The 143,384-nt window shown below is 44.3% G+C and overlaps 3 protein-coding genes across 12 annotated transcripts; 2 read left to right on the forward strand and 1 right to left on the reverse strand.

Annotated features, from left to right (window-relative positions):
* Positions 1-641: 641 nt before the first annotated feature.
* RHBDL3 (rhomboid like 3) lies at positions 642-46,963 on the forward strand (the record flags this gene model as incomplete). 4 transcript variants are annotated; one of them, XM_080825767.1, is made up of 9 exons in its annotated part: positions 642-752; positions 2,277-2,300; positions 17,277-17,435; positions 21,794-22,072; positions 26,537-26,685; positions 30,018-30,130; positions 35,952-36,052; positions 43,776-43,836; positions 46,692-46,963. In XM_080825767.1, 9 exons carry the CDS (start codon positions 642-644, stop codon positions 46,961-46,963), a joined length of 1,269 nt encoding a protein of 422 aa, XP_080681893.1. The 4 variants fall into 4 exon arrangements, with proteins under 4 accessions (XP_080681893.1, XP_080681894.1, XP_080681895.1 ...); XM_080825768.1 differs by having other exon boundaries at positions 21,848-22,072; XM_080825769.1 differs by lacking the exon at positions 2,277-2,300 and having other exon boundaries at positions 21,848-22,072.
* Positions 46,964-52,407: 5,444 nt separating this feature from the next.
* LOC308357776 (protein Njmu-R1) lies at positions 52,408-64,463 on the reverse strand. The gene is made up of 10 exons (XM_080827554.1): positions 64,269-64,463; positions 63,493-63,573; positions 62,311-62,436; positions 60,997-61,140; positions 60,693-60,750; positions 58,406-58,525; positions 56,985-57,049; positions 56,487-56,623; positions 55,114-55,217; positions 52,408-54,580 (listed from the first exon to the last, which is right to left on the reverse strand). The coding sequence occupies exons 1-10, from the start codon at positions 64,406-64,408 to the stop codon at positions 54,365-54,367; spliced, it is 1,191 nt and encodes a 396-aa protein (XP_080683680.1). The 5' UTR covers positions 64,409-64,463; the 3' UTR covers positions 52,408-54,364.
* Positions 64,464-69,458: 4,995 nt separating this feature from the next.
* Positions 69,459-86,155, forward strand: ZNF207 (zinc finger protein 207). Of its 7 annotated transcripts, none has more exons than XM_080825702.1 (12): positions 69,459-69,598; positions 71,113-71,240; positions 75,797-75,935; positions 77,529-77,699; positions 77,831-77,906; positions 78,424-78,471; positions 79,552-79,622; positions 82,186-82,343; positions 83,525-83,617; positions 84,622-84,864; positions 85,461-85,620; positions 85,788-86,155. In XM_080825702.1, the coding sequence occupies exons 1-12, from the start codon at positions 69,559-69,561 to the stop codon at positions 85,946-85,948; spliced, it is 1,488 nt and encodes a 495-aa protein (XP_080681828.1). In that variant the 5' UTR covers positions 69,459-69,558; the 3' UTR covers positions 85,949-86,155. The 7 variants fall into 7 exon arrangements, with proteins under 7 accessions (XP_080681828.1, XP_080681829.1, XP_080681831.1 ...); XM_080825703.1 differs by having other exon boundaries at positions 77,532-77,699; XM_080825705.1 differs by lacking the exon at positions 83,525-83,617.
* The last annotated feature ends 57,229 nt before the right edge of the window (positions 86,156-143,384 follow it).

Here is a 143,384-nt window from a genome sequence, read left to right on the forward strand (position 1 = left end):
GGACCCCACCCCGACCCCGAGACCAACCTGGGCCCGGGGTGAAGGCTGGCCGTAATGGGGCCACGGACAGCATAGCACTCGCCTCCGCAACCCCCCGCCCCGGGCGGTGCGGCCACTTACCCGCCAACCTAGCCGCAGCTCTGCCCCCTCCCCTCCCGGGGCCGCGCCGCTCTGACCGATTTGGCTCTGGTGGTGGCGCCCGGGGGCGGGGGACGGCGGTCCCCGGGAGCAGCCCCGCCCCCGCCCGCGCGCCGCCCCCGAGGAGTCCGCGGGGAGGAGGAGACTCCAGCGCAGAGCGGGGGCCGCGGGAAGCGGGAAGGGAGCGCGGGGAGCTGCGGGGCCGGGGCCGGCCCAAGGGCGCCCTCGCCTCGGAGCCGGGCGTGGGGGCTGGGGCGCAGGCGGAGGCCGGTGGGGCCGCAAGCGCGGAGAAGTTTGGCGGCGAGGGCCCGGGCGTCCCGGGTTGGCAAGGCGGCGGCGCGGGGGCCGGGGCCATGGGGGCGGGCGCGGGCGGCGGGGCCGGCGCGGAGGCGGCGCGGCGCGCACAGAGCCCCTGGAGCTGCGCGGCCGGCGCGGCGCAAAGTTAGCCCGGCGCCCCGGGACGAGCCCCGCAGCCGCCCGCTGGCCCTGGACCCTGCGTCGACATGGGCGAGCACCCCAGCCCGGGCCCCGCAGTGGCCGCCTGCGCCGAGGCGGAGCGCATCGAGGAGCTAGAACCCGAGGCCGAGGAGCGGCCGCCCGCGGCGCCGGAGGACGTGAGTGCCCCCTCCCCCGCCCGGGCAAACTTTCTGGGGGGCTTTAAAGGGGAGCTGCCCCCGTCTCGCCCCCGCGGGGCAACTTAGAGGTTTCAAGGTGACGCGGGAGCGCCCCGGATTGGCCGGGTCCCCGCGGGCGGGAGGGGGCGGAGGGACCGGTCTCCCCCAAACGCGCGCGCGCCACCCCCCGCTCGGGCTCCGCGGCTTCCCTGCGGGACGCAGCCCAGCCGCTGCGCTGGGGACTGGTCGGCGGCGGGAGCCCCCACTCCGCGGCTGGTGCAGTGCCCGGGACACGGCGTTTTCCCGCAGAGGCGGCCGCGTCACAGCAGTGACTCCCCCTCCCCTCCCACTCGCGACCTGCGGGCTCTCTGAGCCCGGGGAAGGAGCGGGCGCCGCAGAGTCCCCGGAACCCGGCAGCGCTGACCCGTCTGGCGACCCCCTCCTTCGCTTCCGGATTAGCTCCCTCCCGGCACCTGCCCTGTCGCGACACTGATTGAAATTCAAGCCGGCCCGGTCCCTGAACCCGGCCGGAGGAGGGAGGGGAAGAGCGCTGGGAGCGGTGTTGCTTCCAGAAGAGAGCCCAGGAGTCCCAGACCTTGTCGATGCCTGCGATGGTCCCCCGGGCGAGGATGGGGAGGGGCTGCCCCAGAGGGCTTCCCTGCCATCTGCTGCTGGAGTCTCCTTCCCTGTGGTCCGGGGAGCCATCGGCGGAGCGGACACTGGGGAGTCCTGGGAACTGGGATTGCTTAAGCTACTCCCTCCTGAGGTTAACCTGCATATAGAGGTGAAAAACTGGAGAGACACTCTGCCCTGCCCTAGCCCTCTCTCAGGGTATGGAAATGGAGAAGTCAGGACCTTTAAACCTACCAGTGGATGTGCCCCAGGGGCGCTTAACCTCTTGCCTCCCTGTTGGCCCCCTTGGTTAAACCTCTCACCTGCTTCTGGCTCCGAAGCTCTGTACTCACCAGGCTCGTGCAGTCAGCACTTAGATTCAGCCTTGGAGAGACTGTTTAGATTTCAGTGCATTTCGGAGACCCCTCCTCCCAAACTGCAGGCAAAGGTTAGTGTTCATTCAGGGCTGAGTTTTCCTGAATAGGGGGTCTCTGGCCCCCAGCAGGTCTAGACTGTTGCAGCAGGGTGGGTTCCCAGGTGTGGGAGTAGACGTGGACACGAGCTTTAGCAGAAGTTATTAGAGGCCCTTGGATAGATTTGGATGCCTTTATTTAGTAATTGCTGAGAATCACCCTTGTTCCGCTTAGCTTATCCCTCCTCCCGCCTGCTGGTCTCCAAGAGAGGGACATCCCCCCCTCCCCAACCTGAGTTCCCTCACTTTGCTTAGTGCAGACTGATTTGGGGAGCTCTTCCCAGGTTCCCCTGGTGTCCTGCGGTGGGTTCCTGAGTCTGGGCAGCAGCTGGGAAGCTATGTCAGGAATATCAGGGGGCTAGAGAGTCCGTGGTGATAAGTGTGTGTTTCTTTCTCTCTCTCCTCTTCCTCCTCTTCTGCATGGCCTCCCTCTCTACCAGCACTGGAAAGTCCTGTTTGATCAGGTATGTGAGCGGTTAAATCCCCCCACTTCCTTCCAGCCCTCCCCTCAATCAGTCTCCCTGCTTGCGTGGGCTTCCCTAGCTCTGCGCTCCTGAGACGGTGACGTGTGGTGAGGGCGTGGCTTAGTGCATCTCTGAGAGTGATCGACAGTGCTCTCCACTGCTCTCCAGGTTTCAGGAGTAGGCGGTGGGCTCCCCTGAGAGATCCTTCGATCCCTCCTCCTCCCAACTCTACCTCACCAGAGCTGGGTTTATAACATGTAGAAATGGCACAATACATATCGAAAGCCTGGGATATTCCCTATATGTGGGGAGGGGGGGTGGGTTGCAGCCGGGACTGGAGGTGTGGGGGAAGGGCTTAAGTTACTCTCCCTCTCCTTTTTTACCTCCACTTTCAAAGATCCATGGCCACTACTGAAGTCTACTCCGTGCTGTCCTTGGAGGGTGACTCACAGTATGGGCTCTTTTGCAGGCTGACTCTAACTTTGTGGAAGGGATGAGAGAGTTATGGGAAATGCATGTTATTGTTTGCAACTGGTAGTGTCTAGGTGTGGGGAGTGGAGGTGGGAATACCAACTTTGGAATCTGTCGATGGACATTTGACCTTCAGCAAGGAAACAGGTTCTTCGTTGCTTCGGGCCTGAGAGCTTTGGTGTATTCCCCCCTCTCTCTCCATTCCCCTACGCAGAGGAGAGGAGGCAAGGGATGTCCCAGCGTGGGGCGGGGGAGTAGTGAGTGCTGTGGTCCTGCAGTAGGCATGATCGCGCTGTGAACTTTGTGCAACTTTAAGAGCCCAGGCTGCTTGGGCCAGAGGGAACCTGTTGGGTTGAGTGAGGAGATGAAGCTGACAAAGTAGCTTGGACCAGACCTTATCCTGTTGTAGCAGGGAAAGCCTTTGAAAGTTTTTCAACAGGGATCCAAGCAATGCTTTGGAAAGGTCCTGTGTGCCAGTGGGATGGAGGTAGGGTGGATTGCAGGAGTGAGACGGGGACCTGCTGCAGTGAATGGACGTGGAGGATGGCAAGAGTGGGAAGGAAGAGGGATGTGGCAATGGGTGAATTGGAAGATCTCCCTGGACCCGTGTGGATGATCGAAATGCATAGATAACTTTGAGATGCTGAACCTGGAAGGCAAAAGGGAAAATCAGGGTGGGGTGGGGTGTTGGCAGAAATGACAGCTTTGGTGACAGACCAGTTCGATTCCAAGAACCCACCAGATGCAGGGACCTGAGTGGAACTGAGACCCAGAATTACAGCTGGAAAGTCATGGCAGGAGGGGGTGGGGAGGGTTGGGAGGCTGCTTGCCGATGTCATCCACATTAGCATGAGGCCTGGCTGTGGTTTGGGGAACATCCACAGGCTCCCGGCTCCCACCCCAGCGGGGCAGTGCAGCTCTCCCTCCGCTCCCACTCGCCACCCACTCTCCCTCCAGTTCCCGGGAGCGCAGCAGCTGCTGGCCTGCAGCCCTGAGGCAGGAGGGGCCGCCTGCTGCCACCGACACCAGGACCAGCAGGCTGCCAGCCCTTCACACCTCCCGCCAGATTTAGAAGCAGGACCTAGAACAAAGTGTATCATTCTTTTTCCCTCTGTGTCTGTCTTTCTCATTTGATTAATTTTCTGTGTATGTTTACATTTTAAAAGGAACTATTTGGGTGAATGGAGGAAAACTTTTAGTAGGAAGAATTTGGAGCGGAGAGAGGAGAGAGTGTGTGGAGAGAACGTGTAGCAACTAATATTCGCAGGTGGTCTGTGAAGTCCACTTTCCTCCACCGAAGGGAGGTCCCTTGTGTCACAGGGAGCATCCCCCTGCTTCCGGGAAGGCCCGCCGGGAAACTGTGCTAGACACACAAAATTAATTCTAGGAAAGAAACTCCCAGCGTACTCTGGGCAAACCATTGTTTTTCACAGTAAGTTCTGCCTTATGTCTATTCCCTGCCCATCACGTGGTGTTAGAAGCCCATTTCTGGGGGCACCCAAGGGGCACCGTTGGTTATGCATCTTATTCTAGGTTTGGGCTGAGGTCATGATCTCGGGGGCATGGGATCGAGCCCCACGTCCGACTGTACTCAGTGAGGATTCCGCATGTCGCTCTCCATCTAAAATAATAAATCTTAAAAAAAAAAAAAAGAAGAAGAAGAAGAAGGAGAAGCCTATTTCTGGCACATTCCTTGCTGTGGGTGATTTGTGTTTAAGGAGAGCTGCTCCTGAGCAGGGCTTGACCTCTGGCAGAGATCCAGTCCCTCTATGTTCCTTGCCCCTACATTGTGACGTTTTCCCCGGGACCATTCCCCAGGGGCACTAACTGGAGAGTAGCTATGAAGCTTCACAAAGGTGTATGCAAGTTCACGGGCAAGGGTGTTCAGAATTAGGAAGGGTTTTCCCTTTGCCTCTTCCCATGGGCCTGCTTGACGGTGGGACTTGAGGATTGGGGACCTTGGGGCACTTAGATAAGAACATTCGACTGGAGGTTGAGGCAGCCCCCTCAACCACCTTATCCAGAAATAGATAGCCCTGACCAGTCAAACTGTGGTCAGTGGAATGGGGTTCATGACACCTGTTGGAGTCCCTGTGAGCTGATGTGTTCACCTTCCAGAGGTCGATGGGATGAGAAGCTGGCCCTAGTAGGTCCTCCTTTCCTTCCTTGGTCAAGGGAACCCCAGTGGTTATCCAGTTTCAAACTGGGACCTGCTGGGACTTCTCCCCTGGGTTTTAGGGATGGGGTTATACCGGTTCCCTCTGTGCTATCTGGTTCTTCAGCACATGGAGTAGCTTTGATATAGCAGGAGGCTAATTAAACCCCAAGAACTAGAAGTCATGACCTTGGCCTGTTGGTCCTGTGTGGTCACCCCTCAACTAAATGGTCAGGATGCCTTTTGTGGGAGTTGGAAGTGAAGAAAACAGGTGACCCCAGTCCCTTTGAGGCCCCCCACCCAGTATTCTGGGAATTTGGCTGGCCTGCTCAAGCAGGAGAGTAGCATGGCAGCCCTCCTTACCCCACCTCTGACTTCTTCCCCGTGGTTCCTGGGAATTACCATAGGCAGGAAACCTGGAGGTCATCACTTCAACCCCCAGATGGTCCGTCATACGTTTTGTTTCCTATTTCTACATCTGCTTGAGGGAATTATCTTTTCATGAGCTTGGGATCTGAATGGTTTTCCTAAATATTAGATTTTAGTTTATCATTTTTTAAAAGATTATTTATTTATTTATTAGAGAGAGAGAGAGAGAGAGCAAGCGAGCAAGTGAGCACAACAAGCAGGGGGAGCGGCAGAGGGAGAAGCAGGCTCCCCCCTGAGCAGGGAGCCCGATGCAGGGCTCTATCCCAGCACCCTGAGATCGTAACCTGAACTGAAGGCAAACGTTTAACCAACTGAACCACCCAGGCACCCCATATTAGATTTTAAAGTTACCCAAATACAAATCTGTTGTCAAAGTGTACTATCGTGGTACAAAATGTCTTGTTTTTCCGTAGTTGAATCTGTTGAGCTTTTCCGCCGTGATTCCTCCTGTTGCTTTGGATCTGAGACGGTTTTCATCCCTCTTTGTTTTTTTAAGAGTTAGTTTGTTTATTTATTTATTTATTTATTTATGTAAGCAATTTCTACACCCCACATGGGGCTCAAACTCACAACCCTGAGACCAAGAGTCACATTCTCTTCCAACGGAGCCAGCCCAGTCTGCATCCCTCTTTAGATCTCATAAATATGCACTTCTATTTCTTACTGCATTTTCTGTGGCTAAAGAAATCATCTAACCCTTTACTCCAACCAAACCTTATTCCAATCCAGTTATGCCAGCACTTATTTTTTTTTTAATATTTTATTTATTTGACAGACAGAGATCACAAGTAGGCAGAGAGGCAGGCAGAGAGAGAGAGGGAAGCAGGCTCCCTGCTGAGCAGAGAGCCCGATGCGGGGCTCGATCCCAGGACCCTGGGACCATGACCTGAGCCGAAAGCAGAGGCTTTAACCCACTGAGCCACCCAGGCGACCCAGCACTTATTTTTTTTTTTTATATTTTTAAAAGATTTTATTTATTTATTTGACAGACAGAGATCACAAGTAGACAGAAGGGCAGGCAGAGAGAGAGGAGGAAGCAGGCTCCCTGCTGAGCAGAGAGCCCGATGCAGGACTCGATTCCAGGACCCTGAGATCATGACCTGAGCCGAAGGCAGAGGCTTTAACCCACGGAGCCACCCAGGCGCTCTATGCCAGCACTTATTAAGAAACATTACCTTAATGTGTTTGGAAAATTTAACACTTGGTAAAAAGTTTTTTTGGGTGGGTCAGTTTATTCTTTATCTCTCATCTATTGCACTGATGTTTGTAATTTCGCACAGACAATATGCCCTTCAGTCCTTGCTTTATGTTATTCCATAGGATCCTCTTTTTCCGGTTATGCTTTGACAGTCTCAGTCCCTTCCCGAACTTCAGGGAGCGGCCAGCAGGGATCCAAGGTCAAGGTCTAGGTTAAGCGCTTAACCCATCAAGGGCTTCTAGGGTGGGAAAGCCATTTCCAGGTTCACCCTTAAAATACCTTCAAGATCTGCCAATGTTTAATGAGCAAAAGTGTTTGGAGCAGAGTTCTGTTAACAAAGCCCAGTTGCTTTCGAGCTCAGGTAAGTGAGAAGGAAAAGGAAGGATTAGAACTAATTTGTTTTTTTTTTCCCTCCCTTCCACTGGGAGCATGCATTTCTAAGGCCTCCCCATTACAGCCCCAACTTTGCTAATCTCCCAGGAGAGCGGACAAGTTTTGACTGTCCCACCACTGAAATTATAAATGTGCTACAGCCAGCACGTAGAGCAACTGAGAGGGCCTGCTGGGTACCGAACCCTGGATTTGGAGTCAGATGGATCTGGCTCCAAGCCTGACTGCCTTTGTGACTGGGGCCAAGTGGCATTAGCTCTCTGAGCCTTAATTTTCTCATTTGTAAAACAAGAACAGTGCTCTAGAACTCTAGGAACAATGGTGGGAATTAAGTGGAAGTAGAGACTCTTTCCAGTGTCTGATACCAGTGGACATTCGACAGTCTCTTAACTGGGAATCAGAATTTGCTGGAAGATGCACAGGGCAGCTTTTGAGATCCAGGCCCCCACAGGGAAAGCAGCGGCCTCTCAAAACCAGCTCCTTCCCAATGCAGGCTCCTGGAAAGAGAGCCACTTCCGAAACCAGAGGATTTTCCTGCTGGCTTTCCCCCCAAGTATCTCCCCTGCTCGGCCCCCTTCTCTCCAGCCTGGGGTCTTCCCTCGATCTGGCCCTGAAACCCACCTCATTTGCAGTTCTCCTGCAAGCTGGCTTAAGTTCTGGGAGCTGAAAAGAGGGTCACACAGGGCCACTGAATGGATTAGTGAGGGGCCACAGAGAAAACACCTGCCTGGGAGACAGGGCATTGACAGCGGGCCCCCGGAACACATGATTAGCCAGCAGAGAGAGGTTCCCAGAGAAGGACAAAGCCACGGGTTTGACTGGAGCCCTTACTCAGGCTCTGCACCTCCAGCCCCTTATCAGGTGGCCTCCAGGGCCCGTGGGCTGTGGACGTCCCTCCACCACAAAGCCAGCTTTCCTATCCTGCTCCTGCCCCAGTGACCTTGGCAGTCATGCTAAATTAACCCTTTTATCCCTGACTGCTATGGATGGCAGTTGAGCGGTGAGGCCAAGGGACCCAAGATCCTATGCTGCCTGCCCCATAATGGGCACACACGCGTTCAAGCAGACGACACGGAGACAGCCCCGTGTGTGTTGTCCGGGGTTCCAGCGTCTTTTCCGCACACAGGCGCTGACCGTGGGGCTGCCTCGCTCACGCTCGCTCCTCCGGCTGCTCCCACCTTGAAGACCCTAGGTTAGGAGAAGCTGGTGGAAGCATCCAGTCCCATCTGCCCATCTTGCGAATGGGGAAGCAAAGGCCAGTGGCCTTCTGAGGTCACTCGGTGCAGTCGTATCAGAGCTGGGACTGGAGCCCAGTTCTGTTTCCCTCTGACCTGTGTTCCCGCCACCAGGCCTTGCAACCTTCCATTTGCTTACTTGGCGTCCTGAGTGACTAGGGCAGCGGGGAGGACACACCCCTGGCTCAGGTCCCAGTTCTGCTCCCAGCTATGTGGCAGCAGGCAAGCGAGGTGACCTCCCCAGGCCCCTGTTGCCTCATTTGTGAGCTGCCTAGAGTACCCCCTTCCCCTCGGGGTTATCGTGAGGCCTGGGGGATGGCGTGTGCATAGCACCGGCCATGGTGTTTGGTGAGCACCCAGTACACATGGCCGTCATGTCCTGCTCCTGGAATTTAAGAGAATGGATGCTGTCTTCAAAAGAACCTCGGACTCCTAATAGTTCTAGGTGGCAAATCATTGTCCAGATCCCCAGTCTGGGGTTCCTTGTACCCTGTCGAGCTGGCTTCTTCCACATGCTCCCTGAAATTTCTGTAGGGAAAGAAGGGAAGCGTTGGGACAAAGGCTGCCTGGGATGTGAGTGGCGCCCAGGTGTCCCCTCGGCTCACTGGCTGGATGCCTGCATGGCTGAGGGTGAAGGGTCATCAGGAGACCAGAGCCCAGAGCCAGGCTCCTCCTCCTGGTGCCCCATTTGGCAGTTCCTGGTGGTCTCCCGTGAGCATAGAGCACTCTTCTGTGTTACAGAAATGAGCCCGTGTATATCTTGAGTTGTGAACAATTAGGGGTAGCCACCAGCTCTGTCCCACCAGCTTTTCTGAAGCAAGTCACAGGTTTGAGTCAGCAAATATTTCTTTCAGGGAGCAACTGTTGAGTGCCTACTGCATGCACATAGGTCCTCATCTCATTTTGATCTTTCAGCAGCCCTGTGAGGTGAGTGGTGCTATTCCCTCTTTACATAGGAGGAAACTAAGGACCCAGGGGGCAGGGCTTGCCCAGAGACACCAAGCAAATGAGGGCCCTCTGCAGAGGGACTGTATAAGTTTGTCCACACGGCTTGGGGCGGCTTCTGGAACAGGGTGAAGGGCCCCAGGAGGCGAAAGTATCTGGTGACTGGACAGCTCCCACTCCCCTCCTCCCTGGATGTCTTAGCCCTCTCATCTCTGGGGAACAAGGGACCCTTCTGTGGCTTCCAGAAGAAGCAGCAGGAGGAAATGGGTATAGGCTAAAGGGAGGGATGGGGCAGGTGTCAACCCCCTGCCCTCTGCTTGCACCCAGTCCCACCCCTCCCTACCTGTCTCCCCCCTACCCCTCCAGGACCTGGATGCCTGCCTTTGTGGCTATGACTCAGCTTTAGTCCCCAGGCACTGTGATGGTTGTGCCTGGATGAGTCAGCGGGCAGTTCGTCTGCTCCTAGGGACCCAGGGGACCTGCCTCTGAGTCACAGCCCCCAGCTGCCCTCTAGAGTCTCCAAGGTCTTCTTTGGGGGGCTCTGGGAAAGGAGCAGCAGGGTCTTCTAAGAGGCTCTCAGGGTGGAAAGAGACAGAGCCCGGAGGAAAGAGCCGGCCCCCACCCCTTATTGCCCACCTAACCCCAGCTTCCTGCATGGGTGTGGGTAGTCTGGGAGCTCTTCCCCTCCAGCCCAGGTGTTGAGAGAGTTGGGTGGTTTCTGGAAATATGCCCGTTATCCAGCCACTCAGCCTGGACTCAGGCCAGGATGCCCGCTTCTCTGCTGAGGGAAGGGTGTTCTAGCTCCCTAACCAGCCTGCAGACCTCAGAGCTGGCTTCAGCTGTTTGACTTAATGGGGAGGAGGGATGCTCAGGTGGGAGAAGCCTCCTGAGAGGGATGAGCTGCCTCCCCCCAGACCCATTCCATGGCAGCTGAAAGAATAGAAATAATACAGCTGGGAATCCTATAACCCCAGAAGCTTCCCCAGCTGTCAGAGGCCTGGGCTGGCCCTATCCCAGGGGAGCCCAAGGCTCCCTTGTGCCTCCATGTGGGGAGACCCAAGGACAGGAGGGTCAGAACCTGGTTTTCAGGAACTGCTCTCTCTTCTTCCCAGGGAGGCTTGAGGTCTGAAAATCCACTCCAGCGCCAGCTTGAGCAGGCCAGATGGTGCCCTGCTCCACTCACTTGGGAGAGCCTCTGGGCAAGTTGCTTAACTTTGTGTACTTCCGTTTCCATATCTGTTAGATGAGACCAATCACACTCACTCTAGGGTCGGTGTGAGAATGAACGTAATGAGATATTGGCCAAAAATCTGTGTCTCAGAATCAGGGGGAGAAGTCAGGGGACTGGCGAGAGATGGTTTTCTCTATGGGAAGAATTAGCATCCTCATTTGCAAGGAAGGAGAGCTGGCAGAGAAAGCTGCTACTCCCATAATCTCACCTCCTGACCTCAGCAGCTGCAGGCCTGGACCTAATTTATGGGGCAGTAAATATCCATAATGGGCCAGAGCTCCCTGGTGGGCTCTGGCTTTTCGGTGGGGACAGCTCTGCTGAGCCATAAGCTGCTGGGTAGCCTCGTTAATTCATCTCTGTTCAGAAGCTGGGTAATGATGCAAGGACCCAGCAGATGAGGCCGGGTAACCATCCCCAAAGTGGGGAGGGGCAGCTGCCTGTGCTTGCGCCCCCCTCCCCACCCCGTATGCATGCCATGTGGTCAGTTCCCAGGGCTCCTTCTATCTTGGAGGACAGAAAGAGGACACTGGGGCCAAGGATGGGAGCCTTCCTTAGATCCCAGGTCCGATCTTCTGGACTGGGCAGTTCTCCACCACAGTGGCATTCCAGGTACTGCCTGCGGGGTTCTTTGAAGGTCCCCACCCCCTTCACTGAGATCCTGGGCCTCTCTCCATCAAGGAGAGGGAGAGCATGGTCATGGGAGCTAGAAGGGAAATCGAGTGCTGGGAACAAGGATCAGACAGGCAATTGTCCTGGAAATGCAGTTTGTCCAATTCACACATACATAATTGATGTAAAATAAGTGTGTTCCTTTCTTCTTTTTCATATGCTTCACTGCTACTGGGTAAACTCTGAAGCTTGGCCTGGCTCCCTGGCCGGCGGTGGCGGCTGGAGGTGGGGAGGTGGGGGCTGGGGCGGGGGTGGTGGAGAAGTCGTGGCGCTGTCCCGGGTGCTGAGCAGGCAGATTCCTGGCTCCTGCGGGGCTGTTCTCTGCGAGCTCAGCCCAGCCTTCCCTGAGGCCAGTGCCTGATTCTTCAGTCTCTCTGGATAAGCATCCCCCTCAACCCTTGGGCTGCGGCTAGGGTCAAGCAGTCTTCTAACTGTGGGAGGCCTCCAGACAAAGTATCAGTTGGACTTGAGGGCCTTTGCCACTCAGACAATGGAGGTAAAAGACTGGTTTGGAACCATGGACAGAGAGGCCAGGTTCCACAAAAGGTGGAAATGACTCTATGGATTCATGACTCTTTCCCAAAGAGTGTTCTATGGTGTGTTGCTGTCGAAAGTATGATGCTCAAAGGTCCAATAAGTTTGGGAAATGCTGGGCTGGACAAAATCAGACATGTCTCTTCACTGTGAGAATTTGTAGCACCCTTCCTATGGTTTTACGCATCAGACTCTTGCAAAAGGGTTTCCCAAACTTATGGGACCTTGGAAACCTTATTTTAGACACCATCTTGGGGCTGGTGTTCCACAAAACACACATGGGGAAACTCTGAGCCAGGGGCCGTATTTCATACACAGGCAGGACAAAGACAGACAAGGAAGGGCAATACTGGGGCAGGTTCCCATGGAGGAACCCAGAACCATTCCCATCTTGACCACTAACCCGCGCCCTAACTTTGGGCTAGTTTCTTTTGCTCTCTGCACCTGTTTCCCTGTCCAGAAAATGAGGTGTGATGCCTGGCCCATGGCCGATCCTTGGTAAATATTTGTTAAGTAAACGAAGGACCAGATTGGATGGGGTCTCTCAAACCGTGTTTAGCCACATGATCCTAATGCTAGGAGAGGGCAGGCCCTGGGCCCATCTGCCTGGATGGGAATCCGTCTGCACCAATTGCTGGCTGTTCAAACATGGCCAACTCAGCTCTCCATGCCTTGTACCTTCCCCTGCTGAAAATGGAGCTCATAATAGTGTCTACCTCAGAGTTTTGTTGTGAAGGCTAACCATTTTTGAGGAGGAAAGGGGCACTCGTAATCATCATTCTCAGGCAATAGGTCTCCAGCAAACCAGGACATGGTGATCAGGGGTTTCAGTGAGGTAATGCCTGAGACCAAGAGGCCATTCTGCTTATGTAGTTTCTATCATGCCATTCAACTGAGTGCTATGCAAAAGGCCAGTTCGTGGAACAGCTCCCCAGTGGGGCCTCCTCAGCAATACCCTCCCACCCTCTCAGGGTGCCAGAGCCCCTAAAACTCTACAGAACAGTTTGAGAACCACAGAGATTCTTTTCAGCTCTCCTGGACCACAAATTCTGATTCCCTGACCTGCTGCCCCTCTCCCTGCTGACACCGGGTCCCTCTGAGGGCACAGACCTCATCCCCGATGTGCATCACCTTATCCTGATCCCAAATGTCCCATCAAGCCCTTTGACTGACCAAGGAGAGAAGATTGGCAGCCCCCCATGGGCTGTATGGGTTGTGGATTTCTTTTCTTTTTCTTTTAAAAAACATTTTATTTATTTGTTTGAGAGAGAGCGTGCACACAAGCAGGGGGAGTGGCAAGCAGAGAGAGAAGGAGAAGCAGGCTCCCTACCAATCAGGGAGCCCAATGTGGGGCTTGATCCCAGGACACTGGGATTATGACCTGAGCCTAAGGCAGATTTTTAACTGACTGAGACACCCAGGCGCCCCTGAGTTGTGGATTTCTTTCCCCAGCCTCCCTGTGCTTATGTGTGCAGGGATGGGGATGGACCCCCTTACATCACCCTGAGAAGGGAGAGGGCCTACCATGTGATTAGAAGAGAAACTGAGGCAGTGTGGTTGATGATCTGCCCAAGATGGCCCAGCAGCTGGGGGCAGGGTTCCTTTGGAAACCCTGCCCCTCGTCCTTGCCCCAAAGGAGGGACGCAGCCCTAGGTGGCAGCAGTATGGAAGGTGCTGTGTTCTTTCCCCAGTCCAAGTCATGAGTGCACCAGGAAGGGGGTCCAGGTCGGGAGGTGGGTTATGTGACAGGGCGAGTGTGGGGCCCCAGGCTGGGGAAAACTGGCGACCTGGAGGATTAAGGGGCCAGGAGGGCTGGATGGTGCTGGGATTAAAGGTCCCTGAGGAGCTTCTGGCAGCTCTTTTCATGGCGGAGGCAGGTGGGCGGGAGCCCAGGGAGGGTCAGCCCTCACTCTGTGCCTCTCTCCTCCCCCTGCTGCCAGCCTCCTCAGCCCGGGCTGAATGTGCACTTGGCCCACCCCCTCCCTCCACGGTGCTGGGCCCTATTCGGGAGGCAGCTGCGAGGATGCTCCCGACTCCCCGCTCCCCGCTGGGCCCCTGCCTGCGGCCCTTTCACAGGCCGCTGCCCCCACCCCCCACCCCCCAGCCCCCATCAGGCTGCCTGGAACCGCCCCAGCCCAGACCTCATCCTAAGAGAGACCCACTGCTGAAACTGGATGAATCCAGGGCATGGGGCACGTGGCAGGGGGGCGCTTGGGGGCCTTCCACACATTATTAACGAAGAAAATTGCATTTGTAGGGTTTCTTTTCCCAAAAGCTCCAAACCACGGATCTTATTCCCCCCCACCCCCATACCCGGCCTTGAAGGAGTCCCAAAGGCTGGATGTGTGTCCAGGAGGGCCAGCCAAGCCCCTGCATCAGGGATGCTCCCTGCTTTGCTTTGCATGAGGCAAGAGGAGCCAGACACTGAGTCCCTGCCGCCCTCAGCCCTCAGCCCTGAGAGCCGCAGCCCCGCGTTTGCTTGATCCCGCTGCAACCTGAGGGGACGCTGGGCACGCCTGATAGATGAGGCAATTATGGCTTAAGACGGTTACTCTAAATTATACGAACTAGTTAGTGGCTGAAACAAGAATGGGGTTTTGCCTTGCTCTGTGCAACTTCCTTTAGAAGCCCTCAGTTTTCCTCTGGGGCAAGGGACCTACCTCTGTCCACCTTCTGCTCATGTCCTTTCTCTGTGCTTCTCTCTCCCTGGGTCTCCCTCCCTCTGCCCCCCCCCACCACACCCCCCCCCCACCACCGTGCCCATGGTCTGCCTCTGCTCTGGCCCTCTTCTTCCCAGGTGGTGGGCCTGGAGGGGGGTGTAGAAGGCATCCCGTGTGAAGCCAGCCCCTTTCCTGCCTCTCCCTCCCCACTAGGCACCCTCTGTTATCCCCGAGGCCTCATTATTAGGGTAGCGATGACCCCCATTGTCTGGCCTGTCTGGCTCTGGCACGAAAGGTAGAATTTTGGCAGAGAAGGGAGACTCGGCCTGTTTCCAGCTCATTCTGCGTAGTCTGGAGCCTGTAATGTGCTGGGGGCAGGTCTGGTGGGGGGGGAGGGGGCGGCTCCTGGAGCCACAGGGCAGCCCCTGTCACTAGGACAACAGCAGGGAGCCCTGGAGGGGGGGAGGGAGAGCAGGGGAGCAGGTGGTTCTTTGTCTGGAGCTGGAACAAGGGCGAGGGGCCCTTGCCTGATCCCAGTCCTCCACCCTGCTGCCCTCTCGAGCCTCTGAGGCAGCCCCAGGGAGGGGATTGGTGTCCCAGCTCTTGAATGAGAGGCCATTGGGCTTTCTCCCCGACACCGGGTCAGGAGAGACTCCATACTGTGGGCATATCACCGCCCCCCCCCTGCAGTGCTCATAGTGGGGTGGCACAGGGGAAGACTGGATTTTCCCAGGACTCGGCACTGCTTCTCCACCCCTATGCTCACCCCCAACCTCAGCCCACCTAGCACAAGGGGCCACGTGAGGCCAGGCCAGTAAGTCAGGGGGTCTGTGTCGGCCTGTGGGGGTGCAAGGGGTCCCAGGTACCAGAAACAGACCCTCACTGGCTGTCATTGCCACTTTCCCATCCAGGCCTCACTTTCCTATCTGAGCAATGGGCAGGGGGAGGCTGCGGGGCAGGGAGGGCATGTCAGAACTGTTGCCATGTGCAGCTCTTTTCTTGCTTTCAAAGTCTGTGTAGTGTGGACCATGACACTCCTCGAGTCCCCCTCCTCTCCCTCCTCTCCTCTCTTTGATCCTTCACTTTTGCTCCAGAGCCCTAGAGCAGCCCCTGGAGGCTGAAGGTCAGTGACCCCCCAGGTCTAAGCCACCACGATGCAGAATGCTGCTTTCCAGGCACATCCCCTAACCTCTCAGTGCTCCTTTCCCTGTGCCTCGATTTCCCCAACTATAATATGGGGCTAGTAACAGGACCTGCCCCACGAAGTTGTTGTCGGGGGTCAAAGAAATTATAGACATAAAGTGTTTAGAAAGGTGTTTGGCCCCATGAAAATAGCAAATTTTTATTCCTTTTTTTTTTTAAGATTTTATTTATATATTTGACAGAGACACAGCAAGAGAGGGAACACAAGCACAAGGAGTGGGAGAGGGAGAAGCAGGCTCCCCGCTGAAAAGGGAGCCCGATGCGGGGCTCTATCCCATGATCCGGGGACCATGACCTGCGCCGAAGGCAGATGCTAATGACAGAGTCACCCAGGTGCCCCCAGCAAATTTTTATTCTTAAAGATCTTTATGGTGCAGGGAGTTGCTGAGTTTCCTGAAGTACTCAGTGGTATGAATCAAATGGGTATCATCCCTGGAACCTGGTGTTTGGAATGGAGAGTGGGGACACATGTTTTTAAATAAGCCTCTTTTGGGATGGCTTCCCTCCTTGAGTTCTGGGAAGAATTTAAACAGCCCAAGACTTGTGACTCTTGGCTATTTCTCTTGGGTTGTCTTAGAGGTACTGCACACTGAATCAGCCTTCCTAAAATAGTCTCCATTGACCTTCTCTAGAAAAGGGGGGAAATGTGGGCTTGGTCATCTGGGTCCCCCTGTCCTGGCCACAAGGACATCCATGGCGTCTGTTGGCCTTTTCAAACCTCGGCCGCCCACCAAGGTGTCTGTGGGCTCAGCAACTTCGTGTGGGGAGGCACGTGGTGAACAGGACAGCTGCTGACATTGGCGAGAGATGGTTCTCGTCGTTTTCTAGCAGGGTGTGTGCTGGTGGCAGGGCAGATCCTGGGTTAGGGGGAGCTCTGTGTGGAAGAAGAGGCTGCGGAAGAAGCATGGGAAGTCTGGGAGCTTCTCTGGGAGAGAGGAATGAGATCCTTTTCTACCTGAACCGATGGTACTTTCCCTGGAAGATTGGTATCCTTCTGTTGGTCCCAGTACCCACCATGTATCTATCTGCCCAGGAAAGGTTTACAGAATGACAGTCATGCCAGGCTCCTGCTAAATCCTGGGGTCCGCCATGCCACTGGCACCCGAGACTCGGCAGCCCCGGGAGGAGCCGCAGGTAGGAGATCTGAGGGCTGGGTAGGCTGGTGGCCAGAGGTCTGCCCAATGCACAGCGGGGAGCAGCCAGGGCAGCCTCAGTCCTGGGGAGTCCCAAGACTGTACAGAGTTGCTGGACAGGGTGAGTCAGAGTCTCCCAGGAAGGACGAGGTTGGCAAGGGGCCCCTGGGCAGAGGGACGCAGATATGCAAAGCTGCACAGTGTTTCTGGGGAGCCCCACCCAGGCCCATGTGCATGGCTGTGAGTACATGTGAGCGTGGGTGTGAGAGGTGCCAGCAGCCATGCGCGGCCAGATTTGCAAGGCTGGGCCCCTGATCCCTGGAGCCCCGGGGCCTCAGCAACCGCCACTGGACTCCTCTGGCCCGCGCGCCGGCAGTTCCTCATCTTCCTCCCCTCGCTGCCTTTCCTTCCTGCTCTTCCTCTTGTCCAGGGTTGGGACTAGGGGTGGACAGGAGGGAGCTTAACCTCTCTGAGGCTCAGTTTCCCTATCTAGGCACAAGGTGGTTGGCTTGGGTGATCTCAAAGGGCTCCAGGGCCTTCTGGGTCTTTAAGTGGTTGTCCATGCCCGATGCGGATTCTCCCATCGGGGCCTTGGACACATCGCAGACTCGGCCTAGGCCTCTGTTGGCAGAAGGGCTGGGGACAGGGGCCAGTGTGTGGTGATGGAGACGGGACACCTGCAGGGCCCCACTGACCCTGCTGCTGTCTATGCTTCTCCCTCAGTTTGACCCTGGGAACACAGGCTACATCAGCACAGGCAAGTTCCGGAGCCTCCTGGAGAGCCACAGCTCCAAGCTCGACCCGCACAAAAGGGAGGTGCTCCTGGCTCTCGCCGACAGCCATGCAGATGGGCAGATCTGCTACCAGGATTTTGTCAACCTGGTGAGCACCCTGGGGCCTTCACGGCTGGGAGGGGCCTCTTTTGGGGGGTTATGGCTAAGAAGACCTTTTTACAGAATTAAAGGGATCCCTTGGTGTGCAGCGTTGAAAATGTCCAGGCTTCAGAAGGTGAAAGGGCATCACCGAGGAACTGGTTTCTCTGTGTCTCTTGGTTCTGCCTTCTGCAGTGTCAGCATGTACCCAAAGCCCCTGACAGCTCCAGACTCCCCCATGTGGCAGCAAAGTGGCTGCAGCTGTTCCAGCCCTTACACCCTCGGGCCTCACCATGCTAGGGAAGAGATTGGGTCTCCTCTGTGGTAGTCCCCACACAAAGCTTGGGATTTCCTTCCTCCCCTTGGGTTAATTTGAGTCCAGTGTGATGTGTTGATTGACTCAAGCCCATCAGTTCCCATCCGTGGAGCCGGGGGTGGGGTCAGTTCCACGGAGAGGGAGGGCTGGGAGTAGGAGGTGGGAAGGAGGGGAGCTGGGGAGTGGATGCTGGGAGCACTGGGGACATGGGTGAAGAGCTCCTCAGACCTGCTGGGCTGATGTCCTGGGTGGTCGGAGGGGCTGAAGACAGGAGGCCTGTGAACCCTGCCCAGCGGTCCAGGGTCTTGGAGTAGGGACTTCCTCCTCACTGGGGGTTACTGCTGTGCTGTCATGGGAGCCACTATGGAGGGGTTGGAGTGGGGTTCGGTGGGGTTCAGCAGGAAGCATCCCACCAGGGATGCATGGGACATGAGTAGAGGCTAGATGATCCAGCAGGATGAATTCAAGGCCAGACGATTCCCCTCAGTTTCCCTGGTGGCGAAGCAGAGATAGTCACTCCTTTTCTTGTCACCCATGGAGGAGCAAGAGTAAAATGATCTGTGTGAGGTTCCCCAGGCTCCTGGAATTCAAAGGGACTGCTAATGGGGGTGGCCAGGTGCCAAGTGCCAAGAGAGCTCTCTGATCTGGGTGTCCAGGCTTTGGAAAGGTTCTCATTGCCTCTTGAGGGAAGCCTGCCTTTGCCCAGAGGTTAGCATGATTTCAGGGAGCAGCTGTAGCGCTTTTAGGGGTTAAGAAATCTGCTGTTCACAGTGGACCCAGAGAGCAGACCTCCTGGAAGGTGGGGGGACAGAGCTGAGCTAAATGGGGGAGTGGGGACAGTCAGGGTTCATGGGAGGAGGGGCAGTGGAATTGAGCCCTGTAACTTGAAGCCCAGCAGTGCCATCAAAGACCAGGTCACAGGTTTGAGCTGCACCGGCTCATCCACAGCCCAGCATGCCCTGGGCCTGCCCGGCTCAGGCTCAGGGCAGAATGAGGGCTTTGCTGGACCAGTGAGATACTTCTGTCTTGCTGCGGGTCTGTGGGGTCTCCTGTGTGAACTCCACCAGTGAATGGCTTTTTCCTGTCAGAATGTCTGTATTCATGTTCTAAGCTGGAGCAGCAAGCCAGAGCCTGGATTCGCGTGAGGAAGGCTGTCCTGCAGACTAGGACTAAGGAGGGGCCCTCCAGGAGGGAAGCTCTCAGGAAGGCAGAGTGCCTAGGGGCTGGAGTCAGGTAGACCCAAGTACCTCTACCTTTGCCTTTCGCAGAGAAAGATCTCCTGAGGGTTTTCTCATTTGTAAAATGAAGCCAAAGGAATCCCTCTTCAAAGTTGTCCCAAGGATTAAATAAGATGGAGTATTTGAAAGATTTTGTTATCTCTAATGTTCTTCCCCCAGGTGAATTCCCCTGCATCCTTTGTGAGCCCTTCCCCAACCCAACCCAGGCCCAATGAACCAGCCTTATCCAGAATCCCCACAGTGCTTTGCCCAGGCCTCTCTTAGAGCACAGACCACATTGTATTATAGCTGGGTGGCCAAGGTTGTCGTGTACAGGTGTGTAGGTTGTGTACTGTGCAAGGAAGCATGCCAGTAAGATGAATGGGGTCTGAAATCTGGCCTGGGCTTTGTTCACCAAAGCCTATAATGGGTGTATCCACCTGCAAGAGAAGACTCCCTTATCTCATGGCACAAGAGTACCCTTCAGGCTGGCATGGGCTCTGGAATCAGATGTATCTGGAATTGAAGCCTGACTCTTTGGGTCCTTGAGAAAGTTGCTCACCTTCTCCAAGCTTTAGTCCCTATCTTTATTTTGTATTTTTTTTTAAGTTTTTGTATTTTTTTAAGTTTATTTACTTAAGTAATTACTTAAGTAATCTCTGGGCCCAGTGTGGGGCTCGAACTCACGACCCCAAGATCAAGAGTTGCGTGCTTTTCTGACTGAGCCAGCTAGGTGCCCCTAGTCCCCATCTTTATAATATGAGGATAGTGTTATGCACCAAATAACTAGCATTATTGTAAGCCCCTTGTAAGCCCCAGGAGGCCCGAGACTCAGCTCAGTTCTAGGCACATCAGGCTGCAGGCGAATGGTGGGTGTCCGCGTGCACATTGCTTCCCTGTTCTCGTGGCAAGCCCGCGCCTGGCGTCAGTCTTCAGGGTGTGGCCAGAGCTGTGTTGTGAGTAGGCTGTGCTTATTCCGGGACTAGGAGAGAGGATGGTAAGAGTGGCCGCCAAACAAGTTGACAGGGCGCCTGAGCGGCTCAGTCGACTAAGTGCCTGACTCTTGATTTCAGCTCAGGTCCTGATCTTGGGTCATGAATTTGAGCCCCGTGTCGGGCTTTGCCCTGAACGTGGACCTGCTTAGGATTCTCTCTCTCTCTCCCTCTTTGTCCTTCCTCCCTGTGCACTCTCTTTCTCTAAAAATAAATTTAAAAATCTCTAAAAATAAATTTTTTTTTTTAAAGATTTTATTTATTTATTTGACAGACAGAGATCACAAGTAGGCAGAGAGGGAGAGAGGAGGAAGCAGGCTCCCCGCCGAGCAGAGAGCCGGATGCGGGGCTCGATCCCAGGACCCTGAGATCATGACCTGAGCCGAAGGCAGAGGCTTTAAACCACTGAGCCACCCAGGCACCCCTCTAAAAATAAATTTTAAAAAATTTGTAAGAAAGGAAAAAGATAACCGTTTGACAATGTGATCCTGTCTGGAGCTTGCACGGAGTGAACATGGAGGTCCAAGGCCTGCCGGTGTTTCCAGAACGCCTTCTGCACCACCAAGAACCAGATCCGAGCTTTGTAGGCATGGAGAAGGTGAGAATAGGGATCAATGGAAGGGGTTCATCTGGGAAGGCCTACCGGAGGGGCCGAGCCGTTAGCCAGATTTTGAAGGTGAAAGACTATAGAACCAAGGAAAATAGAAGGGGGACTGAAGACAGAGGCTGATTCCAGCTGGTCTGCTCTGAATGTAGACCCTCTCTGGCTACTCCCTCCCGACACAGTTTTATACCCCTGTGCTTTAGTCTGGCCTGGTTCACCCGGCCAGCCCTCTCTGGGCTTCTGTCATTAGGTTTAGCCAAATGTCCCCTGCTAAGGCCACAGCCCCAGGATTATGTTGATAGTCTCCACCTTAGCTCCCCAGGCAGCCCTGTGGCCCTGGGGCTGGGAGAGCTCTTTGTCCCCATAAGAAGGGTCTAGAGGTGGTCGTAGAGGGCAGGTGTGGGGTGACAGAGGCCCTGGGAGGCTGGAAGGCAGCAGGACCGGCCACTTGGTTTCTGGGAGTTAGGCTGGCCACAGAGTGAAGCATCCAGGACTCCAGAGCAGATTCATCATGGCAGCTTTAGGCTGTTGGGGGTAGGACTGGTCCACAGACAAGGTTCTAGAACCAGTTCCTGGGCTTGCCAGGCATTACAGGCCCCCTAAAAGGCCCTCGGGAATGATGGCCTCCCACAAGCACAGGTTTGGGATCTAGTTCTAGAGACGTCTCTACAAACTCGCCCATCTAACCAAGGTCTGCTCACCTCTTCCCAAGGGAGGATGTCCTTCCGTTCTCACTCAGTTCCCACCTCCTCCAGGAAGCCCTCCCTGATCACCACCACAGGACCTGGCTGGGCTCCTGCCTTCTTGCTCCCTCAGCAGCCTTCACTGGGAACCACGATTGCTGCTTGCTTACTTGTCTTGAGCACTGGTGCATCCCTTGTGTCTGGCAACGTGCTGACACTTAGTCGTTGCCCCATAAGTTGTGATGGACGGCTGACGGATAGGTGCATGGGAGGAAAGAACGGCGAACATGACTCTAGGTTCTGGAGCCTTACTGGGTTGGAATGTGGTGGATTCTTAAAACTCCGTGATTTAGTAGAATGGGGTTATTCCTAGTCCTCGTCTGACAGGTAGGCTAGTTAAGACTATCCAGTGAGCCCAGCACACGGGAAGAGCTTAGAACCACCTCGGCCATAGAAGAGCTCAGCGAATACTGTTTCTTGCTATTACAGAAGACAGGGGAAGGCGGGATGAGGCCTGGTAGGCCCAAGGAATGTGCTGGCCAGGGAAGCGGCTCAGGGCTCCACTGAGACCCCCATTCTGATCCTTCGCCCCACCGTGTGTCCCGCGCAGATGAGCAACAAGCGGTCCAACAGCTTCCGCCAGGCCATCCTGCAGGGGAACCGCAGGCTCTGCAGCAAAGCCCTCCTGGAGGAGAAGGGGCTGAACCTCTCCCAGCGGCTAATCCGCCACGTGGCCTACGAGACCCTGCCCCGGGAGATAGACCGGAAGTGGTACTACGACAGTTACACCTGCTGCCCCCCACCCTGGTTCATGATCACCGTCACATTGCTGGAGGCAAGGACTTGGATGGGGGAGACGGGGTGGGGGGGGGTGGCACTGCTCAGCCTTGGCCTGAAGGGGGGGGCGGGAGGGGGAGCAGGAGGCTCTCGGAGACCCAGGGGGGAAGGGCGGCATCTTCTCCCAGTGGCTGAGGATCCATTGTCGTTTGCCAGCCAGACCCCATGACAGTGCCTGCAAGTGTGGCTCCAACCCTCAGACCACAAGGACATCCCGAAGATTATTACCAAGCGAGCCTCCCCACAGCAAAATCCCCGTATTTCCAACTCTACCTTAAGCGAGGCAACACAGGCCATGTGATAAGTTTGTTGATATGGGGGTAGTTAGCCAGGCTAAGTCCTTAAAAACCAAGATATTTTAGTTCCTCCCTGAGTGGGTAACGCGGCCAAGTTCTTTGCTGCCCTGGGACTCCCATCTCCCACCTGTAAAGTAGGGGTAACCGGACGTGCCCTCCTCCCATAGGACTCCTCTGTCTTGAGCCAGAGTGGCTTATGGTGCCTTCAGAACCCAAAAACATTACAAATGCACATGGGAGGGGTTGTTTATGAATAGGTAGATGTGGGCTTAACATACTTTGAAAGAACATTCTCCCCTTAGGGAATCATCTATACCTATTGTTACTCTAAACGTCTTCTGCTTATGCAGCAGAATCCGAACAGAGGACTTTCTGAATCAGTGCCCATGTGTGAGAAACTCTGAAATCCTCTGGCTGTTCAGCCTAGAACCCTGTGGGCCCCCAGCCCCAGGTCCTGAACGGCGTGCTGTAGTCTGCAAAGGTTTCTCTTCCAGAGCCATGGGCTTAATTACCACCCCCCCAACGCATATGTTCTTGTAAAGTTGATGCCGAATGCGGATCCTTAAGCCCCGTGGCATCCTCCTTCTTTTTTCCTAAATCAGACTAGCTGGTCTGTATCCCCGCGCGCCTCCGTTTGTTGTTATGGCTTCACCGGAGTCCATGTTGAAGATGCGATTTTTCTGAGATATTCTTGGAATCGTTCTCCAAATGCTTTCTGTGTTGGTCTATTTATTAAGTTCTATTTGAGGACCAATAATAATGAGCTGCCTCGGGAGCTGTATTTGCTGCCAGGCCACCCGCATTGTGAAAGATGGACAGAGCGGTTCCCCCGGAGAGCCCAGGGGAGTCCTGCTGGGGGGCCTGAACCCCACACTAATTATAGCTTCATTTGCTGCGTGTGTGACAGGCACCCGGCTGGCTCTCCGTGTACTTTACCCCATTCAAACCTCACAACCACCCTGGAAGGGTAGGTGTTGGCATCCCCGTTTCCAGATGAGGAGACCAAGGACCAGAGATTTCAAATAACTTATCCAAGGTCATCCAGAGAGGCCAGATTGAGTGTCCAGATTGGTTTCAAATTTCCAGAAACTTCAGCCATGTAAATTCAAACCACCCATCTGGAAGATAATACGGAAATAACTATTTCCAAGTACTTGTACTAAAGCCCAACGTTTTTGTTTTACATGCAGTTCTAGGAACTTGGTTTTCTGGTTCCATAACAGAGGCTGGAAGGGACACAGTAGGAAGTTACTAGAAGGGGCTCACGACTAGCCAGCAGCAGGGAGTAAGAACCCGGTTAGTAACCTGCTGACAACCTGGCAATACGGGAGAGAACGAAAAATGCAGAAGCAGACCTGAGTCTTAAAGAAACAGGAATCTGGGGCCGTTTACTGTAGGAGTGAAAAACATCATCCGTTGCTGGAGAAGACTTCACTCCCACGGCCCACATTAATACCTGAGATGGCGTTAGAAGAGCATGCATACCCTGTGAGGAAAAACACAGGGACATGGATGATGCATTTTACCTTATTTTATTACTTTTGGGTTTTTTTTCTGATTTTATATGTTTATTTGACAGAGGGAACACAAGCGGGGGAGTGGGAGAGGGAGAAGCAGGCTTTCCACTGAGCAGGGAGCCCGAGGCAGGGCTCCATCCCAGGAGCCCAGATTCGTGACCCAAGGCAAAGGCAGATGCTTAATGACTGAGCCACCCAGGTGCCCCTATTTTATTATCTTTAAAAAAGTTTATTTAAGTAATCTCTACACCTAACACGAGGCTCGAACTCACAGCCTTGACATCAAGAGTCATGTGTTCTTCCAACTGAGACAGGCACCCCTGAATGATGCATGTTACTTTTTAATTTTTATTTTATTTATTTATTTTAAAATTAAATTTTGTTTTTTTCTCAGTGTTCCAAAATTCATTGTTTATGCATCACACCCAGTGCTCCATGCAATACGTGCCCTCCTTAATACCCACCACCAGGCTCACCCAACCCCCCACATCCGTCCCCTCCAAAACCCTCAGTTTGTTTCTCAGATTTATTTTTATTTTTTAAGATTTTATTTATTTGGTTGAGATAGAATAGGGGGAGAGGCAGAGGGGGAGAGACAGAGGACCCCAAGCAGACTGAGCGCAGAGCCCAATGCCGGGCTCGATCTCACGACACTGAGACCATGACTGGAGCTGAAATCAAGAGTTGGCTGCTTAAGTGACTGAGCCACTGAGGTGCCCCCGAATGATGCATTTTATTTTATTTTATTTTTTTTTAAACTATGTCTTTTTTTTTTTTTAAGTTTATTTATTTATTTATTTATTTGACAGACAGAGATCACAAGTAGGCAGAGAGGCAGGCAGAGAGAGAAGCGAAGCAGGCTTCCCGCTGAGCAGAGAGCCCGATGCGGGGCTCGATCCCAGGACCCAGGGATCATGACCCGAGCCGAAGGCAGAGGCTTTAACCCACTGAACCACCCAGGTGCCCCCCGAATGATGCATTTTAGAAAAGAAATAAATACATTTTTAGGGGTAAACAAGGATGCCTCAGTCATCTGCCGAATCAGTTCATGTGGAGCGTTGGTGACGAGGCAGCGAGATGGGAACCCTGGGGCACTGTGGGTGGGAATGCAAAATGGCGCAGCCATTATTGGAAACAGTGTGGAGGTTCCTCAGAAAATTACACGGAACCACCATGTGAGTCAGTGACCCCACTTCTGGGTATATACCCCAAAAAATCAAAAGCAGGGACTCAGAGAGATACTGGTATGCGCATGTCCGTGGCAGCATTATTTGTAATAGCTAAAATGTGGAAGCAACCCAGATGTTGGATGAATGGATAAATGGGTGACAGACTGTGGAATGGAATTCAGTGGGATAGTATTCAGCCTTAAAAAGCCTTAAAAAGGAAGGAATTCGGACACATGCTGTAACATGAGTGGACCTTGAAGACACGATGCTAAATGGAGTAAGCCAGCCACAAAAAGACAGCTACTGGATGAGTCCTCTTAGATGGGGCGCCCAGGGGAGTCAAATTCATAGAGACAGGAAGGAGAACGGCAGTTGCCAGGGCTGGGGGAAAGGGGAGTGGGGAGTTGGCGTGTAATGGAGACAGAATTTCAGTTTTACGAGATGAGGAGACTCCCGTGGCTGGTGGCAGCGACAGTTGCGCAGCGGCGTAAATATACTGAGTGCCACTGTGCTGTACACTTAAAACTGATGAAGATGGCAAATGTGTGTTTTTGTCACAGTTTTAAAAAATCTACTTATGTGGAATTGCCTCCTCCCGTAAATGGGTACGTAAGTTATTACTGCAATTAGGTTTTGTTTTTTTTTTAAGATTTTATTTATCTGGGGCTCCTGGGTGGCTCAGTCATTGAGCATCTGCCTTTGGCTCAGGTTATGATTCCGGGGTCCTGGGATCGAGTCCCATGTCGGGTTCCCTGCTCGGCGGTAAGCCTGCTTCTCCCTCTCACTCTGTCCCTGCTCGTGTTCCCTCTCTTGCTGTCTCTCTCTCTCTGTCAAATAAATAAATAAAATCTTTTTTTTAAAAAGTATTTATTTATTTGAGGGCAAGGGAGAGCAAAGACAGAGAATCTGAGGCAGACTCCCCGCTGAGCACAGAGCCTGATCCTATACCACGAGACCATGACCTGAGCCTAAACCAAGAGTCTGATGTTCAACCGACTGAGCCACTCCAGCGCCCTGTAGCAGTTAGTTTAAATCCCTCTGAACCCTTCCTGCCTAGCACCAAGGAGGTGTGGGCAGAGCCCATGGGACCATGTTGTGACCATTTAATACAAAATAATCAAACAGAGGGGCGCCTGGGTGGCTCAGTCGGTTAAGTGCCTGCATTGGCTCAGGTCATGATCCTGGGGTCCTGAATCGAGCCCCACATCGGGCTCAGCAGGAATACTGCTTCTCCCTCTCCCTTTACCTGCTTGTGCTCTCTGTCAAATAAATAAATAAAATCTTAAAAAAAAAATATAAAGAGAAGTGGGGGGAGAGGTGGTAGAAAGGGAGGCTGGGTCCTGGCCGTGTGGGTGTCCCTTTTCCTCAGAGGAGGAAAGGGGCCAACTGCTGGTAGGGATTCTGAGTGTTAGCGCCAGAGGGGCTGGCAGACTGCCTTGCGTGTAGTGATAGGCCCTCACCATCCTGTGTTTTCACCCAGGTTGCCTTTTTCCTCTACAACGGAGTGTCGCTGGACCAGTTCGTGCTGCAGGTGACCCACCCGCGATACCTGAAGAACACACTGGTTTACCACCCGCAGCTCCGCGCACAGGCCTGGCGCTACCTGACCTACATCTTCATGCATGCGGGGTGAGTGCCCGCCTTGTTTTGGCCTCGCCAGCATCCCTGTGGGAAAGTAGGAGGGGCAGAGAGCCTGGACTGAAACATGTGTTTTCGTTTATTTTTGTCTTCCTGGACTCAGCACTTGAGGTAGCTCCTTGAAACTTACCTAATACCAAAATAGAGGAGTTAATTATTGACAGTGTATGGGAAAAGGGGAAACAGATGGATGATGCTGAGTTTAAGCCCACGGTGACAGCAGCATAAATGTAGGTTCTACGTTTGTTCCGAGCTTCCTAGCAGCCAAGGCAAAAAGGGAAGTGCAGTTAGCAACCGAGTCCGTTGTCCGCAGACTCTGCGTGGTGTGTGTGTCTCTGTGTGTGTGTGTGCCTCCATAAGTGAAATGAAGGACAGATTTCTTGAGAGTGCCTTTCTCCCAAGGTGGTCTCTGTAGTTGATGAGAGTCTTTTTGAGGAATTCTAGAAATAGTGGTAGTTTCTGTTGACAGATCTGTGGCCTCTTTGGGGGCTGACATACAGTCAGTTCTCATGGGTGCCTATGAGAAGGATCTATGGTCTGGCCCCATGAGAAGGATCTGCTGTCTGGCCAGGTGGCCACCTGGGTCCCAGGCCCCTGAAGAACACAGTCTTGGCTGGAGACTGTTTTTACACCATAAAAGCGCTGAGGTGGGAAAGCAGAGTCCCCAGACCTTTGTGGTGTCTTCTACAGCCTCTCCAGAGAGAAGCAAAAGGGCTCACTGTTCACCTGGGAAAAGCTCTGGGGGTACCTGTCCCTGGGGTTGGAAATGGGAAGAGGATCACTCTGGTCTCCGTGGCTCCATCATTCCCATTCCCTAGCAGAAAGACCCACAACGGCCAAGAGGGAGCCATGCTGTGAGCCTCCCCTCTTGCCAAGCTTCCAAAACAGCACAGGTGCCAAGCCCCAGCTGAGGGGCTTTGGGGTGAGGAGGGATGTCAGTGGTTAGCGGTGGGTATTTCCACTCCGAGCTGGGAGAGGGGATGATCCATGCAGGCTGACACTTTGCCTGCCGTGTCCCGGCTTTGCTCTCACAGGACTGAGGAGCAGAATAAGGGGGGTTCATCTAGCATTGGCCTTCTTGTGAACCAAGGAATTGGCTTGGGGTGGGGGGGGCCTTCCCTGACCAGGCTTCACAGCCTCTACTGCCCATGGGATGGAACTCCCTGTCTTGTTTCCAGAACTGCCCTCTGGCCTTCCCTGAGCCTTTGCGGTGAGGAAGAAGCAGGCACAAAGCCTCCTTGGCCATTCCCTGCCTCTGGGGGATGAAAGCCTAGAGGCCAAAGTGGACAGAGCACAGAGGCTCTTAGCTGAGGCCCAAAGAGGTGGCCTTTTTCTGGCTGGTGCTTCTGCTGGGGCAGTGCCTGCCTAGGGAGCCCTGGGAGGAGTCTCCTGGTATGTAATTTTGAGGGGGGTCCTCTTGGATGGTGCTGCAGGTGACGGGAGGTAGGGATGGTTCGCCAGCATGTGCGGCGAGCCCAAAGGTGACCTGTGATCGGGGAGGAGAACACACTCTGGACTGTTGAATCTAGAAATCAGTGTGGTAGAGGGGAAGGAGTTCAGCTTAGGAGGCAGGAGCTCTGGATTCCTCTCACCTGGCATCTCCTCGTCTCCGGCTCTCGTCTGTGAACCAAGGACTGGGTCTGATGCTACCACCTGGCTCCTTTCCAGTGCATTTGTCTGATGCTTCTAACCATTTGGCGGACGCAGTTGGTATGACTAGAAGACTCCAGGCACGGTGGGAGTTTTGGACGGAGCCCCATCTGTCTGAGCTACCTTGCAAGCGCTCTCCTGGGCAGGCAGGGGCCCACGTGGACCTGAGTGGCACAGCATTTGGCCTCCAGGCAGGGCCCTGCAGACCAGGACCGGGGCTGTGACCCAGGCCAGGGTTGTCGCATGGTGAGCTCTGTTACCCTATACCTTGACCATGCAGATGCTGTGGGCGCAGTTTAAATGAGATAATGGATGTTAAAGTTTTCGGTAAACTTGAAAGCACATATGTGATGTGTAGATAGTATTCCTAGTAACAGGTGCACTCAACTAGATACCATTTAGCAATAAGAACTGGTCACAGGTGTATGATAGCATAAAAAGGGAAGTATTCCCAGAATAAGAAAAGCCAGCCTGGGGCGCCTTGGTGGCCCAGTTGTTAAGCATCTGTCTTCCGCTCAGGTCACAATCCCAGTGTCCTGGGTTCAAGCCCCTGCATCGGGCTCCCTGCTCAGTAGGGAGCCTGCGTCTCCCTCTCCAGCTGCCCCCCTGCTTGTGTTCACTTACTCGCTGTCTCTGTCAAATAAACAAATAAAATCTTTAAAAAAGAAAGAAAGAAAGAAAGAAAGAAAGAAAGAAAGAAAGAAAGAAAAGCCAGCCCTGGGATTTGGGGAGTAGGGTGGGTCCCTTCTCACACCAAGAGGGAGAAGCTTCCCCTATGAGATCTTAAGGGATAACTTTGAATTATTAAGTTCTAGGGGCGCCTGGGTGGCTCAGTCGGTTAAACGGCTGCCTTCAAATCAGGTCATGATTCCAGGGTCCTGGGATGGAGCCCTGCATTGGGCTTGCTTCTCCCTCCTGCTCCCCTGCTTGTGCTCGCTCCTTCTCTCTCTTTCTCTCTGTCAAATAAATAAATAAAATCTTTAAAAAAAGAATTAAGTTCTAAGAGATATCACTAATGCTTACATTTGTTCTGAAAACGTCTTTTTTTTTTCTTTTAAGACTTTATTTGAGAGAGAGAGCACAGGCAGGGCGAGGGGCAAAGGGAGAGAGAGAAGCAGACTCCTTGCTGAGCAGGGAGCCCGATGCGGGGCTTGCAGGACCCTGGGATCATGACCTGAGCTGAAGGCAGACCTTAATCCACTGAGCCATCCAGGCGCCCCTGAAAACATCTTTCTCTTTAAATACCAGTATCTCTTACATATAAACCAGTGAGCCAGGGCAGCCTTGTGGCCTGGGGAGTGGAGCGGATTCTGCACATCAGGAACCTGGGCTGTGTGACTTGAAGCCAGGCAGTGCCCCTCTCTGAGCCTTGGCTTCTCATGTGTCAACCAATGGATTTGTCGATCTTCCCCATGGTTAGCCCCCACCACGCTGTGGCAGGTGCACACACTGCCAAACACTGTCAAGGCCCTGCACCGTTCCTGTCCCAGGCAGCCGGAAAGGTGTGATCTTTCTAAGATGGACTGTCTGCTCTGTAATTCCTGCCCCCGCACCCCAACCCAGACCATGAGCTCCTCAAAGCAGATATAACTCATTGCTGGATTCCCTGCGTCTTGGCATACAGTGTTTGTTGAATGAATGAATGAATGATGGAGTGTGGTCTTTCTATATAGGATAGAACACCTGGGACTCAACGTGGTGCTGCAGCTCCTTGTGGGGGTGCCCTTGGAGATGGTACATGGAGCAACCCGCATTGGGCTTGTCTACGTGGCTGGTGTTGTGGCAGGTAAGCAGGTGGAGCACGAATCCACAGGGGTAAACTTCCCCAAGGCAGTGAGGAGACCCCATGGCATTGGGCAAGTCCCAGGCTTCCAGGGACACCGGACCCCATCCCCAAGGCTCCTAATCATGAGGGTTGTCCTCCAGACCAATCTCCCTACCATCTGGGGGGCTGGAAAGGGGACTGCCATCCACAGGGAGAGGCATGTGATGGCAAGGGGAGGAGACTTTCCATCTTTATGCTGCCATGTTGAAGCTGTGTGAGCTCGGGGAAATTCCTTAACCTCTCTTGGCCCCATTAGAGGTTTTAGGAAGGAACTAATCAGATTTGCCTGGAGGGCATTAGGAGGTCAAAGGGAGGGGACAAAGTGGAATAGGAGGGGCTGTGTCAACCCATGCTGGGCACAGTGAGATTCCTGCAGGGATATCCAAAGTGTGGGCGGGAGCCAGGTCCCTCCTCAGCCAGGCCGGCCCCTGTGCTCTTGCTTGACCCACTGCTGACAGGAAACAGTCTGGCCTGAGAGGTGGTGAGCACCCATGCCAGCTGAAGTAGACTGGGGCCCCCTGATCCTGCTCACATGGTGGAGGACCATGACCTTGAGGATAGCTGGGGAGTGGGGGAACTACAGCCAGCAGGACTCCCCCTCTCCCTCGCTGGTGGAGGTGAGGCGGGCTGGGGTGAGCTGGGGAGAGCAGACTGCATTTCTGCTGGGAAAGTCTGCACCAACCGGGTTTCTGAACAGAGGGATCTCCCTCGTGATGTTTCCAACTTTATAGCTGGCCTTTTTTTTTTTTTTACAAGGTTTGCCGCCTCAGCTCTTCACCTTGACAGCTGTGCCCAAGGGAGCTTTGTGTGTATGTTTAAGTAAGATCTTAATCCTTTCTGAGTGGCATTAAAGTTGTCATCAGGAGAGCAGGGCACCGCTGACCTTGTAAACAACGGGCAAACAGGGACCCTAGGAGTAACTGATGTGGCTTCAAGAACTCGGGAGGGAAGGGTCCCACCCCACCCCACCCACCCCTATGAGGCCGGTCTGCTAGTTCAAAAAACCTCAGCATGGAAGATCGGCCGCACCGCTTCTTCATTTCTCTGTGTGCGGAGGGTTAAAAACTTGGCCACCTTGGACAGCACCCCCCACGGGCTTCTCCGGGCATCCTGTACCTTCCCCATCCTTGAACAAAAGGTTCTGTGAGGAGCTCTGTGTGCCAGACTTACTCAGCCACCCACGCACCCCCCCCCCTTTCCCCCAAGTCTTGACATCTGGAGATTTATAGCCATGTTTCCTCCACCTAGATACCCAGAGACCCAGATGGTTAATAGCGAGGAACAGGAAAGACACTCATAACGCTTGCAGTTAGTAGTCAATTGGATAGGAGTGCAATAACCCAGAAGACAGAAACCAGATTCGAGATGACTGAGCCCTCACCAAACCAGATGACACTCAGCAGGCAGGCCACGCTGGTGACTCTGGCCAGGGACACCAGTGCAGAAGGGGATGGTGCACCGACAGAAAGGAATTTGCCAGCTAACCAGCTGGATGTGGGGCTGTATCATGCAGCATGTAACGTGTACGATTCTGTCTGAGGCATTGACTCAGAGAGGGCACTCTGGTCACCATATATCGTGTCATCGATCACCAGGACCAAGTTGGCAGATCTGCCTGCACCCCTTCTTCCCTCTCTACCCCGTGTGCATCCCGAGTCCACAGGTGGGGCCCACTTGCAGACAGCCAGATCCTGACTGGATACCCAGTGGTTAGGAAGGGCCTGCCTTCCTAAGGCACACATGGGCACTTTCCAGTTGTCACAGGTTACAGAACCCGTGTGTTAGGGTGCCTCAGTGACTTGCCCAAGGAGACTCAGTTGTATGGGGTGGGGCTGGGCCCAGAGCCAGGCCTCCTGCCCCCGAAGGCTGCGCTTCAAACCACTACCTTGTGCAATGAGAACCAAAAGGCAGGCCTTTTCCTTTTGTGTGGATAATTTATTGTCAGAAACTCAGGGAGGTCTTTTTTTTTTTTTTTTTTTAAGATTCTATTTATTTATTTGACAGACAGAGATCACAAGTAGGCAGAGAGGCAGGCAGAGAGAGAGGAAGGGAAGCAGGCTCCCTGCTGAGCAGAGAGCCCGATGCTGGGCTGGATCCCAGGACCCTGGGATCATGACCTGGGCCAAAGGCAGAGGCTTTAACCCATTGAGCCACCCCGGTTCCCCCAGGGAGGTCTTAATAGACATCAGGCACCCCCCCCCCATTTAGTTCCTGCCCGGTGGAAATGTTCCAAAGGCAAGGCCATCACAGTTTGTAGCAATGGCGGCTGACCTCTGCCACGCGCGTCTGGTACTCTGCCTGCGATAGAGGCTTCTCGTACCTTATGTCACGTATTCACCAAATCTTATGAGGTGGGTCCTGTCACCCCCATTTTGTAGGTGGTCCAGAGAGGTGAAATGACTTGCTCAATTTTCTCAGAAGGACTAAGAAGTACTAGAAGCAAGTGGAGACCCTTCCTCTGCTCCATGATTCTAACCAGTGCTTGAGGCCAGTGCGTCTCTCGCTTCTAGCTGACAATTTCATGGCCGCGAAAGCCAGTATTTTAAGTGCTTTGGCAAGCTTTTCTTATAGATTATCTATATTATAAGCCACGTGCGCATCCCCAGAGCCTAACACAGGGTCTGGCATATGTTAAACAACAAATATTTGTAGAACAGATGGAAGACTACATACATAAATAGAGTTAGAGTGCTTAAAGGTAGATGTTCTGCCGATTTTTATTTGGATTTTTTTTTTTTTTTGTAATGGCCAAGGGAGACATTGGAAAACACCTGCTTTAAATATTTCAGACTAAAATTATCACAGCTGTGCGTGATGATATAGTCTCCAATTTATCTGCGTGCTGGTGTGGACCCAGAATTTTTTTGAGAAAGTACATAGCCCCTAGGGGCCCCTGGGTGGCTCAGTGGGTTGAGCCTCTGCCTTCAGCTCGGGTCATGATCCCAGAATCCTGGGATGGAGCCCTGCATTGGGCTCTCTGCTCAGCGGGGAGCCTGCTTCCCCCCCACTCTCTCTTCTGCCTGCCTCTCTGCCTACTTGTGATCTCTTTCAAATAAATAAATAAAATCTTAAAAAAAAAAAGTACATAGCCCCGACTAGAACTAGTCCTTGGGCCTAGTGCTGTGCCAAGATGTGTGTCCCCTTCCAGCTTGCCATTCTGTCCCTGTCCTCTGTCCCCATGACCTCTGGGGAATTCATACTGGCCTTATGGAACTGTCCTATGGAACTGTGAGGTTAGGTTCCTAACAGCTTGTCAAGAATCCTGCTTGGCCCAGGCTTCCTGCCCCTCCCCAACCCCGGCACACATGCCCCCGCTTGTACTTGACCTTTCCCACTCCCGAGTCCTGGGCTAGTCTGCAGCCACTTGAGGAAAATCTTTCCTCCACCCACGGAAGACCCGTGACTCCAGACTGTTACATTCAAGATCCAAACCTCGGGTCCTGGATCTCAGGCCAAGGTTCAGGTTGTTTGAATCTGTGATTTGGAAGGTCCCCTCCTGTGGGTGGCAAATCTGACTTCCCAGGCCCCACCCCCCCTTCAGCCATAGGCTCCCTGGGCTCCCCTCCATGGGGTAGCGTTGAGGGTAAAGTTTCCTTTGAAAAGAGGGTTTCACGGCTCAGAAGTTAGAAAACCTTAGACCTCTTTATTTCACAGATGTGAAAACTGAAGCCCAAAGAATTCAGGGGCTGTGCCCAAGGTCACAGGACTAGCCAGCCACGCCCCCATTCCCAACTCCCGCCAGAATCCCAAACTGACCCCTGACCCTGGGGTGGGACTCCTATCCATGGGTAGGGTGAGAGAAGGGTCAGTGTGGGGAGGCTGGACCCTGGACTGTGCGGGGTTCCCTGCGGCCTCCCTGCCGCTGGTGGATCCCACCGCATCTGGGAGGCCGAGGGAGCAGAAGCTGGACGGATTTAGTGGGACTCGAGAGAGGAAAGAGGCCAGCCTTGGGAGGCTGGGGCTTCCTCTGTCCACGAGGTAGGGTAATTAATGAGCTGCTTGGGCAGTCAGCCCTCTGCAACCCTGCAATGCAGCCTTCCTTGCTGTGCAGGCCTCCAGGAGAGCGTGGGAATCCTTTGTCATGCAGATCCCACTGCCTGCCTGTTTGCCATCCTGGGAAATTTTTTTTTCTGTTATATATGGCTGACCCTTTGGCTAGGCAGTAAAAAAAAAAAAAAAAAAAAAAAAGGAAAGTTATCTGACAATAGATCAATACCTAATTAAAGCCAGAGGGAAGGCATGAAAAGGGAGAAGAAAGATTTATAGTTAACCTGGGAGGGGAGAAGGACTTGGGAGTTCTCAGTTCATGACAGTGCTTTTTCCTGGGAGATCACATCCCCCTTGAGGCCCAGAATTTGCTGTGGGGATCTCTTACTTGAAGGATCTCAGTGAGCCACAGAGCCTTGAGAGAAGTCCAAGGGGGCAGGTCGGGGAGAGAAGGTGGGTGATGGTATGGGGGTTCGCCATGCTTAGGGTGTCAGGCTCTCTGGCTCCTGGGCTGGGCCCAGCCTCCTCCTAACTGGCAGACCCCCCACATCCATAGAAGCTACAGAGTTTGGCCGGTCCCTCCTGTCTCCACCCAGGCAGCGGCTAATTGGCTCTCCAGCCTGCGGGCATCTTCCAGTGGTGGTTTCTGCACACTCACCCAGGCCGGCCACCTCCCAGCCTCTGAGCCCTGGGCTCTACCTCCTAGTTATTTTTAGTCTCCCGTGTCCTTCCCTGGAAGCCAAAGCATTGATCACACTTAAATGAGACCAGAACAATACATTTCCCTTCTCATCTCTGCCCGGCTTCCCTCCCAGCACAAAAGTTTGTCATCCCCCAGACCACCTTCCTTTTCCCCAGAGGGTATGACATCATCTCTCTCTTCCCTGGGACTTTTCAAGGACATTTTTCCACCAGAGAAACCCCCCCCCACCCCCCCAGCTCTGGAGATTCTGTTGGTCTTTTGTGATTTCGCTCGATTGGAGGGAGTTTGGAGGCGATGTCAAGAAGCAGGTTTCTAGATGCCAACGTGCAGCAGAGAGAGCAATAGTGGAGGAGGTTGGACTCTGTACCAGTTTGGGGAGTGGCTGCTGTCGAGGCCAAGAGCACTTGTGTCCGCAAAGCTGGACTCACATCCTGGTTCCAGCCCTTCTCGCTGAGTGGCTCTGGGCTCAGTCTCAACTCTGCCGTGTGGCCACTGTCATCATCCTCCAAGGGTTAAAGCGGTCGATGTGCGTAAAGCACGTGGCCGGTGTCTGATGCGTGGTGCTCATGCGTGGCAGCTGCTTCTGCTACTTTTTCCTTATTTTTTAAGATTTTATTTATTTATTTGAGAGAGAGAAAACACGTGTACAAGCAGGGGGAACAGCAGGCAGAGAGGGAAGCAAGCTCCCTGCCAAGCAAGGAGCCTGATGTGGGGTTCGATCCCAGGACCCTGGGATCATGACCTGAGCCAAAAGCCGCCTCATAACTGTCTGAGCCACCCAGGCACCCCTTTGCTACTATTTATTATTGCCCAGAACCCTGAGGCGACACCAGGTGAGGCAGAGGCTGCACTGACAGACACGTGATCCCTTCTGTCCACTGAACTCCTATAAAAGGAGAAGTCTGAATAAAATGGTTCTTTTCCCCATAAATGAGGCCTCTAGAGGGCTCCAGGACAACGTGGGAAGAAGGGAAGAGGAACTGGAGCCTTTTGCTCTGGGGCCTTACCCCCAAGGCTGCTGGATGCGAGGGCCTGGGGCAGGGGCAGGGAACTCACTCCAGCACCCTTAAATTCCCGATCTCTCTGTACCAGGGTCCTTGGCGGTGTCTGTGGCTGACATGACGGCTCCAGTCGTGGGCTCCTCTGGAGGGGTGTATGCGCTCGTCTCTGCCCATCTGGCTAACATCGTGATGGTGAGCAGCTCCTGTCCCAACATCCCAACATCTTGGCGTCTCCTCTGCGCCTCAGTCCCTATCTGCTCCCCAGCTCAGGTCCAGAAGTGCCAGGCAGACCTGGCTGATAGCAGGGTTCACAGACGCTCCTCACTTTCTGCAGGCTTATTTCAAATGGGGCCCTTCCGTATATGATTCATGTTTTTTTCTTCTTAGCTATGAAATTACCCATTTCTCTAATTCTATCCCTTTCCCACTTGGCTTTAAAAAGTGTTACAGTAGGGTCTCCTGGCTGGCTTCGTTGGTAGAACACATGACTCTTGATCTTAGGGTCATGAGTTCAAGTCCCACTTTGGGCCTAGAGTTTACTTTAAAAAAAAAAGAAAAGAAAAGGAGGAAGGGAAGACTGCAACTCTATTTTTTTCTTGAAGATTTTATTTATTTATTTGAGATAGAGCACAAGTGGGGACAAGGGACAGAGGGAAAGGGAGAAGCAGACTCCCCTCTGAGCTAGGAGCCTGATGTGGGGCTCGATCCCACAACCCTGAGATCATGACCTGAGCTGAAGGCAGACACTCAACTGTCTGAGCCACCCAGGTGCCCCTAAGTATCCAACACCTGATCTCGGCTGAGACTTGGGGTCATGAACTCAAGCCCCGCGTTGGGCGCCATGCTGTGCGTGGAGCCTACTTAAAAAAAAAAAAAAACACTTTAAAAAATGTGACAATCCTTGACCCTAGTGGCAAAATCGGGACTCGAATCGGGCTCCTGACAGTGATTCAAGTGTCATTCCCTTACACCAGCCTCTCGCCGTGGTGGGGACACTGCCCTGCCTTCCCTGTGCTCTTCTTTGCCTTTCCCTGAGAGGCATTCTAGGGTCATGGTTAAGAGCACAGGCTCTGAAAACGGTCAGCCTAGATCTGAATCCTGCCTACCTGCTTCCTGAAGAGGGGTCTTGGGCACCTTACTTAACTGTGCTATTCCTCAGTTTCTACATGTGTGAAATGGGATGATATGTGATCAATGAGATAAAGTAAAGCTATACTGGAATCAGTTTGATAGTCTCAGAGGAGGCCATAGTCCTTGTTTTAGAGGCAGTTGGAAGGAGGGGGCCTCTAGGCAGGGTCCAGATCTTACTCATCCCAGTGCCTGGCACAGGGCTAGACAACGGGTAGCTGGTGCTGACTAAAATTTTTTTTTTTTTTAAAGAATTTTATTTATTTATTTGACAGACAGAGATCATAAGCAGGCAGAGAGGCAGGCAGAGAGAGAGGAGGAAGCAGGCTCCCTGCTGAGCAGAGAGCCCGATGCGGGGCTCGATCCCAGGACTCTGGGATCATGACCTGAGCCGAAGGCAGAGGCTTTAACCCACTGAGCCACCCAGGCGCCCCAAAATTTTTTCTTATTTTAAGCAATCTCTGCTCCCAGCATGGGGCTCGAACCCACAACCCACGAGATCAAGAGCCAGGTGCTCAGCTGACTGAGCCAGCTGGGAGCCCCCTCCCCCACCACCCGCCGAGTAAACTTTGAATGAAAGAAGGAAAGAATGAATGAACAGTGTCTAGAGAAGGCGTAGCTTCCCGCCAGGGTCCTCCTGTTCTCACCTCCCTCCTCCGTCGCTGTGTTCACCCACATGGCGGATGTGTGAATGCTGAGTTACTACAGTCTGAAGTTCCTAAATGCTCCCGTTTCTTCTTTATTATTGCCACTGTCACCTGCCCGGCTCAACACACCATCCCTTTCTTTTCATCGGAGTCCCTTTTGTACCTTCAGAGAGAGAGAGCAGGAGAGGGACAGAGGGAAAGAAAAGGGGAGGAGGGGAGAGACGGACAGACAGACACTGACAGCACTTGCTACTTGTCTGACTTTCGACAACTTCACGTGAGCACTTGGAGAGAGCCAGCAGGTGTGGGAAAGCTCGCGTGGATGAGCGAATGTATGTTTGCGCATGTGCGATTACACATGCACGTGCGTGCACGCACGCACACACACACGGCCGGTCTGCTGAGGAACCTGACAGCACGGGGCTGCCTTACATGGCCCTTTTTAAATGGGTCATTCTGTATCAGTGCCACAGCTTTCCCCAGACACAGCTTTTTCCCTGAATCCCACCTCCGCTGCTCCCCCTCCCCCTGCCCTAGTTCCTATCTGTAGGGGCCAGAACTGCTCACACACCCTCCTTCCCCCCAGGACGTGAATGTGTGCGAGGGGACGAGCAGCACAACTAAGAGACACAGACACGAGTTTGTAAAGGTGCCCTGTCTCCCCGCCCTTCCCTGCTGCGTGGGAAACGGCCCTGAGGCCTCCCAAGTTCCCGCGGTGTGGGCAGAGCACCCCGAAAACCGTGGGGTGGGGCCTAGCGGTTGGGAAGGGAGGGGTGAAAGCCGTTTTGTTCCCATTAATGCTTCCTTTTGGCAAGTAGTCCATGGCCTGTGGTGGCAGAGATGAGCAGTCCCACCCGGGAGTCCATTGCCCTTCTAGAAGGACACGGCTTTCTTTCCCTGGCCCCCTGAGAGCTTGGCAGTCCCCGGAGCATGACATGACGTCCGGGAGCCTTTCCCTAGAAAGTTGTGCGGGGCTTATTTGATGGTGACAAAAAAATACCTCAGGTTCTCATTAGAAAGATTGGTTGCCTTTCAACAAGAGGCCGCCGCCTTTACCCACATTAGCTCAGAGCCCAGCGCTTCAAAGATATGTTAGGACAAATGCTAAAAGATGGCCATTTCTGTGGGCCAGAAGCAGCCAAACATCGGCAGTTCCGTGTGGCTCCATCTAATAGATATGCTAGTATTTTAAATTGCCAAATGAAGATTTGGTCTGTGTGTCCGTGTGTGTGTGTACATGCACACACAATAAATTGCCCCGTCAGAACAGACGGGAGAAAGGGCATGACAGTCAGAAATTCTGGATTTGAGTCCTGCTGTCACCATCTTAAGGGCCATGAGTTCCTTTGCTTCTCGCTTATCAGCAACCTCTTCTCCACAAGGTCGTTGTGAGAAAGACATGAAAAGGATAGATGCCGGGAGATCCCGTGTGTGCCCACATCTGCATGTGCGTATATGTGTGCATGTATGTATAGATCCTTAAATACATGTAATTTTTTATATTTATCAGTGTTGCCTGTTATCTGCAGAGAACAATGAGAAAATATGTCCTTTTTACTTCAGATACAAAATAGAAATGTGTTGAATGTTTCTATTCTCAGGGCTGTTTGAGAGAGTCTGCCTTAAATGAAAGCATGTCTTATTTTTGATAAAAATATTCTTTTTTTTTAAAGATTTTATTTATTTATTCATGAGAGACAGAGAGAGAGCGAGAGAGGCAGAGGGAGAAGCATGCTCCACAAGGAGCAAGGAGCCTGATGGGGGACTCGATCCCAGGACCCTAGGGTCATGACCTCAGCCAAAGGCAGATGTCTAACCATCTGGACCACCCAGGCACCCATTCATAAAAATATTCTAATGGGCACCTGGGTGGCTCAGTTGGTTGGGCGTCTGCCTTCGGCTCAGGTCATGATCCCAGGGTCCTGGGATCGAGCCCCACATCAGGTTCCCTGTTCAGTGAGGAGCCTGCTTCTCCCTCTCCCTCTGTCCATGACCCCCCAACCCTGCTCGTGCTCACACACTCTCTCTTTCTCTCTCTGAAATAAAGAAATAAAATCTTTTTTAAAATGCCAGAAGTATAAAGATACACAAATTGAATAATTTATTAATTGCTTTTTGCTAGGTCCCACAGGCCAGAGTTCCAGTATTAAATATACAAGATGTTTACTTACACTTCGCTCCATATGCTAGATGTTTCCCTAAAAATGTTTGAGATCTCAGTTTTTGCAACAGGGCCCTATCGTCAGAGCACCAAGAAAGACGGTTGTCTAAAAGACAGCTGAGATCTCTATGTTGTAAGGCTCATTTTGTTAACAAAAATCCTCTGGTAGGACAAGTAATCACTCCCTAATTTATCTGTGTCACGCTCTCCCTTTCCTTGTGCTGGGTTTTCTGGAAGTCGTTTCTACCAGGATATATAAAGCCATCAAGCTCCCTGCCTGGGTTTCAGCCTTTGCGCTCTTAACTGGCCCTGTGAATGAGATCCCGAAATGCCTAGGGGACTGGTCACCACCTTGTTGGCTGAGTGTGTGTTCTTTCTCACCCTGCCAGGCTCTGGGAGAGAAAGACAGGAAAAGGGCTTGCAAAAGATGTGTGTTCCCTGGGGCCTCGGGTGCTTCCCCATTTATAGCAGCAGTGCTGACTGTGGGGAGATTCTCTTTTTCCTGTTGTTTCACTGCAGTGCATTTTATTGGAGGGAATAATGGGTGGGGGGGGGGGCGGGAAACGAAGCAGCTGGTGGGAAGGGGTGACTGTGGTGTAACCCTTCAACTTCTGGGAGGCGAGTCATTAACCCACGTTTGCTCAGCTTTGGGGGCAGCTGGAGCAGAGAGCAGGGACAGGCAGAGTGTGATCCTGTCTCCAAAGTGTGGGCAGACTGAGCCCTGGGCTGAGGGCCCTACCCATCTCAAAATCAACTTACTGTGACCTTGAACCAGCCCTCCTGGACTCTCAGTCTCTTGTTTGACTGAAGTGCAGGGTTGGAGATGTGACTGAATTCAGCCTGGCCAATTCCAACGCCTCTAGGGCCAGGCAGTGATTATAAAGGGAGCTGGCTGGCCTGGAGAGCCTGATGAGGCCGGAGCTGCCTGAGTAGTCCACGGTCATTCAGAAGTTTTCAGAGGTCCTTTGACCTTTGAGAGGCAGAGCCTTTGCCTCGGGTCTCAATGAGACGACCAGATATTTACCTGATGCTTACCCCATGCCAGGCAATGTCCTTGGTGCTTTTATGCATATGAATTCATTTTACTTTCACAACCCAGTGAGGTAGGTAGTTGAGGTAGGTACTAATGTGACCCCAGATTTGCAAATGAAGACACCAGCCAAAAAGGAGTTCTGAGCTGCCTCACCAATGGCCTTGCCAGACCAAAGATATGGAGGCCGTTTTTGAAGACAGGCCCCAGATAGGGCCTGAAGGGGGCATGGACCTCAGCTGAAGGACAGAGCGGCCAACACATTCTAGACTGACTTTGCCTGATATTATCACTCAGAACACAGTGAAAGAGACATTGTCTTTAGGTAAGATGTTCATTCAGAGGGTTTCTATGAGGAGGAAAAGGAACATTGGAAACTGTATCATGTTTGATTTTAATGTGGTAAAATACACCATAGCATCAAATTTACCGTCTTCCCCGTTTTTAAGGATACAGTTTGGTAGTGGCGAGTACATTCTCGCTGTTGGGCAGTCATCACTACCGTCTATCTCTAGAACTCTTCACCTTGCCAAACTGAAGCTCTGTATCTATTAAACTCCCCATTCCTTTCTCCCCCAGCCCCTGGCAAGCGCCGTTCTACTTGCTGACTCTGTGATTCCCACCACTCTAGGTATCTCATAGAAGTGGATTCATACAGACAGTATTTGTCCTTTTGGGACTGGCTTATGTCACTTAGCGTAATGTCTTCAAGTTTTGTTCATTACAATATGTCAGAATTTCCTTTCTCTTAAAGTGCATCCTATTCCCTTGTATCTCCATTCACCGGTCTGTGGACACTGGTTTGCTTCTACCTCTTGGTTATTGTGATTCATGCTGCTATGAACGTGGGTGTCACTTTGAGGGGAGACTTAGGATCCGTGGGTGGACATCACAGGGAGGCGAATCCTGGCTGGACCGTAGCAGGAAGGATTTTTCAGTGGTTAGACCCCCTTCCCAGGGCTGCTCCAGGGGTACCCCAGCAGTGGGAGGCCCATTTTGTCTGTGGCTTGGCGGCAGGTGTCACCTTTGGGAGGAGACGGTCTGGCAGGTGACTCCCAAGCACTTGCCCATCCTAGGGTTTCATCCTGGGGGAGCTGAGGGGCCGCCCGCCATCAGCCGGCTGAGCTGGGTTCAGCTGGTTTGCCAGATCCAGTGGAGGGCACCAGCCCCTGTTTAGTTCCCCGTCTTCTGGTGGGGCTTCTCTATGGACAGCCACCAGCAGGTGACAACGTTGCCCACCATCTGCTTCTTAGCATAGAACATGTCAGCAAGCCAAGATAAGACCTCCCCACCTGAACAGGGCCGCGGGCCACCCACCTCACTTTCTGTGATGAGGGCTTGCTGGTCAGTGATGAATCCTGGGGAAAAGGGAGGCGATGGGATGCTGAACGTCTCCTGCAGGACTTCGTCCCCCTTTTGGCAGTTGCCCTGCATCTTGCTTGCTCCACCAAAGCTCCCATAAACGTTACTGTATGTGCCAGGTCGCAGGGCCCCGGTAACGTTGAACACATGTGTTCCCCCAACATCAAAGGAGTGCAAGAAGTGCCCTCACCTGGACCTGGGCCAGGCGCCAAAGACAGAGTGGGTGGGTGGGAGGGAGCAGAAGCCCCTGGCTGCACACGCTTGCCTCCTTCCCTAGGGCCGATGTGTTCCATTAAGATTCCAGACTCATTTCTGTGTGTGCGGGGGATCTGTATAAAGGGAATGGCGCTTTGAATTCGCTGCAGGAGAGCTCCTCAAAGGAACCCCGTGGCGAAGTCTTTTGTAAAGTGAAAAATCCTTTTGTAAGGTGAATAATTGTCCTCTGTTTATCTGCTTTGGAGGTTCAAAGTGTTCTGAGGTTCTCAGGGGAAAGAGGGATTTGTCTGAAGGCCATCTGGCTCCCCGCCTTTTCCAATGCCTGGAAAGAAGTAGAGCATCTCCTCCAAGGGATGTCAAGCCCCTGTTTGAACCTCTCAGTGATGGGAAACTCGAGATCCCCCAAGATGGAATGTTCCATCTCCTAATTATAAATGGAAACTTCCTGAGCTTAAAAAAAAAATCCCTGAAGTTTTCCGCTTACAGGTTACAGTGAATGTGCCCTGTCCTTACTGTGACTCACTTGATACTCGACAACAGTGAGCTTGACCCCCGGCATCTTCTCTCCATCCATGTCTCATAGGCCGGATTTTGATTTCGTTATCATCCTGACAGTTCTGCTTTGACTTTGCTTGGTTTGCTGCCCTGCATCCCTTCTGCAAATGTGGGACCCAGCAATCACTGCTGCTCTCAGGGGTGGTCTGCTCACGTAGAGGGGACAGGACCCTCTTCTCCTTAGATCTGGATTCTCTTACTCCTTTACTATAGCTCAAGCACTTTTTTAAAAAAAGACTTTATTTATTTATTTGACAGAAAGAGACAGTGAGAGAGGGAACACAAGGAGGGGGAGTGGGAAAGGGAGAAGTAGGCTTCTCAGAGAAAGAAGCCTGATGTGGGGCTCGATCCCAGGACCCTGGGATCATGACCTGAGCCAAAGGCAGATGCTTAACAACTGAGCCACCCAGGCGCACATCAAGCGCTTTTTGTCAGTAATAAATAAGATCATGATTGTCTGAAATCTCATGCTGGTGTGATCTGCTCACAACAGCCTCATTCAAGACTTAATGGAGACTTTTTTTTTTTTTAAGATTTATTTATTTATTTGAGGGAGCGAAAGAGAGTGCAAGCGTGAGTCAGGGGAGGGGCAGAGGGAGAGAATCTTTAACCAGACTCCCTGGTGAGCCAGGAGCCCCAATAAGGGGCTTGATCTCAAGACCATTGGGATCATGATCTGAGCCCCAAAGCCAAGAGTCAGCCCGCGGAACCGCCTGAGCCACCCAGGCACCCCAGTGTTCAGTTTTCGGAAGTCAGATCCATCCCTAGAGGTGTGGACCAATCTGGAACTAATGGCCTTTTCTCCTTTTCCCCTAGAACTGGTCAGGCATGAAGTGTCAATTCAAGCTGCTGCGGATGGCTGTGGCCTTGATCTGCAGTAAGTGCGGGCAGGGTGGGCTGGGTGGGACGGAGCCTGCGCCAGCCCTGGAGGACAGCACGGTGGTGCAGTCCTGCCCTTGAGGCCTTAGTGGTCAAGAAAAAAAGGCAAACGTGTCATCAGAGTGTGACAAAGTCGGGATGGTATGAGAGCAGTCTGGCCCGCTCTGCCACTGCTTCACCTTTTTTAAACTGCATATTGGCGTATCCTGTGCACCCGGAAAAATAGGGGATGGGTGTCCAGCCTGGTGGCCAGCACCCAGCTCAAGAAAAATAGCTTCATTTTTAAAATTTTTATTTAAATGCAATTATTGAACATACAGTGTAGTATTAGTTTCAGAGGTAGAGGTCAGCGATTCATCAGTTGCACATGACATCCAGTGCCCTCCTCAATGTCCATCGCCTGGTGACCCTATCCCCCACCCTCCTCCCCTCCAGCAACCCTGTTTGTTCCCTGGAGTTAAGAGTTGCTTATGGTTTGTCTCAAGACAAATAGCTTCTTAATAACCTTTGGGTCATGGAGTCTGTCCTTTGAGATCTCCTGTTAGAAGCTAGAAACTCTTTCCCCAGATAAGCCACTGGTGCACGCGCGCACGCACACACACATGCACACGCACACGTACACACACATGCTGTTCAGCAGGTGAACAGACTGTAACTAATTCACAAACCTCTGTGTACAGGGTGTGATGGGCCCCTAGTTGGGAGAAGTCAGTTCTGCCTGCAGAGGTCATTTCGAGTGTCAAAGACAGCCAGGTGTTCACCACAGAGACAAGGTACAAGAGGACATTTCGGGCAGAGAGGCAGCAAGAACAGAGACCACAGGTGCGGGGAAGGGTCACGGCCGTGGCTTGCCAAGGCAGCTGGCAAGACTGAAGTGAGGTTTAGTACTGTGTGTGTTAGTGATCAGAGATAATTGGAGTCAGGTCACGAGGGCTTTAAGGCAGAGAAAGGTTGGCCTTCATCCTGGATGCACTGGGAGGGCGCTGGAGGGCTTTAAACAGGAGAGTCACTGGCAGATTTGAGTTCACGAGACTATTCGTGGAGTTGCTGGAGGTGGGGAGTGAGACCAGAGGCTTTACAAGAGGCTCATTCTGAGGTGGGAAGAGGTAAGATGCCATGCAGGCAGAGAGAGAGAAGAGGGGACCCACGATCTCTCATTCAGTCTTCAGGACACGGTTGTAGAGAGGGTGTTTTCTGCAAAGCTAGATTTACAGGTCGACACTGGAGCTCATGTTCCTTGCCCATGGCCACCCAGCTGGAGGTGATAGAGGCAGAATTCAGAGCCTCCCGTGCTGTTTCTCATGCCCACACTTAAGCCAGGCTGGGCCGGAGCCCCCTGGGCCGTCTGTCCCCATCCACCTGTGACCGCATGGAAGAGGATGGTGAGCCAGAACAGCCACAGGCAGGGGGATGGGCCTGTGCGGACTGCACTTCATCCTCATGCACATCCCTTGCTCTGAAGCCCACAGACTCTTTGAGCCAGGGCAATGGGGGACTGGGTGAGCATAGCTTCCCTGTCTGCTCAGACTCCGAGTTTGTGTGCAAGGAGGGAGGAGAAGCTTGAGTTTTGATGTTTAAAAAAAATCCAATTCAAAACATAAAAACTAGAATGCTGTTTTGGAGTAGGGGACCAGTGTCTTTCAGACCTCCTTTGTGGCCCCCAGGGCCTGCTGTGCAAAGGCAGAAGGATGGCCCAGGGCCTGGGGAAGGGTCAGGGAGGCCTCCCTGCTCCCTGACTGCTCCTCTCCTGCCATCTGTCGGCCATCCTTGGACTTGCAGGGCCCCGGCCAGAAGATTAGGCAAGCCCCAGGGAAAAGAACGTCCCTGGAGGTTCTGGGTGCCCCCTCGGTGGCCACAGTGGAGAGAGACACGCTGGTTAATTAAATGGTAACTGATCAGGTACAGAATTCCCTGCAAAGGACTTTCTTTCACTTGTCAAATTTGCCTTGGTTTCTGCATCTGCAAGATGGGGATAAGAATGCCTGCCCTTAGTGTTCTTTGGTGGTGGGCCGTGAGATGGCCGTTTCCGAGCCCCTATCCTTTGGAGAGGGTGCATCCCATGGGACTGGCCGACCCAACAAGTTCAGGCGAGAAGAATGAACTGGAGGATAGGATGGGGGCATTTTAGCATCTGTTAGGAGAGAAATTTCAGGATTCTGTTGGGCTCGTGTGTTCCCATTTCTTTTTTGTCCTTTTTCCCTCCATCCCTTCCCTCCAATCACAAAAGCACTGGTTCTGAGGGGTTTTCTAAGGGTTTTGAGAGAATACATGAAAACATTTTCTAGCTGTACCATGCTAGCACATGTTGGAGTTATTAATGTTCCAACAGTGTAGCCTGGCCCTCTACAAATGGGGAAACTGAGCCTCCCATACTCAGGAACGCAGGGCCGTCAGGGTCTCTGGGTTTCTGCACAAGCTCTCCCCTCTGCCTGGACTTCTCTTCTTAGGGTCTTCTCTTGATAATCATGTCTCTGCTCACGCTTCCCTTCTCTAGGGAGAGCTTGCTGATTCCCCAAACTAATGAATCCCCCCTCCCCACCCAGCCTTGATTTAAAATTATCTAATTTTTTTTTACCCCCTTTAGAATTTTTCTTACTGGAATTATCTGATGTGTGTAATTGATGCTGGTTGATTGCCAGACCTGTAAGCCCTGGAAGAACAGGGGTTCGTCTGTCTTTCACTCGTCTGTCTGCAGGGCAGAGAACAAACAGTGCTCGGCCTAGTGGGTAGTGAATGAATTCACGGGTGGATGGGGGAGTGGGTGGCCAGGCGGATGGATGGCGTGCAAGCCCTCTCCCTTCGCCCCTGCCCAGCTGCCCCGCGGTGACTTCCCTGTGCTTTCTTCCCTTACAGTGAGCATGGAGTTCGGGCGGGCCGTGTGGCTCCGGTTCCACCCATCGGCCTACCCCCCGTGCCCTCACCCGAGCTTTGTGGCGCACTTGGGCGGCGTGGCTGTGGGGATCACACTGGGCGTGGTGGTCTTGAGGAACTACGAGCAGAGGCTACAGGACCAGTCCCTGTGGTGGATTTTTGTGACCATGTACACAGTCTTTGTTCTGTTCGCTGTCTTCTGGAACATCTTTGCCTACTCCCTGCTGGACTTAAAGCTGCCACCGCCTCCTTAAGGCACTGGGGGCCGGAGGTCTGGGAGGGGAGGGCCGAGCCGCAGCAGGAAGGAACACGTACGTACAGACATTCTCGTTCTTGGCGCCCGCTCCATGAGGCCGGGGAGGACAGGACGAGAGGCTGGGCCACGGTGAGGCTGGTGTTCAGGTTTGGACAGTGCGGCCTCTTTTCTGAAAGACCCCTGCTGGATGAGTTGGATGCAGCTACTGTTTTTCTAGACTGTTCTGAGGACATCAGGCCAGGGCGAAGGCAGCCCTCCCCTGGGGCTCGGCTTGTTCTGTGAGTTCAGGCGACGCCTCCCTTGTCACGGATTGACGGCAGCCCTTTCCCTCTTCCTTCTCCCGAGATGTCAGGAAGACTGGAGCATTGGGTAGGGAGGCAGGCCCTTGCCCAGCTCAGAGGTACAGTCACAGGCCGGGGAGTGTCCGCTCTACAGCTGTTGGGTTTGGAGCTCTGGAGTGGAGGAGGGCCCTGTTGGGTTTTGTTGTAAGCGAGCCCAGGGTGCGCTCCCGGTGCTGGGCACTGAGGCGCGACCGCTCGTGCTTGGGGCAGGCAGAGAAGGGAGATGCTGTAACTCCAGGCCTCACTCTTGCCCTTGGGGGTGTCCAGCGAGAGAAACGCAAGCAGGAGGGAATAAACTTCGTCCCAAGTGCTACCGTAGGCAAGGCCACGACCACCTTTGGATTTCTCCCTCCCTGTCCCCCAGAATGCTGCCATCTCATCTCGGTGCCTCCTAGGCATCCCAGGCCCCGCCTTATTTTTAGCGCCTTTTCCTTCCCTTCCATTGCCCTGACCCTACATTGTGCCTCCCCTTTGGTCATGGGGACGTGTGTGTGTGTGTGTGTGTGTGTGTGTGTGTGTGTGTTTCAGTGGGTAAGGACACCCATGGGATGGGAGGAGAGGCCATGGAAAGAACGTGAGGCAAGTCAGAGACTGCAGAGAGGCCCTTGGGGGAGATGGCCGTGTGTGGAAGTGTCTGCGTGAGAGGGGAAAAAGGCGCAGAGAGGTGGGAGGGTGTGACCTCTGAGGATCTGGCTTTCAGCAAAGCTACCCCCTTCTTTCCCATTCCTCATCCTTTCCAGGCATCTCCCTGAGAGCCACTGACCAGTGGGAGACTTGTCTGTGGTAGAGGGGAGACTCAGGACGCCTCAGCTGGCCTTTGCCAAGTTCCCATCTTGTTTCCCTCTGGAATGACCTTCATGTCTAAAATAGTTCTTTTCTGTTTTCCTCAGGAGGGAAGGAGCTTTGGGGGTGTAAGAGAGGCTGGGGCAGGAATATTGAAGCCCTGCGTCCATCGAGTAGGGGGAACAGGAGGCTGCAGTCAGAGAAATTCCAATTTAGAGGAAAACGGCTTCTAGAGAATTGTTGGGTATTTGGAGGAGGGTCAGAGGGGAGGGCAGCCCATAGATGCAGAGGCTCAGAGCTTGGCAGGAACTTGGCTGTTGTCAGCTTCATCCCCCTGCCTCTGCAAGGCACAAGTGGGAAAACGAGCTTCGGAGCCGGAGCTGCTACAGCCCCTGAGGAGAGGGGAAGGGGAGGATGGCCTTTGACAAAATATGTGATTCCCTGTATACTGCTCTTGGAATTCCCAAGCACTGACAACCCAGAAAGACAAAGAACTCCAGTCCGGGAGGCAGAAGGAGTGGGTCCCTGCAGGGGTGAGAGCAGGAGCCCAGTCTGGAGTCAGCCGGGCCAGACAGCTAGGGGGTCTTGGGCCACTGTGGCTTCCTGTCCTCAGTGATCACACGTGAACGGGCAGGGTCTCCATGCAGCCCCAGGCCATGCCAAGCCCTTCCCCGCCTTTGCCCAGTGCTAGACAGATTGTCTGGGTCCCCCCACATGTCTCTCCTGCGGTCATGCTGCCCTTGGGCTGGCACAGCACTGGGGATGGCCAGGCCAATCGGGGGCTGAGCTGCGTCACCCCGAGGCGTCTTGTCTGTATCCCGCGAGCCTGCCTCTGCCCCTAGGGAGGGAAGGGGGTAGCTGGAAGAGTCAGCTTCCTCGGAGAGAAGAACAAGTTGGAATAGGGGTCTGAGAGGACTTGGGTCAGGATGGAGAGGGGGGCCCTGGCCGTGGGCTGCAGCCCCCTAACCCTGAGTGGTGCTATCCCTCCCTGGAGGAGCAGAGGCACCCTGTGCCCTATGGGGAGGCAGGGTGTCGCTCTGCCCCCCCACCCCCCTGCACCTGGTGTTCTGGGTTGTGGGTGGAGGGAGTGGAGAGTCTCTCCCACCTTCATCTGATGCAGCCTGGAGAGGGATCTGCCTCTTGCAGGGGTGAGAAGACTGTGAACCAGAAGACTCCAGAAAGGCCCCAGAGAAGTGCCCAGTTCCCTCAGGGCTGCAGATGGAAGCTTGCTACCAAGAAGGACTACCTAAGGCGGACATCCTACTTGCCATCCTGTCTGAGACGCACCAAGCGACCCACCTGTCAGCAGGTCCCAAAGGAACCCAGAAGTTCTTTAGTCCGCTTCACACCACACCTGCCCAACCCTCAGCTCCAAACAGGGCCACCCACTGGGGCTCCATGGTCACTCCTCACAACCCAGGTCTCCAAACCAGGGCCAGAGATCATTGTCTGGTAAGAAAGGTTTCTGTTTTGGTGTCTGGCTTTCACCGCAGCCGGTCCATGCACCCTCACCCAGCACCCTGCCAGCACCCTCGTCCCCTTCACCCCTCCTTCCCCGGGCCCGTACAGCCACCGGCCCTGGGTGCCTCTTGGGGCTGTGGAGGGTGGCTGGCCTTCATCCACAGGATACAGAGACTGAAAGCTGGGGATTCCCCAAACAGCAGCTGTAGACTTGCTCGCTCGTTAAATGGAAGAGGAATCACAGAAACTAGGGAAGGGAAAACAGATCTTCAAAGGAGAAATTTGGCTTTAATGACACCATTAATCATTCATTTTTTTAATTAGGAAAAGCTCCCTAATGAGGTGTTTTTGCCAGCTAATAGGACTCTTCATTTCCATGAGGACCCTTCTTACCCAGAGGATTAGGGGAGTCATTGCTCACCAAGCCCAGATCTTCCCCCAGGGTCCAATTTCGTTTGCAAATAATGCAGATTCCCGGGTGCAGCGGAAGCCCTTTCCTGGAGTCTTTCATGCTGCTCCCAGGGCTGGCCAGAAAGCACCACACTCCTCTGCCTTAAGAAAACAGTGCCCAACATTGAATATCTGCCCCACCCCCCACCCCCAGGACTTGAGTAAGTGGGAAACAAAAGGAAACACAAGCTGCAATGTTTGTTTCTAAATATTTTTGTATTGTGTACATTCTGTATATTTTTGTTGTAACATATTATTTGAACACAGATTCCATTAAAGATTTTTTTTTAAAGCCATCGGGGACTCGGGAAGTAGCCTGAAGGGCTAGTGTGGGAGCATGTTTCGTCTCCGTCTGGGTCGGGGAGGTGGGAGGCGGTGGGCAGCAGGGGCGCTTGGCCTCTGATGGACATACGGCACAGCTCTGGGAGTCGGTGCGGGTGCTGGTGTTCCTAGCTCTGTGCTTCTTAACCATTCTTGAATTACTAACTCTTTGAGTGGTTGACGGAAGCTGTGTTTTCTATTGGTCTAAAAATGCGCAGATAGACAATTCTGTGTACAATGTGGAGGGGGGAGGTGGTGTGTGAATAAGGAAACTGGTCCATGGTTTCAGGTCAGGAACTTCTCTACCTACTGTCCTGCTAGGCGCCCCGTCTTGCTCTTCTCCTCTAACCTATATTCTAATGGGAGATTAATATACTACTATTATTGGAGTGATCTTTGAAATATCTAGGAACTTCCTTCTTTACCCCAGTAGTCTATTATTTAGGTCTTTTGAGGGGCAGTCAACGCCTGAGGATCTTGAGGAAGGGATAGGAAGGTTCTCAGGGTAAAAGGACAGTTCACAAACAGAAGAGGAGAACAAGAGGGGCGTAAATGCTTGGTAAGTTTAATAATCACATGGGCTTCGAATGGACACAGTCTGAGAAAGTGAAGTTTTTTCCCAGCTTTTCTAAACCGACGGCTGTGTCCATGGGTTTACTATTCATAACCGTTAAATTTCATTGGGGGATTAAACGACCCTGTTAAACAAGCACGGGAGCTGTTTCCCATAATGTTGTCATGTCGGTTTCCTATAGGTCATTGCAGAACATTTCTAAAAGCTGCAGAAGGCATCCCAGAGCCAACTTAAGAGTATAGCTCAGGCTCAAGGTTGAAGAATTCATTCCTGTTCCACGTCCCCGGAGGGAAAATCGGGGCCCTGTCTGAGGCCCGGTGCACCCCCCAGTCAGTTCCAGGCTCCAGTAGCCGGGGCACTTACGGGCCAGCTCCCTGGACAGCCCAGAAGCTGCTTAGCTAGCTTTGCCTTTGGCTTCCTATCACTTCCCCCTTAACTTTTCTGCTTCCTCCTTCCTACCAGAGCCTCTTTCTCCGATAACTTCGTGAGACAGTGAATAGGTAACCCTGAAGACGGTTTATGGATTACTTAGTATGTGCTGGGCATTGCATAAGACATTTTCCATGGAAGATCCTCATTAAAAAAAAAAAAAAAGATCCTCATTTAGTGCATGGCTACTTGGTGTGAAATGGTATCAGTATGCCCATATTTACACGAGGGGCAGGCTTAGAGAAGTGTAGTGACTCATGGGTACCTTGTGGCATAGATAGATTCACACTGTGGTTCCCAAGTTCATGCTCTCACCCTTTGGCTGTTTGTGTGGGACTTTCAGGACACTAAACCTGTGGAAGGGCCAGGGCGTTCGTTTCAGGACCCAGTCTCACTGCATTAGTAACAGTAATGGACCTTGGAACATTGATTTGGTGCTCACTTGACAGGATCTCTGCTTTATCAGCCCTTCTGGAGTAGTTTACAAGCAAATCCATAGCTATGAATTCATGGCCGCTCCCTATCACCACTGACTTCCGAAATCTAGCTTTTATGCCAGCTCAGAATGATCTGAAGTCTGGGTCACATTTAGGAAGTTCAGCAGCTGCGGGACTGGAGCTGTCCTCTTACACCTCCAAGTAGAAGGACTTCATTGATGCCAGAGTGTATGCGGGCGGAGGCAGATCTCCATCACTAAGAAGACACATGGTTAGGAAAACTTGGTCCTCGTCTTGTTTCCTGGATGCCTACAGGCTTTCCTAGCATCTGGTTTAAGTGTGCCTCTGGTGAAGGACAGGCGTTCTGTCATGGTTAATAATGAATGAGAGTGAAGGGAAGTGATTTGGGTTATTGAGTTCTAGGTGTGTAACTTCCCTGGACAATGAATAAAACATCGTGATGGAAATTGCCCTCACACCCTGCCTGACGCCTCCTGCCAGGTGCCAAAAGGTGTATTCCAGGAGGGGATGTGATTGTCTTCAACAGATTCCTTAGCATGACAAGTATGATCTCCCCGCGACTTGCCGCACCTTCATAAAAATGTCAACTTGAGAATGGAGCTAGCTAAATAAAAATGACTCTTGATGAGAAGCTAGAGTGGTTTATTATTATGATGATTATTGTTACAAATATAATTACAATTAAACTGAGGCCATTTTTGATAACATGACAAACATATATTTCCTGTGTGTAGAGCACACAAGTAATACATAAATGTATTCCACACCTGAACAAGTCCTTTTTAAAACTTTAAAAGTTAGTACATTAGCTTATTAAAATTTGAATACAGTCCATGTTTCTGGTCATGAGCTCTTTGGGTTTCTTCTCATGGCCAACAGGATACTTGATTCCACGTCACCATTTTCCTCGCCTACAATAGTGATGGTTTGTCACAGACTTGTAAAATAAGACTATATGGTACACAGTGTACTGAGCCTGCATCACAAAATATATATTTAAAAGTACACGTAAGGAATAGCTAATGAAACTTTGACTATATCCATAAATGGCTTGAAGCAGGTAATACATTTACTTTTAAAATGCCATTTACATCATGGACTGTTGAATGAAATGTGAATTTGAAAATGAAAAATGTTTTTTTGACTCCAAATGTTGATGTCCTAATGTTGTCTATTAAAAAATTGATTTCTAAATGAGCAACCAAGTACATTAGAAAAAATCAGATTCAAGTGTAGTGCCTTGGAATTGCTTATTTCCCATAGTCATTCTGAATTTCATGCTATAAAAAATGCTATTTGGATTTTGTTTTCTACACTGCCTACAATCCAAGTTATTAAAATTTAAAACCATATGAGAGCCTTTATGAAGATCCTGAATTGTATTTCTCATTAAAGGAAAAGAAATGGCTTGGTGAGTCATGTCCCCAGACTTCTGTAGAAGAGAAAGCATAAGGCCATTGTCAGTCATTTTCAAAGTTAAAACTCAGCACTTATGTATGAGTTTAGGAGAGGATTTTTACGGGCTTGTGTTCCTCTAGGCATCCTGAGGGCAGTGAGAATAAGACTTCTGATCTTCTAAACAAAAATCATTATCAAATGGATTTATTAAAGAGCTTTGCAGAACAAACTGCCATCACGAGTGTAGCTACAACTGGCTTCCTTGGGAATTACAAATGGCTCTAGCTGAGGACCCGTTCAGTTGATTCAGAGTAAAACAATATGAGGCTTGTAACAAATATACAAAAAAACCTAAAATCAATGAATAACTCCGATATGAAGAATCTGTTTCCATTCTTTATGTTACAGTTTGCTTGTAGAATTTAAGTACTTCGTTTCTTTTTTAACATTCTGTTGGGAAACTCCAGCATTTTTGACAGAAAAAGAGAAAAGAAAATACAGGCTCCTGGCAAGTACCTGTGAACAAATGAATGAAGAAAGGGGCTGGGGGCCACTTTGGCAGTAGCCTTCTGTCAGAGATGATGTTTTGTCTTGAAGCTTATGCATCTATTTTTAAAGCTCATTTAATGCCTTACACACTCATGATTTGTGTATTGTCTTACAAGCTGGCTCTGTCATCCATGCCATAATCAGACAAAAAAGAAAATCTATCCAAGCACCCACAGGATGCACAGATCTGTCTCTGAAATGGTGTCACAGCACTAATTTGTCCTGAGACTAAGAGGACATTTTTTTTTTTTTTAAAGAAGCTATAGTACATGGAGAAAGGAGTATGACAATTTTTCTGGGAGGAAAAATTGCTAAATACTGCAGCCAACTCCTCAGAGAAGCCACAAAATTACCTTTCAAGACTTCTGAGCCTCAACCCCCTGAAGCCTGGAATTTATGGGGCCAGCAGTGCGCTAAAACGCCACGACTCTAACACACATCTAAGACTCAGTGAAAATGGTCCTCGGATTTTTATGTCTAAGTAAGTTAAATTTTAAAATTACAAAATGAAGACATCTAGAATATGTTTGAAATAGTCTGAAGTAGCAATCCTATGGACAATTATAACGACCGCAGTTTCAAACACCAAGGCTTGAATGTGCAGCTTCACAATACAGTTATCTCAAAACATGTGATCAAAAACTTTGAGTAAGAGCTTCTTTCATAAATTCTTCAAGGACAGCCACCACGTTTTTGGCTTCGGGCATTTCTTCATGTTCCACTTTAACAATCTTCAAAAGGATATCTCCACTACCACAGTTCTTTAGGAACATGTAACATTTAAACAAAGCATAATGATTCATTTCTGCCTGTCGGATAAATCTCTTCAAATTATTTGTGTCTTGTATGGCCTAGAAAAAAATTACCCAGTTAAATATGTGTTTAGTGAGATAATAATGAAGCCTGAAAAATTTCTCCTATCCAGCTGAGAGCTTGACATATGTTGCTGAGATGTTTGCTTTTTATTTTAAATATTTCCATCATTCTTAGGGCTAATATGCTTTGCCCTTGGGAGAACACAATTTATTAAATACTTTTAAAATCACCTAAATAAAGTAACAACGCTCCTCCCCATCAGAATTTTGAATCCTTAGGCACTGAACCATTTTTTTGGTGTTTTCCAACTAAGATACATCACAAATTAGAAGATAATCCCAAGATACAAGCAAGCATTCAGTCCAATTAATTGGAAATGCAATGATATATATGCAGAAGCTCCTGGAAAATATAAATAAAGTAAATGCCTTCTGGGGATTCTAGTTTTGAGAATGTCCTATTTAATAGACATCACAGCTGTAAAGCAGATTTGTTACTCTGTCATTGGTACTAACTAATATTGAGACAAAAATGGTATGTGGCATTTGGCACATAGCCAATGAATTACCTTTAGTTTAAAGTTCTCCAGTACTTGTCGAAAAAGAAAAGGGTTACCTCCTTCAGTGCCATTCAAAAAAGCCTGCATCCAGTCCTCACAAAACCGGTTGCTTCCTATGAAGTATTTTAGAAAAATTAAATAAATAAAACTGAAATCCTACCAATGCAAAGATTCCCTCCTTAAAAAGCATAAGACATTTATTTTCTATTTGTTATTTATTTATCTTTAATGGAGGTGTAACTGACATCCAACTTATTAGTTTCAGATGTACACCACATATATCCATTGTGATTTTCTTTCTTTCTTGGTAAAAACATTTACACTGTATTTTTTTTTTTAAAGATTATTTGAGAACGAGACAGAGAGAAAGAGCGAGCACATACAAATGGGGGGAGGGGCGGAGTGAGACTAAGAGAATCTCAAGCAGACTCCCCACTGAGGAGCTGGACACAGGGCTTGATCTCATGACCCTGAGATCATGACCTGAGCCAAAATCAAGAGTCAGATGCTCAACCGACTGAGCCACCCAAGCGCCCCACTTAAGAGTGAATTATTTAAGAGTTCTGTAATGGTCTAAAAAAATAGTCTATTTACCACCTGGCTAAGAAATACCAAATGGTTGAAGCCCTAAGTTGTGACTTCCCCATCACATCCCCCTCCTTTCCCATCAGAAAGGATTATCATCCCACATATTTCTTTCAACTTTTGTCACTTTTTAAAAAAAATCTCTAAGGCCTTTATAGTATTACTTTATGTATTGTTAAACTTAATGAATGTGTTTTCTTTAATGGCTCTTTGACTAAATAGTATGCTTCTGAGCTAGTCCGTGCATTTTCGCTGCTATATGGGACTCCACTGTATGACTGCAGCAGTTTTCCAGTTTTCTTTTTTTTTTTTATTTTAAAGATTTTATTTATATGAGAGACAGAGATCACAAACAGGCAGAGAGGCAGGCAGGTGGTGGAGGGGAAGCAGGCTCCCCGCCGAGCAGAGAGCCCAATGTAGGACTTGATCCCAGGACCCTGAGATCATGACCTGAGCCAAAGGCAGAGGCTTAACCCACTGAGCCACCCAGGCGTCCCAGTTTTTCAGTTTTCTTGATGATAGACATTTGATTCCATTCTTTGCTATTTAAAACAATGCCTTTCTGAGTATTTCTGTACTTGTCTCCTTACATACACATACAAGAGCTTCTCTATATACATAGGAATGGAACTGCTACACCTGATGGGATTTCTGTGGTTCCAGAATTGATACTGTTTTTTGGTGAGTGTGAGATAAACAGGTACAACTGTACAAGGCAAGGGGGATAAGTTTGTATGATGTGTTCTCGGGGCAAAAATAGACTCCCACCAGGAAGGCTGTCTCAGGCTATGGCTCACCTGCATTGTAGAACTGAGGCTGGGAGCTGCTGCAATCGATGACCACAGGTTTATGTGGCTCCTCGGTCATGGCCATGCACAAGGACGTCATGGTGCCTTCGTGAATAAGGCCTTGAAGACTGGCCACACTCAGAAACCTGCCGCATATACAAGTTCTTTTCCACACACAATATTGCAGGGTAGGAAGGAGAAAACAAAATTCTGCACTGGGTGGGAGGTTTGAAAATGTAATATCAGGCTTGCCGTGGAAAAGGTTCCCTCCTTACAAAAGCTTTTTTTTTTTTTTTTTAAGTTTTTTTAAAAGATTTTATTTATTTGACAGAGATCACAGTCAGGGAGAGAGTCAGTCAAGGAGAGAGGAGGAAAACAGGCTCCCTGCCCAGCAGAGAGCCCGATGCAGGGCTCGATCCCAGGACCCTGGGATCATGACCTGAGCCGATGGCAGAGGCTTTAACCCACTGAGCCACCCAGGCGCCCCATTACAAAACTTTTCTTTACCTGTTAATGTCTCTCTTTGTCTTTTCATCTGATTCTTTAACTTCAACAGGAGTATAACTCAGAGCCTATGAGAGAAAAATAAAGCCTAATCGATACAGAGATTCTAGTTTTCCTTATGGAGCAGCTACTCAACAGTAAAAAAGTCAGCTTCCCTAATCACCACCACACTGGACCATTCTTTTTTTTTTTTTTTTTTAAAGATTTTATTTATTTATTTGACAGTCAGAGATCACAAATAGGCAGAGAAGCAGGCAGAGAGAGAGGAGGAAGCAGGCTCCCTGCTGAGCAGAGAGCCCGATGCGGGGCTCGATCCCAGGACCCTGGGATCATGACCTGAGCTGAAGGCAGAGGCTTTAACCCACTGAGCCACCCAGGCGCCCCCACACTGGACCATTCTTGACGGGCACTACCCAGTGCTCTCCAGAGCCTTGTTCAGCGGCTGCCCAATGACAGCCTAAAACCTGGCTTTATCACCCTGGTCTCATGGGACCATCCAGTTGCAGCTGAATTTACCCACCACATATTTAAATAAAAGCCTGTCCATGTACTCTAGCCCTCCCCCATTGTCTGGATATTTTTGTGAATTTTTCATTTTTTATCTGGACATTGTTTTTTTTTTAAAGTAATCTCTACCCACAATGTGCGGCTTGCATTTATGACCCCAAGATCAAGAGTTGCATGGTTTACTAAGCTAGCCAGATGCCCCTCTCTGGACTTTATATATAGTTAAAATTCACTTCGGGTTTTTGTTTTCCTTCTCAAATTGTTTTGGAAATTATGCCTCTCCCAGATCACTTCAAAAGTATTATTATTATTATTTTTTAAAGATTTTTATTTATTTATTTGACACAGAGAGAGAGATCACAGGTAGGCAGAGAGGCAGGCAGAGAAAGAGGGGGAAGCAGGTTCCCTGCTGAGCAGAGAGCCCGATGCGGCGCTTGATCCCAGGACCCTGGGATCATGACCCGAGCTGAAGGCAGAGGCTTAACCCACTGAGCCACCCAGGTGCCCCCAAAAGTATTATTTTAAAATGTTTTATCCTAGGGGCACCTGGCTGTCTCAGTCGGTTAAGGGTCAGACTCTTGATCTCAATTCAGGTCTTGCTCTCAGGGTTATGAGTTCAAGCCCTGCTCAAGCTGGGCATGGAGCCTACTTTAAAAATAACAATAATAACGTTTTACCCTATTGGGAAGATTTAGTATTTGCAATTCTACCTGAGTAATGGAACTTTCTAGATCTCAGTAAACAGAATGTGGTCTATTCTGATTACAAGCATAGTTTGAATGAATATTCAGCGGCGAGGGGGAGTGTATGTGTGTTCAGGTGTTCAGAATGTTGAGAGAAAGTGAGTATGTCTTTAATCCAAACTCTGCCAAAGTGACCCTCTATTAAAGAAATGCTTTTGTTTAGGCAATACTTACAGCATGTAGCAGAAAGGTAAGCTTCTCCTGAAAGAGAAGAACCACCCTTTGGATTGGGCATACAACATCCTCAAACCAGCTGCTCAGGTAGGATTTTACGTGGTTCTCCAGGCCTCTTTCCTAGATCAAGAAAGAATGTCATCACCTTTAATATAAGCATTCATTTTAGTAGACTTAACATTTTCTTCTTGATATTCTTGACGATGAAAAGAACTGAGGATAGGGTGCCTGGGTGGCTCAGTCAGCTGAGTGTCTGCCTTTGGCTCAGGTCATGATCCCAGGGTCCTGGCATTGAGCCCTACATCGGGCTCCCTGCTCGGTGGGGATTCTGTTTTGTCCTCCCCCTCTGCTTCTGTTCCTGTTCATTTTCTCTCTCTCCCTCCCAAATAAATAAATAAAATCTTTAAAAGAAAAAAAAGTGAGGATAGACATTTCCTTTTTTTAAGCTAACACCACCAATTCAAAAACGGAATTGTGATACAACTTTCCTGAACAGAGTGGGGATTAATTCTCTACTGAAATTCTTAAAAACACACTTAGAAATATATTACATAAAATAAAGAGACAGCAATAATAGTAGGGTTCCATGCTGTTTCTTTGCTGGGAAAAGCTGGGCATTTACACGTCCATCTCCCCCTACCATACTGTGTGTACTCACTGGAGATTTTTTTTTTTTAAGAGTTTATTTATTTATTTGACAGACGGAGATCACAAGTAGGCAGAGAGGCAGGCAGAGAGAGCGGGGGAAGCAGGCTCCCTGCTGAGCAGAGAGGCCCGACGTGAGGCTTGATCCTAGGACCCTGAGATCATGACCTGAGCCGAAGGCAGAGGCTTAACCTGCTGAGCCAACCAGGTGCCCCCGGAGATATATATATATTTTTAAAGATTTTATTTATTTATTTGACAGACAGAGATCATAAGAGAGGCAAGCAGAGAGAGAAAGAGGAGGAAGCAGGCTCCCCACCGAGCAGAGAGCCAGATGCGGGACTCAATCCCAGGACCCTGGAATCATGACCTAAGCTGAAGGCAGAGGCTTAACCCACTGAGCCACCCAGGCGCCCTGGAGACATTTTTTTAAAAAGATTTTCTTTTTAAGTGATCTCTACACTCAAAGGGGGGATGGAACTCACAACCCTGAGATCAAGAATTGCATGCTCTACCAACTGAGCCAGCCAGGTGCCCAAGGAGATATTGTCTTAATAATCTCTATCACCCCAGCCCTTGGCAGTACCTGAAACATCCATGCAGGAGTTTATAGAAGACCTGCTAAATGGCTGAAGAAGTGAGACAGCTCACTCACATTCAAATAGGATCAGAGAAGGACACACCCTAATTCATCAAAGCACTCCAGCCCACTCCGGCTGTCAAACATGCTGCCACGATTGCTGCCATGAGCACACCTGGCTTTCTAGGCTATGCAGCTCACTGGGGACTAGTAGAAGAGCTCTACTCTGGGAGAGCAGCTCCCCCTAGACTCATTTCCCTGGCTCACTCCTATGCTAGCCTTTTTTCTCCCACAGGATGTTGTAAGCACATGATAAGTAAAAGGAATTGATACCACATGTAATGGGTAGTAACGTTAGAAGAGTTATGACTTTAACAACTACTACACGCTGAATGTGTCGTTTTTTAAAGGTACGGATATCAATATGGATGTGACTAGTTTGCGAAAGATCGACTAATAAAAAAATGGAATTTTTCTACAAATCTTTGATATTGTATAGCAGGTCTTTGGTGCCAGAGGCTTCGTGGACATTAATTCTGACCAGAACCTAAGTTGTATGTGCCTAGAAATCAGGAAAAGAGCATCCTCTTTCTCACTTGGCATGTTACCACATACCCTGAATTGAATGGAGTCAATTTTTCCTGGATACAAAACATTAGAAGCAGCCTTGTGAAACTTAGAGCACTTACAGGACTACGTTCCCTGCTTCCTTTAACCAGCACTTTCCTATTAGCCCACAAAGCAGTACATTTTTAGAATTGGGGTGTCTTTGTGTCCACCTGTGATTTTTTTTTTTTTAAGACTTTATTTATTTATTTGACAGGCAGAGATCACAAGTAGGCAGAGAGGCAGACAGAGAGAGGTGGAAGCAGGCTCCCCACTGAGCAGAGAGCCTGATACGGGGCTCGATCCCAGGACCCTGGGACCATGACCTGAGCCGAAGGTAGAGGCTTTAACCCATTGAGCCACCCAGGCGCCCTACACCTGTGTGATTTAATAAATAGAGCAGTTACACTGTGTTTATCCTCCCAGTCTTACCAATTAAATCTTCGATCACCTTACCTCACGGTTCATGTCATTTTTCAGCCCTTGAATATACTTGTCCAGTTCAAGCCTGAAAGTACGTTCTTAAGGAAGCAAGAAAGGGTGCATCAGGACGGTGTTTTATCTCTCAATAGGATACATAAAATCTTTCAAATGATGCAAACTGTAAATTAAAACACGCCAGGACAAACTGGATGTATGAAAGTATGAAATGAAGTAAATAGAGAAGGGGCAGAAAAGCTCTTTGGAGGTTGGTAGTAATACTCCTCCTGGCTTCCCATGTTTTCCTTCCTGATATCCTCAAAGACCAAAGAAAGGATATAGCTCAAGTCCTTTTTCAGACCCTCCTAGAAAACAGACCACATACTCTGAAGTGTTATGTTCACAGTCCACTGTTGCTGCTTCAGGAAGCAGTTTTTCTTGCTGGAAAAGACAGTAATAACAACCGACCCGGGATTCTGGAATCCTAGAAAAGACAAGACAGTGAAATGTATTATTGTGCTAACTCATGCATCTATTTTTTTTTTGAAAACACCATTTATAGATTTTATTTATTTATTTGACAGACAGAGATCACAAGTAGGCAGAGAGGCAGGCAGAGAGAGAGGAGGAAGCAGGCTCCCTGCTGAGCAGAGAGCCCGATGAGGGGCTCGATCCCAGAGTCCTGGGATCCAGACAGGACTCTGGGATCATGACCTGAGCCGAAGGCAGAGGTTTTAACCCACTGAGCCACCCAGGTGCCCCTCGTGCATCTAGTTTTATGGACTGCGCCAAACCCTGGTCATCTTCATTTGGTAAAACTGTTAGATTGCAAACTAGGTCAGAACCTCCTAGACTTCTTCTTGGTTTGCTTGAAACAGCAGAGGAAAATTAACATGTACCATTATGGGCTTTAGCGAAAGCAGCACCTGGAATTTCAAACATGCCATTTCTTTGAGCTCTCCTCTCTCACGCGAAAAACTCATGTAAATCTTATTCTCATTCATAGTATATCCACGCTTACATAAATATAAGCATGTTCTCTTTCTCCCCGAAGCTTCACAGATCACTGAAGCTCCAAGCAGATGTAACATGTTAATCCTGGGGCTTTATCTTTTGACTGTGGCTTCATACTCCTGAGGGGACTTGATGGCAAAACCATACTTCTAAAGTGAACTACAATCAAGGGGTATGATGGAAAGATGGCTGAAGTCAATGGAGGACACCTATGACTAAGCCTGAACTCCATCAGTGTGACCAGCTTTGTGACCTTAATGTCTTCTTCTTTTTTTATTTTAACCTTCATGTCTTCTAGTTTATTTGCTCATCTAAAAATGGAAGTAAGAGTATCTACTCTATGGCCCCTTTGTAGAGAGAATGGCATCAAAGTTTGTGAAAGCACTTTACCAACTGTAGAGTATGCACTTCTAGTTTTGGTAATGAACTCACTGTCCCAAGTACAAGACTAAATAAGTATGCTTAGGTGGCAGAGTCTGCCGTTCACCGAATTCCATTCCATTCCATTCCATTCCACAAATGTGTGTGTGAGACCCAGCGCTCAGGCTGCCAGAGAACAAAGGCCAGCTTTGCAAGCCTCCTTCCTTCTCATATTCAGCTCAGATATAAAAATTCCAGACACAGCACATTTTACACTTACCTCAGCTCCACAGATGCAACATTACCCAGCCCTTCAAAGACTGCTCCCTTAGAAAGACGCTTAGCAATGAAACTGCGCAGCTCTGGTTCCACTTCCGATGGCAGATTAGTATCCACCAAGGAGAGGCTTGACAAATGAGAGACACACATTCCTTATCAGTGGACTATACATTCACACCTCGTAAGAATATTACAAAGAGCCAGAATCTCTTTAAGGGTTTGACAAAGCTTTTTATAGAACTCCTGTTGGGGAGGCTTCTAGGTGTGTATGTCCCCAGGTATGATCTACCTCCTCGAACAGTTTAAAATAGTCCTATCTTCCCAGCTCATTCTCTCTAGTATTATGACTCCCCGAGACCCCTAATCCCCTGACCTTACCTCCTTTTCACGGTACCATCACACTATTAAGACACCTAAAAAATTCCTTAAATCATCCATCATCCAATCAGTGGACATATTGTTGTATTATACCCTACTTAGCATCAAGTGCTAAGGTTCATTCATTCATTTACTAAATATGTACTAAACATTTCCCCTAGTATCTCTCAGGGTGCCAGGTAGGGAGACATCAATGAACCAAAGAGACAAAAATCTCTGCTGTCTTGGAGTTTACATTCCAGTGTGTAGCAATGGGGCTCTGAAAGGAAACTGAAGGCAGGGAAAAGGAGCATTTTAGATTTCTTTATACTCATATGACATTGAATATTTAATGCAGTTCCAATCAAGGAACTAAGATGGACTGCCTCTGGGAAACCTGGGTGGCTCAGTGGGTTAAGCCTCTGCCTTCAGCTCGGGTCATGATCCCAAGGTCCTGGGATCGAGCCCCGCATCGGGCTCTCTGCTCAGTGGGGAGCCTGCTTCCTCCTCTCTCTGCCTGCCTCTCTGCCTACTTGTGATCTCTCTCTCTCTGTCAAATAAAAAAATAAAATCTTAAAAAAAAAAAAAAAATCTTTAAGATGGACTGCCTCTGGCTAATCACCAGGGGCACTAAGGGTATTTGGATCTGCCCAGCCTTGAATGAATGAAGGAAGGAGGAAATCCAGATGCGGTTCCTAGGGGACAGGTGGGCTCGGTGGTTTGAGTTGGGGAAAGCTGAAGGGAAATAAGGTACCCAGTAATCTACAAGACAGAAATGCACAGAAGATAGAAGTACACACGTGGGTTAGGGGCGAGCTGTTTTTACCTGAAATCATCACCAGAGGGCGTTTCTGCATTTGTGCCGCTTGGGCTTCCATCATCACTGTCCCCTCGCTGTTGCGCCAATCTGCACATCACAAAAGCAATGCAGCTATGAGTTACGGGCTCCAACTCAAGCGCGGTATGGCCCCCACCCCGCCGGCAAGCAGGGTGAGAGGGTTCAGTCCACTGAAAATGCTGCAAGTTAGAAGGGCGTCGATCCTCCACTGCCTACCCTAATGACAGGGAGAACCCATGCAACGGTGCGGACAAGAGCCCCTTCTCTCTCCAGGCCGTCTAAGGGGCGGAAGAAAGGCTAAATTAAACATCCACAAGAGTCGAGGGAATTTCCTCTAAAAACCAGACTTTCCAGGGCCAAGAGAGCCCCAGGAATGCCTGCCCCGACCGAGGAGAACAGAGGACAATCAGAGGGTGGGGTGGAAGTGTGGATGCGTGGGGCTAATGGGAGAAAGTGGGGCGGTACTGACAAGAAGGACGGGGTGGAAACCGACATTAATGAGTGGGCGAGGCGCTGCGCCAAACAAGGGCAGGGGCGACAGGAAGGGGCTGAGAAGTCGAGAGGGACAGTTGGGAGCGCAGAGGCTTAGGAGGGGTACCAAAGTCCAGGCCCGTGGCCCTTAAGAACGGCTTGAGGCCAGGGGGCCCTTAGGGCCAGAGACTATACAGCTGGGAGAGGGGAAGGTCTTTGCGAGCCGCCGGGGTTGGGATGCGGGGCCCGGCGGCAGGGCCGGGGCGGGACCACGGGGACGCTGGGTGCTGCACCTGCTTCCGCGGTAGCTGTAGAGACAATAGTGGCTGCTGGGTGGCGGCTCGAGTCTCCGCTCCTCCGCGGAGCCTCCCTCCTCGCTGCTCTCTAGCTCCTTTTCATCCCCTTCCAGAGATTCCTGCAAGGAGGGGAGCATCGCGGCGGCTGCGGCCTCCGAGCGACCCTGTGTTCCCGCCAAACCGCTCCCCCGCTGCCGTACAGTCCTCCCAGACCGGGCTCGTGCGGCTCCAAGCCTTCGTGCACCTGCGTTCCGCCGGTTTCCCGGAGTCGCAGGCCGGGCAGCAGGCTGCCCGGGGCGGGGGCGCTTTACTCCCCGCAGGGGTTAGTCGGCGTGCCGAATTACCTCCCGCGACTCTTTTACCGTTTCTCTTTTGACTCTCTTTTCTCCTCTGGCTATCGTCTAAGACGTCCAGGAGACGTAATAAACATGGTACAATTAGCTAGCCACCTGGGAAGGGATGAATGGGCCCTCCAACTACCCTTCAAGTGCGTGGACACGTACTCATGTGCCCCAGATTGATAAAAGATATAAAAATTTATTTATTTGTAGGGGCGCCTCGGTGGCTTAGACAGTTGGGCGTCTGCCTTCGGCTCAGGTCACGATCCCAGGATGCTGGGATTTTGAGCCCCCCATCTGCTTCCCTGTCTTGCGGAGAGCCTGCTTCTCCCTCTCTCTCTGCTTGCCCCTCCTCCTGCTTGTGCTTTCCTTCTGTCAGAGAGAGCACGCACAAGCAGAGAGAGGGACAGAGGGGGAGGGAGACAAGCCGGGACTCCCTGCCCAGTGGGGAGCCTGACCCCTAGGTTGACCCTAGGACCCCAAGACCATGACTTGAGCCAAAATCAAGAGTCAGAGGCCAAACTGACTGAGCTTTATATGACTTTATAGGACATTATATGACTTTAAAATGCCCACTTCCAGGTAAAAACATGGGAGAACTTTGAAGAGTCTTGAAAAAGGCCTCTCTAAATATTTAAAACACTTAGAAACCACATGGGAAAAGAAAAATCTGACTAGGTAAAAACTAAACTTCTGTGTCGCCCAAAGTCAAAACACAAATGACCACCCAGGAAAAATATTTGCAACATATATAACAGATGAAGGCCTGTCATTTGTCAATAAAAAAGAAAGACAACAGGCAGTTCATAGAAGAAATAAAAATGAATATGTAGACAAATAAACTGTTCAATTTCAAATGAAATTGGTGACATATTGTACTACTTTTCACCTGGCAGATTAGCAGGGATTTGAAATACCTTGTGCTGAGGTATGTAAAGAAGCGTTCTCCTAAACAGTTGATAGGAATAAAATTAATACACATGGTTAATTTTATTTTGTTTATTTTTTCAGATTTTATTTTTTATTTTTTATTATTATTATTTTTAAAGATTTTATTTGACAGACAGAGATCGAAAGTAGGCAGAGAGGCAGGCAGAGAGAAGAGGAAGCAGGCTCCCTGCTGAGCAGAGAGCCCGATGCGGGGCTTGATCCCAGGACCCTGGGATCATGACCCGAGCCGAAGGCAGAGGCTTTAACCCACTGAGCCACCCAGGTGCCCCTAGATTTTATTTTTTAAAATAATCTCTACATCCAACACGGGGATTGAACTCATAACCCTGAGATTAAGAGTTGCATGCTCGGGGCACCTGGGTGGCTCAGTGGGTTAAGGCCTCTCTGCCTTTGGCTGCCTTTGGTCCTGATCTCAGGGTCCTGGATTGAGCCCCGCATTCAGCTCTCTGCCCAGCAGGGAGCCTGCTTCCCCCCCCCCCCTCTCTGCCTGCCTCTCTGCCTACTTGTGATCTCTGTCTGTCAAAAAAGAAAAAAAAAAGTTGCATGCTCTACCAACTGAGCCAGCCGGATGCCCCAATATAGATGATTTAGAAAGGAATTTGAAAATGTCTATCAGGGGCGCCTGGGTGGCTCAGTGGGTTAAAACCTCTGCCTTCAGCTCAGGTCATGATCCAGGGTCCTGGGATCAAGCCCCGCATCGGCCTCCCCGCTTGGCGGGGAGACTGCTTCCCCCTCTCCCTCTCTGCCTGCCTCTCTGCCTACTTGTGATCTCTGTCTGTCAAATAAATAAATAAAAACTTAAAAAAAAAAGAATGTCTATCAATGTTTTATTTTTTTTCTATCAATATTAAAAAAAATTTTTTTTTAGGATTTTATTTATTTGACAGAGATCACAAGTAGGCAGAGAGGCGGGGGGGGGGCGGGAAGCAGGCTCCCCGCCGAGCAGAGAGCCTAATGAGGGGCTCGATCCCAGGACTCCGGGACCACGACCCGAGCCGAAGGCAGAGGCTTCAACTCACTGAGCCACCCAAGCGCCCCTCTATCAATATTTTAAATTCACATACCCTTTGGCTGTCGGTGCAACACCAGGATATTATCAAATGGATACATTTATGTAAGTGTGAAAATACAAGTCCAAAAATATTCTTTGCAACATGGTTTAAAATGATGAAAAACTAGATAATCTGAATGTTGGTCAATAGAGTACTGATTATGTAAATTTTGGTACATGCACTGGTAGGCAGAATGACACACACACACACACACACACACACCCTGCCAGCATGTCCACATCCTAATCTCTGGAACCGGAGAATATGTTACCTCGCACAGCAAAACGACTCTGCAGGTGTGATTATATTAAGGAACTTGAAATGGGATGATTATCTTGGATTATCCAAGTAGGCCCAGTGTAACCATAAGAATCTCTGTAAGAAGGAGGGAAATCAGAGAGGAGGAGGCAGTTGTGATATACAGAGACTGAAGTGATTTGGGACCACAAGCCAGGAATTTGTGTATCCTTTAGAGGCTAGAAAAGGCAGTAAGTGATTCTTCCCTAGAGGCTGCAGAAGGAATGCAGGCCTGCCATTTCAGACTTCTGATCTCCAGGGCTGTAATATAATAAACTTACGTTGATTTAAGCCACTAAATTTGTGATTTTATTATGGCAGCAATAGGAAACTAACACACATACGTACCAGAAGACTATGCACCCATTAAAAAGAATGAATCAGAATTAGAATATGTGCACATACAGAAACACAATCCAGTATTTAAGTTTTTATTCTGGCAACACAATTGAAGGAGACAAGGCGTGCACATGGGGAAGGGCAGAATGTAACTACTGACAAGAAACTAATGCAGATAGGAGATGATCTTATGGAATTTCATTACTGACTTTTTCTTTCTTCCATATCTTTTGTTTGCTTTTTAAAGATTTTATTTATTTACTTGCCAGAGAGAAAGAGAGAGCACGTGGAGGAGTGCACAAGCAGAGTGGCAGAGGGAGAGGGAGAAGCAGATTCACTGCTGAGCATAAAGGCGGACTCCCACTCCATCCAGGACCCTAGGATCATGACCTGAGGGGAGGGCAGATGCGTAACCTACTGAGCCACTCAGGTGCCCTGATCAATCTATAATCTTTTTTTTTTTAAGATTTTATTTATTTATTTGACAGAGAGATCACAAGGAGGCGGAGAGGCAGACAGAGAGAGGAGGAAGCAGGCTCCCCCCCAAGCAGAGAGGCCAATGCGGGGCTCGATCCCAGGATTCTGGGATCATGAAGGCAGAGGCTTAACCCACTGAGCCACCCAGGCGCCCCCCCTCAATCTATAATCTTAACTGTTATTTTATATTGTTTTCTCCGGCTTCAGTCTTAGAAACCACTGTAAGAAAAAGGCACTGGGCGCCTGGGTGGCTCAGGTGGTTAAGCAACTGCCTTCAAGCTCAGGTCACAGTCTCAGGGTCCTGGGATGGAGTCCCGAGTCAGGCTCCTTACGCAGGAGGGAGCCTGCTTCTCCCTCTCCCGCTGCCTGCTACTCCGCCTGCTTGTGCTCGCTCGCTCTCTCTCTGTAAAATAAGTAAATAAAATTAAAAAAAAAAAAAGAAAGCTCTGATTGATGTGAAGAAGCCTTCATAGGTTGGCCTCTACCTCCCCCTGTGACTTCATTTCCTATCACTCTCTCCCTTGCTCAGTCTGTTTTGGTCACATTTCCTGCTGTTTCTCAAACACTTCAATTTTTTCCCCCCAGTGTAGCAGTCTTTTAATTTGCACTTCTGTCTGGAATGCCCCCAGATATGTGCATGTCTTTTTCTTTCATATCAGTTTTCTGCACAAATGTCCCTCCTCAGACGGAAAAAGGCCTGTAGGAAACACATCCAACACAAACCTCTCCTGTCATCCCAGCAGGTCTCTATCATGTCCCCTAATATTGTTTTAGTCCTTTTCCAGTGCACTTAATCACTCCTGACATTATGCATTTGTTTATTGTCTGTTTCCTCTACTAGAGCGCCAGCTTGCTCACCGCCAAAGTCTCCTTCGGAGGTACTGAGGGTTAGGACTTACTTTTTCTCTGTGGGTGATTGCGTGGGGTGGGGGTGGGGGAGCCCACAATGACACAGTTCAACCCGTAACAACATTGTGCTGTGAACACGGTTTTACTTCTTCCCTTCCAGCCTAGATTCCTTTTTTTCCCCTCCTCCCCAGGATTATCTCTTGCCACCAACCAGCCCCATCACTAGGAGCTCCAGCCCCAATACAACTAGTGTATTTCAAGCGCTCAGGCTCAAAGACTTGCGCTTTTTGCGCCTTCAGAGATTCTCTCTCTTCCACTTCCCTTGCTCCCACGGACCCTTCAAAAAACCTTTCTTGACACCCCAATGACCGCTAAGACCCTTGTTAGTGCTCCCCTCCGGAGGTCTGCAGCACCTTGTCACCCATCTCTGAACTACAACGCAGAGACTGACACTTCTTTAACAAAGTATGTGATAAGCAAATGCCCAACACTTACTACAGGAAGGATTAATTCGGGCAATGAGACAAAATTAAAAGTTGGGCGCTCTTTCAGTATTTTTTATTTGTAGTCTGTCCTTAATTACAATAATAATCTTTCCAGTTTTTTTTTCCCCCCTCCTTCAATTACGAGTGTCTCGGCGTACCTCCGTAGCCAGCTCTCTTACAAAAAAAACCGGAAGGATCAGCAAACACAAGCAAAGAGGGCCGAGACAGCTTAAACGGACAAAATGGCGGCACCATCTCAGCCGCCACGAGTCTCCACCCACTCAGGGAGGAGGCCTGCGTCATGTGACCGTACCCTGCCTGGCACCGCCTCCGGCCGCAGTGCCTGACGGGAGCAGAGCAGCGAACGAGGGCGTCGGCCATTTTGTGTCTGTTTCCTGTGGGACGCGGTGGTGGCGGTTGGGTCGGGAGAGTGAGCGGTATTTGCCTCGTTTTTCCTGCTTGTTTTTTCCCCCTTATACTTTGTCGGTAGAGCGCGGTTATGGGTCGCAAGAAGAAGAAGCAGCTGAAGCCGTGGTGCTGATATCCTTTATCGGTTTGAAGTCGAGGCCGAGCGGGGGCGCCGGTTGGTGGTGACTGGGACTGGAGGCCTTGCTCTGGCCTGTGGCGGAGAGTGTCTGGGATCTAGGCCTCGAGGTGGGTGGCTGGATGGCCCGGAGCCGGATTTGGGAATACTTAGCCGAAAATGAAGTTCCTAGAGCAACAGGCTCCCTGGCACTTGGGGGTCGTGGGACTACGTGACTCATGAGGTTCTTGATTTGGTGCGCTCGTGGACCCAACCGCTGGGAGGCGGCTTGGACCCCTCCACCAAGGACAGTGTTCCCTAAGGCTATTCGGCCACACTCCGTTGTTTTGGTGACGATTCAACAAAGGGACTTTCTTCGAGTATAATACGCCGATTGAGTCTATGGAAGATTAGGGGAGAGCTTCGGAGTCTGTCACCCACATTTCCCGTTTTATTGTAGATTCGATGACTTAGTAAAGGCTTGTGTTCGTGAACCCCGGTTTCGAAACCCCTCCCCCCTTTTTTTTTTGACCGGGGTTGGGGGAACTAGTTCCCGCGTCTCACCCTCTGGCGCCTTAATCTTCAAGAAGCGTTCTCTTAGAGGGTGGAGTTTCTTTGCGTCTATTACCTGGCTTTGTAAGTCTTAAAAAAAAAAAAAAATGCTTCGTATTGCTTACTAAAACGTGGCGTCTTTTTTAGTACTTTTCCGGAAGCGCTAATACACTTTACGATGAAATTGGTTTTGCTTACTGTTTTGTACTAAAAAACGATCTGTTAGAGAATTGCGTTTATTTCCATGCTAGTTGGAAGATGGCCACTAATTTTTTGAATGTGCTTTTAGGAAAATCTGACGAGTGTGATAAAAATTCTCAGTCTTATTAATGTGATTGGTGAGTTTAAATACATTCTGTGGCAACAAAAATTTATAAGGAGTTGCAAACAACTTTATGGATTGTTCATAGGGATATGTTCTTACTCCTTATGAGCTTTTTTTTGGATCTAAATAATATATTCTCAAATTCCAGATATTAGGTAGATTTTTAATATTTCAGTCATTTTTGTTTATTTAATGAATTATATTTTGAAATTCAGTCTCGACATAAACTTGGGATTTTTTTTTTTTACATGGAACTGTCCAGTCCACAGTGTGCGTTTTAAATGTTGAAATAATGAAGAAAAAAGTCAGTTTCACTTACATCTCTTTTAAATGCAAGAATTCTACAAAACTGTGTTGCTGATTACTGAGATGTGTTCATTTAGAGATGGTGGAGAGAGATTATGGATTTCTAGGAAACTTAGAGTAGAATTACATGACAAGATAATTCTGAATTATATAAATTCAGAATTTATATACCGGAAACAAAGTTTCTGGTATTTAAATACCAGAAACAAAGCTGTATAAATTACATTTTTGGTTTTAACTGTTTTTACATTTTATTATTCTTCCTCCTGTTTTCTAATGTATGACAGATTTTTTTTTATAAGCAGTGTCAATATTATGCTGGTTTTGTACCTTAACAACAATGATCAGGTATTGTAATAGAGATTTTGATGATGAGAAGATTCTTATACAACACCAAAAAGCAAAACATTTTAAATGCCATATATGTCATAAGAAGTTGTACACAGGACCTGGCTTAGCTATTCATTGCATGCAGGTAAGGATTTTATTTTATTTTTTTTTAATTTAATTTTTACCCCCTTGTTTGGAAACCATGTGAAAACATTTTTTGAATTTCTCTTTGACAGCTGTAGGGTTTTGTTTATTGCAAAAGATCAGATGTGGTTAGTCAGCTTTAAAAAAGCAGTTTTTAGCCATTAAGAAGATAAATAATTGTTTTTTTAATGTTTAAAGAAAATTTATGTTGCTAATGTTTATTTTTGAATTATTGATAGTATTTCTTATCCTAGGTTAGATTGGTGACAAATTGAGGTCCCAAACTATCTGCTCTGTACTTGGGTTAGAGAACAAGGATCAGTGATTTCAATTCTGTGGTCAGTCTGACCAGTTCTAATCCTACGAAAATTAACACATAATTAGCTACCATTACTCACTGCAGTTGAAGGATTTGTTAAAATCTGTTGCCTGAGGATAGGCTTACTTCTGTTATTCCCTGGATCTCTTCTGGAATGGTAACGTGTTTCATTCGATAATTTTTGTGTTTCTTGAGTTTTTTCACTGCTAGGTAGGGAAAGCTTTGCAATTTATATTTTTAAAGATCTAGTAAGTGCCTTTATGTCTTATTCAACGTTATTTCTTCTACTTTTGCCAATCCTAGAGCTGCCTGAATTTTTGCCTAATTGGACCCTAGAGAGATGAGAGATGAGCAAATCCTTATTCATTGGAAACTACTGTTGGTAGGAGGCAGGGAGGTAAATTAAAATAAGATGTTGTTTCCCCAAGTTTAAAAATAAGTTTATAAAAGAAAATAAGTTTATATAGATCTTTTCCACTCCAATTATATAACTATAACAATAGTTTAATATTCATTCAAAAATATTTTAGATCCTGCTACATGCTAGACCCATAGTTTTCCAGTGTGGCAGTCACTAGTTACATGTGGCTACTTAAAAGACGCTTAGGGGCACCTGGCTGGCCCAATTGGTTAAGCACCTGCCTTTGATCAGGTCATGATCCCCAGGGTCCTGGGATTTCAGTCTCTCATTGGGCTCCCTGCTCAGTGGTGAGCCTGCTGCTCCTCCCCCTGCCCCTGCTTTCTTGATCTCTCTCTGAAATAAGTCTTTTTTTTTTTTAAGGGGTAATTTAAAAATTAAAAATTTACTATGTCAGTCATGTTATAGCCACATTTCCAGTGCTCAGTCACATGTGGCTGGTGGATAACTCTTGTATTGGGTAGTTTTGATACAGAATATTACTATTTCTCACAAAAAGTTCCTGTGAGAGGGTATTGTGTTAGTGTTTTAGGCACTAAGTATACAGCTGTGAAGAAAAAGTCACCATTGTGGAGTTTAGATTCGTGTTGTGGAAGAAAATAAACTGTAAATACTTAGTTTTTCAGTGATAAGTGATAAAGAAGACTAAAACTAGGTAGGAGGTATAGGGAGGGCCACAAGATGGGAAAAGGCCTGCATGAGAAACTGACATCTGAACAGAGATCTTAAAGGAAGTGAAAGCCATGGAACAGTGAATGAAAGACCCTCACATATAGGAGCATCCTGCTATATTGAAGGAAGAAGGAAAGAGTAGCAATGTTCTTTATATAGGAGGGCTTACTGTAGGCCATTTTCTTCAATTTTGAATGAAATGGGAGGTTTGAGTAGAGGGAGAGCATGCTGATGCTCTTCTTTTTTCCTTCTTTTTTTTTTTTTTTTAAAGAATTGTCCTAGCCAGTAGACTTGAGATTAGACAGGCTGCAGAGTGCAGTGAGAACACTTAGGGTGACTAGAGTATTCCAGGCAAGAGGTGAGGATGACAGAGACCAGAATTTGCTGGTGGATTTGATGCAGAGTATAATAAAGTGAGGAGTTACAGATGACCTGAAGGCTTTTGGTCTGAGGAGTGTGAGATACGGGTTACCATATACTGAGATGCAGAAAGCTGCCGGAAGAACAGGCTTAGAGATGAGGATATCAGGTTGGTGTTATGTTAATTTTGACAAGGTCTGTTGAATATCCAGATGGAGATGTCCTATAAGGAGTTTTGTCTACAAGCCTGGAGTTCAGAGAGGTGGGAGCTGGAGATAGAGGTTTGGAAGGATACCGTGTAAGGACAGCTATTTTATTTAACTCATTATACTAGATGTCCTTTTTCCTTAGGGAGTAGAATATAGATAAAAAAGAGGTGCAGGGACTCCACCTTAGGCCACTCCCAGCATTTAAAGTTTGGAACATTAAAGTAAACCATTCAGGGACATTGAAAGGGTAGGAAATCCAAGAAAATATTGTCCTAAAAACCAAATGAAATGTTTCAAAGAGTAAGTTATTTGAGTCAAATGCTGGTGGTAGGTCAAGGAAGAAGAGGACTGAGATTGAATGATTTCCTAGAACGATGGGGATGAAAGCTTGATTGGAGTGCTTTCAAAAGAAAAGAAGGAAATAGAGGCACTCTTTGAAGAGTTGTACTATACAAGAGCAGAAAAATGGAATGGAACTAGAAAGAGATTAGTTGAGAAATTATTTCAGTAACATCTTTAATGGACTAAGTGCTTCTATTTTTGAAGTCCTAGTGTAGTTGCATAGCAACCTGTGAGATAGGCATGGCAGTTAAATTAGATACAACCTCCAATTTTATAGGTGGTAAACTTAAGACATTAATAATTTAGGTGGTTCACATCAGTGCTTGCTCTTGTCTTTTCAGCCAAGACCATACCAACTTCTAGGCGAGATTTTAAGAAATTTAATTCTGGCTGGGATATTGTGAGGTAGTTAGGTAAATCATGTTCTTTTTCCTTTCTTTCCAAGAGCTTTGGAAATGTTTATTCTTGGCCTTATCATTTAGAAGTAGAACAAAGACTAGTTACGGTGTGTATGTGAATGTAATTTTTTTTTTTGGGAAAACATGAATTAATTTATCTGCATTTGTCAAGAATAGTAACATTCCAAAAAACTTAGAAAACGGTGATTGAGTTGCTCGTTGAGTAGCTTTATTCATGGATCTTTTAATCACAGTGAGGAACAGTGGCTAAAAATTTATAAAAAATTACTGAATTTGATTTGCATGTCGCTGTTTAAAATCTTTGAGATACATCTCTAAGAAGAAAATACTTAGCTTCCATAGGGTACCTGGGTGGCTCAGTGGGTTAAAGCCTCTGCTTTTGGCTCGGGTCATGGTTCCAGGGTCCTGGGATCAAGCCCCAAATCTGGCTCTCTGCTCAGTGGGGACCCTGCTTCCTCCTCTCTCTCTGCTTCTCTGCCTACTTGTGACTTCTGTTAAATAAAAAAATAAATAAAATCTTAAAAAAAAAGTAAAACACTTAGCTTCCTTTAATTACCTTTCTATTCTTACATGAAAGTGTCTCAGGAGGAAAGAAAAATAGAGTATTGGACAAGTTTGTCCAAGTCGTTATTAAACTAAATCAGTGATTCTCAAGTTTGAGCATGCCTCAGAATCACCCGGAGGGCTTGTTAAAGCACACGTTGCTAGCCTTACCCAGGAGGTTCTTTTTTTTTTTGTTTTTTTGTTTTTTTTTTTAAGATTTTACTTATTTATTTGACAGACGGAGATCACAAGTAGGCAGAGAGGAGGCAGGCAGAGAGAGAGAGAGGAGGAAGCAGGCTCCCTGCTGAGCAGAGAGCCCGATGCAGGGCTGGATCCCAGGACCCTCCCAGGACCCTGGGATCATGATCTGAGCCGAAGGCAGAGGCTTAACCCATTGAGCCACCTAGGCGCCCCACCCAGGAGTTTCTTATGGGGTAGAGAGTATACTGAGAATTTGTGTTTCTGATAAGTTTTCAGGTGATGCTGATAGTCTGAGCAAGAATACTTTGGCATTTTTTAGCCTAAGTGAATGCAAGTGGCTGAAGAAACTGAGACTGGCAGGAATTTTACCATACTGGCAAGAGAGACCCATGTTTGAGGGTTGGAAACATCTGTTCTAGCAAAAATCATAGTGGAAAAAAAGTAGATTTCCAGTGTTTTATAATAGCACTTCCTCCTCTTTGTAATCTACCAGATAAGTTTAGGGTAATGACAGGATCACTGCTGTGCAGTGTTAAGTGTCTCAGGTAACTCCTTAGTTACGGGTAATGCTAACTGTAAATGTCATTTTTATAGTTTGTAACTACAGGCTTGTCTCAAGATCCATTCTTCGAAATTTTAATTCTTGATAAAAGTGGACTGTTTCTTAATAAGTTTTATTTGTCAGACTTGAAACTTCTCAGATTTGAGTGGAATTACTAGTTCATTGCTGGTACTTCAAGCAAGCAAGATTACATAATAAGCTTAAATTAATATTTATTGAGTCCTTATTATGTGTTAGACATCCTACCAAGTGATAATTTATATTCATTGTGTTTTATTTAATCCTAAAAATGATCCTAGGTGTTACGTACAATGGGTGGAGTAATCTTAAATGATTTGCCTAATCCACATACCTAATTAGCAGCAAAACAGGATTGAGTCCAGGTAGTCTCACTGTAGAGCCAGTTATGCTTAACAATTATACTGAGTGTTCTCTTAAGTAATTTCAGATTACTCTTAAAGGACTTTATGAGGCACTTTAATCTATCTAATGGAGGTTTGTTTTGATGTTAGGTGCATAAAGAGACAATAGATGCTGTACCAAATGCAATACCTGGGAGAACAGACATCGAATTGGAAATATATGGTATGGAAGGTATTCCAGAAAAAGACATGGATGAAAGAAGACGACTTCTCGAACAGAAAACACAAGGTAAATGCTAAAATCTTTGCTTTTTCTTTTTTTTTTTTTTTTTAAAGATTTTATTTATTTGACAGAGATCACAAGCAGGCAGAGAAGCAGGCAGAGAGGCAGGCAGAGAGAGAGAGGAGGAAGCAGGCTCCCCGCTGAGCAGAGAGCCCGATGCGGGGCTCAGTCCCAGGACCCTGGGATCATGACCCGAGCTGAAGGCAGACGCTTAACAACTGAGGCACCCAGGCGCCCCATCTTTGCTTTTTCTTAATGCAGCTTCACTAATGAGAGTATTAATGATTTGACTTACAGAGTTAATAGTGGATGTTAGATTTATTCAGAACTCCAATTTTTGAGTTTTATTTCTTAGGTCTTAATGTTTGAGTTGTGTATTTGATTTGTATATATGTGATTATAGGTGGAATTAGCAAGTGTTGAGATTTTTGAAAACAAAGGTTGCTTGTTATGATTTGATTGTATAACTACTAATAGTAAAATATATTTTTAGTGCTTTTGTTTGTCTTGGAATTTGAGATCATTATCCAGATAGTGGAAGTTATTAATCACCTATGAAATTTCTTTATTTTTAAGATTTTATTTATTGTGAGAGATCACGTTCAGGCAAGGGGAGGGGGCAGAGGGGAAGAGAGAGAGAATCTCAAGCGGACGCTGTGTTAACCACCCTGGCTTGATCTCACAATTCTGAGATCGTCACCTGAGCTGAAACTAAGAGTTGGATGCTTACTTGATTGAGCTGCACAGTCACCTCTTTTATTTTATGTCTTTAAGGTTTACCATTTATTTTTGAGAGGGAGGGGGAGAGAGAGTGAGCAAAGCTGGTGGGGGGCAGAGGAAGAGAGAATCTCAAGACGACTCTTCACTGAGTGGGGAGCCTACACTTGGAGCTCAGTCCCAGGATGCTGGGATCATGACCTCAGCTGAAAGAGTCAGACACTCAATTGAGCGAGCCACCATGCGGGAGTCCCATGAGTTTTTTCATTTGTTTGTTTTTATTAAGTAAGCTCTACACCTGATGTGGAGCTTGATCGCAAGACCCCAAGTTCTAGAGTCACATATTCTACTTTCAGGTGCCAGCCAGGTGCCCTGAAACTTGTTTTGAGAAGCATTGAGGAGAGGTCAGACCTCTTTGTTATAGTTTATCTTTATGGATGGAATAGAAGGTCATTTTTTTAAATAAAACTGACTTAGGAAAATTACTTTTACCTGTCATAGAATAGGGAAAGTATGTTAACCTTATTTAACATAGATTGGAAACAAATTTGAAGAGTAAAAACGGTATTGTGATTTTTTTTTTTTTTTTTTTTTTTTGGTAAGAAAAATCTCAGGAGCTAATTGGATTGAAATTATTATTTTTAAAAGATGTTTTTTGAGAGACAGCAAGCAGGAGGGGCAGAGGGAGAAGCAACTTCCTGCTGAGCAGGAAGCCGTATGCGGCCAGGACCTTGGGATCATGACCTGAGCTGAAGGCAGACTCTTAATGGACCAAGCCACCCAGCTGCCCTGAAATAATTTTTTAAAATGTTGAATGTCAGACATGCTGAGTTTTTTTCTTTTTTTTACTTTATGGGAAAACCTAATTAAAACTTTTTTTAGCAGAGAGTCAAAAAAAGAAGCAACAAGATGATTCTGATGAATATGATGATGATGACTCTGCAGCTTCAACTTCATTTCAGCCACAGCCTGTTCAACCTCAACAAGGCTATATCCCCCCAATGGCACAGCCAGGACTGCCACCAGTTCCGGGAGCCCCAGGAATGCCTCCAGGTATTACATAAGGTTTCATAAAACTAACAGTTTAAGGACTTTATTGATGTGATGTAAAAGTATTAAAATCTTTCTCTTAACACTTAAATATTTGTGACTTTTTTTGTTGTTGTTGAAATTCTTATTTATAGGCATACCTCCATTAATGCCAGGTGTTCCTCCTCTGATGCCAGGAATGCCACCAGTTATGCCAGGCATGCCACCTGGGTAAGAGAACTTTTAATTGACTTGTGGGCTTGTGCCTAGTAATGATCTTTTTCAGCTTGGGTGTTATATGAATTTTAAAATGTTACTTTGCCTCTCCCCTCCCCTCCCCTCCCCAACTAAAAGGTATGGGCTTCATAAATACTAAACTTGTCAAATAAAGGGGTCTACCAATCAATTAAAGGAATATAAATTTGCCTCTGAAGAGAATAGATTTTTGGGTTTTAGGATGTCTGTAGGCAGCCATCTGCTTCAATTGCATCTGATGTAATTAAAGTAGTTGGTTGTAGATTTGTGTTTCTAAGATTCAGAACTGTCCATGACACTTTGTAGTTGTGACAAGAAGCAAACTCTGTAAATGATTTTATTTGTCAAATCATCAAGAACTAAAATGAATATGAGGTGCTCGTGCCTATCACTTTTACTTAAATATTGTTGGATGTGAGAGGTATACAATACACTTTCCCACTGTATTTTGAAAATCACAGTTAGATTTTGATTTTGTCATACATTTTCACAGATTGCATCATCAGAGAAAATACACCCAGTCATTTTGCGGTGAAAACATGTAAGCATCTCATTCATAATGTAATTCAGGAGGTATAATCATAATGTCATTTTTTTATGTGTTTAATGGTATCTATTCAACTGACTTCAGAAATTTTCTAACCTTCCTCACTAAAATTTCTAAAATGTGCAAGCTGGTTGACACAGGTCTCTTAATGGAGGGAAATAAAACATCTGTGAGGAAATTGTAATAGACCCATATAAAAAGCATTTTCTAAATGCAGCTTTTTCCCCAAACTGCTAAAGTAACGAAATTTAGTTTAAAAAAAAGGGGGGGTTGTTAGTTAAAGAATAGATATTCTTTTCTAAAATTACATGCTTTGTTATGGAAGTAATTCGGTTTTCTTATAATGAAATCTATATATAGAAGTTTACCTTTTGATAAAGTTCTCAATTAAGAATTCACAAACTTGGAACTGTTTTAAGTGAATTGAATATTGCTATGTGAAGGTGAGCTCTTTTAGGGGAAAGAAAATAAATTTGGGTTATGTTTTTAAGTCATGGTTTAGTGTTAGGTAGCCATTACAAATAGAAATTAGGCAATTGTGTGAGTTTAGTTTTGACTCTAATTTTGGTGGTAGGTTTTTTTTGTTGTTGTTTTTGGTAACCCTCCAAAAGAAAAAAAAAATCTTTACTCCACAGTGTACATTCAGTATTTTCCTTTTGAAAAATCTGATGACTCCAAAATAATTTTTTTTAATTTACATTCTGTATGGATATTTTCAAGTGAGACAAAAGATTTTGATTTCTAATTACACATATTTTAGATGAGGCCTCTTTTATATATTAAGGAGGGTATAATTGTTCTTAGTGACTTTAAATGTATGAAAATGATTTTTCAGCAAAGACTGATTTTTTTTTCCCTTATTTTACTGGCAAACCCAAGAATTTGCTGGGTTTTAGAGGGTTTATTTTGATAGAATTGTTTTAGTGTTGCGTATTCTTTCAGCTTGATTTATTTCAGTATTAAAGGTCAAATTCGAGTCTTTTATCTGTTGTTTCAGGCTTTAGCCAAAATATTTTCTAATGGTTTATGCTATTAATTAACTTGGTTTGTTTTTTGAAATTTGCTTTCTAATAGAATGATGCCAATGGGTGGAATGATGCCACCTGGACCAGGAATACCACCTCTGATGCCTGGTATGCCACCAGGTATGAAATGTAGATGGTTTCCTTTTAATATGATTGGGTTGCTTTATTCTTATCTTTTTTGAAGAATAGGTTTGTGGATTTTAGTGTAGTTGTAGTTTATAATTACCATAGTTTGTTGAGTTCACTTTGAAATTACTTGGAGAAGTGTTAGAATGGACCATAGGGGTTTTTTGAATCTTGAAATGGATAATACACAGGTTTCAAAGCAGTCAAAATGAGTCACAGAACCTTTGCACCAAAGCTCATATACCTAAGATGTGTTGCCTTTGTGGGTTTGTTGTTGTTTTAAAGATTTTATTTATTCATTTGAGATAGAGAGAGCATATAAGCAGGGGGAGTAGCAGAGGGAGAGGGAGAAGCGGGCTCCCTGCCAAGCAGCGAGCCTGATGCGGGGCTCAATCCCAGGACCCTGGGATCATGACCCGAGCTGAAGGCAGACACTTAACTGACTGAGCCATCCAGGCGCCCTGAGGGGTAGTATTTGTTAGGAATATTTTAGATGAATAATGGAGGCTTTTGGCAAGTAATGGAGAAACCCATCACGCCATATTTTAAAAATGTAGTCATTTATTGTCTCACTCAACAGAAGGAAAAGTGGTAGCTTCAGTGCTAGTGTTACCAAGAACCCATGTGTTTTTAAATATTCTTTGCCAACCTTAGCTTTTCTCCCTCATACACATCACTCAGTTGTTATAACTAAGACAAGAAAGGGTGTCAACAGCAAAGGGTTGTCTTTTTTTTTCATTAAGGAGCAAAGTAGGGGCACCTGGGTGACTCAGTCGTTAAGGGTCTGCCTTGAGCTCAGGTCAGAATAAAGCCCTGTATTGGGCTCCCTGCTCAGTGGGAAGCCTGCTGCTCCCTCTCCCACTCCCTCTACTTGTGTTCCCTCTCTCACTGTCTCTCTCTGTCGAATAAATAAAATTGTTAAAAAAAAAAAAAAAAAAGAGCAAAGTAATTTTCCCACAAACTTACTAGCATCTTGTTGTTCGCCAGAAACAGGTCTAATGGACCCTCTAGCTCCAAGGGAGTCTAGAAAAAAAAACAAACCCTGTGTTGACTTTATAGCCTACAATGTGGGGAACGGAATTTGGTTAGCCAAAGTAGGTGTGCCATAGAAGCCTTCATAGGCTTTCTCAGTTGGTTTCCTTGCTTTTTATATGTAATTCTAGCAAGTTTGGTTTGCGGTCCACAGCAGCTTTATTGATAGTTGTAAAAGGAACAGGAAAAATAAGGCAGCAGCAAAATTGGCATCGTTGCCAGTGCAACCATTAATTTATAGACCGTAGTTCCACATATGTTATTTCTGAGATATTTTAGACAAAGTTATGATGAGGAAGTTTGAAGAATGCACTCGTGATGGATTTTAGGAAATTTTATTTCTATTTTTTTTTAAAGATTTTATTTATTTATTTGACAGAGATCACAAGTAGACAGAGAGGCAGGCACAGAGAGGTGGAAGGAGGCTCCCCACCGAGCAAAGAGCCCGATGTGGGGCTCAACCCCCGGGCCCTGGATCATGACCTGAGTTGAAGGCAGAGGCTTTAACCCACTGAGCCACCCAGGCACCCCAGGAAATTTTATTTCAAGTGCTTAAAGGAGAGGCGCCTGACTGGCTCAGTCAGTAGAGCATGCAACCAATCTTTGATCTCAAGTTTTAAGCTTGAGCCCTGTATTGGCTTTAGAGTTTACTTAAGGAAAAATAAAATCTTTAAAGTGTTTTCAGGGATAACTTAGTTTTCTGGAAAAATTTTTGTGAGTATATGACCCATCAGTGTTTTTACAGTGATTTGAATTTGAGTTCAGAGAGCATCCAGCTGTTGGATGATTGCAGTAATTCTCTTTTGTGTTTCAAAATGTTAGCCAAATCGGTAATATTAGTAAGTTTAATTGCTACTTTCTGTATATATAGAATCTCCAGTACTATCTTTTACTTCCTGAAGTTCTGAAATACCCAAAGGAATAGAAAGGTTGAGGCTAATGCCTAGGTTACTCAAGACTTCATTGAATTGACCAGTTTATCAGTAACTTTGTAGTAGAGAAGCATTATTTATTTATTTGTTTTTATTTTTCAAGATTTTATTGATTTGGGGAAGAGGGAGAATTCACAGCATGGGGGAAGGGCAGAGGGAGAAGGAGACCCTCTCTTGAGTGGAGGGCCTGATGTGGGGCTTGATTTCAGGACCCTGAGATCAGGACCTGAGCTGAAGGCAGATGCTCAATTGACCAAGCCACCCAGACGCCCCTTGATTTTATTTTTTATTTTTTTAGAGAGACCACATGAGTGGTCCACATGACTACATGAGTGGGGGATTGTAGAGGGAGAGGGAGAGAGAATCTCAAGCAGGCTCCACACCCAGCACGGATCTTGATACGGGGCTTGATCCCATGATCTGAATGAGTGAGTGAGTGAAGAGGCCCAACCAGCTGAGCCACCTAGGCGCCCCTAAAAGGCGCCCCTAAAAGCATTTTTAATATGGTATATTTTAACAGAGTTTTGGGAAAAAATTTTTTCTGAATTTAATGTTTTGACACGCCCTGTCTTCCCAACATTTCTTCTCTGTAGGTATGCCCCCTCCTGTTCCCCGTCCTGGAATTCCTCCAATGACTCAAGCACAGGCTGTTTCAGCGCCAGGCATTCTTAATAGACCACCTGCACCAACAGCAACAGTTCCTGCTCCACAGCCTCCAGTTACTAAGCCTCTTTTCCCCAGTGCTGGGCAGGTAAGGTGAAATTCCTGAAAAGGAGTGCACTTAGATTTAAAGGTAAAGTGTAGTTGTTTATAGAAATTCTTGAAATTGTCATTAGGTTTGTTTTTTGTTTCTAATCTTTTTAATATAATTTATTAAGTACAGAGAAGTGTCCAATTCTCTTCCATGTTTGCACACATTGACTAGAGCCAGATAATGTAGTATGCTAATTTTTTCATAGCTTGTGAACTCTGGTTATTCTTAACTTTAGATAGAAATGAAAGCTTTAATTTCTGGGTACTTAAATATATGATAATGTTTAGCGGTCCTCTTATGTCCTCCTGAACTATGAGTGGAATGAAACCAAAGTCAAAGGAGAAAATCCTAAGACCTTAGCAAATCATTTGTTGGACTCTTAGGACAGTGAGAAACGACAGTGCTACACTTTCGCAGGAAGGGCATCATTTGACCTAGTTAGACTTAATCTTTCCCACTGAACTTGTGCTTTTTCAGAACTCAGAAACTAAAGATGCTTTTGTTTTTTTTTTTTTAATATATATTTACATACATAGGTATATATATATGAAATGTGTGTAATGGTTGTTACTTTTCTCTGGTTTTTTCCTAGTTATATTCAAAGTTAAATAGATGTATTTAATTGATTCAGAATTAAGATCAGGATGTGTGTTATTTTTCACTTTAACATTATCCCATAGAGGTTTTTTCCCTCAATTTTTTTCTGTTTATAGTTGCAAAAATAAAAGCTTTACTTTTAAAGTCCCCTGTAAGCATATATCTTGTGTTTTTGAGGTGGGTGGGCTTTTTATATACTGAGAGTTGTCAAGCTTTTGGCAAAAATCTCGTGGAGTCATTGATAGAGAATTGGATTGAAGGGTCAGTAGTAATGCATCTTTATTCTCGATTGAAGGTATCATTTTTCAAAATTACAGTGCAGAAACATCCCAGTTTCAGAAAAGAAACTGGTTAACTAGGTTTATTGGTGTAGAATTAAAAAAAAATTTTTTTTTGAGGCTCATACTGTCACTTTGTTTATTGTAAATGCATTAACTACCTGCCTCTTGAAATAAGTCAGATTTGATTGCATTATATTTTGCATTTATAAAAATGCAATCTATACTAAAAGTCTACCACATGGCTTATTTTCACCCATTTGTTTGGAGACTTTTCATTGTTTCCTTTCTTTTATGCTACAGATGGGGACACCTGTAACAAGCTCAAGTACAGCTTCATCCAATTCAGAAAGTCTGTCTGCATCTTCTAAAGCTCTGTTTCCTAGCACAGCACAAGTACGCAGGAAGTTGCAGTTTAAAATTGTTAAATGGCTTTATATACTTAACCCTTTGGACCCTACATTAAAACTAAATCTTTTCCCCCCAAAATATACTATGTTTAATTTTTTTAAAGTTAATGGTATAAAAATCAATGGTATTTGAAAATTTGAACTCATACTAATAGAAAAAAATGTACCCCAAACTCCTATGGTTCTAAAGGGTTAAAAGCATGTAAGCAGTAAATGCGTTATAGTAGCCACTGGTTAGCCTGATGCATGATTAAGCTTTTTTGATTTATGCTATTTAATCTAATGCATCACGTACAATGTAAGGAAATACAGTACTCTGCATTTGGTTCTAAAGTTGGCCTAGTGTTCATGTTTCAGATGTTTGGAATTATGAAAAGTAACGCATTTATTACCAGTAACTTTATGCGTAAAAGATCCTACTAAGCCCTGTTGTCCATGGTAATCACCTAGCCATTGTTAATTGGGAGGACACTGTATTATCTGTATAAAGAGATCTCTGAAGGGACATCTTTAATGTGTCACCACTGATACTGTTTATGCTCTGCTTAGTAACTAAAATTTATCCAAACATTTGTATTTTGTAATTTTTAACTTTTTTTTTTTGAGGTGCTTAGTAGATTGATTGAACAACTAATTTAGAATAGAGTAGAACATGATATTCCAATACAATGTAGTTCATCATTTTGAAATAAATACAAAGCTTTGTAAAGCAAGTAAATTTTGGTGATAAAGGTAGATAATATCTTTGAAATTATATGCAGTCTTGTTTCCACTGCTGAGTTTTGGATGTGACTTTGACCCCAGGGTCTTTTGATATTCTTACATATTATCTTGATTTTTTGTGGCATTTTAATTATGTTAACTTTGTTTTAATTTCATTTAAAGTTTGGTCCTTTATTGAATGTTAGTATCTCACTTTTAGGTTAACTATAATAGATATATTCAGTTTTGGGTTTTGAAGTTTCCTTAATGAAAGATTGTGTTTTCCAGGCTCAGGCAGCTGTCCAAGGACCTGTTGGTACAGATTTCAAGCCCTTAAATAGTACCCCTGCAACAACTACAGAACCCCCAAAGCCTACATTCCCTGCTTATACACAGTCTACAGCTTCAACCACTAGTACAACAAATAGCACTGCAGCTAAACCAGCAGCTTCAATAACAAGTAAGCCTGCTACACTTACAACAACCAGTGCAACCAGTAAGTTGATCCACCCAGATGAGGATATATCACTGGTAAGTTTTTTACAGGTTTTTACTGGCATAGTTTGAATACCGTTGTAGTAACATTTCCTCTTAAAGTATTAATTTGTACACCAGTGATTTTTGTAATCTGATCTAATGCCTACTGTGTGGTTTTCATTCTGGTTTTTAAGAACCACAAAATAAAGTGAATATTGTGTGTTTTGATCTTAGACACACGCTTTTCCCTACACCCAGACTATTTTTAAAAGAAGACTGTAAGTTGGGTTCTTAACTCTCAAAAATCATTTTGTTACACATAAATTTATAAATGATGAAATGGATAAGTGTGAGGTAGAATATACAGATCCTTTAAAGCTTATCTATTTTCTTCACTAGAGATTTTCTTACCTAGGCAGTATATAATTCCTGGAAAGTTATTAGCCATTTTTCAAATATAAAAATAGGTGAGGTTTTCTTGAGGTATTGAGATTTTAAGCATTTGGACTGGTTTGTGGAGCAAAAATAATGGTTGGGAAATAAGGGTACATTTTTACAAAGTTACTCTATAATATTTTGGGTGATTATCTTTTATGATTAATGACTCTCTGTATTCAAATCCTTAACATTGTGATCATATTTATTTGTAGGAAGAGAGAAGGGCACAGTTACCTAAATACCAACGTAATCTTCCTCGACCAGGACAGGCTCCCATTGGTAATCCACCAGTTGGACCTATTGGAGGTATGATGCCACCACAGCCAGGCATCCCACAGCAACAAGGAATGAGACCCCCAATGCCGCCTCATGGTATTTCTTTTTACGTTCATTGTGTTTGTGTTTATGTTTATTGTATTTACTGTATTTAGTGGATTTTCTGAGTATACACAAATTTATTTGCAGAATACATTGCATTTAACAGTATAATGCACAGACCAACTCAATCTATTTTTTTGTGTTTTAAATCTGTTTTTTAGGTCAGTATGGTGGTCATCATCAAGGCATGCCAGGTTACCTTCCTGGTGCTATGCCACCATATGGGCAGGGACCGCCAATGGTGCCCCCTTACCAAGGTGGGCCGCCTCGACCTCCGATGGGAATGAGACCTCCTGTAATGTCGCAAGGTGGCCGTTACTGATCTTACTTCATCCAGTCTAATAGGTTTGGAGATTAAACCTTTTCTCAACTTGTGCTGTTTATATAGCCAAGCTTCCGACAATAAGGCTTCATTGTGACTTTAACAAACATTATCTTCCCACATACCAGGAACTATTGGACATTTATTTTACATGGGAAAAATTATTTGGAATAATAAAGCAGGAACTTTTCCTGAAGTTGCAATTTATACTGTATGGCTTCTTTTTCATGTTTCATCTAGGTTTTTAGAAGTGAAGTATAGTAAATTTGGTTCGTTATATTGTGAAGGCGCTGGAATTACATGAACATACCACCTTAATAAAGGCAAGTTCTGTAAGCTTACATTGCTATTTGTAAAGTTATGCCTTCACAGCATTTCAGATGCTGTTGGACTTCACGTCCCCAACCTAGCTTGGTGAGGGCTGTAACTGTTTCCAAGACCTGTACATTGGAAGTCTGAATGTATAACAATATTTAATGTATTTAGAGTTCCTCATGTTGCAGGGTTTAAGAAATCTGACCCACCAAGGTCATGTGACTTTTCTGTACTGTTAAACTTCATTGTAATAAAATGAGAGAAAAACTTACGCCTTTTTATTCATAACCCAGCTGTGGACCACTGCCTGAAAGGTTTGTACAGATGCATGCCACAGTAGATGTCCACATAATAAAATTCATAGTTACCAATGCAGTTTTGATATATCATTGGATTCTGTCTTTGGAATTGTAGGTTGTTCCTTAGCTGCATGTTTAAACTGGACAATATATATAGAATTGTATGTTAGTGCTTAAGTTGACAGAAAAACTTCGATACATATGAGTCATTACATAGTGGATATGAAATCTTTATATTGTGTCACCTTTCCATGCCCTTGGTGTCACTACATGTTAGATGTCTTAGATATTTAAAATGTAAACCTTAGTATTTCCTCTTCACTGCTGATGAAGTTTAGAGCCTAGTGCCAGACCCATCCATTTCCTTCTGATCATTTTTGAGACTGCAGTACTGCGTGGACCTCAGAAGCTTTTCAGGTGCAGACTTCTAGAAGCTTAGGTGCATGCAGTAATAGCTTTTTGCTGTTAATGGATTAGAATCTTTTCTAAGTGTAATGCCAAAATAAGTGTACCTCTGTTAGGATGGCTAACAGATGGATTCAAAATTTTATTTTATGTTCCTGGAAAAGTACATTATTTCTTTGATTAAGATGACTATCTTCTGTTATTATAAAGCCTAAATGGCTTTCCTGTTAACCTTTTCATTCTTGGAAATTTGAATGTTACTGTGTCCTGTGAAGAAGTTTTTGTAGAGGTGACACTGCTGTTAGTGTTTTGTGTTGCAAGTCTCCTACAATAATAGCTCTTGTTAACCTTTTTTTGGCATCCATTTTTTTAATCTTTATTTTTACAAGGTACTTTTATGATTAATTATCAAATGATCTATACAAAGCATGATTATTAATATAATGAACTCAAGTTGAGTTTTTCTCAACGTAAAGTTAAGATTTGTAAGAAAATGGTAATTTTTTATAACCTACATGTGAAGGTGTAAATAATGACATGAAATCTGAGTCTTTGTTTCCAAAAAAAAAGTTTTAACCTTGTAGGAAAATACTGAAAATTTTCAGTCATAAAAGAGTTGGTATTTAAGTGACAAGTAAAAGTCATTCATTCATTTAAACAAAACATTCAAATATTTACAAAGCTGAGTGCTATTTTAATTCAGGTATTTTGGTCCAGTGAAATGTTTTATAGCTCTTTTCTTGTACCATCGAGGTTCAGAAAACTCCATAGCTTGAAAAGACAACATCTTTGTATCACCAGGAATGCGTTTCCTTCTTCCAGCAGCTAAGCCCCATACCACTACCCTTTCCCTCACCAAACACCTGCCTGTTCAAGTAGTTTTGGAATTAACTTAGATTTGGCAGCACATTTATCAGACTGCCAAAGAAGAGCCTATGTAAAAATCCGTAAGGTAAAAATGGCATGATTTAATTTAGAATGATTAAATAGGAAATGTTTTCCCAAACCAAATGTCTTTAAAGCATTTCATGTAATGTATAGGCTTATTAACAAAGTACAAATGGGTTAGTGATGTTTCAAAACTTATGCAAAGCTTTATTTACATTTAATGCAAAGATAACTGATATTTTATATCAAGGTTTGTTTTCTGAAGTCTGAAGGGAAAAAAATTACTTTTAAATAAGTTGTAGAATTTTAATTTTAATTAAAAGTTAATCCAGAGTGCTAATGCATGACACTTAAGCATACCGTCTCCTGTGTTGTGTTAGATATGGCCCAGGCGATGCCCATTTGGTATATTTAAAGTGTTATTTGTGCATGCATCAGCATAATTAAGCTTCTAGAAAATAGGTTTTACCTAACTGCTTCTGGGGTCCATAGTGTGGTTAAATCATGAGTACAACAAATCATGTTGAGATAATTAACTCTTACTTTGACTTATGCTTCCTTAAAAATAATAGATGGAGTTGAGTTGAAGTAAACTTCCATTTGCCCTCACAGAAGACATCCTTTAGGACTTGCTATATTCAGGCAGGCATTGTGATTGCCATAATTTAGGAAGTTGTAAAATTAATGGGACTGCCAGCTTTGGCTCTCCCTTAGTCCACTCCTATGTTACCTTTTTAAAACAAAACAAAAAAACTAAACTGACATTTTGTCTGGCACTAGTTTCTATTGTGTATAGATTTTACCTAATGTATGACAGAACAGCAGCAGCAGGTGAGGATCAACTTTTGAGTGGCTGCTGGAATTACTATTTAATTTGAATACTTGTATTTTAGTAATAATTGCACCCATTTACCATTAGGAATGGGGAAAATACTCCTAGTGTACGCCTATTCCACTGGTCAAGTTACATATTGAGCTTAAACTCAGTTTAATTGAACTTAGTTATTTGGGGGGGAGATCCCCAACAAAAATAAATATGGGTTCAGAGTGGAATTATAGCAGACAGTAGTTTTTTTTTAAAGAAAAAAAAAAGCTCTTTTTTTCCTTTGCTTGCTTGATCATTGGGATTTTTTTTTTTAATGCATGTCTTTTGAATTAATTGGGTAATGTTTTTCTAAAATTAAAATTTTCTTCTTCCTATAGCCCTGCCATAGGACAGGCTGAGGCTGAGTCTCAGTGTTGCCCTGTTCAGTCTGAGGCAAGTGGGATTTATTTTATTCCTTATAGGGGCTTTCACAGCTTTATGGCTGTTGGATATTTATGTCCCCAAACTTGCAGCAAGTTTGGTGAAGGCCCCTAAATTTAATTAAACTTAGGATTTTTATACTCTTTTGGCAGAGAAGGCTCTATATTAATATTCACGTTTGACTGTGGTGTTAATAAACATAAAAGTATTTGATATATGTAATTTAATTTACTTTGTGTTAACAGCCTCAGTAAAGCTGGTATTGCTATATTGCTCTTTATTAGTAAATTGACAAAATTTGACGTTCTTGATTTGGAGGCATGAAATGTTTTGTTCAAATTTTCCACTTTCACTTTTAGGAAAAAGTTACTGGTCATTTTCTCTTCAAACTATTAAATTTAACTTCATGGATAAGTTTGATCATTGGAAATGCTACAGGACACTGAAATCTGCATTCTTAATCCCAAAGTTATGCATTGAACGTTAAGGTTGAAGGGTCATGTGGAAATGCTTGTGATTTTTAATATTTTCAAACTTCACCACATTAGAGCAAATGTTAATGTAGAGCCCTTGTGAAGAGTGGGAAGATGGTGTGTGTGTGGTATGTATGCATATACACTACACATTTGATTAGATTAAGGGATAATAAAAGAGTTGGGGTATTTCAAACCTGTCAGTATGGATAGATTCCTAATTTTCAGGTAGCCAAACTGAAGTTGAATCGTGGTAAACTTGGTACATTGAACTGTGGTTTTGGAACTTTTTTGAGGTTTGTTTTCAACCTTACTGAACAATATTTTATGCAATATGCACACATGAAAAGTATCCACATTTGATTCCAACTAAAATTTGCTTTTATTTGGTGAGAAACGTGGTTATGTGTGTATGTTGTGAAGAGTAAAGAAGGAAATGGAACAGGGGCCAAAACATAAACCTGGATGACTTTTGTTTCTTTCTGTGTTTAAGTAACACATCTGTTCTACTCAGATTGCATTTTCTTTTGAACGGTAACAACATATAGTACAGTGTTTAGCTAACCTAGGATTGTTTTCATATGGTTTTAGTTCTTGGAAGCATAAGGAAGTACACATTGAATGAATTCCAAATTTTCACCTGTGCAATTAGAACATAAGATTTTCTCTGTAACTGAATCATGGAAAAAAGATTTTAGTGTCTGAAAAAAATTTTGTCACAACAAAAGAATACATTTATAAACTGTTCGGTAATTACACCGAACAGTTAAGTCTCCTTAATTGGAGATGTTTTCTGTTGGACCCACCATCCCCCAGTATAGTGAAGCTGTCTGTCCTAATTCTAATAGTAATAGTTGAAAAAATTGAAATAGGCTCTTACATACTTGACTGCTGGGGGTTGGAGGGATTTTCTAAGGGTGGCATAATTTGTTGAAGTTAATTTTCTTGATATCTCTGAAGTAGAATGATTTTGAGAATTACATAACTGTCAGGTGTCTGTTACTTCCACTTGATAATACTTGGTAAATGAAATGTTGAACTAGCTACAGAGATAAAATTTTGTTTTGAGTAAACTGTTACTTGAACTGGGTAGGGGATAAAAAGTATTTAGAATATAAAAATTTTGTATAAATCAGGTATGTCTTTTTAAAGAGGCAGTATTTACCTGCCTAATACTAAGTAAGTTTTGTATGTTATTCCAAAACACGGTCGTTTTTCTTTTACTGTAACTTTTTACGGAGAACTCTTCTAAAAGGAGGGATTGAGTTATAAGACTATTGACTCTAAGGCAGTTTTGTAAGTAAACATTCCCCCTAGTTACACTTCTGCTTGCTGTCTCATCACTTGAATATTAGTGAAGGTTACTTTTTTGTTTTTTTAACACTTTCTCAGTATTTTGTTTCTGTCATCTGAATCATTTTAATTAATGACTTTTTGTTTTTTTAGCACAGAAATCCTCTAACTTCTGTGTGATATGTCTTGGCAAAATGAGAAGCAGTTAACTTGAATGGTGTTGTGCACATAGTGATTATTCATAATTTTGTGATTAATGTTGAATTTTCAGAACAATACTTTTAATATCTTCCTGTTAGGCATTCCCTGTTATGGGATCTAAATCACACTAACTTGTAGGAAATGGGGAATGTGGGACTTGAGTTTGAGCTCCCTAATACTTAAAATATCTCCAACTTTTCCCCAGTATCTTCATGATATTACTTGGCATTTTTTATTAGAAATAATATATTTGACAGTAGCATTAAAAAATAAGATCAATAAAAAAAAATAAGATCAATAAAGCTCAGAAAAGAATTGCTTTTTCTAAATGCTGTTCTTTCTGCTCTGAGCTGTATATGTTCTTGTTTAATTGGCCATAAACGGAAGAGCCTTTCATTATCTTTCTAACTCTGCAAAAATAATAGCTTGAAACTATATTAATTTGAATTTTTAAACTATGTCTCTTTAAATCTGTTCAATTAAGCTCATGTATCCTCAGAGGAAATACCTTTATTCTAATAAGCAGGATGTAGAAGTCATATTAAGGCAGAAATTGAAGGCCTAAAGGAGCTCTTCACTGAAGCTAATTGGAACTATTACTATTTGAAGCACATTGAGTCCTGTATAAGTCAAGATTGTTCATGGTTAGGTTCTTTAGAAGGTATATAATCAGATATATTAGAATATGTTTGTGTATGTGTTTTAATCTTGGTCAAATTAACCACAGAGAAGATACATGTGAGTAAACTATTTTAATGATTGATAACCTGGACCCCATCCATTAATTCTAAATGCTGTGTAAAGTTGTGTTGTGGCACAGCTTCAGTAATGTGCTGTGTGTTTGGGCAGGGGTTTGTGTAATGCTGTGTAAAGAGGGGAAGGCCCTTTTTGGAATTATCCTGACCCTTTGGCATTCTTACCGTGTCTGGATTTTTGTGGGGTTTTTTTGTTGTTGATTTGTTCAAACCATCGTTATTGATAAAGAATCTGTATGCCTTTACCTTTGGTTAAATTTGAGAAGCTGGCAGTGAAATTATTGATGCCCAGCTTGGATAAAAATGAAGAGTGTTTCCCCGGTTTACTACACACAGACCAGTATTATCTGAGGTAGAGGTCACTATATAATGTTAGGCTTAAGAACCTTAAATGTAGTGAAAGGTACAGCATTCCTACTTGCAGTTTGCATTTGTGATTAAGGTTTCACCAAATCATTTATTATAATTAGCTTACTCTTAATATTTTGTTCATAAATATTTGAGCAATCAGATGAAGATAAAATTTGCAGCATCATTTCCTTTCTCTACTAATAAAAAAAAGACTTCTTAACCACCCAAGTGAGTCAAGGGAAGTTACTGAAATTTCTGTAGGTTTGAGTTAGAATAGTATGGGGCATATATTTATTAAGCAAAGCTTCTCTTTTAGTTACTAGTTTATTAGTATTTACAGGAGAAACATTTACCTTTCAGTCCATGTTTTAAATCTGTAATAACATGAAATCAAGTGTTTTGAAAATTGAATTTTAAACAATTAAAAGTTGCTTTCCTCTGTGGCATATGTCTGCATACACTTAAATTTAGAAATTATCATGTTGAGCTTTTTTTCCCCCGATACATGCCCCCCCTTTTTTAGAGGAACCAGAATTTCCACATATTGGAAATACATAGTTTTTATTAAAAGTGAGGTGTGTCCAAGAGATAGTGTTTTTAAGTCATTCTCATAAGTTCACTAAATTTAAGAATCAATGTAAGGTAACTTCTGTAAGACTTAGGGAAAAAGTTTAAAATGTATTAATGTCAGGTTCTGAGGAAATTTAATGCACATTGACTTTTTAAACTATGGATTGAACTCCTCAGTTTAATACAATTTGTGTTTTTGTTAACTAGCAGCAGAATTTCAGCATTTGCTACTTACTGGTAGAGAAGAAAAATCCCACAGCCCTGCCAGTACAGGTTAGTTTAATCTGTAAGTACCTGATGTTCCTATTTTTTTCAAACATATCCATATAACCCACACAAGGAAGAAAGCTGTGCAGTTACTTAAATGTGAGTATAACTAATAACAGATCCATTGGACACTTTCTAAACACTCAGTACTTGGGCCAAAGTAGCTAGGTTTGCTAACCTCAGTTGTGAGAAAGGTGTAATACCGCTCCTTTATGATCTGGTTGTGGTTGACCCTAAATAGATATTTTGTACATAAAAGGAAAAGATAGTGACAGTTTTGATTGGCTATACACACATGTTGGTATACGATAACAGAGTGCAGGGCTTTGGGTCCAGGCTCTTTTACTTAAGCCTCTCACATGTGGTACTCATATTTTATCTTTTAACTTTTTACAGTATATATCAACCCAAGAAAATCAAGTTTCCTCACCTCTAATAGTGACAAATGGTGTGCAGTCATAAACTAGAAAATGTTTTCATACTGTTTTTTTTTTTTTGTTGTTAAATGTTTTAGTAACTTGCTGTAAATAAGTACTAATTTTGTTTATCTTTTTTGTAAACTATAACCTATTTTGTTGGTGCACCACCACTGTGGGCTCATTTTACCTTGAATTAAGAATAACAAAACCGACTTTATAATATTCAGATGAAAACTGACCACTCATCAAGAAACCTAGACAGATTCCTTGTGTATTCCTTTTGAGGGGCAGTGAGGTATACGGCTTGTAAAAGATCTGTTAAGGTTTTTATTACTGTCGTTGGTTCTACCAGAATTCATTGTTGTCTTCGACCATCTTTGAGACTTTTCCTTTAATCTTTAAATATTATGCTCTTATGTTGATAAACATTTTAAATACCTAGGAAAAAAGAATAAAGCTTACAGTTTGGTTTGTATAAGCCTGAACCATCCTTCCATTCTGTAGCATTGCATGCATGGCTTCCTTCTCTATACCCTAAGTGTAATGATGTCTAATTGAGACAGTCAATACATAAAACTAGTTGATCTTGTATTCTGTTAAATGGGGATGGTGATTAGCCACTGAAAAACAGACCATCTTAATGTTATTTGATATGAAAGTTATGCACTTAGTTAATTAAAAATCTCAATATATCAACTGATAATAAAATTATTTTGTAAGATATCCACCTGTTTTTTAATATAAAATTGCCTAAGGGCTTAAGTTTCATTGCCTTTCACAGTTTAATCTGTATAAGAAATGGCGTAGATACAGTGGAAATGGTTTTCCTTAAAACCATCTCTATAAAGCTGCTTTTCTGGTGAGTATTGTTTTATACTTCTATGTCACAATTTTTCCTTTTAAGTTTAACTGAAATGGGATACTGATCAAAGAAGTGAGCAATCTGAATTTTTACACTCTTTAGATAATACCTGAATTGGAAATGTATTTTAAAAGTTTATTTCACCTTCTGACATTTCCCTAATAACCCAGGATCACTTTTCTGACTTCCACTTAGACTGTAACATGCGATTTTTTTCTTTTGGTAAGATGGAAAAAATGTTTCTACTCCAAACTAGTGCTTTTTAAAAATGTTTTTAAGCTTAAGATTTTCTTTTTAGCTGACAACCAAAAGTTTTGTCTCAATGCTTTTGGTTCCCGAACTGCACAGGTGTAAAATTTAAATATCAGAATTTGTCCCTTCTCCATGGAGCTGCTGTTGCAGTGATTCCTGAACAATTAAAGCTGAGGGTAGGCTTGAAGAAGGGCTTGCCTGAAATGCTCCTGCAGACTAGTGCCTATAGGATTCTCTGAATGAGGCTTGAAAATTTCAAGTGTATCTTTAAATCTTTCTAACCTTGCATGGAAAACTCGGGTTAAAAATACTGGTTTCTGGGACTGTGTATACCAGTAGAAATTAGCCTCTGGGTAGATTTCTAATGATTTTATGCCCTGTTTAGTACTTGCCTTCAGAGAGACACATGGATTTTTTTCTCTCTCTAGTCTTTAGCCACATCCTAGCTGTGTCAAAATATAAGCTAAGGATGTTTTCACATTGTATTTCTTGCTGTAATATTTGTAAACCAACAATGAACAGGAAGCTGCTCCCAATGCTTTTTTAGTATGGAAAATGATAGTCTTCTAAAATCTGAAAATTGATGTTTTGAGTATGTGATAATGATGTATTCTTCTAGATAAACACTAAACAAAGTATGGACCCTCAATTTATGTCTTTAAGATTTAAAGTGAAGTAAATTTCTAAGGAACTCTGTCCTTTCCTAGCAAGGATAAGCAGACATTGAAAATGTGGTAAGTATGTAACTCTAAATGCATGTAATAGTGGTGAGAGTAAGTAGTCAAATTTCCATAGTTTAACATTTAGATGTGAACAAGAATTCTTGAATTTCCTTTGCGACTTAATGTATGTGTGTCTAGCATTTTTACAAATTTGTGTGCACAATGATTAAATTGAAATGTACCTTAACTCCTTTGTCTGGTTTGTTTTCTTTTTATTTTGTATGGTTCTTTAAACACTAATTGTATTTCAAGCTTTTTTCAGGGTAGAAATAAGTGGCTGATAAAGAGAATTTCAAGAATTATTATTTAAATGTCACTATTTTAAAACCCAGTGATGACTTTAGTTTATTTAAAGCCTTTTTTTCAGCTCCAGTTAAAACTGACAATAGACAGCTGGTCAGAAATGGCGGGGCAGTGGGAGAGCCAACCTTGTGCTCTTTCTGGAATAAGTAGGAATCATAATCTAATGGTGAGATGTGGTGAAGCTGGTATTTGATTTTCATGGAAGCAGTGTTTTATAAATTAAGAGAAAAGGTGGGATATTGTATTTAATAATAAGATAGTATATGGAACTTTCAAGTGAAAACATTTAATTGCTATACTGGGGAGGGTGATTTATTTCTGAGTAATATGTCCATTTCCTTCCTAGGAATATCCTTCCTAGGATAGCATTATTTTGTGAAACAGTTGAAGATTCCAAAAGGTTGTAGGAAAGAGGGGACCCTTTTCAGTTCAGTCTACAGTCTTCACTCTAGCGTTGTACTGGCAGGGAGGGGGATGGAAAAGCAGGTTATACACGGGATAGAGGATGGTAAGGAGGGCCTGAGCAAGCAATGAAGAATAAAGGACGAGTCCCTTTGTATGGCTTAGTGATCTAGCTAAACAGAAAAATGTAGCTAGTAGCATACATTTTCTTACAGGGCATCTGGGTGGCTCAGTTGATTAAGTGCTGGACTCTTGATTTAGGCTAAGGTTAAGATCTCAGGGTTGTGGGAACAACATTGAGCTCCACCCTAGGCGTGGAGCTTGCTTGAGTTTTACCTGCTTGCTTGAGATTACCCTTTCCCTCCCCCCACCCAGTTAAGTAAAATTTTCTTGCACAAGTATTAGTAATTATTTTCTCACTGTGATGTATCACCTGGAAGCTAAGGCAAAAGAAAAATGAAGTGAATGACCACAATTACAGTATTTACCAATGTTGAATTTTAGCCTGTTCTTAGGGTTTGGGGGAAGAGATGTTAATCTTAGTGTATAGCCATATACTAAGACTGAAACTCCAAAAGGCACTGAACTTTGTTTCTCTTTAAGGTAGTCTGGGGGTGTTTTCTAGGCTTTAAGAAGGCTAAAACTACTATTTGAGAAATGTTTTATTTTTATAGCCAAAGCAGTTTTCAGTTTGTGTTTTCATCTAAAAGTTGAAGGATTTTTGCTCCTGCATTATTAAAAGTAAGCCTCTTTGTCCCTTGATTATGGTTAACCATTAATATTTGAGCACCTGTTATATACAAAGATGAATAAAATCTTTCATTTATTATTTATAATACTTGTCTGAGCCCATTTTATTAAGTGTATCCACAACAATTTAGATTGGGAATGATTAAAATAATAAGCATCAGCTGTCCTGGGCAGTTTTTGGTGTGGAAAAGGCGGTTATTTTCATTAAAAAATGAAATGTCTTTCCGGAGAAAGACGTAAGTGAGGATGTTTAGACTGTATATATGGGGTCTGTGATCAAGTATTGAACAGGTAGAATGAATCGGATATAGCATAGTGGCTAAGCATAAACTTAGATCCTGCCGTCAAATCCTTGTCCATTTATTTAGTAGTTTTATGATCTTAAGATATTTCTCTAAAACGATGTAATTATAAATTTTCTAGGCTTGTGAGAAAAAGTTTATAGATGTAAGTGTCACACCAGTGGGGATTACAGGGGTTTGAGCCAAACCAAACCAAAACTTAAAGTACTTTCTTAGAGTCTAAGAAGGATGCTAACGTAAGGAAGTAAAAATGCTCCCAATGGAAGTTAAGTTTGGAGAAAGGTATTTCCACCTGCACTGTGTCAGGGAAGGTGGCATTTGAACTACTTCTTGAAGGATTGTTAGGATTTGGACAAATTGAAAATAATCAGAGAAAGACTGGAAAATCTAAGTGAATGAAAGTTGGAGAGAAGGGGATACGGTAATTTGAGGCTAACATGTAATGTTTCTTGAATACCACATTTGGGATACACATTTTCTCTAGGAATTGGAGTGATTTTCATTCTTAGTATTAAAAAATAACACTGACTCAGGGCATTTGGCTGACACTGTAGGGTCTGCGACTCTTGATCTTGGGGTTGTGAGTTGAAGGCCCCACCTTAGGTGTAGAGATTAAATAATTTACTAATACTGGCTAGAGCTGTAGTTTTGGACTTCACATCTCTTCAGAAGTGCCCCCAAGACACTGCTCCTGCATTACCCAAGGCTGCCACCGTTTCCTCATTACCATTGTCCTGGTGATGTGGGGTAGTAGAATCTTTAGGAACTGTAATTGGTTCTGACTGCTACTGAGTTGGTCAAGTTAAGAGAATTTCTCCAGGCACCTGTCTGACTCAGACAGTTTAGCATGCAATTTTTTTTGATCTCAGGGTCGTGAGTTCAAGCACCATGTTGGGTGTAGACCTTACTTTAAAAACAAAAACAAAACTCAAATTTCTGTTCACCAAGGCAGCTTAAAATGTATTTAGAAATCCTCTATACCACACACCTTTATTTTCCTTAGTCGCATTCCTGTAAATACCTCAATTTTCCCGCCGTTTTTCCCAATGGTAAAACATCGCTCCCGTCCCTCAGTAACCTTTTTGTTATGCCCACATAAGTCCCATTGCATATAATTGAACTTCTCTAATTTCTGCATAGAACCTTCTTGAGACCTTGTTCTCCACAAAGGTACAGTTTCTTTTTTTTTTTTTTTAATAATTTTTAAAAATATTTTATTTATTTATTTGATAGAGATCACAAGTAGGCAGAGAGGCAGGCAGAGAGAGAGAGGAGGAAGCAGGCTCCCCGCAGAGCACAGAGCCCGATGTGGGACTTGATCCCAGGACCCAGAGATCATGACCTGAGCTGAAGGCAGAGGCTTAACCGGGCCACCTAGGCGCCCAAAGGTACAGTTTCTAACAGTTGTCTGAAGTGAGTGTGATACTCATTCTTCCAGATTTTTTGTACCTGGAGTGTGAGAGAATCTGCGCTGGTTGCCCATTATCTAAAATGGAATGAGCCATTTATAAATAGCTTTGTTCCATTTGTTCTCAAGACATCTTTGTCCCTCTGCCTTCAACCCACTGACATCTGAAGTTCCCCTTCAATGAAGTCTTTAGTTATATTACTTAATGTAGTAGGTGCTCAGTAAATTTTTTGAGTAAATGGTTCATCTTTCCTTTTGAATATTGGTTGTATAGTGCTACACTACTGGGGACAGTCACATAACCTTGTAGTTTTATGTCTTAAGTGTATAATCACATTTTGGTGTTTGCTGGGTTCATGATAACTGCAAAGCAATTCTGTGTAAGGATATAGTCACCTTTCCCTCATCTGTTCAGACTTTTGTATGCTCCCAACAGCACCCTGTACCACTTAAACATGGCGCTTGTCTGATGACTGCTCCCTAATTCATGAAAATAGTAAAAGCCACGGCCCTTAACTTTTTAAATTTTTATTTGTTGAAAGGTTTATTTGACAGAGACACAGCCATCTTGACACAGCAAGAGAGGGAACACAAGCAGGGGGAGTGGGAGAGGGAGAAGCAGACTTCCCGCTGAGCAGGGAGCCCCTTGCGGGGCTCCATCGCAGGACCCTGGGACCGAGACCTGAGCCAAAGGCAGATGCTTAACCAACTGAGCCACTCAGGTGCCCCAGCCCTTAACTTTTTAGATACCATATCTATGAAATAACCCATAGAAACCTACAACTACAGTTTCATTACTTTGGACTAGGTACCTTTTTTTTTCTTTTAAGTGGCTAACCCCTTTTACTGTGTTCTGGAATACCACCACCTGCTTTATTTTTTTTTAGATTTTAATTTTTTAGAGTAGTTTTAGGCTTACACCAAAATTGAAAGGAAGGCACAGGGATTTATCATATGTCCTCTGCCCCTACATATGCATAGCCTCTCCCATGATCACCACCATTGACCAGAATACTACAAGTTTTATTAAGAATGAACCTACACTGACATATCAGAATCATGCAAAATCCATACTTTACGTTTGGGTTTGCTCTTGGTGTAGTGCATTCTGGGGGTCTGAATAAAAATGAGATGGCATACATCTGTCATTAATACAGCATGTTTTCATCATCCTAAAAACGCTCTATGATCTGTGTATTCATCTCCACTCCCAATGCCAGGCAACCACGGATTTTTTTTTTCTTTCTTATTTATTCCCTCACTGAGGAACAGTTGCTGTATTAAATTCAGGTATACAGCACAGTGACTTGACAATTGTAAACGTGAAATGCTCACCAAGGTAAGTGTTATCATCTGTTACCATATGCTTACTACAATTTTCGGGCTATATTGCTTGTGCTGTACTTTTCATCCTCATGGCTTATTTATTTTATAACTGGAAGTTTGCGTCTTTTTTAAATATCCTCACCTATTTTGTCCATCCCCCTCCCACTTCTCTGGCAACCTCCAGCTTGTACTCTTATACAAAGTCTATTTCTGTTTTTGTTTTTTAGATTCCACATATAAGTGAAATCGTATGGTATTTGTCTTCCCCTGTCTTATTTCACTTAGCATAATACCCTCTAAGTTTATCTACCCTGTAAATGCCAAGATTTCATTTTTTTTATTATGACTGAGTAATATTGTATATATAAATACTATCCATTCACCTGTTGAACACTTAGGTTGCTTCCATATTTTGGCTACTGTAACTAATGCTACAGTAAACATAGTGGTACATAAAGCTTTTCATAGTAGTGTTTCATTTTCTCTGGGTAAGTACCTAGAAGTGGAATTACTGGACTGTATGGTATTTCTATTAGTTTTTTTTTTTTTAAGATTTTATTTATTTATTAGAGAGAGAGAGCGCGCGCACAGGCAGACAGAGTGGCAGGCAGAGGCAGAGGGAGAAGCAGGCTCCCTGCCGAGCAGAGAGCCGGATGTGGGACTCGATCCCAGGACGCTGGAATCATGACCTGAGCCGAAGGCAGTTGCTTAACCAACTGAGCCACCCAGGCGTCCCATTTCTATTAGTTTTTTTGAGAAACCTTCATACTCTTTTCCATAGTGGCTGCATCAACTTACATTTTTTATCAGCAGTGCACAAGGGTTTCCTTTTCTCTTCATTCTCACCAGCGCTTATTTTGATTTTTTTTTTTTTTTTTTAGATTTTAATTTGTCAGAGAGAGAGATGGCACAAGCAGGGGGAGAGGCAGACAGGGAAGCAGGCTCCCCACTGAGCAAGGAGCCCAATGTGGGACTCGCTCCCAGGACCCTGGGATCATGACCTGAGCTGAAGACAGCTGCCCAACCAACTGAGCCACCCAGGCGCCCCTATTTTGATTTTTATATTGTCTCTATTCTTCTTTTTCCACAGTGTCATAAAGTTGGAATCATACAGTATAAAGCCTTTGCAGATTGGCATAAGCATTTAAATTTCCTCTATCTTTTCCTGGCTTGTTAGCTCATTTCTTTCTATTTATTATTGTTTCATAAAGATTTTATTGGACAGAGTGCTTGTGCACAAGCGGGGCAGGGGGAGGGGCAGAGGGAGTGGCAGGCTGCCCCCTGACCAGGGAGCCTGACATGAGACTTGATCCCAGGACTCTGGGATTATGACCTTGAGCCCAAGGTAGATGCTCCACCAACCGAGCCACTCAGGCATCCCTAGCTCATTTCTTTTTAGTGCAGAATGATACTCTGTTGGATGTACCACAGTTTATCTATCACCTGCTGAAGGACATCTTGTTGCTTCCAGGTTTTTGGCAGTTATGAGTAAAGCTGCTATAAACATCCATGTGCAGGTCTTTGTGCAGACATAAATACTCAGCTTCTTTGTGTAAATGCCAAGGAGCACAATCTAATTGCTGCATTGTATAGTAAAGATATGCTCAGTTTTGTAAGAAACTGCCAAACAATCTTCCACAGTAGTTATATCGTTTTTCATTCCCACTGACAATATGTGAGAGTTTCTATTGCTCCACTCCTTGCCTGCATTTGGTGGTGTCAGTGTTCCAGATTTTGGCCATTCTAATAGGTACACAGTGGTGTCTCATTTTAATCTGCATTTCCCTGATAACAGAATGTGGAGTATCTTCTCATACGCTTATATCTCACTTGGTAAACTCTGTTCAGGTCTTTGGTCCATTTTTAAATTGGGTTTCTTGCTGTTGAGCTTTAAGAGTTTCTTTGTGTATTTTTTATATACACGGTCCTGTATAAGGTGTAGGTTTTGCAACTATTTTCTTCCAGTTTGTGGCTTATCTTCTGATTTTCTTGATACTGTTTTTTCAAAGAGTGACTCTTACCTTAGTAGTCTCTAGATTATTCCTTTTGGAGTTTCTTCAGCTTCTTTTCCTGTTTCTCTTTATTTTAATGATTCCTCTTTTCCCTCAGGATAAAACATGAATGATTGGAAGTGACATTAGGGGCAAGAATAATGAATGACACTCATGTTTTACTTCTCTGTTTGGCTTAGAAGACCTTTCATAATCTGACTCCTGCTTGTCTTCCCAATGTCATTTACTGCCATTTCCCCGTGGTCCTCAGCTCAAGCTTTTTTCTGTCCGTATTTCCATATCTCTTCCCCTTAGCTCTTTGGTTTGGTAACTTCTGCTTCCTCACTTACCAAATTTTAATTTAGAGGTTATTTCCTGTTATAAATCCCTGAGTCTTCATCAGACTTTCATATGTGCTTTCATTGTCCCAGCTCTTTAGCCTTTAATGTTGTCTGTCTGTGCTGGACTACAACCTCCTTAAAGGCAGGAGTAGGTCTTGTTCGTTGTCTCTCTCAAACCTAGTATGCTGCAGCATGGAACTTAGTTAAAGACAGGTACTTAATAATTGCTGAATCCAACTAACTTGCAGGAGTGGGTTAATTGATTTCATCGAAACAGACTAGAGGTCCAGATAAGCACATGCCTTTATTTGAACACTGTGCAATTTAGATGACGCAGTCATGCTGTTATTTTAAGGAGGATCTTTAGAAGGTACTTATTGATTGGCTAAATAATAACCCTTTTTAACTGCAAAGTTCTCTTGGATATAGTTCTGGAAAACGATTTGTGTTTTTGCAGGAAGATTAGAAGGATATATGTATCTGTGTTTTGAGACATCATTTTTCCTGTATGATGTCTGCCAGAACAAAAATTCCCATATTGTACATGGTGAAAGATAAGCACTAGGTTAAAATAGAGGTGGGATTGCAAGCTAAGATACCAACCGATACCAGTCGGTTAAGCCTCTGCCTTCAGCTCAGGTCGTGGTTCTCAGGGTCCTGGAATTGAGTCCCACATGGGGCACCTTGCTCAGTGGGGAGCCTGCTTCTCCCCCTCCCCCCAGCTTGTACGCTCTCTCTCTCCCCGATCTCTCTCTCCCTGACAAATCTTAAAAAAAAAAAAAAAAAAATACACGAACCAGATAGGTAATAGACATGAATCAAGCCAATTGGGGAGTTCTAAACAAGGTTTATGCCATGTGTAATGTTTAGTCAGGGTTGCCAAATCTCATTTTTTCTAGGGAATTTAGAAATCTTTTCAAATTTGGCAAAAAAATAGCTTTGCCTAAAAATTAAAATGAAACAGGGGCGCCTGGGTGGCTCAGTGGGTTAAAGCCTCTGCCTTCGGCTCAGGTCATGATCTCAGGGTCCTGGGATTGAGCCCCACATCGGGCTCTCTGCTCCGCAGGGAGCCTGCTTCCTCCTCTCTCTCTCTGCCTACTTATGATCTCTGTCTGTCAAATAAATAAATAAAATCTTTAAAAAAAAAAAAAAATTAAAATGAAACATACTTGCAGGCCAGTTCTGTGGGCTACCAGTGTTGGACTTCTTGGCAAGAAGCTGATGTTTGTGGGAGTTTAGCAGCTATCAATAGCAGGAAACCCTGTCCCAGAGAGAACGATTTGATAACGGACGAGGGCCAAATGATTTGTCAGCATGGTAAGAGCACGATGACGAGACTGGTGCAGTTGAGCCAGTAATTGGCCAGTGTGGTCCAGCTACAGGTTGTAAGTGGGAATAAATACAGGTGTTTAGTGTTTAGCATCATTTCAGTTCCTAGGAGAATTTGAGGGGCAATGCAGTACATGAAGAATGAGATCACAAAAGCAAAACTTGAGAACAATCAATGAATGTGTTTGGGTGGGAGAGAGCTTATCTTGGAAGTAGTCATAGTAGTTGACTGAGTTTATTACTTTGGTATTTCAAAGCGGTCATTTTACATGTGGTTCACAGTGCTTTTGCACATGGCACTAAGTGGTTGTTATATTGAGTTGGTTTACCTGTATGATGTCATCGTCAAATCAAAAAAAGCTCTGATAACAGGGTGTTGACAAAGGATATCTTGATCTTCTTTCTCAATCAGCAAATAATGGTGAGACAAAGTATTTAACAAAGTATTTATTTAGTTCGTAGTTACAAAGGGCACATAATCTTTTACCTGGTCCCTGGAAATTTGTAAGGTTCCTACTGTCTTTTTTTTTTTTTTTTAATGAATTTTTATGGAGTGCCTGGGTGACTCCGTCATTAAGCATCTGCCTTCAGTTCAGGTCATGATCCCAGGGTACTAGGATCAAGCCCTGCATCGGGCTTCCTGCTCAGTGGGAAGCCTGCTTCTCCCTCTTCAACTTCCCCTGCTTGTGTTCCCTCTCTTGCTGTCTCTCTCTCCAGGTCAAATAAATAAATAAAATATTTTTAAAAATTTTAAAAATAAATTTCTGTTTGCTGTATTGCATCACTTTTATTTTTTTAAGATTTTATTTATTTGGTAGAGAGAGCACAAGTAGGCCAAGCAGCAGGCAGAGGGAGAGGGAGAAGCTCCCTGCTGAGCAGGGAGCCCGATGCTGACCTCCATCCCAGGACCCTGGGGTTATGACCTGAGCCGAAGGCAGAGGCTTAACCCACTGAGCCACCCAGGTGCCCCTGTGCATTAGAGTTTTATCAGGAATTTCCAGGGCGCCTGGGTGGCTTAGTGGGTTAAAGCCTTTGCCTTTGGCTCAGGTCATGATCCCAGGGTCCTGGGATCCAGCCCTGCATTGGATCCACCAATTGGATCCACCCCCCCCCCCCCCCCCGCCTGTCTCTCCACCTACTTGTGATCTCTGTCAAATAAATAATCTTTAAAAAAATCTTTTAAAAATCTTTAAAAAAAAAAAGAATTCCCTACTTTCCGGAAAATGAACTCTTACTTTTTCAACGTATTATACTTTATTTACATCTCTTCAACTCTTTCACTAATAAGCTGTGCCATGTGCAACCACATGGCATCTAGTGATTTCCTTCCTTTTCTCCAACTGAATTAGTGCTGTACTTTTTACACATTTTCTTGAAATTAAGATCTGTAAAGAGTACCAGGTACTATGTTTTAAATTTACATGACCCTAAGCAATACATTTCACTTAATTTTATTGGGCACAGAGGGAATCTACGTGTGAAAGAAAAAAGGTGATGCCTCTAACTTAAGAAATTAATTACTTAATTACTTTGTATTGAAAAATGTGTTCCTGGAGCGCCTGGGTGGCTCAGGGGGTTAAAGCCTCTGCCTTTGGCTTAGGTCATGATCTCAGGGTCCTGGGATCGAGCCCCACATCCGGCTCTCTGCTCAGCGGGGAGCCTGCTTCCTCCTCTCTCTCTCTGCCTGCTTGTGATGTCTGTCAAATAAATAAATAAAATCTTTAAAAAAAGAAAAAAGAAAAATGTGTTCCTGTAAGTTTGTTTCAGTTCACTCCTCTCCAAGATGTTTTTCTAATCTTGGACTCTCCAGGGCCGAGGTAGGTGCTGTCTTTGTAATCTCCTAGAACTTGGGATAAAATGGAATTTACCTCATAAGATTATTGGGAAGATCAAATGAGGTACTTCTGTGAAGTGTTTACAACAGTTCCTAGCTTAATAGAAGTAGCTGTTTTTCTTAATAGTGCTTCAAATATGTATCCCCTATCATCCGCTGAGCAGTATGTATTAATTGAAGACCTACTATGCCAGATACAGTTGTGAGTAAAATATAGTTGGCTTTAAGTCAGAACCCTAATGTAACATTACAACTTCTTAATTTTAGAACTAATATATTCTTTTAAAAATTTATTGTTTCTAACCAAAATTCCTAATGGTGCAGCATTTATATTTGAAAAAATAGATATGATCAACTCCAATGGGAGGTCCCGTTTTTTATTTTTCTTTTTTTTAACATTATATTTGATACATACAAAAGAATACGTGAATGTGTTTGTTGTACTTTTGCTTTCTTTAAGTTGACGTATACTTGCTTTTACTTTGCTTTTAGAGTTTTATTATACAGCCACGTACATCTAAGCAGCATATCATATGGTTCCGTTTCTCTCTAAGCTTTGTAAGATTGGAATCATGGGACGATAAGTCATACTAAGGTTCATCTGTATTGTGTAGCTGCAGTGCATTCATTTCCACTGTTGTGTAGTATTCCATTGTATGACATCCAGAATTTATATTTATTTATTTATTAACATATAATGTATTATTTATTTAGATAAATTAATTTAGACAAATTAAATTTAGAATTTATTGATTTTCCTTCTGATGGGCATTTGGGACTCCAGTCTTTTGCCTTTACAAACAGTTGCTGTAAGCATTGTAAACCTACGCCTCCTGGTGCACATAGAAAAGTTTCTCTAGGAGTGGGTGGAATTGATGAATAATAGGATACATAAATGAGAAACTTGATAAGAGAATGTCAGATTGTTTCCCAAAGTAGTCAAATCAGTTTATACCCCACCAGTAATGTATAGGTTTCCCAAGGATCAATATCCTCTTCAACATTTAGCATTCTCACATTTTTATTTTATTTATTTTTAATTTTTTCCCTCCCTCCCCACTCTCTGGTTCTCACATTGAAAAATTTTTTTGCCATTTAAGTGTGCATAAGATAGCTTCTGGTTTCATCTTTCACTTTTTTCAACCAACTTAGTCTCTTTGCTCTTCTTTTCTCAAACGAAAATAGGTTTTTTCTTTGTTCTGATTACAAAATTGTCTTATGCATATTAATTTTTTAATGAATATTATGTGCCAAGATGTGCTTCACGGTCCTGAGAGAGAGATAAAGACAGCAGGGAAACAAAAAAGGCAAGCCTCCCCTCATGGAGTTTTCATGCTAGTGTGGGAGGTTAGCAAGATAAAAAAGATAATTTTGAATTTTGATCCTGTTAAAGTGCTGTAAAGGCACTTCACAGGGCAATAAGGTAATAAGACAGGATAAAATAATAGTGGTTGGTGGGGAGGGCACTGCTCTAGGCTGGATAATCAGGGAAGGACTTTCTGAGGAAATCTATTAATTATACATGAGCTGTATCTAAGTAGTGAGAAGGAGATACCCAAGCAGAGGAGGAGTTAGCCATGTGACAATAGGCTAAGAGTGCTGTAGACAGTGGGAGCAGTAAGTCCTAAGGCCACGAGGTGAGGAACCAACTCTGGCAAAGGTTAAAGAAGAAAGTGGAATTTATCCTCAATCCACTCATTCAGACAGAGCATGTTAACATTTTGATGCATGTTCTTCTAGATATTTCTCTATGTATTGTTGTATTTCTCTCTGGCTTCTGGTATATTAAGTGGTAGAGTCTCTGCTATTATGAGTGGTTACTTTTTTTTGTATGTTTAAGTAATGTTCATGTATATCAATTTCATCAAGAATGAAATTGATTCACTCTATTAAATGTGAGGAAATTATACTTTTATTTCTTCCCATCCTCCTACCTAACCTGGTTGTGTGTGTGTGTGTGTGTGTGTGTGTGTGTGTGTGTGTGTGTGTGTTTACATGTTAATATTATTGTGGGCTTATTCATGAATTGTGGCATATTTAAATCGAGCTTTGTACCCATAATTACTGTACTTACTTAGCTTTAAAAGTTTAAAGATTAACTCTTAGTCCTTTAATATGAGAAGTTCCTTGGGACATCTGGCTGACTCAGTTGGTAGACCCCATGACTTAACCTCTGGATCGTGAGTTCAAGCCCCCTATTGGGCATGGAGCCTACTTAAAAAGTCACATAACTTATATTTCCTTTTGTAGGCTAACACTTCACTCCATTCTTTGCCCTATAAGTGAGCTAGGGAGCCAGGACATCGTGCCCAAGACACAGGGGTTGACTAAGATGTTAGCTTCAGCATTTGCTTCCTTTCAATTTGCTACTCAGCCTTTTATTCCCAGATCACATGTTCTAGGTCATTGAAAGTCTGACTTTTTCCTATTTCTGATTCTAAAATTTATGTGGAAATGCAAAAACTTAGAAGAGCAGAAAAAAAAACCCAAAACTTTGGGAAAAAGAATATAAAGTTGAGGGAATTGTAAAAAAAAAACCACAAATTCCAAATAAAAAATGTGTTTTCATTTTTCATTAGTTGGTTGGCTGGTATTCAGGTACATTTTTGAGGAAGGTGTATATAGCTGGTATATTTTTTGACTTTCATATTTGAGAACAGTTTTTTATTGCCTTCAAACATGATCAACAGTTAGGCTGGATAAAGGTTTCCCATCAATATTCTACAGGTTTTGTACATACTGGTGTCTCATGTTGCCAAGAAGGAGACCAAAGCTCCCCACCCCCTTTGTAAATAAACTAATTTTTGTACTTTAATATGATTTTTTAGAATGAGGTAAAATTGGTATATAACATTGTATATGTCTAGGGTATAAGACTCTCTTTTAAGATTTTTTTTGAAGATTTATTTATTTTGGAGAGAGCATGCAAAAGCCGGGGGAGGGACAGGGAGAGAGGGAGAATGAATCTGAGGTGACTCTGCACTGAGCATGGAGCCGGATGCAGGACTCAATCCCACAACCCTGCGATCATTACCTGAGCAGAAACCGTGAGCTGGACGCTTAACTGATTGAGCCACTTAGATTCCGCTCCCCCCCCCCTTTTTTTTTTAAAGATTTTATCTTTTTTTTTTTTTTTTAAAAGATTTATTTATTTATTTGACAGAGATCACAAGCAGGCAGAGAGGCAGGCAGAGAGAGAGAGGAGGAAGCAGGCTCCCTGCCGAGCAGAGAGCCCGATGTGGGGCTCGATCCCAGGACCCTGAGACCATGACCCGAGCTGAAGGCAAAGGCTTAACCCCCTGAGCCAACCAGCTGCCCCTGATTTTATCTTATTTTTAAATGCAGTCTCTACTCCCAAAGTGGGGCTTGAACTCAAGACCCTTAGAGTAAGGGTTGCATGCTCTACTGACGGAGCAAGTCAGGAGCCCCATATATGACTTATTTTTAAAGATTTTATTTATTTATTTGACAGAGATCACAAGTAGGCAGAGAGGCAGAGAGAGAGAGAGAGAGAGAGAGAGAGAGAGGAGGAAGCAGACTCCCTACAGAGCAGAGAGCCCGATATGGGGCTCGATCCCAGGACCCTGGGATCATGACCCGAGCCCAAGGCAGAGGCTTTAAACCACTGAGCCATCCAGGTGCCCCTATGACTTATTTTTAATCCTTGAAGTTCACTACCTTAACCAGGAACTACATACTTTTTGTAAGATTTTTTTTTCTTGGTGTAAGTTGAACCTGTGACTTACTTCAACAGCATGAAATTAAGTTAGAACTCTCAGGGTTCCTGTGCAACCTTTGGAGCATTTTTTTTTTTTTAACAGGCTTCTTTTTTTTTTTTAAGATTTTTTTTATTTAGTTGATAGAGATCACAAGTAGGCAGAGAGGCAGGCAGAGAGAGAGGGAAGCAGGCCCCCTGCTGAGCAGAGAGCCCGATGCGGGGACTTGATCCCAGGACCCTGAGATCACGACCCGAGCTGAAGGCAGAGGTTCAACCCACTGAGCCACCCAGGCGCCCCCCTTTGGAGCATTTTTAAGCTATATTGAAGAGGTAGGTACTGGTCTTAAGGCTCAGGTTAGGGATATGACAAATCTTTGCAATTAGTAGGGTCTTCCTGGCTTCCTGGAAAGCTATTTTGAGAAGTATTTTGAGGCAGACTAGGCTTATTGGGGAAGAGGACTGTGATTGATTAGTGATGTCTGCCTCAGGTGAGGGAGAATATAGTGGCATCTGTTACACCAGGATGCTGCCATCCCTGCCATCCCTACCATCCCTAAGAGCTATCTTGGATTGTGATCATGAGAAGATAGGGACATGGCTGGAGATCAGTGAGGGCCCTTTAAATCCTGTGATGCCCACCAAAAGCACTGGAGACCCAAGTCTGCTAAGACCACAGATCCAGAGAACTGGTTCTGCTTTTTCCGTGTTACTAGTTCAGAAGCCCTAGAAAACCCCGTGACCTACAGCATAATGTCCAAATGCCTCCTTAGCCTTTTATGACCTTCCTGTCCTCTTTGATATATCCTGTGATGTAGTTACCCCAAACTAATCACTATTCCCTATACATTTCTATAGTCTTAGCATTTGTTTACTTTACCATGGTATATGGAATGTTCTTAAAGAATTAAGATGTCAAATTTTGAAGAAATCTTGGGTATACTGTCAGTGGCTCTTAATCCTGTGTATACACCAGAGTCACTGGGAAAACTTTTTAAAATTTAATTTAATTTTTTCTTAAGATTTTATTTATTTATTTGACAGATAGAGAGATCACAAGTTGGCAGAGAGGCAGGCACAGAGAGAGAGAGGGAAGCAGGCTCCCTGCTGAGCAGAGAGCCCCATGCGGGGCTCGATCCCAGGACCCTGGGATCATGACTTGAGCCTAAGGCAGAGGCTTTAACCCACTGAGCCACCCAGGCGCCCCGGAAAACTTTTTTAAGAAGGATTTTATTTATTCATTTGACAGAGAGAGAAACATAGCACAAGCAGGGGGAGCAGGAGAGGGAAAAGCAGGCTTCACCCTGAGCAGGGAGCCTGATGTGGGCTCCATTCTAGGACCCTGGGATCATGACCCGAGCTGAAGCAGACACCCAGCTGAGCCACCAATGTGCCCCTCACTGGGAAAACTTAAAAATACATATTTTCAAAAAATATATATATTTTTTCAGGTCTCATCCCCAGAGGTTTTTACTTTAAGAGGTCTGGGGAACAGATTTGGTGTTTACATTTTTATTTTGCAAATTTTGTTTCTGTATATTATCCTTTACTCTTTGTGTGCTCATATGTATATCTGTAGTAGTGCACATAATTTTATAATTTGACAGTTTGTTGCATTTTTCTATGTTGCTGCAGTCTCCACAATTACTGTCAGGAAAAGCTGAAAAATAATTTGAGTTATTTACTTATTTCTTATTTATTGATAACTTAAGTTCCCTAGATTTTACTTTTATAAATGATTATGCTATGAATATCTTCCTGCATCTAACATACAATTTTTTAAATGAACCAAACTGGACATTTGATGTAAGAATAAGCTAAAGCCTAGAGAGGTAAGTGGTTTGCTTCTTGTCACACGGCTAAGAAAGGGAGGAGTGAAGGTCAAACCTGATCTTCTGACTCCTGGAGCAGTGTGCCTTGTACAGGACACATTTCTTACACCTCATCCTTCTGTTCTTTCTCTGTACAACCAGATCCTGGTCATCCCACAGAAGTTTGTATAAATATTATTTGCTTCGAAAGTCCTTCTTCACTCATCTGCTTGGAAGAAATTAGTCGTCTTGAGCGTCCTTCCTTAATTATCTACAGCCCTTTTTTCCTTTTTCACTTTTGACCTTCTGTGATAATGATACTTCTGTGTCATAGTGCTGTTGCTAGAGGCAGTATGTGCAGTGCTTAGGATTTGGGGCCCCAGAACAGTTTGGAGTTCTAATTTCAGCACCACTTCCTAGCTATGTGAACTTGGGCAAGTGACCCCTAAGCCTAACTTTCCTCATCCTGAAAATGGGATTTAGTGAGACAGCAAGTGTAAAACAGCACAGTATCCGGCAAAGAGCATTCAATTTATTTTAATTTTTTGTTGATGTTTTTATTAATATAATTTATGACAAAATATATATTTATATCTATATACATATATAAAATTCATGGCAAGCTTCTTGAGAGCCGAATCTAGTGCTTGATACAGTGTGTAGGTACATAGTGTGGGCTCAATAAATATTTGATAAGTGAAGAATAAAAGTAATACTTAAGGTATGTAATCTCAAACACTTAAAATAATGATTGTAAGTATTTAATATAACATTGCTGGTACCTTTCCAAGCCAAAGCTAACCTCACTTTGCTGGCAACCATCCTAACTAGCTAGTACCTTGTACCTTGTCCATAGTGCTTGACCTCTCAAAACCTAGCACCTTGGGGTTATGTATATTCTGATAGGGCATTTCTGGTCCAGATGCAACCTTTGCGAAGCCAACTCATAAAAAAGAAATTATTTTTTGGAGTTGCAAGAAACTTTTATTTAGAAGTTGAGACTGTTATATATGGATTTGTTTCTATCATTTAGTGACCAATCACTTTGTTTTTTTGTATTTTGGTTTTTTTTTTTTCCAAGCCCTGAGTTTTACTTGACTAAGAAATTTGGATCTGAAGTAGATGTGTTTCGCTGTGTTTTTTGTTTTTTGTTTTGTTTTTTTAAGTTAACGTTGGGCATGTTGTTTAAAGGTTTTAATATTGGGTTGCCTCAGTGGCTCAGTTAAGCGTCTGCCTTCAGCTCAAGTCATGATCCCAGGGTCCTAGGATCAAGCCCCGCATTGGGCTCCCTGCCCAGTGGAGAACCTGCTTCTCCCTGTTTCTTCTGCCTGCTGCTCCCCCTGCTTGTGTGCGCACGCTCTCTCTGTCTCTCTCAAATAAAATCTTTTAAAAAGAAGTTTTAATATTTTAAGGAAATTGACAGGAGAAAAAGGACTGAACTTGTCTTTAAAACACCTTGAATAGGGGCGCCTGGGTGGCTCAGTGGGTTAAAGCCTCCACTTTCAGCTCAGGTCATGATCCCAGGGTCCTGGGATCGAGCCCCGCATGGGGCTCTCTGCTCAGCGGGGAGTCTGCTTCCCTCTCTCTCTCTGCCTGCCTCTCTGCCTACTTGTGATCTCTGTCTGTCAAATAAATAAAATCTTTAGGAAAAAAAAAAAACCACCTTGAATATTCTCTGTATATACAAATTGCTTCTTTCTTGGGAAGCTTGGCAGGTTTCTGTAATTTGCTGTTTGTGAATTAATGTCCGCTTGTAATATTAAACAATAGAACTAGAGCATAGCACTAAGATATCTAAGGCTTAATTTCTTGGATCTTCATCCATGTTGGTGATAGAGTCTGTCTTACCCCCTGAATGCTTGGACTTAGGGGTATGGCTCCCTGTCTAACCCGGATCCCTGATCTCCACTGCAGGGAGACTGCCCCTTTTTCTCAACCACAGACCCAGCTAAAACCTCAGGCTCAGGACCAATGTCTTCCCAGCCTTCAACTGTTGAACTCATTCTGACTTTGGATAGTTTTAGTATCTGAGCCCCTGTCCTGTGTCCACCTTCTCTGTCATAGCCCAGCTCTCAGAACTGACCCTCTTTTTTTGGCCTAATTGATGGGAAGTTTGTTCTGCTTCATTCTCACCACCGCAGTCTCTGACCCCTCAGCCAGTTGCTACGAAATTCCCCATCTGTCATATCTCTCATGATTCTTAACGAACTGCTAACCTGGCTCAGTTTTCATGTATGACAATAGAGCAGACCAAAGAGCCATAGGCAGAAGCAAACTAGAGTTGGTATTTATGCCCCTGTTAGGGCCAATTTAATGTTAAAACCTGTTTAACTATTAGGGCCTGCTTAGCCAGAGCAACTCCATATTGCCTAGGTAGCCATATTGTTGTTTATATCTACGGACTTCATTCCCGGAATAAATGCCCCCGTAGTTCCTGGTATGGTTCCGGGTATCAGTTCCGGGAGTAAACGCCTTAACAATGGAAGCCACGTACCTTGGGTATGCGGTTATGCCCTATAAAACCAGCCTATGAGATGGGGAGGGGGTCGCTCTCTTCTGAGGCGGCCCTGGCCAGTCAGTTTGACTTCTAATGCTTGGCATAGAATAAAGCTCTACATAACTTTCACTTTGTCTCAGTCTCGTTCCTATGATAACAGACCCCAACACCCCCACCCCCACTGCCACTGCACTGCTGCCACTTTATCTGTGATGGGCTCCCTCTCCCCAGTGCTGCATCACTGATCTTTTCTTACAAGCTAATTAGGTGGGCCTGGACATTTGTTTTCCTTCTTCCCTTCTGGTTCCTGTGAATCCATAGAACATTTTAGGATGTTGGCAAATAAGTGATTGGAACGTGAAGCCTTTCCCAGCCCCCTCTATCAGAATTTGGCCTTTCCTCCTCTTGGCATCCATAACTCTATTATTTATTTGCCTCTGTTATGGTACATACTTAGTGGAGAGTAAATGTAAAAAATAAACCTGATTTTTTTTTCTGATTACAAGATTCCTCGCTTTTTTAAAAAAATGTGAAAATAAAGTGTGACTTGTGATTGAGATATTAAAGTGAGTTCATGCTTCAACATAGTTCCTCTGCCTCAAACACCCAGCAATAAGAGAAAATGGTTTAAAAAAAAAAACAGATAAAATTGTGTGACAAAAATGTAAGAGAAGGCCCTAGTGGTGAGTGGACCTCACTGTGGGACTCAGGCTCTGGTCTAAAACCCGGGTGGGCAGGAGTATTACCTCTGTTGGTAAAACCAGACTTCTCTGAGAGCTCCGTGATTGAGGCGGGTGAGCTGGAAGAGGGAAGTGAAGCCGGGGCCTGGAATGTCAGTTTGTGAAAGCAGACTGATAAAATGGTTGACTTTATCCCTGGCTCTGTTGCTTTGGGAAAAACGGGGCCCAGGGACAGTGAGGAAAACATGGTATTTTGTTTTGTTTGTTTGTTTGTTTTATTTTAATGAAGAATACTTAAGTTGCCCAGTGGTTCAGTAACTGGACCTGTGATGAGGGCATCAGAACACTAGGCTCAAAACATCAAGACTTAGCTCTTGATTGAAGGCCCAGGAGGAACAATTAGGGAAAACTGCAAGCCTTCCTGGTAGAGTGGGATAAAAACAAAGGAAAGGAAGAGATTTTAAAAACCAGCAGACTAAACCTTAAACTCAAGTAAAGCCTATCACTTGAAGATATTGGGATACTTGATGCTAAGGACAACCAAAAACAAAACAAAACAAAAACCAGAACATGAATTACATCAGTTGAAAATAATTTATAGGACAATGATATATGCTCAAAGAGATAGATAAAAGAATCATTCCACTTAAAAAGAACAAACGTAATGAAACAAAACGGAGTAATACAATAAGTGCTTATAAAAAAAAATCCTAACAGGAATTTTGGACATGGAAAATGTGATTATTGAAATAAAACATGGAAACTCTAACATGGACATGTTGAAAAGAGAATCAATGAATTGGGAGATTACCAAAGAATTTTCCTTGACTGGAGCAAAATGGGTAAAAAGGGTTAATTACAAGATTCCAACACGTATCTACTGGGACTTCAAGAGCAGGATCTCTGAGCCTCAACGCTACTGACATTTTGAGCCAGATAATTCTTTGTAGTAGGGACCCTGTGCATTGTAAGATATCTAGCAGCATCGCAGGCTGCTTCCCCCTGGAAGTACTTATAAGTAATAAATCCAGGACAAGTAAATATTTTTATGAAAAATAGTGTTTCCAAGGCAAAAATTTAATGAGTGGCATTATTTGTACATTTTTGCAAATCTCTTTAGGATTTGGTTTAATAGAAGACAACCGGATTTTTATATATTAATCATGCTTTTAATTCATATGTATGTATATATATGAATTACATTATTCCTAAATTCTTATTTCTGAATTAAAATGCATGGAGAAAATTCAGCCTCACACAAATACGGAGTTGGAAAAGGAGTATTTTGATAGCCATTTTGCTTAAAATTTACATTGGTGGTGGTGGTTACAACAAATACTGAGTTGTTTTTCTTGAAGTGACAGGCTCACTTTGTAAGGAAAGATCTGTCACATACCTACCGTAGAACCATTGTTTGTCTATGAGCTCTTTAAAATAGAATGATGTTCTTAAAAAAAAAAAAAAGTTCTTTGAAAAAAGTGGCTAATTAAGTTCAACTCAAATGATCGCACAAGTACTAACCCATGAGACCACCATCGTACTTCTGTGTTTGGGAAGAGTGCTTTATGCACATTTTCCATATCACTCAGAATTTTTAAGACATGTATTTGTGGGTCAAAATTTAATAAGATTAGCAATTTGTACTGCCTTGACCCAGGGCATTCTTTTTTTTTTTTTTTTTTTAGATTATTTATTTATTTATTTGACAGAGATCACAAGTAGGCAGAGAGGCAGGCAGCAAGAGAGGAGGAAGAAGGCTCTCCATGGAGCAGAGAACCTGATGTGGGGCTCCATCCCAGGACCCTGGGATCATGACCTGAGCCAAAGGCAGAGGCTTTAACCCACTGAGCCACCCAGGTGCCCCAGCCCAGGGCATTCTTTTTTTTTTTTTTTTTAAGATTTTATTTATTTATTTGACAGAGATCACAAATAGAGAGGCAGGCAGAGAGAGGGGGGGGAAGCATGCCCCCTGCCAAGCAGAGAGCCCGATGTAGGGCTCAATCCCAGGACCCCGGGATCATGACCTGAGCCGAAGGCAGAGGCTTTAACCCACTGAGCCACCCAGGCGCCCCGCCCAGGGCATTTTTAAGTGTAACTGGCTTTTTTTTTTTTTTTTTCCTTTTTGATGAATGCATGACAATGAAGAATACAATGACCACTGGGACAGTTTGGTACCAGTGCCTGCATTCATGTTCAGGCACCAGCTGTTGTACTCATCATTGCTTTTGTATCATCAATGCAGACGTCAACAGTGGAAAAAAGCAAATTCTTAGTATTACAAAAATAGCCTTGACCTTCCAGATTCTTGAAATGGTCTTGGGAAACATACTCTGAGAACTGCTTTAAATTGTAGCAACATGACAAAGGACTTGTTCAGTGGTGTGCTAAGAACCTCTTAGTGTCTAGGAAGAACACAAAGATAGCTATATAACATTCAGAATGAATGTTGAGTGTGTCCTTTAAAAACAAGAGTCATGGGGCATCTGGGTGGCTCAGTTGGTTGAGCGTCTAACTCTTGATTGAGTTCCCCCATGGGCTCTCTGCTCAGCAGGAGCCTGCTTGTCTCCCTGTTCTTCTACCCCTCCCTTTACTTGCATATGTGTGCGTGCATGCGGATTCACTCTCTCTCTCTCAAATAGATAAATCTTTAAAAAAAAAGTCAGTTCTGGGGGAAAACATCTATGGTTTGCAAACAAGCAGAGCTATAAAAGGGAATATAGAAATCTATTAATTCAGTAGAGGTCAGGAAAACTAAAAAAGAGGGATATGCAGAAAACAGTATATAATACAGGGAAGTAAGCCCAGGTATATGAGTAATCACAATAAATGAATTAACTCCTCCATAAAAGATCATTGGAATTAAAACATTTATATGCTGCTTAAAAGAGCTAAAAACTAATATTGAAAAATGTAGAAAATAAAATGAAGGCTACTACTAATTAAAAACTTACACAGCAATATTAGACAAAATAACTTTTATTTTTTAAAGATTAGAGAGCACGAGAAAGAGCATGGGGTTGGCAGGGGGTAGAGGGAGAGGGAAAAGCAGGCTCAAGTACAATCTTTAAAAAATCAATTTTAAGAAGATACTATAATTTAAAACTATGCATTTTCCAATGTATTCACTGAAAACTGCAAAGGGAAATTGACACATTCCCTGCTCATGGTGGAAAATTGTGATGCAGCCCTATCAGTAATTGGTATAGCAGACTAAAGAAGAAAAATCAGCTTACCAAAAACAAAAGCATTCTTAAAAAAAAAAAAAAAAAAGATTTTATTTATTTATTTATTTGACAGAGACACAGCAAGAGGGAATACAATCAGAGGGAGTTGGAGAGGGAGAAGCAGACTTCCTGCTGAGCAGAGAGCTGGATGCAGGGCTCCATCCCAGGACCCTGGGATCATGACCTGAGCCAAAGGCAGATGCTGAACGACTGAGCCACACAGGTGCCCCAGTATACTATATTTTCTTGTCTAGTTTTCCTAACTAGAATTTAAGTTTCATGAGGGCAGGGTATTTGTCTGTTTCCTGATGTTTTTCCCAGAATCTAAAACTGCCTAACACATTACAAGCATTCAATATTTGTTGAATGAGTAAATGAATGGAAGTTCCAACATCAGAAGATTTACCAACAAGGGCACGCCGGTGGCTCAGTCATTTGGGCGTCTGACTTTAGCTCAGGTAATGATCTCCAGGTCCTGCGATCCTGCTCCAAGTCGGGCTCCCTCCTCAGCAAGGAGTCTGCTTCCTTCTCTCTCTCTCTCTCTCTCCCTCTCTGTCCCTCCTCCCTACTTGCACTCTCTCTCTCTCAAACAAATCTTTAAAAAAAAAAAAAAGATTTACCAACAGATTGAAAGAGAAAAATTGTATGATAAGCTCATATGCAGGAAAATAATTGGATAGAATTATGATAAGAATGCTCAGTAAAGGGGCTTCTGGGTGGCTCAGTGGGTTAAGCCTCTGCCTTCAGCTCAGGTCCTGATCCCAGGGTCCTGGGATCGAGCCCCGCATTGGGTTCTCTGCTCAGCAGGGAGCCTGCTTCCTCCTCTCGCTCTGCCTGCTTCTCTGCCTACTTGTGATCTCTGTCTGTCAAATAAATAAATCTTAAAAAAAAAATCTGTTCTTAGAATTATTAAAAATTCTATTAAAAAAAAAAAGAATGCTCAGTGAAGAACGTCTTTAACCTAATGACAAGAAGCCTAGACTTGACATGATATATGATAATGCGACTTTAGGAACATTTCCATTAAAGCCAAAGCCAAAGCAAGGAAGTCTCTGCTATCACCTCTTCAATTGTGTGCTAAGACAAGAAAAAATACTAAGGGGTATAAAATTGGGAAATAAGAGCCAAGCTATCCTATTTGCAGAGGGCATCTACCCTGAATAATCAAAAGGATCTACAAATCGTTAAAACTGTTAGTTTGAAGAAGTGGCTATTATATAAAGATCAGCATTCTCATGCACAAGTCACAGTTAGTACATGTAATAGAAAAATCCAATTTATAATAACCTAACCTATAAACTACTCAATGTGATAGGCCTTTTTTGGAAAATTTTTGGAAACGTTACAAAATACTATCAGGAGATAAGTCCTGACTAAATGGAGATGTATTTGTAGATGGGAAGACTAATATCAGAAAAATATCAAATTGTCCCCAAATAATCTATGAATTAAATGATATTTGTAATGATTTTCACTGGAACGTGACAAGCTTCCCCTAAAATTCATATAAAAAAAGCAGAAAGCCCTGAATGTTAAGACACCTTTAAAGAAGGGGCATCTGGGTTAAGGGGCGCCTTGGTTAAGCATCTGCCTTTAGCTCAGGTCATGATCCCAGGGTCCTGGGATGGAGTCTCCCATCAGGGCTCCTTGCTCAGCGGGGAGTCTGCTTCTCCCTCTGCCTGCTGCTCCCCTGCTTGTGCTCGCTCTCTCTCCCTGACAAAATTTTATATATAAAAAAAGACAACTTTAAAGAAGACTGTGAGGGACAACACTATAAAGCCATGGTCGTTCTTCAGTGCCGTGGAGTACCTGACACTGGTACCCAATGAATGTTTGCCAGGTAGACTGATTACTAGGGGATGAAAGGACTTTGCAGACACATGGATGTCAGGACAACCCTGGGTCCTACCTGACCTTATATTACCTTTTGTCTGGGGTTTGGATAAACTCTGGAACTGGTGGAGTTGGGGGAGGACTGAACCCGAAGGTGAGGGCCACTCAGATTGCAAAGACCAGGGAAGGTGGGCTCTGACAATGGGCTCAATTTGTACAAGGGAAGACTTGGTTAAAGGTATCAAAGTTATCTGTAGATAAATTGAGTATGGGGTATCAAATGTATCTAGTTGAAATCCGTTTTAGTCTGTTTTCTTTCCCATTGTTTATTCAATGGGAAGGAAGTCCATGATTTGTCTTGGGCTACAGATTATGAAATTATGTTGGGAGGGTTTGTATTGCATTACATACATGACATGGAAACTATGAAAATGTTCCACTGCATTGTTAACCGTAACATTTTTTGAATTTGATTGTTCATTTAATTTTATTTTATTGTTGCAGATTGTATAGGGCATATCTTTGCAAAAATACAGAGTGACTCTATGGTCAGGAAATAATTTGGCAAACGCCATTTTGTTTGTAATTATTGATTTTTGTTGAATTATTTTGACTTCATGATTGAAATAGCAGTATTTTAAACTGTGGCATCTCATTGTTTGGAAAGGAGTTGTTTAGAAATACCAAGTGAAGGATGATTATTATGCTGTTAATCTGGCCACACGTGGTATGGTCCTTAGTGATACTCTGAATGCTTTGTGTTAGTAGCATTTCTTACAGAGGTGTTAGCCAGTAGGAAGATGCTGTTTCCTTGGTAGCATTCTAGCAATCAAGTCTTGTATAGTGCTTTGTATTTTCTAAAGCATATTTAATTTAGAAAATTCTTTAAGTAGGCTCCATGCCCAACACAGGGCTCGAACTCATGACCCTGAGATTAAGAGTCACATGCTCTACTGAATGAGTCAGCCAGCCACCCCTGATTTTTTTTAATTCTTAAAACATTTTTCATTGAGGTAAAAGGCACACGACATAAAATTTATCATCTTAGCCATTTTTAACTAAACAGTTCAGTATTAAATACATTCATAATGTGCAGCCATCACCACCATCCACTCACAGAGCTTTCTTCATCTTGTAAAACTGAAACACTATACTCATTAATTAACAACACCCCCCACCCCATTTCCACACCTCTCCCCCAGCCCTGACAACCACAATTCTACTTTGTCTCTATGATTTTTGACAAAGTACCTCATATAAGTAGAATCATGAAGTACGTGGTATTTTTTTGTGGCTTATTTTACTTAGCATAATGTCCTCAAGATTTATCCATGTTATAGCATATGTCAGAATTTCCTTTATAACGCTGAATAATATTTTACTCTATGTATATACTGCATTTTGCTTATCTAATTGTCCACCGATGGACACTTGAGTGGCTTCCATGTTTTGGCTGTTGTGACTCATGCTGACTAAAACATGGGTGTACAAATATCTGTTTGAGACACTGCTTTCAGTTCTTTGGGGTATATACCTAGAAGTGGGATTGTTGGCTTAAATGGCAATTCTGTTCTGAATTTTTGGATGGATCACCATACTCTATGACACAGTGGCTATACTATTTTACATTCCCACCAACAGGGCACCAGGATTCTAGTTTCTCTACGTGCTTGCCCACTACTGTTATTTCTGTTTTTGTGATAGTGGGCATGCTCTTGGTTGTGAAGTGGTCTCTCATTGTAGTTTTGATGTGCATGTCCACAATGATTAGTGATGCTTAACATCTTTTCATGTACATTGTTGACAAAGTGTCTATCTTCTCTGGAGAAATACCCTGTGCCCATTTTTGAACCAAGTTGTGTTGTTACTGAGTTTTAGGAGTTCCCTATACATTCTAGATATTAATCTCTTATCAGATATTTGATTTGCAATTATTTTCTCCCATTCTGTGGGTCGCTTTTTTACTCTGATAATAGTATCTTTTGTTTTTGTCCCCCCCGCCAAGTTTTTATTTAAATTCCAGCTATCGGAGTAGCTGGGTGGCTCAGTTGGTTAAGCGTCTGACTCTTGATTTCAGCTCAAGTCATGATTTCAGGGTCTTGAGATCAAGCCATGTGTCAGGCAGCATGTTCAGCATGGAGCCTGCTTGGGGTTCTCTCTTTCCCTCTGCCCTTCCCATGTTCTCAGTCTCTCTCTCTCAGTTATTTAATTATAAATTCCAACTAGTTACCATCCAGTGCAATCTTAGTTTCAGGTGTAGAATTTAGTGATTTATCACTTAGATAGAACACCTGGTGCTCATCACAACCAGTGTCCTCCGTAATCCCCATCACCTATTTAAACCACCCTTCCCCCACCTCTCCTCCAGTAACCACCAGTTCGAAAATAGTATCTTTTGGTGCACAAAATTTTTAAATTTTCATGAAGTCCAATCTGTCTTTTTTTTTTTTTTTCTTTTTTTGCCTGTGCCTTTTGCGTCATTTAAAAAAAAATCATTGACAAATCTAGGGGCGCCTGGGTGGCTCAGTGAGTTAAGGCCTCTGCCTTCGGCTCAGGTCGTGATCCCAGGGTCTTGGGATCCAGCCCCGCATCATCTCATCGGGTTCTCTGCTCAGCAGGAAGCCTGCTTTCCCCTCTTTCTCTGCGTTCCTCTCTGCCTACTTGTGATCTCTGTCTGTCAAATAAATAAAATCTTTAAAAAAGGTGTAAATATGAAAATGGCGGTTAAGGGAGAGTTACAGATTCTTGGGATACGGTATTGATAGATAGTAATGGTATTCATAGTCTTTGTTATCTTTTTCCCCTTTTCTCCCCACCTTTGCTGAGATATAATTCACATATAACACTGTACAAATTTGAGGTGTACAATATGTTGATTTGATGTGTACCATTTGTATTACAAGTGTTTTTTTTACACCATTTTGAAATGATAGTTCACAATTGATGTAGCTGATTTGATGTTTTTGAAAATTACATTTTGCACAGTTAGAATTTTTTTTTCCCCCCTGAACAATCTGAGTGATATGTTAAAGTGTTTAGCCTAGGTTGCCCTCCTTGATGTTGTGTTTGAGAAAGGAGTAATTGTTCTATGTGCATAATTGGGCCCCTTGTAGCAAAAATGCAGTTTTGCTTATCAAAAGTATTTTAGATAATTAATGCTTTGTAGATTCGTGTTGTTATTTTTAGATCTGAAAAAGATGAGAAATAAAACATGACAATCTAGGAGTTGAAGTACATGAAACAAATCAAACATCAACAAAAACAAAAGTTCTCTGAGGCACCGGGGTGGCTCAGTCGGTTAAGCGTCTGCCTTCAGCTCAGGTCATGATCCCAGGGTGCTAGGATTGAGCCCCGTGTTGGGCTCCCTGGTCAGCGGGGGAGTCTGCTTGCTTCCCCCTCTGCCTGACCTCGCTACCCCCCCCCCTTGGACTCTCTTTCTCACTCACTCTCTCAAATAAATAAATAATCTTTAAAAACATAAACAATGGGTGCTTAGGTGGCTCAGTTGGTTGAGCATCTGCCTTCGTCTCAGGTCATGATCTCGGAGTCCTGGGGTTGAGTCCTGCATTGGGCTTCCTGCTCAGCAGGGAGTCCACTTCTCCCTCTCCCCCTTCCTCTGTTTCTCTCTTTCTCTCTTTTTCTCTTAAATAAATTAATAAAATCTTTTAAAAAATTTCACTTTCTTTTAGAATGGAATTCCTTTATTCTGATAATTTCTTCTAAAAGAAGACCTCTACCCAATGCAACAATAGAATGATTTTGAGCAGTGCTATTATATCAGGGAACTTTGATGTGCATGTCCACAATGGTTAGTGATGCTTAACATCTTTTCATGTATCATCTATCAGGGAATGCTAGCCTTTAGGGTGATCCTGAGGTTCTGCTCTCTCCTTACCAAGGCCAAATCAAGCTTTTCCACCGGGTCTGGCCTTTAGATGACAAATTTGTGATACCATGTAGGAGGCATGTGTTAAGGTTGCCTAATAATCTTCTCTGGTTGCTTTTCTGGAATTCAGATGCAGATTTTATCAGTGACTAACCATGATCCCACATGTGGAGACATGGTGAGATAATTGATAATTTTTGGAAAATCTCATGTTGGTTTGATAACTTGACCTCCTTTTTTTGTGTGTGTGCAGGATTTGGAGATGAAAGTAGCATTGTATAGTTGAAAGAAGTTTTGTCATCAGAGTGATTGGGGTTCAGATCCTGACTCTGACTAACAATGTAACTCTGGGCAAATAACTTCTTTGAATCTCAATTTCTTCACTTGTGAAAAAGGCACTAGTATTACCTTATAGGGTCTTATGAAAATTAAATAAAATCTTAGCACAGGGCCTAGCATATAGTAAGCACAGTTATTCTATTATCAATAATACAAACATCTAGGGCAATATTTGGCATATTTTGTTTGTACCTCAAAAGTATGTAAACTCGGGGTGCCTGGGTGGCTCAGTGGGATAAAGCCTTTGCCTTCCGCTCAGGTCATGATCTCAGGGTCCTGGGATCGAGCCCCACATCGGCTCTCTGCTTGCTGGGGAGCCTGCTTCCTCCTCTCTCTCTGCCTGTCTCTCCGCCCACTTGTGATCTCTCTCTGTCAAATAAATAAATAAAATCTTAAAAAAAAAGTATGTAAACTCAGTAAAGATGAGTTCCCTTCTATTGTTAATTTCCAATTGTTAATTCAGAGACACCTTGGTGAAAATGCTACCATACAAGTTATTAAACTTGTGTGTTGTTAACGTTTAATCATCCAAGGAAAGGTAAACATTATTGCAGCCTCCTATTTTTTAGTTTTGTTCTTAGATTTCTTGATTCAGTTGATAGTAGAGTTAAATAAACACGTGCTTGTTTCTATCGCTTTTAGCTTTTAAACTAGAGATGTTATTGAAGAGGAATGAAGACCAGGCCATATTTATTAGGGCTGTGAAAGAAATCTTGTAAAGTGTAAGTAAGGTTAGACAATGTTAAGTAGATACACATGAATCAGAATGCCAGGGATGAGTATAATGAAAACTTCTAATGTACCTTATGCCTCCAAGCTAATTGTCTATTAGTCAACTGAGGTGTCCTGAAAAAACAAAACAAAACAAAACAACATTATAATGGAAATTTGGTTTGAGGTGGGGCTCAGAGAGCATTTGCAGATGAAGTGCAGAGAATTCTGAAGAGCAGCGGGCTCAAGAGACCAAAAGGGACAGGATAGAGGTGGGAAACACAAAAGCAGTAACAATGAATATTTCTGTAAAAAATCAGTCACAGAACTCACACACAAAAGGATGTAAAATACAATAATGTCTACCTAAAACGTGGGGAAACAGGAGACATGAATGGGTTCAAACTTAAATGACCATCAAGTTACTTTGGACTGCTATATGCAGAAGAGGTTATATACAAAATTAATGGTGACCATATATCAAAAACCACTAATAAAGATGCAGAGAATAAAAAGAATGAAATCCAAATATATCACTAAAGAAAATCAGCAAAACATGAAAGAGGCAAAGAGAGAAAAGGATCAAAAAATCCCCAAGAACAACCACAGAACAAGTAATAAAATGGCAATAAATACATATCTATCAATAATCACTTTGAATGTAAATGGGCTAAACCCTCCACTCAGAAGACATAGAGTGTCAGAATGATTAAAAACAAGACCCATCTGTATGTTGCCTATAAGAGATTCATTTTAGACCTAAGGACACCTGCAGATTGAGAGTGAGGGGATGGAGAAACATCTATCATGCAAATGGCTGTCAAAAGGAAGCCAGAGGGCTCCTGGGTAGCTCAGTCAATTAAGCATCTGCCTTTGGCTCAGGTCATGATCCTAAGGTCCTGAAATTGAGACCCATGTTGGGCTCCCTGCTCAGCAGGGAGTCTGCCTCTCTCCCTCTGCTCCTCACCCTTCTTGTGCTCTCTCTCGCTCTCAAAGAAATAAATAAAATCTAGAAAGAAAGAAAGCCACCCAGAGTAGCGATACTTACATTGGACAAACTAGACTTTATTTATTTATTTTTATTTTTTCAAATGAACCAGACTTTAACTCAAAGACTGTAACAAGACAAAGAATGGCACTAAATAATAATAAAGGAGACAATCCAACAAGAAGATATGACAATTATAAATGTTTATGCACCCAACATGGAAGCACCCAAATACATAAAATAATTAAACATAAAGGAACTAGTCAATAATAATACAATAATAGTAGGGGAATTTAACGCACTATATCAATGGACAGATAATCTAAACAGAGGATAAACAAGGAAACAATGGCTTTGAATGACACACTGGACCAGATGGACTTAACAGATATACTCAGAACATTCTATCCTAAAACAGCACAATACACATTCTTTTCAAGTGCACACAGGATGTTCTCCAGAGTAGATCACATATTAGACCACAAAACAGGCCTCAACAAATTTGAGAAGAGCGAAATCATACCATGCGTCTTTTTTGACCACAATGTTATGAAACTAGGAGTTTACCACAAGAAAATATTGGGAAAGACCACAAATATATGAATGTTGAACAACATGCTATTAAACAATGAATGGGTCAACCAAGAAATTAAAGAAGAAACTAAAAAATACATGGAAACACATGACAATGAAAACACATCAGTTCAAAACCTTTGGGATGTACCAAAATTTGTCCTAAAAAGGAAGTATATAGTAATACAGGCCTACCTTAAGAAACAAGAGAAATCTCCAACAACCTTACACTTAAAGGAGCTAGAAAAAGAACAAAGGAAGCCTAAAACCAGGAGAAGGAAGGAAGTAATAAAGATTAGAGCAGAAATAAATAATATAGAAACTAAACAACAACAACAACAACAAAAAACACCAACCTAATAGAACAGGTCAATGAAACCAGGTGCTGGTTCTTTGAAAAAATAATAAAATAGGTAAACCTGTAGCCAGACTTACCAAAAAGAAAAGAAAAAGGACCCAAGTAAATAAAATCACAAATGAGAGAGGAAAAATAACAGCCAACACCTCAGAAATACAGTTTTAAGGGACTAGTACAAAAAAAGATATGCCAACAAATTGGATAACCTGGAAGAAATAGAAAACTTGAAGAGTTGGATAAGCAGCCAAGAAATTGAATCCTTAATCAAAAAACTTCCAACAAACAAAAGGCCAGGGCCAGATGGCTTCACAGGTGAATTTTACCAAACATTTAAAGAAGAGTTAATATCTATTCTCAAGCTATTCCAAAAAATAGAAAAGAAAGGGAAACTTCCAAACTCATTTTATGAGGCCAGCATTGCCCTGATATCAAGACCAAATAAAGACTCCACTAGAAAAGAGAACTATCAACCAATATCCCTGATGAACAAGGATGCAAAAATTCTCAAAATACCAGCAAACTGAATCCAGCAATGCATAAAAAAGTCATTCACCATGATCCAGTGGGATTTATTCCTGCATTGCAAGTGTGGTTCAATATACACAAATCAACATGATACACCACATAAATAAAAGAAAGCATAAGAATCCTGTCATTTCAATAGATGCAGAAAAAGCATTTGACAAAGTATAACATCCATTTATGATAAAAAAAATATCAACAAATTAGGTTTAGAGAGAACATACCTCAACATGTTAAAGGTCCTATATGAAAGACCCACAGCTAATAGCATCCTCAATGGGGAAAGACTAAGAGCTTTTCCTTATGCTCAGGAACAAGAAAGGGATGTCCACTCGCACCACTGTTATTTGACGTAGTGCTGGAAGTCCTAACCACAGTGATCAGACAAGAGAAAGAAAAGGCATCCAAATAGATAAGAAGATTTGCAGGTGACATGATACTCTCTATTAAAAAAACCTGAAAGATTCCACCCAAAAACTGCTAGAACTGATAAAGAAATTCAGTAAAGTCGCAGGTTACAAAATCAACATACAGAAATCTGTTGCATTTCTATACTCCAATAATGAAGCAGCAGAAAGAGAAATTAAGGAATCAATCCCATTTACAATTGCACCCTAAATAATAAAGATATCTAGGAATAAGCCTAACCAAAGAGGTGAAATACCTGTACTCTGAAAACGATAAAACACCGATGAAAGGAGTTGAAAATGATACAAAGAAATGAAAAGATATTCCTTGCTCATGGATTAGAAGAACAAATACTGTTAAAATGTTTATGCTACCCAAAGCAATCTACACATTTAATGCAATCCCTATCAAAATACCGCCAGCATTTTTCACAGAGCTAGAACAAGCAACCTAAAATTTGTATGGAACCATGAAAGACCCTGAAGAGCCAAAGCCATCTTGAAAAAGAAAAAAAAAAAATGGGAGGCATCACAATTCCAGATTTCAAGTTATAGTACAATGAGTTAGTAATCAAAGCAGTATGGTACTGGCACAAAAATAGAAACAGATCAATAGAACAGAATAGAAAACCCAGAAGTAAATCCACAGGTATATGGTCAGTTAATCTTTGACAAAGCAGGAAGAATATCCAGTGGGAAAAAGACAGTCTCTTCAACAACTGGTATTGCGAAAAGTGGACAGTAACATGCAGAAGAATGAAACTGGACCACTTACACCACTCACAAAAACAAATTCAAAATGGATTAAAGACCTAAATGTGTGGGGCGCCTGGGTGGCTCATTTGGTTAAGCAACTGCCTTCGGCTCAGGTCATGATCCTGGAGTCCCGGGATCGAGTCCCACATCAGGCTCCCAGCTCCACAAGGAGTCTGCTTCTCCCTCAGACCTTCTCTCCTCTCATTCTCTGTCTCACTGTCTCCTTCTCAAATAAATAAATAAAATCTTAAAAAACAAAAAACTAAATGTGAGACCTGAACCCATGAAAGTCTCAGAAGAGAATGCATGCAGTAACCTCTTTGACATTAGCTGTAGCAAATTCTCTCTAGATATGTCTCCTGAGGTAAGGGAAACTAAAGCAAAAATAAACTGTTAAGGACTACATCAAGGGGTGCCAAGGTGGCTCAGTCAGTTAAGCACTTGACTCTTGATTTTGGCTCAGGTCATGATCTCAGGGTTTGGGGTCGAGCCCCGAGTTAAGATTCTCTCTCTCCTCGTCCCTCTGTCCCTCTGTCCTTCCCCTCCCTGTTCACACACGTGCACGCTCTCTCTCTCTCTCTAAAAAAAAAAAAAAAAAAAGACTACATCAAAATAAAAAGCTTCTCCATATTGAAGGAAACAATCAACAATACAAAAAGGCAGCCTATGGGATGGGAGAAGTTTTTTGCCAATGGCATAACTCATAGTGTTCAAACCCAAAATATACATAAAAAAACTTATAAAACTCAAAACCCCCCAAAATGAATAATCCAATTAAAAACAGGCAGAAGACATGAATCGACATTTCTCCAAAGAAGACAGAGAGATGGCCAGCATCACTCATCATCAGGGAAATGCAAATCAAAACTACAATGAGATATCACCTGACACCTGTTAGAATGGCTAAAATCAACACAAGAAACAACAGGTGTTGGTGAGGATGTGGAGAAAAGGAAACCCTCTTGCATGGTTAGTGGGAACGCAAACTGGTGCAGCCACTGTGGAAAACAGTATGGAGATTGCTCAAAAAGTTAGAACTAGAACTACCCTATAATCCAGCAATTGCACCACTAGGTATTTACCCAAAGAAAACAAAAGTACTAATTCAAAGGGTTACATGCACTCTGATGTTTATAACAGCATTATCTGTATACAATAACCAAATTATGGAAAGAACCCCTGTGTCCATTGACAGATGAATGGATAAGATGTGGTGTATGTATGTAGGCCAAGCAGCAGATAGAGGGAGAGGGAGAAGCAGGCTCCCTGCTGAGCAGAGGGCCCGATTCCGGGCTCGATCCCAAGACCCTGGTATCATGACCTGAGCCGAGGCAGAGGCTTTAACCCACTGAGCCACCCAGGCGCCTCCATTTTATTCATTCTTAAAGACCTCTTTCAGTTGCCATTTCCTCTTGAACTCTTCCTGATAAGGATCCTTACTAGGGGGTTTGGGTGGCTTTCATTTATACTTCTCTTATGAGAAGTTATGCTATAATTGTGTCATACTGTTTCATGTGTCTGTCGCTTAAATCATGGTATAGTAGGAAGAGCATGAGTTCTTAGATTGGAAATACCTGGATTTGGATACTAGCTCTGATATTTTCTAACAATGTGTCTTTTTGTTGCCTATTTATTTTCATATATTTGCTGGGAGGATTAAATGGAATAATGTAGGTAGAGTAACTTTCCCATCTGCTGATCTGTAGGCTATAGACTAATGACATAGAAATACTGTTCTTTGCTTTCTGCTTAAAACTCTTAGGAGGTGGTTTGAAAGGTGTAGATACCATATGGGACCCAAACCCCAGGTGTACAAGGAGTCCTATGTAAGAGCTCTGTCTTTTAATCAATTAAACTGACAGATGAAGAGAAACTGTGTGCTATCAGGGAAAGCTGTCATTAGTCATTTGGATTATAAACACATTTATATTATATATATATAATAAACACATTTACATTACATATATACACATATATGTATGTGTGTGTGTATATGTATGTGTGTATGTATATATATATGAGAAACTACCATTTGTACCAGAAATATATAATTATATATAACAATATATATAATAATATATATAAAATAATATATATAATATATAATTATACATAACAATAATATATATAATTATATATTATATATTATATATGTAATTATATAACAATAATATATAATTATATATAATATATGTAATTATATATTATTGTTATATATAATTATATATAATATATACTATAATATATAATATATAATATATTATATATAATATATTATTTAATATATATAATATTATATTATTAAATAATATATTATATATAATATATATATTATATATAATAATATATATATTTTTATATATATAATATATATAATATATATTATATTTATATAATATATAATTATATATATAATATATATAATTATATATATAATAATAATATTATATATATTATATATAATATATATAATATTATATGTAATATAATAATATAATGATAAATATATATATAGGAGAAACTACCACCATTTGTACCAGAAATAATTTCTACCAGGAAGATTCATTCTGACATCAGAAAATTCCTGTTCAGAATTTGAGCACCTATCTGTATTGTGGAATTAGCCAAGTCAGGAGAGAAACATTTTTAAACATTTAAACATTTAAACATGTTTAAAATGTAGCTTGTGGTTTACTGGCTAATACAGAAGGCTTATTTGTCTAGTAACCATGCGGATTTAATAAGTTTGCACTTATTAAATGTGTGCATCTACGTAAGATGCCGTGTGCAGTAATGTAGAGTAAACCTGAGGTAGAAGTCAGGAGAACCGGGTGTAAGTTATCTGAAGACCAGCCTTTCTTATGTGGGTTTCCATCTTGTGTGCTGATCAGAAGCACTGTGCACAGTGCAACCTTGTAACTCTGTGTGTGTATATCAGTGTGTGTGATGGAGGTGGGATAGTGGTCACTAAAGATGGCCCAAACTGACGGAAGCAATAAACTCTATTTTATAAAAAACAGCAGACTCCCTTTAATTCTTAAAAATAAACGTGGGTTTGAAAGACCCTCCCTGAGATAGACAAGACCCTGGCCAGACATTGGAGCTTTAACAATGTGCTGGTAGTTCTGTGTTGCCATACTTTGAAGAAATGTTTACCAGGTCCGGAGAAGCAAGTACAGAGAAGAGGTACTTGGAATTTTCTGGCTGGCACCAGGACCTCAGGGAAAGACAGGAAAATTATCTGGCTAAGAAGGTTCTTCAAAAACAGACAGGGAAATGCTCGTGGGATGAATCCAGGTAATGAAAAGGTCAGGAAAAATGGTCTCTGAAAAGAAGAGTCAGGAGAAATGGTGACTTATGGAGAAGTAAAGCTGCCACGTGCCTAGGTGATCAAGGTGCTGCCGAGAACATGCGCACAGAAGGGTGATAGCTCAGTGCGTTGCTTTGTTTTTTGGACGTGTCCTCAGGTGAGTTAAGTCTTCACCTTGTCCGTCTCCTTGACTCCATGATCATGGGTTCTTGGCAAGTTTCTTTGCTTAGCTAAGCTAGTCTCCGTTTCCTCATCTATAGAAACACAGATCTGTAGAGCGAGCTAGTAAAGGTTGCTTCATGGGTGAAGAGAAGTCATATGTGGGAAGGTTCCCCTATCACTTACTTGATGAGCGCTGCCGCCATGCTGAGAAGCTCCTAAGATGGAAAGGCAGGGCATAATGTCCTTTACCGCTAGCCTCTAACTACAATAACACCAGCACTTCCAGTCCTGTTCTTTTGATCCTTATTTTTACCAATAAGATTTTGGGGCGCCTGAGTGGCTCCATCGTTAAACATCTACCTTCAGCTCAGGTTATGATCTCAGGGTCCTGGGATTGAGCCCTGCATCAGGCTCTGTGCTCGGTGGGGAGACTGCTTCTCCCCCCACTCTGGCTGCCTCTTTGCCTACTTGTGATCTCCCTCTCTCTGTCAAATACATAAATAAAATCATCAAAAAAAGCCCCCAAAATAAAACAAAATCTTTTTAAAAATGATTTTATTTATTTTTGGGAGGGGGAAGATAGAGTGAGCATGAGTAGGGTTGTGGGGATAGGGAGAATCAGGCTCAGCACTGAGCAGGGAGTCCAACGCAGGACTCGATCGGATCCAATCCGAGGACCTGAGACCATGATCCGAACCAAAAGCAGATGCTTAACCAACTGAGCCACCCAGGCACCCAAGCAACCAGTTTTTTAAAAAACAGCATTATTGAAATATAATTCATACACCGCATAATTCACCCATTTGAAGTATAAAATTCAGTGGCTTTTAAAATATTCAGAGTTGGGCAACTATCCCCACAATCAGTTTTAGAACATTTTCATCATTCCCAAAAGAAACCTCATACCCATTGGCAGTCTCTCCCCCTTTCCCTCCAATACCCCCAGCCTTAGGCAACTTAGGAGCAGTATCTCAGAGCCAAGGCGGTGGCTCAGGTGGCTGGCAATACCAAGGAGAAATGAAGGCACTTGTCTGGGAAACTAGCTGCTGAGGCATCTTTCCTTGTGTCATAGTCTACCCATCTTTCAGTCTCACTGAAAACCACGTAGTGCATAAGCCCCAACAATCAAATCTGTAACTTCCTCAACTACACCCCTAGCCCCAAGGTCAGCTGCCCAAGTACAGAAATCAAGTACTTTAAATTAAATCAAGTACTTTAAATCAAGTAGGGCTCTTGGTGGGAAAAAAAAAAGGACCTATGGTAAAGAATCCCCAGATATGGGAGTAGTATATTAGAGTAAAACACAAAACTTCACTTGAAACAGAGTAAAAAGACAGAACTTCACTTGAAACGTAGCTAATAGAACTGGAACAGACTTTTATTATTTTTTAAAACATTTTATTTATTTATTTGACAGATAGCAAGAGCAGGAACACAGCAGGGGGAGTGGGAGAGGGAGCAGCAGGCTTCCCATGGACCCTGGGATCATGACCTGAGCCAAAGGCAGATGCTTAACGACTGAGCCGCCCAGGCGCCCCTGGAACAAACCTTTAGAATAAACATAATTAGTATCATTGGAGGAAGTCCATGAAGAAATGCTGATGTCAGCCCTAATTGGGTTGACAGGAGAGTGGAGAAAATGGGGGGAAAACGTGGCAGCTTTCTCCGTGACTCCTGCAACCGCAGTTCATAGCCCTCTTCCTGCCTGCCAGTCTGTCTCCCACCACACGCTGGGAATGCCCACAGATGCCACCCTTGCAGTGGGGCGGGCATGTGTGGCCCAGTCCTGATCAATGGGACCTCACAGGGGAGTTCTGCTAGGAAACGTCATGAAAGGTATTTCTCCCCAATTCCTGGAGATGTAGAGAAGGACAGCTCTCCTGAGTTTGCATGTAGCTGTGTGAGGATCAGCTGTCTGGACCAGCAGTGACCCTCTTGCAGCCACCCGGGACAAAAGCCATGCTGAGAATGGCTGAACGGAAAGATGGCCCTTGAGTCCTTGTATACTTTAGATATGCATCCCCTATTATTGCAAATACCTACTTCCACTCTGTCACCCACTAACTTTATGTGGTATCTTTCATGGATAGAGATTTTGATGGCATGAAATTCTTGTTTGTTTTCCTGTACAGTTTGTGCTTTTGAAGTTTAGTTTAAGTTTTTCCCTGTCACTTAGCTTTATAATTTTACTTTCACATCTGGAGTTCACCCTTCAGATAATTGTTAGGTAGCAACCCAGTTTTATTTTTCTCCACATGGTGAACTAGTTTTTCCAACTTCACCTAATAAATGGTTTCTTCTTTCCCCCATTCATTTGTGATTTTTTGGAAATTATTTTTTATTTTTATTTTTATTTTTTAAGTAGGGTGTGGAGCCCAACTTGGGGCTTGAATTCACAACCCTGAGATCAAGACCTGAGTTGATATCAAGAGCCTGATGCCTAACCTGCTGAGCCCCCCAGGTGCCCCTGTGATGCCTTTTTAAAAATTGGGTAATCAAGTTCTCTTTATCTATGGGTCCTTAGAGTTCTCTGCTTTGTTCCATTTGTTTATTGGACTGATATCCTACTATATGGCCTTGCAATATGTTTTAATGTCTGATAGAGCAAACCTCCTTTTCTCCATTTACTTGTCTTTTTTAAGGTGATCTAAGCCATTCGTGGACTTTTCTCCTTCATATAAGTTTTAGAGTACTCTTACTGTTTGTTTCTTTCTTTCTTTATTTGAGGCAGGGAGAGAGCACACGGGCCCCAGTGGGGATGGGGGTGGGAGGGGAGGAGCAGAGGGAGAAGGAAAGAGAATCTCTAGCAGACTCCCTGCCTAGCTCAGAGCCCAATGAGGGGCTCAGCCTCCTGACCCTGAGATCATGACCTGAGCTGAAATCGAGAGGCAGACATTTGACCTACTAAGCCATTCAGGTGCCCCTGTTTGTTTGGTTTTGCTTTTTTTTTTTTTTTTAAGATTTTATTTATTTATTTGGGCGAGAGAGCACAGGCAGGGTGGGGCAGCAGGCAGAGGGAGAGAAGCAGGTTCCCCACTGAGCAAGGAGCCCGATGCAGGGCTGGATCCCAGGACCCTGGGATCATGCATGACTGTGCATGAGCCAAAGGCAGACACTTGACTGACTGAGTCACCCAGGTGCCCCTTTTGTTTTGTTTTTAAAACAACTTGAATTTTGTTTGTAGTTTATAGGTTTGGAGACAATTGCTGAACAGAATACTTAAGAAAAAGCCTATACAAAGTTGTGTAATGACAATTCAGAACATCAAAAATACAAACATTCTTTAAGTTATCAGAAAAAGCAGATCACTGAGAAAATAAGAATCAGATTGGCATCTGACTTTTTATCAGCAACAAGAGACACAAGGATGCAGTGGAGCATTTGGAAAGAATAGAGCTTTGTGGTCTATTTCTTTTTTTTTTTTTAAAGAAAACATCATGATGTACCTTTAAACTCAAGCTTAATTGGTTTCAAATATTTTATTTTTAAGTAATCTCTACACCCAACATGGGGCTTGAACTTACAACCCTGAGACTGAGAGTCGCATACTCCACTGAGTGAGCCAGCCAGAGCCCCTGAACTCAAGCTTGATAGCACAGGGAGACCAGAAAACTGAACTGCACTCTCTGCCCTGAAGTTAAAGTATTCATTTGAGGGAAGATCAAAGGAAATGTGTAAATAAAATGAGACCATTTATAATTTTTAAAAAAACTTTTTAAATTTAAGTGAATAATAGTAAGCATATATTTTGGATCGATATTTCTTATATTTGATGTTTTGATTTTACGCAGTTCTTTAGAACATGAGCTTTGGAGTTAACCCAAACATTGTGGTGAGGAGATTTTCACATGTGAGAAGAACAGACGACATAAAACAAGAGAACATCTCCAGGAGACAGTGTCTCTGCTAAGAAGCACATATAATTTATGATAGAAAACAGAGCATGTCAAATTTAACTTGAGACCTTTTACTCTGCTTGATCAGGGCTCTTTCTTTAGGTGGCTGGGTTGTGAATATTTTGTATCTTTCATTATTTTCAGTGTAGAGAGTGAGGAGTAATGTTACAACTCTTATACAGAGTATCTTTACATCCATAAAATTGCATCCTTCAACAAGGGATTTAGGTTTTTTTTCCATGTCATCTTTCTCTTCTTTAAGACAGAACTACACTTTCCAACTTCACAATTTCTTCAAAGTGTTGAAAGGAAAAGAAATGTTGCACCTAGGAATTCTATTCCAGCCAAACCACCCCTCAAATCTGGGAAGAAAATATAAATGGAGGTCCACAGGAAGCTTGGAAAATTTGACACCCATAGACTCACTCTGAAATAACCATTTTTTGTTAGATTTTCTGGGGACTCAAGCCCAGGTGCAGTTTTATCCAGAAATGAAACATCTGTCTCATCCTAGGAGCACTCCAGCCTAGGTGCATGCAAAGGATACATCTACAGAGTACATCATTTTGTTGTCAGTTTCTGTTAGAAAATGTGTTCTGGGGGTAGCTGGGTGGCTCAGTCCTTAAGTGTCTGCCTTTGGCTCAGGTCATGATCCCAGGGTCCTGGAATCAAGCCCGATGTTGAGACCACATGAAGCTCCCTGCTCAGCAGGGAGCCTGCTTCTCCCTCTCCTACTCCCTCTGCTTGTGCTCTCTCACTCTCTCTCTCTCTGTCAAAAAAAAAAAAAAAAATCTTTTAAAAAATGTGTTCCATAAGAAGAAAAATGAACCTTGTAGGGAACAATGAGGGCAATAAGAAATAGTAAGAAAATACATTAGGGAATTTAATTGCCTAATGTTAATTAGATTAAAACATTTTAGGGGCGCCTGGGTGGCTCAGTGGGTTAAGCCGCTGCCTTCGGCTCAGGTCATGATCTCAGGGTCCTGGGATCGAGTCCCGCATCGGGCTCTCTGCTCAGCAGGGAGCCTGCTTCCCTCTCTCTCTCTCTTTGTCTGCCTATCTGCCTACTTGTGATCTCTCTCTGTCAAATAAATAAATAAATAAATCTTTGAAAATAAAAATAAAAATAAAAATAAAACATTTTAAAGTAGTCATGAATGGAAATTCCACTCGTATCAACATGGTAGGTATGTCATATTGAGGTAGGTGAGCACTCAGCAAAAGGAAGTAAAGACATTTTAAGGATCTTGGGATCTTGTCTGTTCAAGGGGAAGGTGTAGATACTAACTCTAGATATTAGAGAAAAAGTTCACTTATGTGTGTAATAATTTAAAAGGTAGGCACTTGATGATTGAAAGTTGAGTAGAAAAAAATTGAGTAAAGAAACTTGATCAATCCAGTGGAAGGCAGGAAAGTGGCAATGGGGAAATAAAAAGGAGAGGATACATTAAATAGAAAACTAAATAAGATGGTCAAAATTAAAATATTTTAGAAATTACCACAAAATAAAATGGGTTAAATACACTATTTTTTAAACTATTTTTTAAATATTTTATTTATTTATTTGACAGAGAGAGACACACAGTGAGAGAGGGAACACAAGCAGGAAGAGTGGGAGAGGGAGAAATAGGCTCCCTGCTGAGCAGGGAGCCCGATGCGGGGCCTGATCCCAGGACCCTGACATCATGACCTGAGCCAAAGGCAGATGCTTAACAGCTGAGCCACGCAGGCGCCCCAAATACACTGATTTTTAAAAAGCTCATCTTGGATTAAAATCATGCTCATATACCAACATCTAGCAATATGATATTTATAAAAGACATGTGTAAAACAACATAGAAAAACTAAATATTAAATAAAAAGATATACCAGGCAAATAGTAACCAAAAGTCATCTGGAGTAGCAATTTAGTACCAAAGTGTGATGTGAAGAAAAAAAAATTTAATATTTTATTTATTTGAGAGAGAGCATGAGCAGAAAGAGGACAGAGGGCAGAGGGAGAAGCAGACTTCCCAGTGAACAGGTAGCCCATCCAGGTGCCCCAAAAAAAAAACTTTTTAAAGAGGAAATTTGACTTTTTTAAAAGGAAGAATCCACCTAAAAGACTGAGCCATCTTATAAGTAGTCCCAACACTATTAGTAATGGGTGAATACAAAACAAGATAATATTTCACTTAGATTGCCCAAAATGCCAAGTATTGGCGTGGATATGGAGAAAATGGTATTCTGTTACATGATTTGAGAGGAGATTGGGTATGTTGATACATGGTCATTTGGAAGAGCAATTTGGCAGTATCTAATGAAACTGAAAATGAGCCTATTTATATAATCCAATCATTATCCTTTAGGTATACTGAGAAGCCTTCACACGTGTGCAAGGATGTTCATGGGAACATTGTAACAGCAAAAAAAGAGTGAAAAAAAAAACCCCAAAACCCACAAAAAACAAAGAGTGGCAATCTAAGTGTCCATTAATAGTGGGATGGTTAGGGGCGCCTGGGTGGCTCAGTTGGTTGAACATCTGCCTTCATTCAGCTCAGGTCATGATCTCAGGGTCCTGGGATCGAGCCCTGTGTTGGGCTCCCTGCTCCGTGGGGAGTCTGCTTCTCCCTCTTCCTCTGTCCCTTCCCCCAACTCTTGCTCTTCCTCTCAAATAAATAAATAAAATGAAATAGTGGAATGGATAAATGTGGGATAGTCATATGGTGCAATTTATACAGTTAAGAGGAATAAGATAGCTCAGTATGCAGTTTACTCTGCAATGTAGAATGGTAGAATCAAGATGCATGACACTATGCTTGATGTGCTACCATTATATAAATAAAAAATGATTGTTTACACAGAGCAATATGATATGTGAGTTACTGATTTGTCTCTATCTAAACTGAATGAAAAGTTTTTGCTCTGAGTGGGAGGGATGGGACTGGGAATGGTGGCTGAAAGAGATGTTAGTTTTCTCTATTTAATGTTTTATTTTCTAAGAAGATGAATAAAAGTTGACACACTTATAATTATTAATTCTGAGTGGTAGGAATGTAGGTGTTTGTTTTATGATTCCTATTACCTTCCTACTCTTATTTTTTTTCCCTCAGAAATAAACAACAACAAAAAAGGAAATTAAAGTAAAATTGAAGAGGGGTGTCTGGCTGGCTCAGTCCATAGAGCATGGGACTCTTGATCTTGGGGTGGTGAGTTTGAGCCCCACATTGAGAGTAGAGTTTACTTAAAAAAAAAAAAAGGAAAATTGAAGAAATGGTTGAACTTCAGTAAATATTCTCCATTGGAAGAGATACTGTTTCCCAGACAATCTCCTTAAAGTTAAGAAAAGGGATGATAAAAAATTAAATAATTGAAATAAATACATATTTTAGCTACTGTGGAGGGATACTGTTGCTCAACATCTTGCTGTAGAAAGATAAGGGCACCGGAGTGGCTCAGTTAGCTAAGCATCTGACTTCAGCTCAGGTCATGATCTCAGGGTCCTGGGATTAGTCTCCGCACTCAGCAGGGAGTCTGGTTGTCCCTCTTCCTGTCCCTCTATCCCTCCCCCAATCCCTGCCCATTTGTGCTCTTGTGCTCTCTCTCTCAAATAAATAAATAAAACCTTAAGAAAAAAGAAACATGAAAGAATTGAAGTTAATATTGAAAAATGTTTTGGAAAGTTTCCAAAAACTTTGTTTTTGGTAGCTATACGGTTATTTGTCAAGGTTTATAACATTTACTTTACATCCCATTTAGTCTCAGTTCTGTATTTAAATGGAACCACAGCCTACCACCAACAATGCTTTCCCATCACTGAGTTCATTGTTTTGATCCATCACTAAAATAAGATTTTATCAACTTTTTTTCTAGAAAAGTTCTTTGTCTTATATTCCCTGTTTTTTTTTAATGTTGCAAATATCATATCTGTCTGTTTCTCTTATATTTGCACAATATCTTCAATAATATTCTTGGGCCACATTTTCTTTCTTTTCAAATTTGCAGCAGTATTTCATTGTCTTCTGGCATTGAACCTTGCTTTAGGTCTGAGACAAGCTTGATTCCCAATTCCACTCCACCCCATTTAGTCAACTTGCTTTGTCTGTCTGGTTGTCCAAAGAATGTTTTCTTTAACTTTGGTGTTTGGCTTCTTAACTGGGATAGAGATTTGTATCTACCATTCTAGGTCAGTCTTTTTTTTTTCCCTTCCTGGAATATGATTTGTTATTTCCACCTGTAACTCATTTTTTCATTTATAAAAAAGACATTTTCAAAAATTGTTTCTTTGAATAATCTATTTTATTTGGTAGGTTCTTTACTTCAGGGACATCAATGGCCTTTATGGTAGCAGTCTTTCTTCCTTATTATTATTTCTATAGTCTAGGAATTCCCCAAAGTCTGTAAACTAACATAGATTACAGTCATGGAACGGTGATACTGCGACGGATTGGCAGAAGCAACTTCAGTCCAGGTCTCCTAAGAATAAGAAAGATAAATCCCTTTTGAAGATGAGCTCACAGTTCAAAATTACAAACACATGAGAAAAAAATCCCCCAGGAGGGAAATTCAGTAGACACGACAAGCTGCAGAATTAGATCCCCAAGAACATCAAATAATGACCAAATACAGATGGTAGACTTTGGTTTAAATACTTAGAAATAGGGGCACCTGAGTTGCTCAGTCTTTAAGGTTCTGCCTTCAGCTCATGTCAGGATCATCAGGTCCTGGGATTGAGCTCCACATCGGGCTCCCTCCTCGGTGGGAGGCCTGGTTCTCTCTCTTCCACTGCCCCTGCTTGTGTTCCCTCCCTCGCTGTGTCTCTCTGTGTCAAATAAATAAGTAAATAAAAATCTAAAAAAAAAAAAAAACCTTAGAAACATAATGGAAGAGGGGTACCTGGGTGGTTCAGTGGATTAAAGCCTCTGCCTCGGCTCAGGTCATGAGTCCAGAGTCCAGAGTCCTGGGATCAAGCCCCGCATCGGGCTCTCTGCTCAGCAGGGAGCCTGCTTCCTTTTAAAAAAAAAAGAAAAAAAAAAAGAAACATAACGGAAGAAAACCAATGCATAAGAAAATAATACTTCAGAAAGGGACCAAATAAATCTTATAGAAATGGAAACATATATTTCAGTTTGTTTAAAATTAAAGCTTAGTAGTGGATCAGAAGCAGATCAGACTCAGCTGATGATATAACCAGTGAACTATTAATACATTAAAAAATCACCTAGAGTTTAGTGTAGAGAGATAAGGAGATGGAAAAGACAAGAAATATGGTGACAAGAAGCAGATAGTCTAACAGTCCTGTCCAATAGAAATATAATTTGAGAGGGGCACCTGGGTGGCTCAGTTGGTTGAGCATCTGGCCCTTGGTTCAGGTCATGATTTCACAGATTGTGAGAAGAGTTAGGCTCTGGCTCTGGCTCTGCCCCTACCCCCCACTCACAAGCACACACTCTCTCTTTTTCAAATAAATTAATCTTTAAAAAAGGAAAAAATATAATGTGAGATACATCATTTAAAATTTTCTTGTACTCAGGGTCACCTGGGTGGCTCAGTCATTAAGCGTTTGCCTTTGGCTGGGGTCATGATCCCAGAGTCCTGGGATAGAGCCCCACAATCAGGCTCCCTGCATGGCAGTGAGCCTGCTTCTCCCTCTCCTGCTCCTCTTGTTTGTGTTCTCTCTCTCTCACTGTGTCTCTCTCTGTCGAATAAATAAATAAAATCTTTTTTTAAATAAATAAAATCTTAAACAATTTTTTTCTTGTACTCATATTAAAGAAAGTAAAAAGAAATTGATGAAATTAATCCAAAATATTATTTCAACATATAATCAATATAAAAATTACGGATTATATTCTATTCTTTTTTTACAGTATTTATCAAAAAATATATATATTTATTTTAGAGCGAGTGAGCAAGCGAGCGAGCATGAGCAGTGGGGAGTGGCAGATGGAGAGGGAGAGGGAAGCATTTTTTTTCTTTGCTGAGCATGGAGCCTAATATGGGGCTCAATCTCCTGACCCTGAGATCATGACCTGTGCCAAAATCAAGAGTCAGATGCTTAACTGACTGAATCACCCAGGCGCCCCTTTCACATTGTCTTTAAAATCCAGTGTGTATTTTGCATTTATACCACAGCTCAGTTTGAACTGGCCACATTTCAAGCACTTAGTAGCCACTTGTACTAGGGACCTCTGTATTGGACAATGTAGATCTAACTTACATCAAAAACTACTGGGGGTGCCTGGGTGGCTCAGTGGGTTAAGCCTCTGCCTTCGGCTCAGGTCATGATCTCAGGGTCCTGGGATGGAGCCCCGCATCCGGCTCTCTGCTCAGCAGGGAGCCTGCTTCCGCCCCGCCCCCCCCGGCCCCCCCCCCCCCCCCCCGCCCTCTGCCTGCTGCTCTGCTGCTCTACTTGTGTTCTCTGTCAAATAAATAAATTAAATTAAATTAAAAAAAAAAAAACTATTTCCAGAAGAGAAGAGAAACAGAGGAGGCCATAGTTAAAGAGAGAATGGTTGAGAAGTTTCCCGGGTTAATGGAAGGCATGAATCCCTAGATTTAGGAAGTGCAGTGAGTGTTCATTCAAATGTAAATGTTTTGTAGTGAAACTGTAGAGATCTTAGGATGGAAAAGATATTAAAATTAATGGAGAGAGGGGCACCTGGGTGGCTCAGTGGGTTAAGCCTCTGCCTTCGGCTCGGGTCGTGATCCCAGGGTCCTGGGATCGAACCCCGAATTGGGCTCTCTGCTCAGCAGGGAGCCTGCTTCCTCCTCTCTCTCTGCCTGCCTCTCTGCCTACTTGTGATCTCTGTCAAATAAACAAGTAAAATCTTTTAAAAAATTAATGGAGAGAAAAGATGATCACCTATGAAGGGATTTCAACTAGACTGAAAACAGTCATCTTTAATGCCAAATAAAAATAAATGTCAATATAAGAATTTTATATCCACTTGAACTGTCAGTTAAGAATGAGAGTCAAGGGGCGCCTGGGTGGCTCAGTCAATTAAGGGTCTGCCTTTGGCTCAGGTCATGATCCCAGGATCCTGGGATGAAGCCCCCGCATCAGGCTCCCTGTGCAGCAGGAAGCCTGCTGCTCCCTCTCCCACTCTCCCTGCTTGTGTTCCCTCTCTCTCACTGTGTCTCCCTCTGTCAAATAAATAAATAAAATCTTTAAAAAAAAGAAGTATGAGAGTTAAAATAAAGACCTTTTAATCAAAGACAGAAGTTATCACTAACCTGCTTTCAGTGAAGGAGAACAATAATAAAACACAAATGCAATAAGGTACCTGGAGGTCTAGAGAACGGTAGCAGTGTGAGAGAGAAGGGTTTCCAAAGAGAGATGAGAAGATAATAATGACCTAATTTGCCTAATTTTTATGTTTTTTACCCTCTCAAGCTTCAATGGCAGTGAGCGAATGGAGCTGGGGAATCACCACTAGCTTAGATCTGCTAACCTTGCTTAGCTCCCTGTCTTGCTGCTGCACAGAGTATGGGGCAGAGAAGTAGAAGGTATAATCTTGATTAGCAGGGTAGCACATTAGAGCAGTCCTGTATTTGGTCATCTATGGGATACAGAACATTTCAAAATCTCAGTGAAAAATGAACAATTATAGGGGCCCCTGGATGGCTCAGTCAGTAGAGCATGGGACTCTTGATCTCAGGATCATGAGTTGGAGCCCCACATTGATATAGAGATTGCTTAAAATAAAAATAATGAAATTAACAGTCATACAGGGGAAAGAAATCGTTTTGGAATATAGGGTAGCATGGGGGAGATTGGGGCTTTGTAGTGTGTTTTGAAATGGTGGAGAGACAGAAGAAAGGTTGACAGAGGGGGAAGGGAGGCGAAATGAGGTGAGGAAGTCTAAGATTGGAAACAGAAGTGACAGGGGCGCCTGGGTGGCTCAGTCGGTTAAGCATCCGCCCTTGGCACCGGTCGTTTGAGCCCTGCATTGGGGTCCCCGCTCAGCAGGGAGCCTGCTTCTCCTTGTCCCTCTGCCTCTCCCCCAGCTTATGCTCTTTCTCTGACCCTCTTTCTCAAATACATAAAATAAAATCTTAAAAAAAAAAAAAAAGGAAACAGAAGTAACAGTTGATAGAGCCTATTGTTATAAAATCACTACTTAAAGGTTCATTTAGCCTTCTAGGAGGGCTCCTAGAGGAAGCGTGAGTTGTGGGAGCTTATCAGCTAATTTAGTCAGCAACTCAACTATCCTTTATTTATTTTTTGGTACTTTAAAAAAAAAAAGATTTTATTTACTTGTCAGAGAGACAGAGAGCACAAGCGCACAAGCAGGCAGAGCCGGAGAGAGAAGCAGGCTCCCCGCCGAGCAAGGACCCCCCCAATGCGGGACTCGATCCCAGGAGGCTGGGATCATGACCTGAGCCAAAGGCAGCGGCTTAACCCACTGAGCCACCCAGGTGCCCCTCAACGATCTTTTAGGAGATGCCATTTATTGAGCACCTATGTGTGTCAGTCGTAGTG

This window comes from Martes martes (assembly GCF_963455335.1).
Source record: "Martes martes genome assembly, chromosome: 16".
Lineage (NCBI taxonomy): Eukaryota > Metazoa > Chordata > Mammalia > Carnivora > Mustelidae > Martes > Martes martes.

Coding starts and splice junctions, on each gene's coding strand:
- ZNF207 (XM_080825702.1), top strand. CDS start 69,559: ATGGGTCGCAAGAAGAAGAAGCAGCTGAAGCCGTGGTGCT. Junction 77,907..78,423: donor ATGCCAGGCATGCCACCTGG/GTAAGAGAACTT, acceptor ACATTTTCACAG/ATTGCATCATCAGAGAAAAT. Junction 78,472..79,551: donor TCATTTTGCGGTGAAAACAT/GTAAGCATCTCA, acceptor GCTTTCTAATAG/AATGATGCCAATGGGTGGAA.
- LOC308357776 (XM_080827554.1), bottom strand. CDS start 64,408: ATGCTCCCCTCCTTGCAGGAATCTCTGGAAGGGGATGAAAAGGAGCTA. Junction 62,437..63,492: donor CCCTCTGGTGATGATTTCAG/GTAAAAACAGCT, acceptor TCATTTGTCAAG/CCTCTCCTTGGTGGATACTA. Junction 57,050..58,405: donor TTACCTTTCTGCTACATGCT/GTAAGTATTGCC, acceptor TTTCTCTCATAG/GCTCTGAGTTATACTCCTGT.